Source organism: Lytechinus pictus, chromosome 10 (assembly GCF_037042905.1).
Source record: "Lytechinus pictus isolate F3 Inbred chromosome 10, Lp3.0, whole genome shotgun sequence".
NCBI classification, from domain to species: Eukaryota; Metazoa; Echinodermata; class Echinoidea; order Temnopleuroida; family Toxopneustidae; genus Lytechinus; species Lytechinus pictus.
The window spans coordinates 24,327,533-24,470,990 of record NC_087254.1 but is presented as its reverse complement, the minus strand read 5'-3'; the positions used below and the strand labels follow the sequence as shown (position 1 = coordinate 24,470,990).

Genomic DNA, 143,458 nt, shown 5'->3' with positions numbered 1-143,458 from the left:
CTGAAGAGACTGAAGAGCGCCATCATATCCAACTACTTCTATCTTTTTGTGGGGACTCTGTGCAATCATTTTTTAAAAATATAAATTACCCGGGATAAATTAGTGACTGGAGATCAGAAAACCACAACGATTGTACGCTGATATTTTTCCCTAGTCAATGGGCATACTTAAAATATACTTAAAATAAATACTTAAAATCATTGGACACCTCTCGAGTGTTTCACGATAGGACTTGTCAGACGTTTTATCCGACAAACTGTCTTTTCCCAACAGTATAATAACATTACTTCTCAGGCTAATCTCGGCGAATCAAAAGTAATGAAAGTAGTCAAATCCGACTAGTCAGATGAAACGTCCCCGAAGGCATTTTTCTTCTGACAAATTTTCACGAAGATCTGACAATTTTGTTTGGTTGTCTCAGCACCACAGTTCCTTTGGTAACAATCAGATAAAACATACCCAGTCAGATAAAACATGCGAGAAGCCAGTCCTTTCGTGAAAAACGATTTATACACCCATTATCATAAGAAAATTTTAAAAAATGTTTCATTCCTCCCCGAGCATACGGAATTGGCATTGTTATTGTAAGTCAATGAAATGCTAAACCACTGGCAAATCTGACAAACTGAAATATTCTAGAATTTGTATTATAAACAAAAGAAAAACTAAGTGTGCAATACAATCAGCTCTCATTTGCATATCACCTGTGTTGTGCATATAACTGTTCTCTGAAAATACTATAGGTGAAACTCTATGACATCATATAACTTTCTTATATTAAACCCGACTTTGATGGGATTTTAAGCATTATGTGAATTTTTTTTCAATTCATTCGTATCAACTTGTTTTGTGGAATTGACTTGGGTGGTGCTTCAAATACTGTTGATAATTTATGAATAGTATGCGTCATGTTGACAAATTCTTGGTTGCAAAATCAGAATCTCAATCATTACAACTGCCATCAGATAAAATTAAAATCCAACCTTTGTTGACTTCAATTCTTGTTTGAAACAATTAAATTGATTTATACTTTGTTAAAAATGAAAAATCTATGGTAAATTAACCTCAAGAACATGCCACCTATCATTTGTAAAGATGTATGTAACTTACAAATAGCTTTGTGAAACAAGACCCACATGATTTGCATTATTTTCATCAATTATCCGTAAACATTTAAAAAAAATATTACATAAAGTCAACAGTCCCAATTGGCAGTACACAACGACAAATGCAAAATTAACATCACGTACAGTTGATCTACTCACTTAGCTTTTATTAACAAGTTCAGTGACAGAATATTCTTATCATAATGTTAACTTTCACTCTAGTCTCTCGCAAATCAATGTTAGTATTCATGTACCCGCATGCAAGCATATTGATTTTTAATTTCTACTTGGTTTAGTTTTCTCTTTATTCAAAGACACATAAATGTTGATTTACAATAAAGTAATATTTACGATTCAGAAAAGTATATTGATTTCTTATGAAATGTAACATTGTAACATAATGTAATAAATGAATAAGCCAACCAGTAAACAAACATTCAACATGCAGGTTACAAGTCACGACAGAAGCAGGCTATCGGTTAAAACACATTTATTATGAAATTATGAAATTATGAAAATGCAAGCATTTGTTCAAACAAACAAATTTTTGCTGTTTCTTGCTCAATCTTTCAGGTTGGGTGTCATATAAAAAAGTAGATATTAACTTTCTGGATTTTCTCTTTGGAATGAAAATACTTTCTGCCAAATGAGTTGTGTTATAATTTCTTCCATTTATTTTTTTTTACTCAGTCATGCTTAAAACAGGCGATAGTATGAACGAAGACACTAACCTAAGCTTTACAATATGTTATTCATTAATGATATTTGTAATTAGGTTATGATAAAACATTGATGATAATCATTGGTTTCACTCTTTCTAGGATGAACACAGAAGATAAGTCTGGCAAAAGACCAAATTGTAATATTGGGCTATTTGAACCTTTCTTCAGTAACATGTTACAGAGTAGTCTGCAAACACAGACACATATTTGACACTTTAACCATAGCATGTCTAGAGTGAAGACTAGATGCCAAACTCTCTGGCCCATATTCTGATAGCAGGTTTAACTTAAACTCAGGTTTAAAGTTGTGGTTTAAGTATGGGAAGCCAAAAGTATCGAATTTTTTATTAAGTTGTGTGTTACTTATGTTTACTTTGCTCTTTCCTGATTCATCGATGGTGAAGACAATCATCTATTTATACTTCCTAGACAATTATGAATGATTTGAGAACCAAATGAGCTGAAGCGTGATATCTCTACTGTTAGTGATTTATGTAACAATTGGCTGTCCATACTTAAACCACAACTTTAAACCTGACTTCAGAATATGGGCCTCTGTGTCAAAGAGCCATCCACAGAATATAGTGAATCTAGTCTCACTACAGACAAAGAGTCTGTGCCTGCACACTAGTAACTTAGTACCCAAATTTCAAAATTCACATTTTGTGCATTAAATATTTGCTATATTTGAATTTTTCAAATAATGATCATCGAACATTTCTATCTTAAAGTACACATTATAAGATAAATGTATTATTAATTCCCATCTAACATCAAACACTATTCATATTTAAATTAAAAACAACAAAAACTAGCTGTCCTATAGACAATAATTTTCCTGCCATCACCCAATCCGTAAAACAGAAATTGATCTCTGTAAGTGTTGAGTAGTTTTAACCACATTTTTAGTATTTTGCCCCCATTTTGCACAAAAAGTGCAAATTGGTATTTAAACTAATAATGCATTCCAGGTACACCGTGAGTAAAACAACCTGTATTTTTACAATTTTGAGTTCTCTTTTACTTGGTCAAAAACATGGAATTGCAAAATAGGACAAAAGAAACACCAACTCTTTTTTCATCTCATTTCATTTCACCAACCTTGTTTAATAAAAAAAATGCACACATTTATGCTTGAGAACATCCTATGAAAAGACACCCTTTCACACAAAATGTCATAACGATCATTCAAACACAAAATCAATAGTGAGTGACCGGAATCAATTCAGATTATTTTATATTGCATTTCCCTTCCAGCTAATTACTAGCAAATTTAGAAAAGTATATAAGGCTATCTACATCTCGCATCACCTCTCTATCCAGTACCATCATCAATTAGAATCACAGAATAACATATTCATTGTATACAGTTTTTATATATATGCATATAAATAACATCTTTACTTTATCCACACAGTGCTATACAAAAAATAGACCTTGGTCTTGGTAGTTCAACAAAAATCATGTCCATGATGGATTTCAAGTACTGAGTATCCTTTTTCACAAGTCTCATGGAAATTTCATAACAGTTTTCTAATCCCCCATTATTTTGTCTATGAAGGAGATAAGGTAGTAAGTGGAATATCTGCTAGTCTTTTGACAAGGCCATGTGAATTATGTTATGGAAGAGACCAGGAGACCAGCCAGCAATGGAGAGATGTGTAGTAGGCCAGGGTGAATGTGCTCTATCACAAGGACCTTTTGGATTTCAGTAGAACACAGGGTATGAATAATTCACGAGCATGCCACTTTGACCAATTAAATCCACACCTTTGATACTGATACTTTGTGTGAGCAACCGTGACAATCCTAAAGACCTTTTGGATAAAGACGCCTAATCAAGGGTTTTGAGCCACTCTGTAATTAATACAAACATCATCAGACATACATTGTAGGACACCTGGCATAGGACCTTGCCTAAAGACTTGATTTCTGCTGAAAGACAAAGTCAGAGTTGGCTTAGATTTCTGTTAAGCTACCAAGACAAAATATATACAATGAAACCCCATTAACAACAACACCATCTAGGAAACTTACAGATATGGATAGATAATTTCCCAAAGGCTCTGTCGCACTGTTCCATGCAAGTCTTGCGTGTGTCTTGCTGGTAACTTATTTTTGCTACCAGCAGGTTGCCCGCAATAACAGTTCCTTGCACGTATCTCACACGCAGTTGGCTGCTGAAGCACAAGCAGATTTTGAACATGCTCAAAACTTTGTTGCGGATAGGTTGCAAGCAATCACCTGCAAGACTAGACCAAAAGCTTCAGTCTCTGTACATTGGTTGTTCTGCTGAACTATGTTGGCTCCACTCATGTCATAAATTGTTAAATAAATCCCCTGAAACGACAGTTATTCCTGTCTACTGCAAGGCTTGCACGGAACGATGTGACAGGGCCTTAACCCTCTCTATGTTCTATTATAATAAAACTCTGCATACATGTATTATCAAACAAGATTTCAAACAAAAATAATAGTAGTCCAAAGGGGTTAGTTATAATGATGTTCCACTGTACCGAAAAAAAAAAGAGATTCTGACTCTTGCAGATTGATCTCCTACATGTATCTTTAGAAGTAGGGGCACTGTATCCGATCTCAGCACGGTCTTGAGTAAAGAACAAGGTCTGTGAATCTAACAAATATAAAAGATAAGGAAGGAGTTTACAAGGAAGAGCATAAAAGAAGTATCTCAACAAGGTAATGAATCACAATTCGTCTTGGTTTTCATTAAAACACAAATATGAAAGGATTAAACAATTGAGTCACTTTGACTGTGCTTTGAAATTAAGTAAATTTTAAACTTTTTATTTTGGGTGATTGTATTATCATTTCATAACCAGGGGCGTAACGGGGGGTGGGGGGGGGTGGGGACAAGAGCCAAAAATTTCCCGGTCACCTGGTATGAACAGGCAGTGGTGTAATGAGGCAAATATATATATTTCACCCTTCTCTCTTTCCTTTTCTTTCCTATTTCTTTTGGTCTGTACGCCACTGATTCTGTTTTATGATTTTGCCTGAAGCTCTATACAGCAGTAGCATGAAGAGTAAAAAAAATAAATAAAATAAAGACACAGTATGGTGCATGTGCCAAAATCCTGCTTAATATAAGTCCTGAGGGAGCGAAGCGAGCAAGAAAAAAAATCACCTTTTCGAGAGAATGTAACTTTGAGATATTTTTTACACTATATTCAGTAAATAACATATCTTACACTTTTCCTTGCTTTTCTCTTTTTTTTTTTGGTTCTTGGTTGTAAAACTTTTGGGGGCCTGGCCCAACCCTTCCATCTGTACGCCAGTGCTATGCAGGTGGAGCCCCTGGAAGCTCTTGATATCAAAGCCACTTTAAAGCTTCCAGCTAGCCGCTATTTCTAATCAAATCGCGGGTATATACAGTGTACAGCTTTTACATAACATATTAATTCAACGAAGTTGCGTAATAACCAAATATTTTGAGGGGGCAATGTGGGAAAAAAAAAAAATCACCAGCAAGCGAAGGGAGCCCCCTAAAAAAATGGCCTTTAAAAATATTAATTATGTGATATTTTTCCATCATATCAAGCAGATAACATATCTCATTGCTTTCCATTCATGATTTCCATTACGTTGCCTCCTATATGTACTTTTATTTCCCCTTGTGTGTGGAACCAAGACACCCCCCCCCCCCCCCCCGTACGCCAGGAAGGGTCGATACAGGGAGGGAGCGTTATAGAGCCCTTTGAAGGTTACAGATGAAGAGTGCCTCCTGCTGTGTTGGGTCTGGGGCAGAGCCCCCGGTAGCTTTGGAGATTTATCAAATCTTTTGTCAGCGTGAAGCTCTCCCTAGGTTTATAGGGACATAACGTATAACAGGAGGATATTTCAAGCCTTTGGCTAAGGACTTTTTATCCTGATTGCAACCGTTATTGCCTTCATTTCCCGCTTTTGTTTGCCATTTTGTCATCAATATTTATTTTCCTTTCATACTAATCATGCTAATGCATTAGTAGGCCTACTTCGGAATGATTTGTTCTTTCTCACATGTTTTTCTTTCGTTGCTTTTCCCGCTTTCCTACCGGTTTCCATTTTTTAATGTTTTTCTTTTAGCTTTCTTTTGAGTTTTATCCTTTCTCTTTCCTTTTCCTCTCCTCCTTTCCTTCTTTTCCTCCCCTTTCCCTCTTTTCCTCCCCTTTCCCTTTCTTTCTCCTTCCATTTTCTCTTTTTTCCCGTTTATTTTTATTTTTTTTCCCGGTGAAATCCGCCAGGGGGAGGGCAGCTTGCCCCCCCTGCCTGTTACGCCACTGTTCATAACCAGGCATAAAGCTACTTAGAAAGAAGTTAATAAAAAATTAAGATCAAAAGCAACACTGCTATCAATGGGTAGGGGTTACGATACCAACTACAAAATAGCATAAACTTAGCCTACAAAAAGTTAATATACCAAGATTATCTGGTAAATTATCTTACTTGATAAAATCTTTGCAGAAAAAAGCCATCTAGTCATCATCCTCGGGAACAAAGATATCATACTCCTCTAGGAAAGCTGCTCCTTCTTTGCTGATTGTTGCACCAAAATAAAGGAATGGGACTACAACGGCAATGACTTTGGGCAGTCCAAACCCCATTGAAAATGGAGCCTCTAGCATTCCGCCATTATCGTTTGTAGTTCTATGCCGGACCACAGTACGGAGGCAAACCTAAGATTTTAAGAAAAAGGTGAGGAGAAAAATTAATCAAAGAGTTTCGTTTTCATATTCTTCAAAGTTCAAGAAGATTATGCCGCCTCTAACGTTAGGCTATTAAAGTTCAGTTGGCTATAGTATAGCGTTGTTTGTAAGCATGCCTCGCTGCTAGTATTCAGTGCAGGTGTGAATGGAGTTAAAAAAACTGTCAGAAAGGACACAGTTCCTTGTACATACAGTTGAGGGCGAGGCCAGAAGTTCACATACAAACATGTACGCCCAGGAAATTCAGAAGAAAAGTTTACACTTGCCAAACATAAAATTTACTGTATCTTTTAAAATATTTGTGCTATCATGACAAATTTGATATCAAACAAATGAGTATGCCATGCCCCTTTATCACATTGCTTTGTCATCAAAATCTGAAAAACATTTAGGTGTCGTTTTCCTAAAAACATCTTCATATTTTAGACAAATCAAAAATAAAAACTTGACAAAAACATTTCATATTTGTGCTAGTTGCTTCTCAACACAAATATTTCAGATTACACTATTTTGTTAAGTGGTGACATACCATGATAGAAAATGAAATCTAAATCATAGATCTGACATCTAAGTATGATTTATTATTTCTATGAAATGATGTTTTAAAATGCAAAAAGACTCCCGGGGGGAGGGGGCAGTCAAATGTATTGCTGTACACACGCATGGCCAAATTATTTCCGAACACCCCCTAAACAAGTTTTTCTCTGTGTGCAAAATAACCCCTAAACAAGTTTTTTGCGGGCTTTATTTACACATTTTGGCCCCTAAACAAGTTGTCGCCAGAATATGACCCCACGGAAAAAGCTTGGGGACAAAAAAACATACCATAAATACGTTTGCCCCTGCGATTGACCAGTCTTTCAAAACTACCCTTTTTAAAAAGATCAGTGTCTATGATACCCTTAACAAGCTAGTGCACGCGCGGCCAAAAACTGAAAAAACACCCATTTTTAAAACACGTTTTTTGGTCACACATGTGTACAGCAATATATTTGACTGGCCCCCCCCCCCAGGAATAGACTGATCATAATATGATTCTAGTGATAACTCATTTGGCACGAATATTACTAAGCCTGAGTCATATCGATTATTTTGAATTATTTTGAGGAAATATTGTGGAATATGAGTTATGACGATGTTCGAGAATTAATCCTGATAATGATAATCCATTCTTTATTTTAGAGTCAGTCACAAGAGCATGCGATCGAAATAAATACTAATGTCTCGGATCGAGCTCTAAATTCATATAAATTATCATTGGATGTTACATAATTACGATTTAATAAGATTTTATGGCCATACTAAAAATATTGACGATGTCAGCAAAGTATGTTATGTTCATATGGAAGAATTAATTATACTGGCATTATTTTTATTCCATCTCTGGACGATGTCTCCGAGCTTCGAAAAAAGAAGCCCAATGCGCATGCGCGTTCTATGACGTACGACGTATTTTCCCTTCAAATTGATGGGAAAAAATATCAAAAGCAATTTTCTCTGTTTTGTCATGTAAAATGTTATTATATGGTGATATTACGATCTTGAAAAGAGTTTCTGCATGTTGACAATGTTCGAGAATCAATTCTGACTTGATAATTATTTTTTTAGACAAGTGCACTCACTCAAGTCGATCGTCATGTGATGTCCGTCATTGAAAATTGATACGAAATACAAACGTTGAAACGTTTACATCACGCTGTAAATTCATATATTAAGTGATCATCATGCGAATTATTGTTAAATATTACGATTAAATCGTGTTATATGGTCATGATATTAATATTGTTTATGAAAGCAAGATTTATTTTACGTTGATCGCGTCAACTTTCCGGCCATTTTCTGGTTTGATTAAAGCACAGTACTGCGCATGCACGATCGATGGTGACTTCCATTCATGAATTCATCGTGCATAAATTATCTCGGCACGAGCAGACGAGTAAGACTCGAACTATGATCGAAATAAACTTCAAATTAATGGTGAATAGGCATCATAATTACACAATCGGTTTTCATTTTGGGGGCAATATAAATCAAGTAAGTAGTACTAGTAGTCAAGCTGGACATTACTGTTATTTCGATTTTTGATTGTGTGAACCAAACGAATCGGCCGGCCGACGTATTTTTTTTTTTTTGATGCACCGATTTTGCAAAATCTGCACCGGCCTTCGATGACATCGATCGAACACCGATTTTAAAATCGATTCGACTCAGGCTTAAAATATTACATTTTTCCTTCAAAGATAATTCCAAAGATAAAAGATTCAAAGATTATTCATACTGTAATATTAATATAAGGAACATTATCAACTGAATTTTTTTAAATAAAAAGAATTTCATGTTAAATCTTAATTAAGTTAAATTTTTAGGTGCGCAGACATGCTGCATGCCCCCGCTCGAGCTCACTCACAGTATTGCGAGGTTTAACCATGGAGCTATTAAGAGAAGGAGAACCATCTTCCAAATCCTCTGTTAATCCTTTGTTATCGCTTCCTTCGGGCGAAGGAGCGATATCTTACATCAATCGGCGAGCCGCCAGGCGAAAGTTAGAGCCCGCTTACATAACACGATAAGCCCCCTCGTAAAATCTGAGGTCAGAGATTTTTTGAAGGACCCTGCGAGGCACCGCCGTAAACGACGTTCTCCCATATAACTTCTCTCCGAGCTCAGTTTTTTTTCAAAATTGAAACACGACTTGCTGTTCTTCTAACATCCATATCTCTTCGTACGGATTCCTGATGTACGTCTTTTATGTATGGTTGAACTTCTGAGATGATACCCTTTGCATACATACCAAATAAGTCACAATCTGATTTGACTCAACAAAATTACAAATGGAGGAAGTTGGAGATTGGTCATTTTAGGTATGTCTGTCTTTCTTACGTAGTTAAATCTTTCTCTACTCGTACATGTTTTAGAAATTATAATAAGGTGAAAAAGCATACTTTGAGCTTTGTTTTTATGCAAAAATCATTTGCGTGTTTACAATGGTCTTGATAATATAACGACGAATCTGCGGGGCATTTTTCTGGCGATTGTCGCATCGTGGAGTACCCTCCGGTGCCCCACGTACCGTACTCCTATTTGTGTAAGTTGAAAGTGAGCGTAATGAATGACGGGAGCTCCGTGCTCGCTCAGCTCTTGTCTCTGGATCGTTTTTGGAAAAATAGCAGGGGCCGCGGAGCCAATAAATTTAATTTACAAACCAGTAAAAAGGAGAACAAAGTACAAAAAAATTATTATTCTACATAATAAAGAACTTAAAAATAACATGCTTGGGACCACAAAGAAGTATACCCAGTTCTGTGTCAGGACGATTCATTTTAAGTTACAAAGTCATTTGGAAAAATTTACAGGCGAAGTTTTACAATTTTTAATACAAAAAATAATTATGATTTAAAAAATATTATAGAGAACAAAATAAAAGATGATTACAACTATTAAATTCATATTTTTAGTTTAATCTAAAGAAAAAAAAGAAGGCTTCCAAAATATAAAGTGTCCGGACACCCGACCCCCCCCCCTCATTTCTAAAACATTCTATTTCTATTCTAAATATATTTAGAAACATGAAATATCATTATGATTTTTGTTAGATTATGGGATTTTTTGTTTGTTTTAAGATTGTACTTTTTTTCTTTCTTTCTTTCATATCCTTTTTTCTTTATCATTCTATCCTTCCTCTTTGCCCCTTTTTTTATTCCATCAATCTTTATTCCCTATCTTTCTTTCCTGATCTTCTCTCTCTGTTCATTTTTCTTTCTTTCCTTCTTTGTCTTACTCTCCTTCATTTTTTAAATTTCCTTTTTCCCTTCATTTTTTCTTTCCTTAAACTTTTCTTTGCTTCCTTCTCCCTTTTCTTTTCGTTCTTTCTCTCCTTCCATTATTTTCTCTATATTTATTCTCTCCTCCCTTTCAAGTTTTTTCCTCCCTCTCTTTCATCCTTTCTTTTATTCTTTATTTTATTTTTTCCTTCTACTTTGTGTCCCTTTTTCTTTCTTTCCCTCCCTCCCTTCCTTCCTGTTTTTCTTCTTTCTTTATTTCTTTCTTTCAAAGAATGAAGGAAACATTTTTCTTTTATTCGTTCTTTCTTTCCTCCTCCTTTTTTCTTGCTTCTTTTTTTCTTTTCTCTCCCTTATGTTTTCTTTCACACATCTTCCCTTCCTTCTTTTGTTTTTCTTTCCTTCTTAATTCATTTCAAAGAATGACGGAAACGTTTTTTTCTTTTATTCTATCTTTCATCATTTTATTCTAACATTCCTTTTAAAAAATATATTTTCCTTCATTTTCCCCTTCATTTTTTATTTCTTTCCGTTCTCAATTCAACTCTTTTCTTTTGCCTTTTCATTCCCTCCTTCATTCTTTCGTTCACCCCCCCCCCCCTTCCAATTCTGTACATTTTTTCCCAAGTCGAAAACCGTGTAGCCTCCTTTGTTGATCTTTTTTTTAAGACCTGGCTCGGTCGATCCGCTCATGCAGCGTACTTTGTCGATTGTCCCGTATTTCTTATTGTGAAATCTGGTCACCCTGCATTCAGCTGGTTCCAAAACCAGATTTTCGTCTTCGAAATTGTGAGCCGCCATGTTTGCATAAAATTTGTGAAGCCGATGTGAAATGCATTATGGGTGAAAACGCTACTGCGCAAGCGCAAACCTGAGCTTTCGACCGCGTCGATCAACTTTCCTTATCTGATTTACGACCGGCCTGTGTAATGCGCCGTGAGGGACCCTGCTGAGAGGGGATTAGCGGTGCCGCACATGGGGCAAAGCGTTTGAGAGAGTCAGATCTCCTTCTGTTAATAGCTCTATCTATGGTTTAACTATTAGTACTACTCATGCCGTCATGGAGTCATGACTAGTACGTTACATGTATGGTAGGGGGTCCTAAAGCTGCGCGGGTCCTAAAGCTACGCACCACTCATCGCGCATGCAGTTTTTATGGCAAATGCGCACTCTGTGTGTGGAACTGTGACTGCAGAGTGACGAACGATTCCTATTCAATTTTTTCAACAGAGGCTGCAGTAAATCTCTAAATGCAGAGAAAACCAACAACTCTTTGGAATTTTTGAGATATATTCGCTTTAATAGAAATTGAGGCACAGGAAATACTATTTTTTGCATGATAAATCGAGTGCTTAGCTTTGCCTTTATTTTAGGACCCTTTCTACATCGGGCGGCGAAATCAAGAGGTGTTCGGAAAACACGGCGGGATTTTCGAATTAGTGAGTTTTGCAATATTTTCTTCTTGGTTAACGATCTTTAGAATGTTTGCCATAAATTAGTGAAAGATAATTTGTTGAAATATTAAAATTGGGATACTTTTTATTGTTTGAACACAAAGTGCGTAGCCGTAGCTTGCCTTTACTTTTTAGGTCCCTCCATCACTAAGTCTAACCTTGCACCATGTCCATGAACCGCGTTTGGCAGTGGATTTCTAACTAGTGACTGTGTCGCGCGTGCTGCGACCCCACTTCTGGTGTCCACAACACACGACTTCTATGGCTTGATTTTTCTGTGCGCGGCGGCATGCAATGAACCCTTGAGTGCTCGAGCTTCAATACAACACAAATCAAGAGCACACATCATGACACTGCTACAAGCACAAACATCGACGCATGGGACTGAGGTGGAAATCTTGAATATGGTTGTGTGTCATGTTTGCGTAACAAATGCCTGCTAATAAGTGCGAATCGACATCCTTTCATTAAACAGAACTTACCCTGCTTTGGATTGGATGAATTCTATTTGTTGCATTTCTCATGAGAGAAACAAATCCTCTGCCAATAAACGACATTTTAGCTGAAATTGTGGGGACGATGCAATTAACAAACAGAGCCTCAGAGGGGAGTTTGTATCTATTCTAGCTCCCTCATCGGTTGTAATTCTAACATGTTCTCTTTGACATTTCATAATCACGTAAGTGCTACATAGTGAAAAATCGGGTCGCAAAATCCTTGAAATCCACCCAAATATCGACTAATCAGAGAATGAGTTCGATATATTTTCGATATTTTGACAGGTTTCCTCCAATGTATACCAATATTATGTAGTTCAACCCTTTGCTTAGTCGTGTATTTTTAAAAATATTTAGGTCTGTGTATCCCCATTTTTTAATACTGCGGAGTTGTGAGGGCTGTTGTATTTTGTGTCGTGTGGTTGCATCTCTCTCTCTCTTACTAGGTGATCCCTCCACTGAATTTAGAGATTCTCAGAAAAGAATATATCAATTCCATCTGTATATCAATATATCAATTCCATCTGTGTCAATGTATGGTCGGCAGTGGGATTCCATTGAAGCAATTATTGATAAACATGATCACAGTAGAGGCGCACGGCCAATGTGGGAGACTGTCTCCCATGTGGGAGAATCATTATCTCCAATAAAAATAATCAGAGACTTTTGTAAAGAATTTGGGTATCCAATTTCAGAGACAGTCTCCAGTGTGGGAGATCAATATCTTTGTTTACAAATTACATTTGCTGCAAAAGGATTACCTTGGCGGCAAATAAAATTGTGATACTGATAAGCAGATTCCGGCTTACCTTTAGAATCCAATGTCATGAATCGATTACAAAAATCTCTAGATTTTAAAACGAGAAAACAACGGATACGACGTACCGGTACTTGTTAACTTTTTTAGAAATTACGTTTTTGAGATAAAAGCGGATACATGGATACTAAGATACGTGGATACACATGGATACGAGGATACGTGGATACTGGGATACGTGGATAGTACTACCGTACTGATAATTGGATACATGGATACGAAAATACGTGGATACGCGGATACGTGGATACTACTACCGTACTGATAACTGGATACATGGATACGAGGATACGCGGATACGTGGATACTACTACCGTACTGATAACTGGATACATGGATACGAAGATACGCGGATACGTGGATACGAGGATACGGGCAGCTGGGATAATGTTTGTGGATACGTGGGAGGGGGTACAGGGGAGTATCTAGCTTTCGCCAAAGGGGGGGGGCGCGTAGCCAGGGGGGGCGGTGGGGGCGGTCGCCCCCCAAAAACGTCCCCAAAAAGAAAAAAAAAAGAAGGGAAAAAAGAGGGGAGAAAAGGAAAAGGGAAGGGAGGAAAGGGAAGAAAGGTAGCTTTGTGTTTTTTTTTTCTTTATTTTTTTTTTCTCAAAAGAGAAACTCCTTCTCTCTTGCTCTAAATTTATATATGAATTTTGCTTCCGCGCGGCGCGCGGTTAAATTATAATATTGAAGTTCTCCATTGTTTCCCCCACCCTTTCTCTAACCCTGTTTTTCCACCTCAGCTATATGTGTTTCTTGCCAGTTAAAGTTCAAATGTATACATTAGGGCATATAATTAGAGTAAGGTTAGGCCGAAGTATATGAAGTTATCTTTTTTTTTAATTGATTGCGCAACTTCTGGACGGGTCGGCCTTGGGGCGGGTAAAATCTTTATATCAATTTCTGCCGTCACTTCCATAAAGTCAACTTCTCCTGCTTTTCAGCTCATTACTAAACAACCATAATTTTGGGGCAAACAGGTTCCTAATTTAAAAAGAGGAAGGTATAAAATTCGTGTCGTATTAGATAAAAAAGTACAATATTTATTATCAAATTCTATTAAACTTCATGTCATTTCCCTGCACATTCATCTCCTGTCCTGTTTTGCGCACTCAGTTTGAAATTTTGAATGACACTAAGGGTTCTTTATAATTCAAAATGAAGCGCTTCAGGATAAGTCAAAGAAATTAGGCATCCTTTTTTTATATAATTTCAATGAATCACAGAAATTTCAACTTTTTGCGCACTATTTTCCTTGTAATGAAGTTCAATAATCTTAGAAAATCAATCGAATTAGATCCGATGGGGTATTAGAGATATCTGCATTTGATGAAACGTCCGCCCTTTGAAACTTCAGAGTTTCATTGCTCTCGGGGAGTAATATCTTCCTCCCGGCATATACACTTCTTCTCCTCTGTTTTGCGAGTTATGCACTGTCGCTAAATTGTTTGTAATCAAATCTGATCTTTCCAAGGGAAGAATTCAATATATCTTTGAAAATACCCTTTTATCGGGACCCTTTTCATGGCAGAAAAAAAATTGAAAAAACGCTTTAGCTTCCGCGCTTCGCGCGGGGTTATTATTTTAATTTCCTCCATTGTATTCCCTTTTTATGCGTTCGCTCACAATTACTTTTGAAAACAAGGTTCATGGAAAAAAGGTTCAAAATCACAATATTGTCAACTGAATTGGAGGTGATATAGGTACTAGAGACAAGAGAGACGGCTCCTTTTCATTTTGATTTATGAAACACCAAAAGCTTCGCGCTTCGCGCGGGAGGGGGAAACTCCCCCTCCCTGCACCCACCCCCTAGGGAGCGCGCTTCGCGCGCTCTGTAAGTGTTGGCACGCTTCGCGTGCGATTACCGCCCCCTCCTAAATTAAATCCTGGCTACGCGGTTGGTGGAAGGAGGGAGAGTCGTGGGGGTATGTTATACAGGGGAGGATCAATGCACCTTTCGCGAAAAGGGTGAAAAGAAGGGAGAATCAGAAAATATTTTCATCCACATTTTAGTCGGTCGATCTGTCGTTAACTAAAAGTAGAATTTTGTTGGTTTATATTCTTTTCTTGGTTTAACATGGCCCAGTGCAGTACGTGTCTCAGTCATCTTATTAAAAAAAAATCATTTTCAAGACAATACAGGCATATAGCTCATTTTTTTGTCCTTGTTTAAACACTTTTCCTTTTCCTTTACGTTGTTTTTCTCCTTTCTTTTCTTCTTTTTTTTTAATATATTTTTCTTTTCTCTTTTATATTCTTCCTTTCTTGTCCATTCTATTTTTGTTTCTTTTTTAATTAAAAGAAAAATTGTACAGGCCTACCAATTTTTTTTAAAATCAAATTCTTGTGATTTTCACAGTAAATTATAAGACAGAAAACTTGACTTTTGGTTCGTATAATTAAAATAATATATACATGTATATACCCTTCTTTTTAGAATTGTAGAGCAATATTTTTGCTGTTTTTTCTCTATAAATCTAGAGATTATGATGAATATGACATGGATTCTGAATGTTTAGGAGGATAAATATGAAGCGATTCGTATAATACAGGCATAGCTCATTTTCTGTCCTTGTTTGAACCCCGCGGGGGGGGGGGCACTTACATTGACGAGTGGATACCATGCGCGACCAAAAAAAAAACACGTAAAAAGGATGTCTTTTTCACGATAGGGCACGTTATGTACGTAACGTGATAAGGGTGTCAAAAACACAAAAATAATGAAAAAAGGGTATCTATTTCGCTAGGAAAATTACGTGTTTAGGGTCGAATTCGCGGGGATGATAAAACAAAATTAAAATGTTTTATAAAGGATGTCCTTTTTGCCCCAACACTTCGTATTTAGAGTCACGATTTGCGCGAGGTGTAGAAGGTGGGGTCGTACTAAACCAAATAAGGTAAAGCCGACGACCGAAGGACCCGTAACAATAAAACATTCCTGTACTTGTTTAGGGGTTCATTTCAGGGAACATTTGCCAAGAGTATCGTTTTGTTACCAATTCTTGTTAAGGGTAGGGTTTCACGCGCCAATAATTGTTAAGGGGCGCATTTTCAGAATATGGAAATTACGTGTTTAGGGTGCTTTTCGAGACCCCATGGTCGCGCATGGTATCCACTCGTGAATGGAAGTGGCTCGCGCTTCGCGCTCGCATTGCCTTTGTAATGATTCCCATTCAAGAGAATTAAATGACATTTCATATATCCAGTTCTGAAATCAATTTGCACACAATGTTTTAGCTCGCACCTCAAGCTTTCATTATTTTGTTTGATTTACACAAATTGTTATATAAAAGTTTCCAGCTCGCGCTGCGCACTCGCATTGTTTGATTTGTGAGATACCTATCCTCTTTGGAAATTCTTTCCAAAATTTGTCAAAATGCTCCTTTATCATGTCAATATACAAAAAATTAAGCTCGTGCTTCGCGCTCACATTTAATTGTTCGAGACACACAGCTTGTTTTTTTAAGGCGGTTTTCCACTAGGGCGCGGACAAGACCAGGAAGGGTTGCGGAAGCTACTTTTGTCATTTCGGCATGCTGTCTGCAACCAAATTCCGTAAAAGATTATGCAAATGATCTTGTCCTAGGACACGACCAGGACTGTCTGCGTATTGTCGTAGGACATTCCTGGAACTGTCCTGGGACAAGATTATCAAAATCAATTTGTCGGCGTTCGGCGCGGACAGCATGCAGATCGTATTAGGACAGAACCGGAGACATTTAGGACAACGTCACGAGTGGTAAATTTAAGGGCGAGGACAATAAGAATAATTTTCGGAAAAATTGCGAATACTCCAAGAAAATTATCGTTCATATATTTTTTAAAAATGAATTTAGGGGTGTTATTTGGGGTTTGGGGTGCGGTTTTTTTTTAAAGAAACATTGATTTTCTTATTAAATCCGATTTAGGAGCAGGCGAGAATGAAGTAATTCGTCATGAAAGTACGCTATTAAAAAAAAAAAAATCGACTACAAAGACGATGTAGGGTTTTCTTTTATTTCAAATCAAATTGCATACATTGGTGGAAATCCCTGGGGGACAGGGAGACGCTTCCCCCTCACTTTTTGGAATTTGATATCAAATGCCCCCCCCCCCCCCCCACTTTTTGGAACGAGCAAACAAGAAAAAATGGAAAGAGAGGAAAAAGAAGAGAAAAGAGAATAGAAAATGAAGAGGGAAAAAAAGAGGAGTAAGACGAGTGAATAAAATAAGATGAGGGGGGGGGGATTTCATGTCACTATTTTAAATTTTCGCTCGCTTTGTGCTCACATTGCCTAATCTATGATATACATAACTTGCTCAATAGGCTTATATTGAGCTTAAAATATCAAGTTTTGAAGTAAATATATGAAATATTTCTCGGACACTGAGTTTTCAATTTGTTTGATTTACAAATATATTTTATAGTTTTCTGTAAAATGACTATATTTTATGGTCTAAATATCGACATTTTCCGCTCGCGCTGCGCACTAGCATTATTTAATTCGTCAAGTAACTATTCTCTTCGTGTATTCCATATTTTTTTGAAAAATATCAATTTTTAGGCTTATCTGATTCTGAATAGTATCAGCTAAAGCTGCGCACTTGCATTTTCATTGGGGAGTAATGTATACCTATATCAATTGTAACAAATTATTTTAAATTCCTCTTTCTTGACAGTTTATCAAAATTTTCGGCTTGCAATTTGCGCTCGCATTATTTTTAAAGTATTCTTTAAAGTATATTAACCCATGCATCCTTTTCATGATTACAAAATATCCAGTTTTTTTACCTTGATATTAATTTCGCGACCTCATTGGGCTTATTAGATTAATAAGTAAGATAATAATATTTTCATTATTTCCTAATAATCATTGTCCGGTTTTTTTTTCAGAACGGAATATCGACAAGTTTCATCTCTCGACAAAAACAAAAATGTCCTTAAAATTTCCCGGTCGCAACTGGAAATATATGTATTGATAAAAATATCAACTTGCGCTTTGACTCGCATCATTTATTAAGCAGAATCCATATCCAATTCGTAATTGCGCTTAAATTAACTTTTTTGGGGGGATCGGAAAATCAAATATCTTTAGCTCGCGGATCGCGCTCTTATTATTGATATTATGATAAAGAATGTAATTAGAATGTCCAGATTCTAGGTTTGAATCTAAACACACGCACGCATATTTATTTAGATACGAATCTTGTTCCAGTTTCAGATCAGATTATCAAATTATTAATGTAGGAATGTTATCCATTTATCCACTTATCCATCCTTTTCATGATTTACAAAACGTGAGATGTCGAATTTCGTTTCGGCTCGCGCTTCGCGATCACATCAAGTGTAAAGTCATACCCCTATCCTGTTCGTGATTTTAAAAGGTGCTTAGAATGCCCTTTATATAGCTGGGAATGTAAGAAATATTCAGCTCGCGCTTTGCGCTCACATTATTTGATTGTTGAAATATGTAGGCTAAAAACATTTGTGTTTGTCGGTGTAATAGTATTCACTTTGTGAAAGCAGATTTTGTGCATTTTATACATGACAATAAATTATCTCGGATCTAAGGTAACTTTAAAAAGACTGCATATGTTAATAGCAAAGTCGAGGCTCCCTTTATAACATTACTTTCTAATAGTTTTTTCCACAAATTAATACATATATTACAAAAGAGGAAGAAAACGGGAAGTTAGGATGCAAATTGCATTCGACAGGCACATGCAGACCAAGGGGCGAGGTGGTCTTGCTTACCCCTTTAAAAAAAGTACAAACAGAAGAAATATAAGTAAAATGGAAAGGGAAACTTAAAAAATGATATGGTGGAAAAGAAAAACAAAGGGGGAATGTCGTGCTAATACGGCCCTCCTCTCCCTGCTGCTGGATTATCCCTCCCAGTATTAAAGAGATATACAAACAGCACAAAAGAAATAGGAATTACAGGGGCCGCGGAACCGGGGGGGGGGGGGGGGCTGGGGGCTTCAGCCCCCCCCCCCACTTTTGGCTCAGCCCCCCCCCCCCCCCACTTTGAAAACCGTTCCGCGGCCCCTGGATAAACAAAGGAGATGAATGAAATGAGGTGAAATAGAATCAAGTAGGAAAAAAAATCGCGATAATGAACAGAAAATAATTGGCCAAGATTGTGAATGTGTAAGATTAGAAATATCAGTTTTAATTTTTGGACGAACTTGTGAATCCAGTGTCTAATCGCCTTTGCCTCCTCTTGTACCAATTAAAATATAGACTAAAAAAGAAAATGTAAATGGGCAATTCCAGGAGGCCGAATGCGATCTCTACGCCCTATTGGCTGCGTAAAAAGGAAAAATGGAATAAATGCAAAGAAGAGTGGAAAAGAAGAAAAAGAGTGAAGAAATTTACAGACGGGAAGATATCAGTGTTTCAGCTAGGTCAATTTGTTAAAATTATTGGTTCATTTCGCTCTTCATGCTTTTAATACTTTAATTAAGAAGATTGTGCACGCTATTCATTTTTACGAAAAATACTTAGGTCTTTTCGTCCTTGATGTTTGAAAGAGGTTCGCGCTCATATTTTATGTTTATGAGAAACATGTTCTGTGCACGACTTTTTCAGGAAGGCCTTTTTTTTTAAGAGTCGTGGCGTATAGTGGTTCTGACTCCCGCCTTGTAAACGGAGAGTCGTGTGTTCGATTCTCACCGCGGTCTATATACCGTCCTTTGGTAAGACGTATTGCCGGCACACCTTGCCACTCTCGACCCAGGTGCTAAATGGGTACCCGGTTGGATGCGAAAGTTATTGTATGCTTGAATTTGCAAGCGCCATTTCGAGGCTGCGATGAATGCAAGGAATGCTTCCCAAGATGTGGAAATTGTGCACTTTTCATGCGGGATTGAAATGAATCATGGGACAATAATATGCTGTAAATCGTTTTGAGCCGTTCTGAGAAAAGCGATATTTATAAACATGCTATCATTTATTATTATTTAATGAAATATCATTCACGATCAAACAAAGTGCTTAAAATGCATTAGGAATATAAACTTGAATTTCTGTTTTTTCTTATATTCCTTTTTCACATTTTTTTCTCTTTTTTTATTTCATCTTTCTTTCCTCGTCTCATGCCGGTCTCACGTTCATGCCGGTCATTAACTTCAATAGATTACGTAATCACTATTAAATCTTAATCCCTCCTTTCAAGAATTTGGGGTATTAATCTTACACGGTATCCCTATAGTCTCAAAGGCATTCACAGGTGGTTCTTTATCAATGAACTGAAGGAATTCTGAAGTGACATTTTTTAACATAATTAAATCGAATTACATGTGTTGTGCAAGCACGTCATATTTCAAAATTTCCAATTGTTGAAAATAAGCGTATCTTTAAATGTCATAACTTTCTTATTTTATATTCGATTTTGATAAATTTTCAGTATACTGCATTCGAGCAAGACAGTATCTATTACCATTTTATTAATAAGGTGATGTTGTAACTGTAGGTATGTCGCGATGCATTTTTCGTTACAGCATAATCGTAGATGATAATAAATATTGGCAATTAAACACATTATTTAACGTAAATTACTAAAGAATTTTTAATGCATACAACAAGACCCCCCCCCCCCAAAAAAAAAAGCAAGGAATGTCCGTTTTTAGGTCTAAATTTATGTACAAAACGTACTTAAAATATGAAGTTTCCGATCGCAATAGGCCTTATAACATATTTTAAATCGCGCTTCGCACTCGAATCAGTAATATTGTTTAGTCAGATATAACATTCCTGTTCACCATTTCAAAAAACGCTAAGAAAGTCATGTCTTTTCATAAACCGGTCAACTTATTCAATTTTTAACTAGGTCTAAATTCATAAAATATTTATTTTAAAAAAAAAATCATTTTTGATAAAAATTAAGATATAGAACGAATCATATAGGACTAATACTTATCTGTATTTATAATCAGAACGAGACATTCACATTACAACCCACCAATTAAAGTTTAATCCAATTTATGCTTAAAACGAGATATTATATCATAGGCGTCATTGCATGCCGATGTTCTGTTACAATTGCAGTTCTCCATGCTCTCTTGATAGTCTTCTGGATGTATAATTAGGAAGATAATTTTTGAAAAGAAGTAAATTATATGCCAATAATGCAATATATCATTCACAAAACTTTGTATTGCACTCCCTTACTTCATATTCCTATTTTTCTTCATTCTCCTCCTCCGTCTTCTCCTTTTATCCTATTTTCCCCCTTCTGTAATTCCTCTTCTATTTCTCTTCATCAAGTTCACTCTTTCTATAATTTTTGAAAAGAAGTAAATTATATGCCAATAATTATAAATAGAACGAGTCATATGAGATAATTTATAATCAGAACGAGACATTCACATAACAAGACATAGGAATGAAATTAATTTGTTTAAAAAAAGGATTGTGATATTGGCCCTATGATGTGTCTCGTTGCAATTACCAACAGGAGTGAGTGAAATTAATTGTCGAATTGTAACCAATGTTTTGAAATTGATTGGTCATTTTAATATAACCAAAACGTATATCGTTCTTATTATCCCCTTACTTAACTATTTTGTTGTTCTCTGTTGCTCGTGTCTTATTACTTATCACTGAGTTGTACATGATTGTAATTGTTTTGCGAAATATAAGCGAAAAACTTCCAAATGTCATAACTTTCTTATTTTACATACGTTTTTTGATGAAATTGGCTTGTTTCTTATTTCTCTATTGATTCAAATCAATAACTTTTTGGGTAGACTTGACCTTTAAGCTGCATATTCGTACATGTTATTATATTAGCCTTCTTTTATGTTGACTGAAAAATCTATAATAATCCAAATAGTTTATTTATATTTTGTTTACTGAAATCAACTTAATTAAATAAAATCAATCCTAAAAAGGATTAAGATTAATTGGTCAAATTGTAATCATATGGGCTTAGGGAATTGATATATGTCTCGTTATAATTATAAAGAGAGCAGCCAATTTTTAACGATTCACTGATGAAAGTAGCCTTTTCTATCTTTTCTCTCAAGAAAAATACAGATTAAAAGTGACGATGTCAATTATCTGAAAATAAGGTAATTAGGGTCTGTGATGCTTCGTTCTAAAAGTACACTTAGTATCATGCACTTCTTCATGTGTTTTCCATGTTCCAGAGTATCAAAATCTCCTTGATGTTCTTATCCAAGTATCTATGTATCTAAGTTCTCATGTAGGCATGTGCCCGTAGCCGCGTATCCAAGTATCCATGTAACCAAAGGTATCTAAGATCCCCGTATCCACGTATCCGCGTATCCACGTATCCAAGTATCCAAGTCTCCAATAGTATCCAAGTATCCAAGTATCCAATAGTATCCACGTATCCGCGTATCCACGTATCCAAGTATCCAACAGTATCCAAGTATCCACGTATCCACGTATCCGCGTATCCACGTATCCACGTATCCGCGTATCCGCGTATCCACGTATCCAAGTATCCAAGTATCCAAGTCTCCAATAGTATCCAAGTATCCACATATCCGCGTATCCGCGTATCCACGTATCCAAGTATCCAAGTATCCAATAGTATCCGCGTATCCACGTATCCGCGTATCCACGTATCCACGTATCCAAGTATCCAAGTATCCAATAGTATCCAAGTATCCACGTATCCACGTATCCGCGTATCCACGTATCCAAGTATCCAAGTATCCAAGTATCCAACAGTATCCAAGTATCCACGTATCCAAGTATCCAAGTATCCAATAGTATCCATGTATCCACGTATCCGCGTATCCACGTATCCAAGTATCCAATAGTATCCAAGTATCCACGTATCCATGTATTCATATCCATACATGTTTTAATATAATAGTATCCAAGTATTCTGTATCCATATATAGATATCAACGTATATCATTCCTTAAACAACATCATCAACATTATACAGATATTGCCTACCTAGACTTTGAATATAACATTTCCTCTCCCCGACGGAGTTATATTTTTCCCGAGGGATTATATTTTGCCCGAAGCGCGCAGCGCTGAGGGAAAATATTCTCCCGAGGGAAAAATATAGCTTCGGAGGGGAGATGAAATGTAATTTATTAAAACGACAGACCAGGCAATATGTGTTATATTATATAGTCTATATGGATTCGCCATCAGAGATTGCCTTCATCATCTGGCCCCAACCCGAAATTCTTGCTACAGCTCTGATCCGTCTACGTCATAATAGAAAAAAATGGAAAATACATCAAGCGCGTTCTTCATGCAATCGACGCATTAACACTAGCGCGTACATCAAATAAACTACATGATTACGCAACTTGTAAGCAGCGAGTGACGTCACCTTAGTGAATATAACGCCGCAATTGAAAATACAACGCAGTTATATTCACTGAGGTGACGTCAAAACATCGAATATACCAAATGCGATCCTCGCAGCTATGATCACGTGATGGCGTATTGACCTATCACTGATTCGAACCTACATAATCTATGTAATATAATTATATACCATTGCACGTGTCCTCGATCACGCGCCCCCTCTTTGATCCCTTCATATATATCATCCCTTTTTAAGTCCTCTGATTATTATATCACCTGCCATTACTTCACTCTCTCCTACTACATCCACCACATTGGACAAGTCGTGTACTCCCTCTACGGGGCCATCCCCCCTCCCCCATCTGCCCCCTCCCCCCCATCCTTTATCCATCTCCCGATCCGATTCCTGCTTGTCGCCGGGGACTCTTAATTCACTCACGAACGTAGAGGACGACAAAACTGATATCGCACCACACCGGCAGCAGCAATTAGTAGGTAATTGCTCTTTTGTAATCGATTCATGACATTGGATTCTAAAGGTACTCCCAGATTCCTCATGAAAAATGACCCCTTTTCCCCCGGGGGGCCACTTCCATTCACGAGTGGATACCATGCGCGACCATGGGGTCTCGAAAAGCACCCTAAACACTAACCCAGAGAGCTCCCGCCCGCGCAGCGGGCGGGAGCCCAGAAGCTTACCGTGTATTTTACCATTGTCACCGGACTAGGGTGATTTATGGTCTAAATATTTCTCCAAATGAATTGTGAAAACGGAAAGTATACAATTACCACGATTATATGGATGAAGGTCTAACGAGTGGCAGATTCCTGACATCTGGGCACAGTCTGGAACCTCAAAAAAAACGAAAAGTTCTCTCCTTCTACCCAGTCTCGATCGGCCATTTTGTTACGATTTTTAACAAAAGTGGCCGATCGAGACGGGGTAGAAGGAGAGAACTTTTCGTTACCTAAACACGTAATTTCCATATTCTGAAAATGCACCCCTTAACAAGTATGGGCGTCTAAAACTAAAAGTACCCTTAACAAGTATTGGAAATATTAAAACGATACTCTTGGCAAATATTTCCTGAAATGAACCCCGAAACAAGTACAGGAATGTTTTATTGTTACGGGTCCTTCGGTCTTCGTCTTACCTTATTTGGTTTAGTACGACCCCACCTTCTACACCTCGCGCAAATCGGACTCTAAACACGAAGTGTTGGGGCAAAAAGGACATCCTTTATTAAACATTTTCATTTTGTTTTATCATCCCTGCAAATTCGACCCTAAACAAGTAATTTTCCTAGCGAAATAGATAGGGCCTACCCTTTTTTCATTATTTTTGTGTTTTTGACACCCTTATCACGTTACGTACGTAACGTGCCCTATCGTGAAAAAGACATCCTTTTTACGTGTTTTTTTGGTCGCGCATGGTATCCACTCGTCAATGTAAGTGGCCCCCCCGGGCCCTTTTCACCGTCTACTTTTGTTCTGATAAGGATTTTTGTTGTCATTCACACACAAAACAAATGGGCTTCTGACCTCAGTGAGACAAAATTTTGGGTGGAAAAAATCATGCTTTTGTTGGTGTTGTTTCTTTTGTCCTTTTGCAAAGCAAGTCTCCAACATGGGAGATTGTCTCCCATATTGGAGAGAGTCTCCCATATTGGCCGTGCGCCTCTACTGATGATAAACATTCAATTTTTTCAATAGATTTGTAATTGTATGGTCCATCTAGATCAATATTGTCCGTTGTAATTCACCTTTTTTTTGGGCTTAGTCGTGGAAGAAAGTTCAAGTTCAAGAGGGCAAATGTAGGGGCGCTAATGCAGTTTCGCACCGGCCGATTACCAGCATAGGGCCTACCTCATCACCAATACTACCATGAGTATGAGTGACTACTTGTTCCCAAACAAATGTCATGACAAGTCTCTCAGTCACATTTCGAGGTCAATATACTCTTTCCAAATATCGGGAACGGCTGTATTTCATCTTTGATCTCGATGTCATTCGAATCCTCGGACATCACTTCGCGGATCACTTGGATTCGCCGTGCGCCATAATGTTGATATGGAGTGGAGTTATGCAACCAAAAATTTCGCCTGCAGCATGCTGGCAGTTCGCCACATGTTCGCATGATTTGGGAAAAATTATTGGTGATCACTGAAGAGGTATGCTGGTAAGTGGTAATCAGCCGGTGCAAAACTGCATTAGCGCCAATATAGGGGGGTAGCCAGGAGGCTCCTAGTCCTACTGTAAAAATAATTTACTAACGTATGCTTACTAATACTAATACTAGATCTAGATATCCATGGAGCTAGGGATTCCATCCCATTCATCTGCGTGTATTGCCTATTATTATTTCATTCTTGTGTGAATTATACATTGTATGTCTCCCTAATCAAGGCTCCACACTAACTTTTTTTCTTGGTGGCCCAAAAAGCAAATTTGGTGGCCCTAAAACAATAGAAAACATTACAATTTATCAAAACTTTGGTAGCCTTACTGGGCCACCAATTGCAGGCTAATACAAAATTTTGGTGGCCCGACTCTCATTTTTGGTTGCCCCGGGCCACTGCTAATGTTGAGCCCTGCCCTAATATAATAAGTTGCAGCAGTAAATATCTAATGCACTAAATCAGTTGTCAATACAATTTTTCTAGTTCTTGGACTCATTTAGTGGAGGAAAAAATTTGAATAAACCTAATTTCATATAATAAAATACAAAAGAACAAGTGGGGATGTGACATCATCAGCCCACCTAATTATTCATGACTACTGTTTTCACAAAATATTGTTAAACTTAAAAATTCAATAACTTTGTTATTTGTTATCCGATTTTGATGAAATTTTCGGCATTTTGCTCAGTGAATTCTACTCTATTTATTTAGCTATAAATACTTTCAGCCATCCCTTCAACATCCTCTGCAAGTTTCCGGTCAAAGGTCAATGAACTTTAGCCATGTGGGGGTATTTGTGAATTACCATCATAACTGAAAATGTATTGTTCTGGTTCTTAAAACTTGGACATAAGAGTAATCAAGTATCACTGAACATCCTGTGCGAGTTTCAGGTCACATGACCAAGGTCAAAGGTAATTTAAGGTCAATGAACTCTGGCCATGTTGGGGTATTTGTTGACTAACCATCTTAACTCTGTAAGTGTATGGATCTAGTTCATAAAACTTGGACACAACAGTAATCAAGTACCACTGAACATCTCATGCGAGTTTCAGGTCACATGACCGATGTCAAAGGTCATTTAATTTCAATGAACTTTGGCCATGTTGGAGGTAATTATTAAATTGCTGTCGTAACTTTCAGAGTTTATGAAATGTGGACATAGGGGTAATCCATTATCACTGACAAGTCTTAGGTCACATGATTAAGGTCAAATATCATTTAGGGTCATTGGCCTGTATTATGAAGTCAGGTTTAACTTAGACCATGGTCTAACTCGGCTAAAATTATGGGAAGCCAAAAGTCTCAAATTTTTTTCAAGTTGTATGTTTCTTATTTTTACTGTGCTCTTTCCTGATCCATCGATGGTGAAGATAATCATCTATTTATACTTCCTAGACAATTATGAATGATTTGAGAGCCAAATGAGCTGAAATATGATATCTATACCATTAGTGATTTATGTAACAATTGGCTATCCATACTTAAACCACAACTTTAAACCTGAGTTTAAGTTAAACCCGACTTCAGAATACGGGCCAATGAATGTAGTATTGTATCATATGAATAGTGTTTTTTGTGAATAATTATGTTGTAGTAGTTTTCAAAGTCAGCACTGCTGCTATATTGAATCGCGTGATGCAGGTGAGACTGCCAGAGGCGCTTGTTTGTTGTTTAGGATGATTCTTGTGAATGCTGTCCACTCTTTAATGGAGCAAGTTCCAAATGTGGCCATAAACAGACAAATTTAACAAAAACATAAGTTCTTTAATAAATAAAAAAAGCAGAATTTACAGATGTGAGATGTTATATCTGGCCTGTAGTGCTGCTTTAACCTGTTTCCTCCTTTTTTCATATGAAGAGAATTTTGTTCCATCCCTTCCTGCCTTAGACTATTTTAATATTTTGTCTTTATTAAATTTGTAGCAATGGCGGACTCAGCACCAGCAGACGCAGCACCAGCCGGTGGTAGAGGAGGTTTTCGTGGCGGCTTTGGGTCAGGTGGCCGTGGTAGAGGTAGGGGTCGCGGACGTGGCCGTGGACGAGGTCGTGGTAGGGGCAAGCCAGAGGACAAGGAATGGCAGCCAGTTACCAAACTTGGCAGATTGGTAAAAGGTGAAAGTTTGCTCAAATCTCATCTTAATACAACACTGTCACACAAACAGGAAAATAGTAGATTGGCCATTTCTTTACTTTAAAAAAAAATCTTGTTCATTCAAATTGAGTGATCAGTATGTCATTGACAAATATTTCAAAATTTTCAAACTTTTGAGGCTTATAAATTTGTATTGACAAAGTAATCCGGGTATTTTGAGTTTTATCAGTTAGGGTGTTTCAAAGTGTTCATTGAACATATGACTTAATGGGCTCACACGATCTACAAATCAAATCACAGACTAACAAAATGCTTTCTTTTAACTGATCAAGCTCATGATAACTGGGATTTAAATGGCATGAAATTACTAAAGCTTTTGTGCCACTTTACAGAGGTATTAAAAAATAATCTATTTGCCTATTTGGTGCCTTAGAGGTCAGGGGCCTGTTACATGAAAGGGTCTTTCGTAGAACCGTTCTACGTAAGAACGAGATATCGCTCAACTGTTTCACAAAGCAGATTTGGGCGATACGAAGAATGGTCCTTGGAAAGACACCTCCAGACATGTCCTACGTAGGCATGATCTTCTTTGCACACCGCCCGCCACTGGCGGCATTGAGAGAAAATGCGTTTACGGCAAGCCACACTGACATATCACCTTTCAACATATTTGGGGGCATTCGATTGCACTCTGATGCATTTTATCTGGGATGGCGCCAATTTACTTTTATATGGGGGCTGTCATCAACTTCATGGCAAAATGGATGTCATTTTAACTTCTCCGGAGTAATCTAGGCCCATAGGGGCCCCATATATTTTTTTTTGAAAAAAATATGTTTGCTTTTATTTTCTCACATTTTCTCCCTCTTTTCCCCACCCCTTTTCCATTTTTTTTCAACCAAAATTTGAATATCGAAATGGGCGGCAATCTCTCTGACCCCTCATGCTTTATCATTAGATAAACAACATGAAAACAAATTTTTCAAAAAGAAATTATGTATGGTAAAGAAAACATGTTTATAACGTTCAGCAAAAAAAAAAAAAAAAAAAACACGATACAAAACTAAGATGTTACTAAACATGCTAAATAATTTATCTATTTTCAATTCATTTTCATAATTATTTTTTTTGCTGAGATTAATTTCAATCAATGAAAATTGTTGGATTTGTGCTAACTTAATTGAGATATGATGAATTAAAAAAAAAAAATATGCGGTAGCAAAATAGCTAATTAAAATATAGATTAGGTCTGTAGCTTACGAATCCATCACAATCATTACAAATGAAGATAAGTTGTACCTATAAAAGAAAAGGTTGTAAAGTACATACGAAAAGGCGCATTTTTAATCGTTGGGTAGGCCCTGTCATATCAAAGCAGTACGTCTCGACTCTGAAATGTTGAACATAAATTTTTTGTTATATTCTTGAAGCTTATGTTCTTATATAAACTTCCATAAAGTTCTCAATTTTAAATATGACCAACGTTTATGATCATTGTCATTTTTTAGTATTGTTTCTGTAAATAGTATTTTCTTTTTCCATTGTGGATTGATTTCACACATTGTTCTATATTTTATTATTGCAAGGCAAGGCACTACTTAACCCACTTGACATGTTTGCAGCAATCTATTGAAATATATGATTTTATGAAAAGCCGTCATTCCGAAATAAAAGGTTCAGGTGATGATGAAGACTAAATATTTTTCTGATACTATCGATATCAAACGATGTCGCGGACTTGGAAGACAAAATTGCCTTCGTGAAACGGAAAGAGCTGATTTGTCGCCAATCCTATCTCGAAAGAATGGTCCTAGGACGTTCCTATGTATCGCTCATCTCGTCATGCAACAGGCCCCAGTTGCTTACCTTTGGGTCAAACTTATTAGCCAATAATTATTTCTTCCCTTACAAACCAAACTGTTCTCACCTCACAGACCTGAAGATCAAGGATCTGGAAGAGATCTACCTGTTCTCTCTGCCCATCAAGGAATTTGAGATCATTGACTTCTTCCTTGGCCCCGCCCTCAAGGATGAGGTGCTCAAGATCATGCCAGTCCAGAAGCAGACCCGTGCTGGACAGCGCACAAGGTTCAAGGTATGTGCCTTTATTCTGCAGGGTTCCATTCTAAATGCTTTGGCTTGTGTTTGTATTATATTGGAGTTTCAGACCAGACATTTTGATTATAAGGGCAAACTTCAGTCAAATTTTCTTATTTGTGTGTTTTTAAAATGGAAATTTGAAAAATTCTTGGGTGAATTCAGTCATGATTTCATTAACTGATAAAAAAACTCACTCCCATGGAAACCAGTTATTTAATGATTCGAGATGAACCAATATCTCGCTGATGTGGTTTACGGTACACCATGTGAAGTGTTGTAGAAACAGTGGATAGGAGAAGAGAGTAGAAATGGATAGGCGAGAAAGTGGAGATTTGAGAGTAGAGTATTCTTTCTTGAAAGTAGTCCTGAAAAGGACTGTAAACCAGAAAAGATTGATGAGTTGAGAACAGCTTGAGTAGTAGAGCTAGTGAGGAGATGCTGGCTTGAGTCGGCGAGTAGAGATGATGAGTAGTAGAGAGACTCGACGTTTCGGGCAGGTTGACTGTCCTGAAGACGGACAGTCAACCTGCCCGAAATGTCGAGTCTCTCTACTACTCATCATCTCTACTCGCCGACTCAAGCCAGCATCTCCTCACTAGCTCTACTACTCAAGCTGTTCTCAACTCATCAATCTTTCCTGGTTTACAGTCCTTTTCAGGACTACTTTCAAGAAAGAATACTCTACTCTCAAATCTCCACTTTCTCGCCTATCCATTTCTACTCTCTTCTCCTATCCACTGTTTCTACAACACTTCACATGGTGTACCGTAAACCACATCAGCGATTGTACATACCCCCATGCAAACCTTCAAACAACATCTGAACCAATATCTGTAATGATCAATATAATTCCTTTGTGCCAGCACACTAATAATTGCCTTGCCAAATGGGTGTACTGAGAATCATGGTTCTATCCATCAAAAAGAAGTGAAACCAGCACTTTATACTTATGAAGATAATAAGTATTTTCTCTTTTCCAGTTGAAATATTTCCCCTCTTCCTCTTCTGGAAAAATTTCGATCCATTTAAGAACTATGTTGAGGAGCAAAAGATACTCTCAAATATAAAGGGAGGGGTTTGAGAGATTTGAATTCGAAAATATGTATGAATTCTTTGCATCATATGTATTTGCGTGACATTTCCCCTATGCATCATTTTGTGTTTATTCTCAGGCTTTTGTAGCTATTGGTGACCACAATGGTCACATTGGTCTTGGAGTGAAGTGCTCTAAGGAAGTAGCCACAGCCATCCGTGGGGCTATCATCTTGGCTAAGCTCTCTATCATCCCAGTCAGGAGGGGCTATTGGGGTAACAAGATCGGCAAGCCCCACACTGTACCCTGCAAGGTGAGAGGAAATTCAGATAATGATTTACACAATCTATTAGTTTTTTATAATGTTGTAAATCGGATCAAAAATCAGATCGAAAATCGGATCGGCAGTTAAGCTTCTAAAATCGAAATCGAATCGAAAATCGAATCGGCGATGTTTAAAAACAAAGGAATACATCAAAATGTTGTTCGCGGTCGCGCGCATCTTCCTGACAAAGTCACAAAGACGAATGCATTGGAATGCAAGTCGCCAACATGCGCGATCGTTTGGAACATGTTTTAAAGCCAGGGGTTTTGAGGTGTTATTGCTTTAAAATAAACCGAGTGATTTTTATTAGAAAGATAAACGAAAGACGCATCTTCCGAGCAAAGGCGCAAAGGAAAATAAAGTGAAAATATTTCTCATAGATCACAGGTTAATGAACGATCGGCGGGACATCTTTTAGAAGTATTTTTAGGTGCTAGCGATTTAGAATTATTGGAATGATCTCTTACGACGCATCATCTTAAAGTCGCAATTGCAATTAAAATGAAGTAGACGACGCAAGCACGCACGATGATTTGAAATATGTTATTAAAATGTTTTGGGTAGCTAGCGTTTTCAAATCAATTTGAAGTTCACGGCGGGGTCCGCTATCACCACGAGGTTGAAGAGAAGATGTCTATCATCATAAAGGGGGTAAGAGAGTAACGCAATGAGCTCCGTCAATAGTACGACCTTTCAAAGTTCACGGCGGCATCCGCTATCACCACGAGGTTGAAAATAAAATGAATATCATCATAAACGATGTAAGAGAGTAACGCAATGAGCTCCGTCAATAGTACGATCTTTAAAAATTCACGGCGGGGTCCGCTATCACCACGAGGTTGAAAATAAAATGTAAATCATCATAAACGATGTAAGAGAGTAACGCAATAAGCTCCGTCAATAGTACAGTCTTTAAAAGTTTCTGGCGGGGTCCGCTATCACCACGAGGTTGAAGAGAAGATTTATATCATTATAAACGATGTAAGAGAGTAGCGCAGTGAGCTCCGTCGGTAATACGACCTTTCAAAGTTCACGGCGGCTTCCGCTATCACCACGAGGTTGAAAATAAAATGAATATCATCATAAACGATGTAAGAGAGTAACGCAATAAGCTCCGTCAGTAGCACGATCTTTAAAAGTTCACGGCGGGGTCCGCTATCACCACGAGGTTGAAAATAAAATGTAAATCATCATAAACGATGTAAGAGAGTAACGCAATGAGCTCCGTCAATAGTACGACCTTTCAAAGTTCACGGCGGCATCCGCTATCACCACGAGGTTGAAAATAAAATGTATATCATCATAAACGATGTAAGAGAGTAACGCAATAAGCTCCGTCAGTAGCACGATCTTTAAAAGTTCACGGCGGGGTCCGCTATCACCACGAGGTTGAAAATAAAATGTATATCATCATAAACGATGTAAGAGAGTAACGCAATAAGCTCCGTCAATAGTACAGTCTTTAAAAGTTTCTGGCGGGGTCCGCTATCACCACGAGGTTGAAGAGAAGATTTATATCATTATAAACGATGTAAGAGAGTAGCGCAGTGAGCTCCGTCCGTAATACGACCTTTCAAAGTTCACGGCGGCTTCCGCTATCACCACGAGGTTGAAAATAAAATGAATATCATCATAAACGATGTAAGAGAGTAACGCAATAAGCTCCGTCAGTAGCACGATCTTTAAAAGTTCACGGCGGGGTCCGCTATCACCACGAGGTTGAAAATAAAATGTAAATCATCATAAACGATGTAAGAGAGTAACGCAATGAGCTCCGTCAATAGTACGACCTTTCAAAGTTCACGGCGGCATCCGCTATCACCACGAGGTTGAAAATAAAATGTAAATCATCATAAACGATGTAAGAGAGTAACGCAATGAGCTCCGTCAATAGTACGACCTTTCAAAGTTCACGGCGGCATCCGCTATCACCACGAGGTTGAAAATAAAATGTATATCATCATAAACGATGTAAGAGAGTAACGCAATAAGCTCCGTCAGTAGCACGATCTTTAAAAGTTCACGGCGGGGTCCGCTATCACCACGAGGTTGAAAATAAAATGTAAATCATCATAAACGATGTAAGAGAGTAACGCAATGAGCTCCGTCAATAGTACGACCTTTCAAAGTTCACGGCGGCATCCGCTATCACCACGAGGTTGAAAATAAAATGTATATCATCATAAACGATGTAAGAGAGTAACGCAATAAGCTCCGTCAATAGTACAGTCTTTAAAAGTTTCTGGCGGGGTCCGCTATCACCACGAGGTTGAAGAGAAGATTTATATCATTATAAACGATGTAAGAGAGTAGCGCAGTGAGCTCCGTCGGTAATACGACCTTTCAAAGTTCACGGCGGCTTCCGCTATCACCACGAGGTTGAAAATAAAATGAATATCATCATAAACGATGTAAGAGAGTAACGCAATAAGCTCCGTCAATAGTACAGTCTTTAAAAGTTAATGGCGGGGTCCGCTATCACCACGAGGTTGAAGAGAAGATTTATATCATTATAAAGGGGGTAAGAGAGTAGCGCAGTGAGCTCCGTCGGTAATACGACCTTTCAAAGTTCACGGCGGCATCCGCTATCACCACGAGGTTGAAAATAAAATGTATATAATCATAAACGATGTAAGAGAGTAACGCAGTGAGCTCCGTCGGTAATACGACCTTTCAAAGTTCACGGCGGCATCCGCTATCACCATGAGTTGGAAGAGAAGATATCTATCCCCTTAAACATTGCCATAGATAATACCGCGACTTTCTCCCTGAATAATGCGACCTCTAAATAGCTAGCACCTCAAAAACAATCTTGAAATATGTTCTGAGCGATCACGCACTGTAACCAGATCTACGCCGATTTTTTATTTTCGATTTTTTCCTTCAAGGGGCATGATCGAAGATCGGCAAGTGATTGCCGATTGTGGTGAAATCGAATGGAATCGGTTGCCGATTGCAAAATCGGTTACAAGCTTAGTTTTTTATGCCCCCGCTGACGAAGTCCGAAGGGTGCATTAAGCGTTGCCCCTGTCTGTCCGCCCCCACTTGGTTTCAGTGCGATAACTCGAAAAATATTTAATAGATTGTAAAAATTTTGGTGTGTAGGTAGATGACACCAAAATACAGGCTAAGTTCGAATTCGGAGTCCGCGGGTCAAAGGTCACAGCTCATTAAATATGCAAGTTGGTTTCTGCATGATAACTTATGAAATATTCAACAGATTAAAAAAGAATTGGAGTGTGTAGGTAGATGACACTAGAATGCAGGCTAAGTTCGGAGTCCGCAGGTCAAAGGTCACAGCTCATTATATACGCGAGTTGGTTTCCGCATGATAACCTATAAAATATTCAACAGATTAAAATAATTGGGGTGTGTAGGTAGATGACACCAAAATACAGGCTAAGTTTGAATTCGGAGTCCGCAGGTCAAAGGTCACAGCTCATTATATATGCGAGTTCAAAGGTCTACATTTGTTCATTATATATATATGCATATTGGTTTCTGCACATTAAGTTCAATCATATTGAATGAATTTCTGATTGCGTGAAGCGGGGGCATCTGTGTCCTTTGGACACGTCAAATTTCTAGTTAGTTTTTGTGGGCAAACTAATTTCCCCCACCCCTGAAAAAAGTAAGATGAAATAAAATGATGAAAGAAACATGTGACTTACTAAATTAAATAAAAAAATGTTGAGTCTAAAAAAATATCTTTATTCATTAGGCAATTTCTGTTACAGTTGTTAACAACAACAACCTTTTGCAAGGGATTGACAGTCTATCCACAATTTACAACTTAGGTAGTTGTGCACTGTGCAGAAGTTATCTTACTGATATGAAAGTATCTTCAATCTGGATCATAGTTGGGAGAAGGAAGATATTTTTCCAATGTCTCAAACCAGGGTTTAACCTATTAACTGTAGACTATCCACTGATTTAAAGATTGTAAAAATGTTACTGAAGTCCAAAGTGTTTATTAACCTTCCTTACAATTGATACTAACACTTGAAACCTTTCTATGGTATTATTAGGTTACAGGAAAGTGTGGCAGTGTCTTGGTGCGTTTGATCCCAGCACCTCGTGGTACCGGTATCGTCAGTGCCCCCGTACCCAAGAAGCTTCTCCAGATGGCTGGTATTGAGGACTGTTACACCAGCGCCTGTGGACAGACGGCTACCCTTGGCAACTTTGGTAAGTAAACAGTGACATGGGTGCCACTTAATTTCTTGTCCACATTCTGCCTCTTGTCACCCTGGTGGTGAATGGGTAGGATGCAAAAGTTTGTGTGATTGGAATGGAATGGTGCCGGCAGGATCACTTTTCTATAGGGAGTAGGTATGGGAGTTGATGTGTGGAACAGAGAGCAAGTCCACTGACTTATAAAATGATATGTTATAGATAATGGAATGGTGCCGGTAGGATCACTTTTCTATAGGGAGTAGGTATGGGAGTTGATGTGTGGAACAGAGAGCAAGTCCACTGACTTATAAAATGATATGTTATAGATAGTAATCTGTATATACACTACTAAAAAAAAGTTAAGGACCACTTTTTAATGTGTGTATACAATTTTCAAACCGGGTGTTGTATTTCTAGAAATACCCGAATATGGCTGTCTTGAATCTCCTCAAACACCCTGTAACAATTTCACACATGGGTGGTTTCAGTTGTTGCATGATGTCTCTCGCATTATTGCATATCCTGAAAAGTGGGCCCATTGTGAAGTGGTACAAATGTGGATTCAAATGCATTTTCTGTCTTTAGTCTCTACAATCAACAACTTGCCTACAACAGCAATGCCAAGACACCACCTAAGTGAAACAGATGTAGCCAGAGCCCTAGGGATGCTGGAAGCTGGCCTCAGTCAGCGAAGAGTAGCCAGAATGATGGGCGTGTCACACAGTGTCATTAGCAGAGCAAATCAAAGACACCGAGAGACAGGGCTATACTCCGAGAGACCCCGCAGTGGCCGACCAGTTTCGACAACCCCTAGAGATGATCGCTACTTGACGAATCTCAGCCTCCGCAACCTCTTTCACAGTGCACGCCGCCTCAACAATGACTTCGCTGCAGCAACTGGAGTGATTGTTTCCACTCAAACAATCCGTAACCGACTTCACAGAGCCAATATGCATGCCAGACGGCCAGCTCAGTGTGTCCCACTCACCCCTGCTCACAGAAGAATTCATCTCAACTGGGCCCGGGAGCATGTCAGATGGACCAGACAGCAATGGCGTAGAGTTCTGTTCACAGATGAGAGCAGATTTTCCCTTGACCACAATGATGGACGTTCGAGAGTCTGGAGGCGACCAGGAGAGAGATTTGCAGAACATGACCGTTATGGGGGAGGCAGCGTCATGGTGTGGGGAGGCATCACCTACGCCAACCGTACTCGTCTCTACGTGGTCCCAGGGGGAGCAATGACAGGAGTGAGGTACAGGGATGAGGTCCTTGAACCTATAGTGGTGCCATTTGCAGAAAATGTGGGACAAAACATCATTTTCATGGATGACAATGCCCGTGCCCACCGAGCTAGGGTGGTGACCGAGTTCCTTGAGGGCCAGGGGATTGAGCGTATGGAGTGGCCAGCGAGGTCCCCGGACTAAAACCCGATAGAGCACGTCTGGGACATGATGGGGAGGAGTCTCGACCAGCTCGAAGCCCATCCACTTGGACTGCAGCAGCTGGGTGTGGCTCTGGAGGCTGCATGGGATGCACTGGACGTCAGAGACATCAATCGCCTCATCAGCTCCATGAGACAGCGCTGTGAAGCCGTTATTGCTGCAGGAGGTGGTCACACTCGTTACTGAACTGCCTGAAAGACACTCAGACATTCGTTTTTACCACTTCATGTCGGTAGCTGATACCCCTCGGGGCCCACTTTTCAGGATGTGCAGTGATGCGAGAGACATTGTGCAACAACTGAAACCACCCATGCGTGAAATTGATTACAGCGTGTTTAAGGACATTTAGGACAGTTGTACTGAGGTATTTCCAGAAATAAAACACCTTGTATAAAATCTTTATGTACGTTTTAAAAAGTGGTCCTTAACTTTTTCTGAGTAGTGTACATTCAACTTCAATTTTCAATTGGCCACTCATTTTTTGCATATCATCTACATTACAGCTAAGGCAACATTCCAGGCCATCTCCAAGACGTACAGCTACCTGACGCCTGACATGTGGAAGGAGACCATCTTCAGCAGGTCACCTTACCAGGAGTTCACCGACCATCTGGCCAAGAACCATAAGGGACAACCCAAGCCTAAACTCGAAGCCTAAGTCACACCCCTTCCGCCCCCTTCCTGATCACAGTGAAGGAGGGGTAAGGGGGGTAGCGGCCTCTGATTATCGGGGCTTATTTAGTAAGCCTTGAATACCCCTCTGGTAAAGGAGGGTTCCCCGCTAAAAGCGGGGCTCCTGGCTGAAAGCCGGGAAAACATTGCTATGTATAAAACATTGCTCTGTACTGCAAGTAAGATAATTTTTCATTCTCTCTAATTCACTTGCCTTCAGGTGTATTTCCATCTTAGCTTTATTAAAGCTACTTTTGACAGATAGCTTTTCAATAGAAGTCCACCTTGTCTGCCAACACACTAAGTCAAATGATTTAGAAATGTAATGGAGAATGTATCGAGAAAAAGCAAGTAAAAAAAGAGAAAAACTGTCAATTTGCCCCATTTGTCATCATTTGATCGTAATAGAAAGTAATGGATGTGAACGAGAGTGTGAGGGGACTATAAATTGAAAAAGGGAGTTCGAGGTAAGGAGAAGTTGAGGCATGAAATTAGAAAGATTTTCTAGACAAAAATGTCATGGGAGTGTGAATGTCTAAAAACGTCTAATTTTCACATTTTATCAGTCAGAACTTGAGCCAAACAAACCTAGTTTTAGAATCATCATTGATAGATTGCAGGGTCCATGGGGATTAAAGCATGAAATTTTGACGAAGAAAAGAATCACGTGACCTGTTGACACTGCCCTACGCTAATTTGGTTGAATTTTGGGACGAAAGTAGGAATTTGACGATTTAGACATTTCATTCTTCACATAATAAATTTCTACTGAAAACAAATATTGAGAGTGAGTGTAAATGAGGTCCATGTGGTAGATGTGTTTCTTGGACAGTGATATTACAGTGACCCAACATTTGCTCCTGCGATAATTGCTCCAGGCTTAATTTTGTTTAAGTAGGATAATACAATTGGGTTTTAGGTTGGGTTTAGGGTAGGGTACTGTATAGTGTTAAACCCAGGGTTGGAGTTGGTCTATTGATTAATGTATGGAATTCAGAGAGGAGCAAATGTCATGGAACATGTAACAAGGAACCTTAACAAAAGCTGATCAACAGGTCTTGTCTCGGCGGGATTCCTAACTCAACATCCCTACCGCATTAAATCCTACAGATTTCAGCATGCACATAGGGATAGGGAAAGCAGTAATGCTTTGAAAATGCTGAATGGGCTTCCAGCGTATCTGACGGGGGGGGGGGGGGGTCAACTTGACCCCCCTCCCCTTGACAAATTTTATCATTACGCCGCAATGTGAAATTTTTAAATGCGCCGCTCACTGACTCGTTACTTTCTAGTCTGGCGCATCTTTTGAGACCAAATTTGCAACCCCTGATTACACGGTTCCATAATCATTTAAAGTGAGATAAAGGCAAAAACATTTAGGGCAAATTTCACATGCTTTTTTGCATAATTAAAAGACAGACAATTTTTGAAAATTGTATGATAAAGTCTTACAATTTACATCCAGCTCTTTGCGCATGCAATCGGTGATCGCGCAATTAGCGGCCAAGTATGAGGGGGGGGGGGTCAAATTGAACCCTTCCCACCCAGTATATCCTGGTCCGAAATAGCCCAGTTAAAATAGGGTTAAAAGTATGAAACCCTTACTAGTTGCTGTGTGAAAAAGAGAAAAATGCAGAAATGATCGATGAAAGTTTGAGAAATAAGTAAAAGGGAATGGTAAAAGTTTGAAAGAAATTGGACAAGCAATAAGAAAGTTCTGACCATTTTAAAATTGAGATCCCTATAACTGTGAATTTCAAATTGGCACCTGGTCAATTATTTGTAAGTGGTACATGGTAAGGACAACTTTCCTATAGGCCATGTACTCAATTATGGATTATTTGTGTTTTCTCCTCCGTACCTATTCCCCTGGGGCAGAAATCAAAATATGACCAAACTCCAAAGTAGCCATATATTTAGATTTAGATTTAGATTTATTCATTTTCCGTTCACAAAGCACAACAAAATCAAACAATACATAGTCAAATTTGAAGTACAACATCAATCGGAGTAAGTTATAAACAATGAGAACTAATGCGAACTAAAGTAACTTTGACTATAATGACTATATAAAACAGAACGGAGGGGCTTGCCAAGAAAAGCAAAGCTTGTATGAGAGGCAAGCCCCCGTAACTTAGTTTCAGTACGTATATTACAAAATTATAATATAAAGGAGAGACGGGAGACAGTTTAAAAGGAGGGAAAAGGAGGCTATGCGAAATATCAAAGGTAACAACGGAAGAGTAACACAAATTAGAATAAGTGATAATAGTAATAATAATAATAAAAAAATAATAACAGTATGGTTACAATAATTGTGATAATGAGGGAGGAACTGAGAAGCAAATGTAGGGAGAGAGGGGGGGTGCAGGTACAATTGGAGGTGCAAAGAGGAGCATGGCAGGTGCGGGAAAAGGTCGGCAGGCAAGTTGTACTTGGGAGGTTTTAAAAAAAAGTTTTTGTTGTATATAGTTTTGGTTATATGGTAGATTGACTTGTTTGTGTAAAGTATTGGCTAATAAGCATCTTTTTAAGGTTATGTTTAAAAACTGTGATGCTTGGGGATTCCTTAAAGGCGTTGGGCAAGGAATTCCAATATACGGGACCAGAAAAGACAAAAGAATTTTTTGCAAGTAAAGTTCGGGTTGGAGGTAGGTGATAGGAGTTTCGTTGTCTTGTAGGATAATCGTGTAGGATAATCGTGTATATATATATATATATATAGTAAAATTTTCAAGAAATATTTTTTTATTAATTACGCAAATAAGTGAATGGAATTTTTGATCAAAATTTGTTTTTATTTGTGTATGTTTTTGCCTTTACTCACTTTATGTCATTAGTAGAGTGCTATTTTTTGGTAAAAATATCCATTTTCATATTCTAAAAAATATCTACAAAAAAAATTGTCAAAAAAATATTTCCTATGTATTCTATTGTTTTTTTATAAACTTTTTGGGGGACCCTTTTGCAATCATAAATAAAATAAGATAAATCCATTTAAACCAACAAAATGAAAATTAATCATACATTTATGATTTTTGGTTGAATAACACAATTTGCATTGACTGTGTACACGTAATCGCGTTTTTTTGAGCAATTTTGGGTCTGACATGCACTTACAAAATGATTTCAGAACCGCGTAACCAGGCGTCGCACATTTGGTCACAAATATATGCAAGACTTGAAAGTAAAATTTCGGTGAGCAGCACAGTAAAAAAAATTGCACGGTGGCGTAGTGACAAAATTTGTCGATGGGGGTCAAATTGACCCCCCCCCCTCCAGTTAAGAAAGGGTTAAATGAGAAAGTAATCATCGAAACAAGTTACTTTTTTTGAAAACGGGTAAAAACCAAAGGGAAAAAAAAACATTTGGGAAAATTGGAGAAACGATGAGAAATTCTTAGCATTTGAATTTTAACATTGTTTATGCTAGGGAGATCCTCCATTTGGTGACCAAGAGACATGATGTCACACATGAGAACTACCCACATTGATACAAAACAACACTTAAACATCACTTCATGCCCATTCTGATTATAGTACATACTCTTTGTCCATGAAATATTTTCTGAAACATATATCCTCCCATAAAAAGAACTAAAATGGAGGGTTGTTGTGCGACACCACACATCTTGGTCACACTGCCAATTGAATGATCTCAATATAATATTGAACCCTGTTCTCAGTATAAATGTACTTTCTTGAACTGGTTTCCCTTAAACCTGTTTAGGAAACCAGTTTAGAAGATCGCTTCGCTAGCATCCTCATCACCATATGCTGAACTGGTTTCTAGAACCACTTCACGTTAAAGTGGTCTTGTTGCTATGGGAATGCTCTCAATGGAGTACACACAGCAGCGCAACCAAAATGCACACATTCTCATACTTTCATGCAATGATCACTTCAGAAGGCTGTGTCCTAACCTAAGCTAAAACCAGTTAAACTGGGTATAAAGCGGTCTTGGAAACCACATCACAAGGTTAATCTTAAGATCGCTTCCAAGACCGCTTCGAGCATCCCAATCTCACTTTAACCCTAAATCTCCCGGGGTATTTTGATTCTTGTCATTCCCGGGGGGATAATGGCCCCCCCTGAGATCTCAGCGAAAATTTGCATGATGGTAGAGAATGACGTAATCGACGCAGTTGCATTGGTAAATTTCACTGAATTCATATATTATTATTTTATATGAATTGTGCTAATTTATTCATGAAATCATACTTTTTGCTCTGATTCACTAAATAAAGCTCCTTGATTGCTATTTTTTGGTAAAAATATTCTATATAGCATTCCTAACAATTGTGAATGAAAAAAATTCTGGTACCAAGACTGATTTCTCATGTATTTTATTGTTTTTTTAATTTCTTATGTATTTCCTTGTTTTTTACTTTTTCTTTTTTTATTGTTTTTTCGATGGAAATCATTCCAGACTTAATTCTGATCATAAACAAGGCAAAATTAGATTTAATCATTAAAAGTAGAAATAATGATACATTTATGAATTTTGGCTAATACACAATCAGCATTGGATTTGTACATGAAATCACGTTTATGAGCAATTTGGGGTCTGACATGCACTTACATAATGTTGTGTAATGTCGTAACCGCGTACCCGGGCGTCACAAATTTGGTCTCAAAATTTGCGCGAGACTTGAAAGTAAAAAGTCAGTGAGCGGCGAGGTCAAAAAAATTTGCGCAGCAGATATATCGCAAAAATTGTCGAGGGGGGGGGGGCCATTATGGCCCCCCCGGGAGAATTAGGGTTAAAGAGATGCTCCAGGCTGAAGATATTTATAATTCAATAAATAAGTAAAATTCACAGAGCAAAATGCTGAAAATCGGATGACAAACAAAATTATTGAGTTTTAAATATTTGCATTATTCCGGTGGATCAGTTCTAGGCATGTCTTCATGAATATTCATTAGGTGGGCTGATGTCATATCCCCACTTGTTCTTTTGTATTTTATTATACAAAATTAGGTTTATTCAAAATGTTTCTACCAAGAACTAAAACAATAGGATTGACAACTGATTAAGTGCAAGAGTTATATATTGCTGCCACTTATTTCATAATGGAGACACGTCATTTACACATGTATGAAAAAATGAAACAATTATGATTTCATGCAATAATATAAGAAAAAGGAAAGTGGGGATGTGACATCATCAACCCACCTAATGAATATCATGATGACATGCATATAACTGTTTGCACAAAATATTGCTAAAATCTAACACTCAATAACTTTGATATTTGTTATCCGATTTTGATGAAATTTTCAGCATTTTGCTCTGTAAATTTTACTCTATTTATTTATATATACCGGTAAAAATTCTCAGCCTGGAGCATCCTTTTAAACCGGTTTCCAATAAAACTAGTTAAGAGGATGTAGATGAGAATTGCAGTCTCACTAATCTCAACATTCAAATGCCTATGCATAAGTTTCTTATTTTTTATTGAATCTTCTCAAACATTATTCATATATATATATATGTATAACTGAACTGGTTTCAAAAGGTTTTATTCTCATTTACCAGTCAAAGAACAAGAAAATGAAGACAACAACACTGCATGTGAATTCACCATTACCCAAGACTTAGTTTTAATTTCTTAAAATTATTTTCTGTATTTCGAAGTTATCATCAAAAGCATGGAGACAGCCATGAAATAAAGTCTTCATACAATAAAAGACACATGATCTCCTACATGTACCTGTACAAAGCTTTCAAATTATTCAAAACTACTAGCAGTAGAAGTAGATTTCAGTTTACGGCTGATTCGCTACAGAAAAGTACCAGAGCTTGGCCGGTGCATGCCCAGTGCCTGGTGCCTAGACTTCTAAATATAATTCTACAATAGTTGCTATAAGATATTACACTTACATATACATACAAGACACTCTACTTATGTACTGATAATAAGAGATCGAAAATATCTTTATCCATCAAAATAATAAACATTCATTGACTCTTGTACCCTTAAAAGGAGATCATTTTCTGAGAGATCCTTCAAATTGATTTTTTTTTCCTATGCAAGCAAACTCATTCCATTTTCCTCCTTCTAAGATGTAATTAATACAGGACTCCCCATCGCAAGCTTGCATAGTAATGTAAACATATGGTTTCTGTATACAATAATACATATATTTATATATAAAACAAACTTCAAGTGATGGTTCATGAAGAATGAATAGTACATTACATATAAATGTATTCTGTGTAATATAAACATGAAATCTGGCACTGGATTTTCACATACAAGTAATAAACACATTTTTTAATCTTCATTTTGTTCAGTCAAAATGACAGCGGGATATATACAATTATGCAAGTTACAAAATGTTAGCAATATTACATCATGAAAGTTTTAAGTATTTACTCTTTTTTTCAATATTATATTACATAACAGGCATCACGATTGAATGCAATTTCAGCTTTTACAATGTTCCATTCTTTCTACATGTACATTTACTATGTATTGGTTTCTTCCTTTTGCAACATTTCGCCTTTATTAGAAACACTGAGAACATTATTTCTAATGAGATGCAGCAATCTGATTGATAATAACACCATACTACACAAAAATGTATTATGATGCAACAGCAAAAAACATTCTTTTTTTAACAGAAATAAAAAATCTCCCCACTTGAATCAATTTCTCACACAGCAATAAGTAAACAAGTTTCTTAAATTTGACTTCCATTCAGAAGATATATATCACAAAAGAACCACAATCATAATAATCACTGTGAAATGCTACAGTATATCCTTAATTTTGGAGACTGGTTATTCTTTTAAACATAGAAATCTAACAGGTAAAAAGGAAAGATATTACCATCTCCCATAGTCTCAAGTTGAAGTGATAAAAGAAGCAAATTATTTTTTTTATTCAAAAAGGAAGTTTTCATTCATATTACAAAATGAAGCAGCTGTAAAAGAAATGGAAGAATACAATGTTTCCAGAGTTGAAAAATACTGTTTTTTCTGAAAGCTTGTAATTTCTAAATTGAAAGAAAAAAAATCAAGCAAGCCTGAAGGAAGAATACTCTAAAATATTTCATATTCGACCAAATACAACTTGATGGATTTCATGGTGTATCAAAACAATAAATTTATATCTAGAGTAGTTACTTGAGAATGATTATTTCTTTCTCATTAAATTTAATTACAATTGTTAGTCGATTGAGTTGAAAACCCGAGGTCTATACCTACATGTACATTTAAATCTGTATAAAGATGACCAAAGGTATTCAAGTGGTTTTTATCCATCTGCACATGACTATTTGCCACAAACATTCAATGAAATTATTCATACAAACTTACCAACATTTAAAAGGAGAATGAAACAATTGAAATGAAATCTATTGAAAAGGAATCAAACATCTTGGTTTATCTCAATTGTATCAATGAACTCAACATTCAAATGCTCATTTAATACCATACATGTGCATGTAAATTCAATTCATCTCAAACTTTCATAGACCTTTTTATTTTATTATTTTTTTTTTTTTTTTTGGTTAAAAAACCATTGGACTGGTTTTCAGGGTTTCATTCTCCTTTAATTGAGGTTGGACTATCTGTATCTCGATCACACTTTGTCCCCTACAAACTCTTAGTCCCATGCATTGAAATCCAATGGAGGGGATGACTTCAATCAATATAGGATGCCCTTCACACTGTACCCATCAATACAGACACCTGCAGTCCATGGAGGACTCGGCAGGGAAGACAAGGTTTTCAGTGGAACCCACAGATCAGGTGGAAAATTAATGGACGTAATGGAGTGGAAAAAGAAGATAACTCGGTGGAAAGCAGACTTTACGCGTTACAAAGTAAATGTCTCTGCCAAACGCGCAAGGGTTTGGCTGTAAAAGTGCATTCTTCTCCGGTCTACTAATGCTCTTAAACCCCAGATAAGGTGAATGGTTGTGGATTATTGAATTATTACATGCAGTGACAATAGTCTTCATAATGATTTGAATGGCAGAAAGCAATTCATGATGGTGGATTACAATGTAGCAATTAAATATAATCATTTGATAAGGAAGGTATTGTTTCTTGAGAGCTGTTGAGGGATTCATGTGACAAGTAACAAGTACCAGTGTCACAATTTTAAACTCCCAAAATATCAGGCCATAAAATGCTTTATTCATACAATAGGGAAAAAAAATCATAACCAAAGATGAATAGAGTATTATCAGTTTTGAAACACTGATAAATCAAAATGACCCATCAAAAGTGGCAAACATGATATATTTCTAATTACTTCCTCAATACTAAATTACTATTAGCAGTCTTGTGTTCACCCGAGTGACCACAATGGCCCTATCAATTAATGTGTTGGATCAACTCCTCTCGAGTGAATTTTCCTTTTGTCTGATTTTAAAGGTGTTCACACTACATGCATCTGCTTTGTACACATATACTTGTATGTACAACATCCCAAAAGTATGTTCACATTTTCATTACTGGAGATACGATCAACATGTCCATGTGTGCTGTTTTAGAGTGTTAATATATCACACTATTAAAAGGAAAATGCATATTTCTAACAGTTCTTACTAAAAAAAATATGAATAGAAAAATGACGAGGACATACGGTAATCAGGACAGAATATGAGTGCTCATTCAAATAAAGCAGATAAATCAAAGGGATACTCTTTTTTAATCCCAAAGTTTTGTGATATAGGTATATTCAAATACAGCCAAATTTACAATACATGGTCCTGTAGTCATTGCAATAACATGGAAATATGGTTTAATCCCATAAATAGATGGCCCTTTCATTTAGCCATTCAAACAAAAAAATATCAAAATAGATTTTAATTGTTACATTTTTTTTTGGTTTTGTTCTGTGATGAAAATCTGAAATATGTAATTTGATATGTTGACATTACATGAACATGTAATAACTAAACAATAGGATTTGAAAAAGTGCATATGAAAGTTAAAAATGGTTTGTTATAAACATGAGGTTACTATTGATAGCCTATGTACAGAGACAAATGCACCAAAATGTTCTAAGATCTTTTATCTAAAGTAAATATATATTACACATTGCAACAGTCTTTAACATGTGCGAGCTTGACAACTAGTATCACAAGGTACATGTAATAACTTATACCAGCATGCTATATAATAGAATGGGAGTATGAAAATAGTATACTACTACAATTAATGCAATTGCAACTAAAAAGTTTTTTAAAATTTGCAGGAAATTTCTCACAAAATTCAGAACAAATTATGTAGAGGGGACACGGATCTAGCCGAAAGACCACAACACACTGTAAAAACGCTGTTTAAAATTTTAAGCACGTTGTTTTAATAAGCCCGTCACTCTAACAACTACTGTTTAAACTTTTTAAACAAATGTTTAGACTTTTTACACAACTGTTTAAACTTTTTGAACAAGTTGTTTAAAAAGTTTAAACAATTACAAAACAGTTTAAACAACCTGTTGTTAGAGTCAAGATAGGGAGCAGTAGGATATGACATTCTTTCAAGAGTTGCATGTAAATTAAAAATGTTTCATTAGACAATGTGAAAGACAAGCAATATGAAGACAGCATTAGGCCATTTCACACTTGCTTACTAAACTTACACGGCACACTAAACCAGGGAAGTGATGTGAAAATTTCCACAATTTTGTCGATCACCTATCAGAGAGGAATTCATATGAAACTAATGAAAGGGGTTGTCTAATCATGAATGGATTCTCTGATAAGGGCCGTCTGCACCATCCCGAGTTTTCAAATTAGCGCGCTATATCTGATCCAGCAAATTATCCCGATCTGAACAATCTCAAGATTATTTGCAATGGAGACGCAATTATCGTAGGATTTATCTCGAGATTGCAATCCCAAGTCAACTTGGGATTATTTGGAAAATAGAGCGCTATTTTACGAATTATCGCGCTAATTCGTAGGTGCAGACGCACTCGGGATTATTTATTCACAGCGTCAGACCATAATGCATCAATGCCTTGCTCGAGCAGGAATCGCTCTTCTTGCGATGGTGGAGACGGGGTTTCTTGAATCTCGAGATTAATCGCGAAGAGGGCCGATTGGGCTAAAATCTCGAGATTGAGCAAACTCGGGATGGTGCCTACTGAGAACTCTTTAGATGGATAACAAACCAAAGAACCATTATTCATCAATAATAACTTCCACTCATTGATTTCTATACAGCCGTGCATTTCAAAGAATGTGTAACTGTACACAAATCAATAACAATGTACAAGTTACCTATTACTCTCTTTTTTGAAGAGATAATATCACAGAGGGTTGAGCTGATGACATGTGGTACAGGCTTAAAATAAAAAGAACCCTGCATTTATACTGAAGTACATGTATTTATTCTGAAAGTAAAATGCATTTGCTTGTGAAAGATTTTCTTTATTATGATACTCAGATACCTTTAATATTTAATCTCTATATAACCATGGATGTTCCAAGACCTTGTCTGTCTGCCTCTCTCCTATCTACACCTATCATTCATTTAATATTTTAAATGCTTGTGACATATAAAATGGATTAACACCCACATGCCCTTTAATACAAAATCTACATGTATGAAGAGCCTGTCAAAGGGAGAGAACAGCATAAACAAGTGATTTATAATGTGAGTGCATCAGCAAACTACTTTTGTTCCTTTTTCATGTTCCATCAAACTAAAAAAAAATTATATTACGATTATTCCTTGTTTTCATAAGAACAAACAGCGACAAGTTGACAACTGAGAAGATACAGGAAGCCAAAGATTACAAATCTTTATACATCTTTTTGTCTTTCATGATTTTTTACATTTCAGAAATTTACTTTTAAATCAACAATACCCCATTATCGTAATCACAGCCACAGCTAGAATTATATAATAATCATTATGCAAAAATATATAGTTGGCTGTACAAAATATTAATAAATGGTAGGCTCAAAATTTCTACAATCTTTACAGCTCAAATACTACATGTACAAAGACAGAAACATTCAACAGCATGAACAAAAAATATGATTTACAAGTGGATTGAGACACAGTCAAAACATTCTGAACTACAAAGTATATAGCCACTGTACTGCTTGGTGGTGGTTTGTATCATATCAAGTTGTGACCTTTGACCTACGACTGAGACTCCCAACTCTTGTCTTTAGTAATGAGAGGAGGCAAGACTATATGAAGACATACAGTACAAATTTATTGCCCCACTTCTCTCACACTGAGGTCACGGATTAAAAATAGCTGCAGCATAATATATGCACAGAGCTCAAGTATAATATCCATTGAAGCAGGAAATGCTGCATTCAAATCATTCTATTCCACACTATGTTTCATTTGTGAAGATTTGGGCAATGCCACCCTGAAAATACATGCATTCAATGGGTCGTAATGTAAATGTAGTACATGCATGTCGCTGCAGTGCTGGAAGGGATTGCAAACTTTATGAAAGGGGGAGGGGTCTATAAATGTAAATAGACATATATTTACAACTGACTACAACTTACGTAACTTCTGAAGGTTTCCATAGAAAAAAATCAGTGTAGAGGCTTCACAGTTCATCATGTATTGTTTAATGAATGATTACAAGGTTTCGTACATATCATTACGCTTAATTACAATTGCTTATCTTTTATGTTACAAGGCCTTATAATAAATAATACTGTAGTAATTCAGATGACACAGACTTTGTTTAATCAAGGAAAGCTCCTTGACTTTGTGAATAAATGGGTCTCTAGACAAAGCATAGAAGAAATAAAACCTGCTGTTCCATAATAAAGTCCCTGTCAAAACCAATAGGCTGCAAATTCTGACCACTTTCCTCAAATTATGCATCGGCAGAATGTCTTCAAGACCTATGTACAATCAAGTAATAAAAACAAATGGATTGAAACAAAAAAGAAAAGGATATCAATTTAAAAGATGATACAACATTTTCATCAAAGGAAAATAACAATCCATATCAAGCAAAAAAAATGACACTAAATTTTCATAGAGGATGAACAGCAAGAGTGACCTAAAAGGTAGTTAGGGAACAGTTTTGATTCAAAACATGATCACATATTGTGACCAGCATTACAAAAAAGCTGGAATTTCTTGGGCATGTCCAAACCATTGTTTAATTCATTGAAGCATAGTAGACAGTTATAAATACAGAAGGCAAACAATTTAGAATGAATTCCAACGGTTTCTTCAGGTGAATAAAGCAAAAGGGATTAGGAGGATTCTATTTAGTGTCACCGGAAGCTAGGGGAAACAAGAAAGGAGGATGGAATTTTTTAGTAATCTTTTGATTCTGTGTATTTCACATTGATATTCAAGTCAGAGCTTTATTCCACATGAGCAACATACCTCAGGATTTTTTGAGAAATGTATAATGAAACAAGTCTAACAGCAATATTAGAGGCATCAAGATGGAAGGGAATGAAAAATGGAGAAGAAAATGTGGAGTATATCAATTGAAAGAATATTACATAATTCCTAAAAGATAGACTTGGCTATATGCTTTCATGTATGTGATGTCATAGTAGTACAAAGAACATATTAATCAGATATATGTATCTACAGCTCTACATATCAGGTTAACTGAAAAATCCCTATGCTTGAGCTAGGGACTAGTGAAAATGTTATTAAGTGAAATTAAATTATGTTTACCCCTTAAAAAGAAACAAACCAAATTTCTTTTCACTCCTTGATAAGAAAAAAAAATAAAAATATATATTTGATGCAAAACGTAGGACTTAGAAATACTGTTTCACATTGTCCATGATGCAATTTTACCAACTTTCCCCAGAAAATATTAAACATATTTTTGTGAGAGATTCTTGGTATTCACTTTCAATGAATAAGCTATTAAAGCAATTTCTTTTTCACCAGAAACCTTTGGTATTAGAGCTATAAAGACAGGTATTAGGTTGGCAATTCATCTCTCAAATCTTCCACGAACACCAGTTCCGTTTGTGAATGCTGAGTCATTACTCAAAGATGATGATAATCTTAGAGAACAGCGATGAAGCCGGCGAGAGAGAAAGGAGAAATCAAATTTAGGCTGGATCACTGATTTCATCTTGGGGTGAGGGGATACGAGGAGACTAATCTCGTTACCTTTTGACATATTCAACGTGACAAGAAGGAACTCTCCGGCACCCTCCCAGTGAGAGAGAGAGGTACAAACAGTCTGGACACGGGACATGGGGAGTGTCTCATGAAACAGATAGTGATTTTCACTGACTAGTTTGCTCTTAACCAATCAGATCAAAGGATTATGCTAGCTTATAACAATACTCAGTGAATATCACTACTCCCAAGGTGAATCGTTGTCAGGAGCAGCACTACTTGGTGGGTGTCTCAAGCCAGACAAGATATCAAAGGGGAGGGGAGGGGTGGGGGTCATGAGACTTTTTGTATGTTATTACAACTTTACAGAAAATTTGGGATGTGTTTTTTGGTGTTCAATTGGATTCTCAATCATTTTGATTCCATGAGCTTATTTAATAGTCTAAATCAGATCTTAAAATATTAATATTGTTATTGTAGGGACAAGCATATGAATGCAAACTTTTTCAGTCTTCTGAACAATATTACAAGACACTATTCCCTTCAATTGTAGCATGACTGTCATTCAGTACCTTAAAAGTACATGGCATGCTGTGTATCCAAAGCCAGCATAGAACAATGCCCTAAATTTTCAGAAAAGCTCAAGGCTCACTGTGTTAAACCATTCCATGAACCCACTTCCCTATAAAAATCCAAAGAGCCAGCCGAGAAAGGGAATTTCACCTCACCATTAAAACAATACAAAGCGTTGCTGCGTTTGATTGGCCATTCAATCAAATCAAACTATCACTTGATGGATATGTTTTCATAACGATTGTAATCACATGACAAGGAAATCCTGTCGGTACACACTCCAAAATTGTCACAGCCAGATAGATAGCAATGCACAAACATGTATATTGTACAGTACACTGTACTGTACATACAACCTGACTTTATCTCTCTTTTATCCCTGCATGGCCAACTTTCGGGAATTCCCTCCAGAAAGGCGTCATACGCTCAATGTATGCCACATACAGACAATTTATACAGAATGGCCATAGTTGGTGACATGGGGGCATGCAAAAACGCCCTGGTGAGCAGCTTTGTCGCTTCGTTCCCTTGCTTAACTATGATTTTTAGCATTTCGCCCCCTCCCCCACACGAAAACAATTTCTGCTTGTGATGACCACGCAATGCAAACACTGTAAAACCTGAAGTGGCTGTCTGTGGAGGGAGTGGGTGAGGGGGCCAGAGGCAGAGGGGGGGGGGTACTGATACCAATGTACAACAACCTAGCCTAGGTTCCTGGGAAATAGCAAGATTTTCTGGATGGGCCATTATTACTACACTCCTGTTCACTTCAATTTCTTGAATTTTGTAACCCTTTCATTCCATTTTGAGGGGTTGGGCAATGGGGCAAAGATGGAATGGCTCCGCCCTTTAAAGGCCTATATTTCACTTTGTTTGGAGTAAGGCAGCCTTCCTGAATGTTCATTACAGTCTGTATTGCAAATTATTTATAGAGAATCTACTTCAATTGTCAACCCAGACACAAATTACACATGTATGTACAAGCAGGCATCTATCATACAGCTACTGTACATCATGTACTCAATGGCAGACAAGTTCTATAATTCTGAAGAAAAAAAGCAGCACTGCAATCTAGTATCATTCCATGTACTTGGGTCATACTTTGAAGAATGATGTGAAGTGGCTCTTGCTTGTGAACTACCAGCAAAAATGAGTTCATTCTATCCCAATATGGAATACTCTAAATCTACATGCCCTTGTGAAGTAATTTCATTTATTGGCATCAAGCGGAGACTTTGCACCATAAGGTCATAAATCCACTTTTCAATGAAAATTTAAATACCAAACCATTGTTAAGTCCATTCATTGAACATAAGCACCAAGCTTTATTTGTTTATAGTAATTAGGCCTACAAAGTCTGCACCTTTTATTATCGCTTTCTCATTACCTGTCTAGATGTAAATTCTGTTTTTACTGCTTTTTTCTTTAAAGGCTGATGTTACTGTCAATAGTGGAATTATAGCCTTTTTCTTGCAAGATCTTCAAAACCACTGTCTCTAGGTCTGCCAGGCATGTCACCAAACCTTGAAACAAATAGGCTTATGTACCTGCATTACATGAAGTACTTGTGCCTGTAGTCTATTGATGTAAAAAAAAGACACTATGAATTACATGTACATGTACAGTCAAACCTGTTTTAGCAGCCACCTTTCTAAGGTGAAATCCTGTCTTTAATGACCACCAAAAATTAATAATAATAATAATAAAGGTATATTTACCCAGGGTAGCCACTTCAGTTCCAAAAACTGTTCTCCCAGCGGGCCCTGCTATTATTACCCGGCTAAGCTAGGCTACCTATTCGGTGCACACAGCTTCGGTGCAAAAATTGTCTCCCAACAGAAAGGAATAAAGAACCTGTCTATAATGGCCACCTGTCTCCGGCGGCCACTATTTCTGTTTTTCTTGGGTGGCCTGCACAGACAGGCTTGATTGTACTTGTAACAATTACTAGTACATGGGTTTTTTTTAAACAAGATTGTGATACTTTAAATTGGCATTTAGACAGAGAGGAGGTAGGCTACATGTACATGTGTCTCCTTGTGCCTGTTGCATAAAAGAGTTGTGTTTTATTTTGAATGTATAAAACACAAGTCAAAACAATATGCCTGATTAGTTGAAAATGGTGTTGCATTCAGATTATGCATTAAAACTATAAAATAGTTGTTTTGATTGCAATTCCTACGGAAACTGGCCTATTGCTATCTCGTCACCAAATAAAGGAGTTGTAAGCACACATTTCTAACTTTGATTGTGGCTTAACGCAGGCCAATTTGACAAAGCTAGCAAGTTTTTGATTGATGTTGCCCTTTAAGACCATTCCTCACATTCACACAGTTCCTATTAAATCTCAGAGCCCCAGGCTTCAAACGAAACCCTCACATCCGCTTCCCTAAATGTTGGTGCAGTGGGGGTGTAATGCGGGAGCTCTTCAATTCAAAGTCCACTTTCCACCTATCTCAATATAGATTGGGAAGAGAAATTATAGGTCAAGTCTGGCTTAGTCAATCCAAATTACAGCTAGCAAGACTGATTTTGTTCCAAGGGTACGTTCATCTTTCTCCAGGGATATCCGTGAATTAGCATGCTTCTGACATTTCTAATGAAATTATGAGATTCCATGCCAAAACCATGGAAGAGTACCTATATATGTAACTCTAAATGTGCAAGCACAACTGAAAAGCATTGCCACTATACATGTACATTATGTACAGTAAATGTTAGAGAAAGAGGAAGGAACTCAACTATCATTGTATTTACCCATAAAGCCATGTCAATGTCGCTAGATGATCCGAATCACATGTTTCATGCAAAATGTATTCAGGGACATCAGATATTCTAGCAGTGATACCCATGAACTGGTATACTTTTACAAATATTAGAGAAGGAAAGAAAAGAATACTGTGGTGTAACCGAAGCAGAAGCTTTAACATTTAATATCATCATCATGATCACAGTGTGTCAACGAAGCATTTCTTTGAGTAAACAATAAGCTCTAAAACTGCTTTAGTAAGATGTAAGACAAGTTTAACCTACCTTCTACTGGTACATGATGTAGAAATAAAGGAGCATCATTAATATCCAATCTGAACAAGAGTTAGGAGTCTCATCACCACCATGATATGACAGCTGGACACACATACATAAAAAACATTTATAAAGCAGTACAGTAAATTGCAAATTGATTTCCACAGATATACATGTAAAACACTCAGAATATATTGTATAACAGCAAAAAATAATAAAAATTGAAAAAAAAAACAGCATGAAGATCAAGAAGAAAATGCGATCCCAGAATTGATCAATCAAAGCTGATCTGATCTCTGCAATTTGGCTCTTACACTGTACATCCTTTTCTGTCCTTTCGTTTGTTCCAATCTTGTTCTGATCTCCTTTTGTGACAAAATTTGATTTCCAACTGCTCTGTAGATGTAGGTATAAAAATTGCCAGGTGGATTCCACCAAACTTAAACAGATGGATATATACGGGACTAGGCACTAGGAAAAGAAAGGAGAGTTTGCATCACTGCAACATCAATCGCTTGAGGTTTTCTTGAAGGATAGTGTCCCGTACTGCTTGAAACACATATCTGATGTTGTTAGTGTCCACAGCTGTTGTGAAGTAGTGGAAGAGTGCCTTGCTGCCGCGTTCCCTGCGCCTTACATCAAACATCTTGAGGATGAAATTCTGAACATCGGTCAGAACGTGCGGGTTCCCCTGGAAGTTGGGGAAGTAGTCCTTTATGCTAACATGCTGGATCTTCTCCTCTAGCAAGTCCGTTTTGTTGAGGAAGAGGATTATGGAAATAGTGGCAAAGCACTTGTGGTTGACGATGGTGTCAAAGATGTTGCACGACTCCAGGAGACGATTGGTGATGCGATCCTCCATAAGGACTTGGTCAAATTCACTCGATGATGCCAGAAAGAGGATGGAAGTCACGCTCTCGAAACACTGGAACCACTTCTGCCTGTGCGAACGCTGGCCGCCGACATCAACGAAGCGGAATGGCACATTCCTAATGTCGATGACATGCTCCTGGATGGTTTTAGTGGCCTTTCGAGAGTGAAGGATATCAGTCAAGCTTGGAGTGTAGTCCTGGATGGATAAAGTTGAGAGATAATAAGGAGATTAAACAGGGCATGAATTCACAGCTGCAAGCAAAAAATGCATTATTACATGGGAGAAAAGGTAAAGTTCGCAAAGGTCCATATTCTGAAGTCAGGTTTAAGTTAGACCATGGTCTAACCCTGTGCTAAAATTATGGAAAGCCAAAAAATTTTAAACTATTGTTTTCATTGTACATGTACATGTATGTTTCTTATGTTTACAGTACTCTTTCCTAGTGTTTTCATGGTGAAGACAACTATTATCCTCCACAGACAGTTAAAGAATGATATGAGAGTCAAATGAGCTGGTAAACTAAACCTATACTGTTAGAGATTTATGTCACCATTAGCTTTCCATAGTTAAACCACAACTTTAGACCAGAGTTTAAAATTAAACTCGACTTCACAATGAGTCAAATGTACATTGAGTGCTTTAATACAATACAGAATGTAGGTGAGAACTTGCAAATGGTATTTAAAACCTTTAAAATCTTTTTGATTGGTAAATCTCCCAAAGTGTATGTGACTATTCAAATTCAGATGTACATGTAGGTTATCTGAAAATGAGTGCCCTAAAACAGCTATGACGTGAAGGATAAATAGGTCAGAGTATTCAAGCACAATCAATCACTAGCCAAGCTAAAGATCTTGCCTTTAATAGCAATTTATTTATTTTGTATGCATAACCCCTTGCTTTGCTTAGACCCTTTCTTGCCTTCAGAAAGCAAATGCTCAGTTTGAAAAATAGCAACATCATGCTAACGTGAACACGACTTACAGAACAAAGGCAGGACTCAAATGCGAAGGTGTGGCAATGCAAAATACCATATCTCTCATGTAAACTTTTCCTAAGATGTGGTGTCAACCTATTCCTTTGACTTGTTTGACTACCATAACTTTATATAATTCGCATTCGGTTTGCACTTTACTAGGAAGAAATTGTCTACATGTAGGCTCCTGTACACCTTGGAGTTCTTTCTCAGGTGCATAAATATGATTATAAAATGCAAAAGTCCTGATCAAGCAAATGCTCAAGCTGCTCTCACAGAGCTTGAAAAACTTCAAACAAATGCTTAATGCACAAGCAATAGGTTCGCTTTATCGTACGTTTTTAAGCAATAGCTTAACCTACTAGCAAAAGCGTTTACTTGCTCATTTTTTATGCATATGGAATCAAGCAAAAGAAAAACCATAAAAGCCTAGCACAAGTAATTGCTACTTTTCATACATCTGACCCAAATTATAATAAATGCTCTTTGAGTGGCCCCATTCCTCCTCCTTGCTCATCCTTTAAAACGTACCATAGACGGGTCAATATACGACCAAAAATAGCCTTACCCGGAACAAATTGCAACAAATGATTTTTCAACGGTATTTTGTACTATTTGACCTCAGGAATAACATACTAAAAATCTACCAAAATCCGCATCCGGGAAAGTGGTTATTTTCAAGATGGCGTCCAAAATGGCCGCCATTCACTGAAAATGGATACAACTGACACATTATCCACCCTAGAATACTATTTCGGTTCATATTCCATGGTCTGGGGTACAAACATTGATTTAGGCTAGGATGCATTATGAGCCCTCCAGTGTACCAGGCAAATCCAAGATGGCGCCCAAAATGGCTGCCGTAGGCTGAAAATCCACAATTAATCTAAATTAGTTTTTTATTTAATGGTTTTAAAGGTGAAATAGTACATTGAAATAAGTTACAAGGACAGCCAGTGGTCGAGTGTGTCCAAAAATCCAAGAAGGCTTCCAAAAAATGAGTTTAAAATGGCTGTTGATAATTAAAATGGACATAGTTCATTTTATATCCGCCTGGGACATAATGATTTTGGTGTCTAGACCATGATTTCAATGGTCAAATAAGACATTGGGATAAGTTACAAGGACAGTCAGTGGAGTAGTATGTTCAAAAATCCAAGATGGCTTCCAAAAATGGAGTCGAAAATTGCTGTTGCTACTTAAAAAAACCCGACATAGTTTGCTCAATGTCCAGAAATATGATTTTTGTGTCTATACCATGGTTAAATGGGTCAAATAATACATTGGGGCAAGTTACAAGGAAAGTCAGTGGTCTGGTATGTGCAAAAATCCTAGATGGATTCTAAAAATTGATTCTGAAACGGCTGCTAATACTTAAAGCGGACAAAGCTCATTTCATTTTGGCCTGGATATGTGATTTTGATGTATAAACCACTGGTTTCAAGGGTCAAATAATATATTAGGATAAGTTACAAGGACAGTCAATGCTATGGTATGTCCAAAAATCAAAGATGGCGTCCAAAAAATGGTATTAGAAATATGCTGCTGATACTTAAAGCGGATCAAGCTCCTTTCATATCGGCCTGGAAATGTGATTTTGGTGTCTAAACCACTAGTTTCAAGGATCAATTAATACGTTAGGGCAAGTTACAAGGAAAGTCAGTGGCCTGGTCGGTCAAAAAATCTAAGTTGGCTTCCAAAAATTGATTCTAAATTGACTGCTGCTACTTAAAGCGGACATAGCTTATTTCATATCGGCATGGGAGATGCAATTTTGGTATCTAAACCACTGGTTTAAGGGCCAAAATAATACATTAAGACAGGTTTTAAGGCCAGTCAGTGGTCTGGTATGACCAAAAATCCAATATGGCTTCCAAAACTTGATTCTTAAATGGCTGTTGATACTTTAAAGTGGCATAGATCATTTTCAATCCGCTGTGAGATATGATTTCAGTGTCTAAACTATGGTTTCAAGGGTCAAATTATATAAATGGACAAGACAATGGCAGTCAGTGGTCTAGTATGTCAAAAATTACAAGATGGCTTCCAAAAATGGAGTAAAAATATGTCTGATGTTACTTATAAAAGGACATAGTTTGTTTAATATCTGTCTGGGGAATATGAGTTTGGTGTTAAAAGCATTGTTTAGAAGGGTCAAGTAATACACTAGGGTAAGTTACAAGACCAGTCAGTTGTCTGTTTTAAAAAAAAATCCAAGATTACTTCAAAAAAATGGGGTGTAAATTGACTGTTGCTACTTAAAAGTATGCATAGTTTATTATAAATACACCTTGGAGGTATGATTTTGCTGTCTATACTAGAGTTTACAGGGTCAAGCAATACCTTGGGTTAAGTTGAAAGGACAGTCAGGTGTCAGGTATGTCCAAAAATCAAAGATGGATTTAAAAATAGGGGTCTTAAATGACTGCTGTTACTTAAAAGTGGATGTAGAACATTATAAATACACCATGGGGATATTATTTTGGTGTCTACACTAGGGTTTCAAGGGCCAAACAATACTTTGGGACTGGTTACCATGATATGCAGCTATCCATTTTGCCTTAAAATCCAAGTTGGCTTAAAAAATGGGTTCTAAAGTGACTACTGTTACATAAAATATCTACCTGTTAGAAATAATCTTGGTGCCTACACTTAAATGCATGGGGACAAGTTATCATATTGTTTAATGAGTTGGTAACAGCACCCATTTTGATGAAATTTTAGAATCCATCATGGATTATTTGACAAAATGGAGTACTAACCATCCTGTTTACTTGTCTGAATGTATCATTTGACCCTTCATACCACAATTTGGACACCAACATTATTTCTTGCAGATGAATATTGTAGAACTCTGACCACTATTGAATGATATGAGTCGTTTTAGATTCCTTTAAAAACCCTCTTGTGTTTTAGGCGAACTGGACAACTACATATCAATGTAACCAGTCCAAACGTATTATTTTAACCATGAAACCATAGTGTGGACACCGAAATCATATCTCCTAGGTGGATTTTAAATGAACTATGTCCATTTTAAAAGTAACAGCAGTCATTTAGACTCCGATTTTTGGAAGCCATCTTGTATTTTCGACATACTGGACCACTGACTGTCCTTGTAACTAATTTTCTGCCTTTTGAAACCATGATATAGGCAACAAAATCATATGCCCTTGACGAATAAAACATGAGCTATGTCCATTTTTAAATACCATCGCGGCTAATTGATACTATTTTTTAAGCCACCGTGGACTTTTGGACATACTTGACCACCAATCGTTCTTGTAACTTATCCCAATTTATTATTTGACCCATTCAACCATGGTATAGGCACAAAAAATCATATTCCCGAATATTGAACAAACTTTGTTGGTTTTTTTTTAAGTAGCAACAGCATTTTTTACTCCATTTTTGGAAGCCATCTTGGATTTTTGAACATACTGGACCACTGACTGTCCTTGTAACTTGTCCCAATGTATTATTTGACAATTGAAACCATGGTCTAGACACCAAAATCATATCTCTCAGGTTGATGTGATATGAGCTATGTCCATTTTAAGGATTAACAGCCATTTTAAACTCAATTTTTGGAAGCCATCTTGAATTTTTGGACACACCAGACCACTGGCTGTCCTTGTAACTTGTCCCGACGTACTACTTCATCATTAAAACAATCGGATGGAAACCAAATTAAAGCCACTTAAGTAAGTAATAGATGAATTGTGGAGTTTTTAGACTACGGCATCCATTTTGGGCGCCATCTTGGATTTTCCTGGTACCCTGGAGTGCTAATATTCACTCTAACTTGTATAAATAAATTCTTTTACCCATTGGACCATGGAATATGAACCCAAATATGATTCTAGGGTGGATAATGAGTGAGTTATATCAATTTTTAGTGAATGGCGGCCATCTTGGATGACATCTTAAAAATAACCACTTTCCCGGATGCGGATTTTGGTAGATTTTTAGTATGTTATTCCTGAGGTCAAATAGTACAAAATACCGTTGAAAAATCATTTGTTGCAATTTGTTCCGGGTCAAACCATATATTGACCCGTCTACCAGTAGTTCCACAAACCATGAAGAGGGTCTAGTTTGAGAGAAATCACTATATCATGTATGTAGAAGTCCCAATATCTATGTTAGTGTCAAATGTCAATACCGTAGTCAATTGTTCAGCTCCCACTGATTCAACATTTGATCTCAAGGTGGTACATACATGTACATGTATACCTGAATGATTCATTTTTTCCCTCCAAAATCAAACATTGATTTTAAAATACATGTTTTCTTTGAGAGACCTCCTGCCAACAAGAACAAGTACCATGGTAGGTCTATACTATGTACTGTGTATGTCGGGAGAGTGCACTACTGTACGCATGTATGTGCGTAGATGTACAGTACATGTCGACAGTCATGGGAATTTGTGTTTTCCCATGGATCAACATGTAGCTCTATCGACATTTATTTGTGCCTGCCAAAAGATTTTTTACTTCCTGACAAACATAAGTACATGTAGTTAAAAAATGTATATATTCATTTTATAGGCTTATAATATGTAAACTCTCAAGTCTGGGATGCCCTAAAAAACTTTCACATTGCCTTGATTTCAGCTTGTCGGTAGCAAGACATAAGTACTAAACCAAAAAGTGTATATATATATTCTCCATCAGGACAATCATGAAATTTAGACCAAAGTTATTTCAATTTTATTGTCTGGGCTGGCTCTGATCTGTTCCACATCTCTGGACCAGGGCAGCTCTCATAATTTGTAAAATGATCAGACCAGGTTAATTAACATCAATCTGTTTGCTGGGTGAAGGTATACAGTCAATGAGAGTTAAATATGTATGTTTGCAGACAGCATGCTGGGTTTAAAGGGGTACATGTACTTCAGGTGAAAAATAGAGTAAAATCTATCAAATGCTGATGATATCATCAAACTTAAGTTATTGGATTCTGTTACAATATTTCAGTGAAACAGACATCCTCAGCAAGCTGTTGATGTCATTCACCTTCATTTTCTCTTCTTTTGTTGTAATATCAACATTATTATTTTCTACCATATTATGGAAAGTCAAATGGATTTTCACCAACTTTACTGTGAGCAGAATAAAAAAAAAATATCTGGCAAGGTGACATGACCATCTTGATCATAGCATAATTTTTATTTCAAAACATTTCAGAAAAATGCAACTGTTACAAAAGCCATAAATTCATTATTTTAATCTTTTTCATCTGGTCTTGATGATTTTACAGTGTTTTGTTTGTTTAATTCTATAATCTCTGTGCTCATTAAAAAATATTAATGAAGTCTACATGAATTCACTTTTTTCCATCAAATCACCCCAGATGTTTAATTTCAAAATCTATACTCATTTTCTATCATTATACATATCTATACAGACTATACTATCATTTTCCAAAGTATTTCAGCACTTGTCTTAACCCATATTGCAGCAGGTAGATTCATGGAATGCCCACTTGTAATGGTAGGTCCTCTACAGAGTCTGCAGAGATCTTCATACAATATACATGTATGGTGGAATTTAAAAATGAAATACTTTTCATAAAAAGAAAAAAAGTTGCAAAAGTGAAGAATTTCTCAAAAATCAATAAAATCTTATTGCATTGGGCTTCAAAGACAATTCAATTGTGCCAAGCAAAAAATATGTTACATTGTAATGAGATAGCATTCATATACAAGTACATGTAAGTCCTATTATCAAAAAGCAACATGGATAACAGAATTATGACATTTTAAACATTCTGCTATTGGAGAGGGATACTTTTGAGTTTTGAGCATGGATTTTATTTGCAAATAATACAGTACAATATTTAGGGCTAATGATATGTACAAACAATTTGGATATCATCCAAACTTTGAATCAATCTTGGATTATAATAGATCTCAACTTACCTTTTTGCCTACTCGATCGATCCCATCCAAGAAGTATCTAACTGAGTCAGCCTGAAAAACAAAAGGCAAGTGGTATATTAAGACATTGGTAAAAAATAAGAAAACGATAAGGAAATATAATTTTAAAATAACAATGTTGTTTGTTTATATTTCATTTTAGTGTTATTTTAGGTCTTTTCCTTCCCTTTTATCTCTACAATTTTCCCAAGACACATGTACATGATGTTTTAAACCTTCTTGTGCCTATTAATCCAAGTTTGCAACACAAATATGTTGCAAAATGAGCAAATGACTATGTCATTTTTGTTTTGTTTGACAAACATTTAATTAGACCAAAATAGAGGTGAATATTGTTCAATTCTCAATGCACATGTACATGTACATTATCATACTATACAACTATAAAAGAAAAAGGGTAATATGACAAAGCCCTCAGAAAGAGCAATGTTTCCTACACGTAGCTCAAATGCAAAATGGATGCAGAACACCTGAGGGATCAAACCAAGAATACACTTGGAATACCCATCACCAGGATGAGCGTTCTCTGTACATGTATCTCAAGCTGTGAAAGAATGCATCATGCATGTATAAAGGGCAAGTCCACCAAAAAAAAAGGGTGTTTTAATAAAAAAATATACATAAAAAATTAATAAGGCATAATGCTTAAAATATCATTAATTCTGATGTAAAATATATAAGTTCTGACATTTAAAGTTTACACAAGTGATTGCACAACACAAGTATTATGAAAATGAGAGACAAAGATGTCACACACTCAATTTCATTTTGATATTTCATTTGAAGAATGATTCAATTTTTATAGCTGATTTGACAATTTAAGGAAACAACTTCACTGAATCACAAAAAGTTGGAAAAATTGCAATCCGCACTAATATGGTGAATCATGGTGTTTCACATAATAAAGATGAACATATCAATTTTTTTACAATAAAACGCAGTATAGATTTGGTGGAATCATGGGTTCCCTAACCTTGTTCCTGTTGTATAAAAGTTACTATTATGATAACTTTGCCATCCAATGGTAACTACCATAGCAACAATGGTCAACAGCCTCAAAATCAAGGATTTCGTGGAAGGATTGCAAAGTTACCATAATAATAGTAACTTTTATGCAACAAGGTCCTTGTTTGCAAACTGTCCCAGCTTTGGATGTAAATTTCTATTTTGTGTATGAAACTTTGAAACGTAAAACTTTTTTATTGCACACTGGATTTTTATGAAAATTTCAGCTACATGTATATGTATGACCTTTCTCTTCTCATTCAAATCAAATTTGTTGGATGGATTTTCCTTTTAAAAATGTGATCTCAAGCCATGTGTGCTCAGTCATGCTGTAGTACAAACTATATCACTATGCACTTGTCTGGCAAAACTTTTTTTACTTGGAGATATTGAAGCAAATTCTAAAGAGTGGTTTATTTTTACTTTTATCCTATGCCCTCACAATTGCATCTATTCAGTATAATTTCAAAAATTTGCTGTCACCTGTTTAACCTTTTTTTCTTTTTATACATCTTTTTCTGAATAAACTATCAAAAATGCATTCAATTCAAATATCATTTGTTTGGAAGTAATCATAAAAGCATATATGCATATACAATGTACATGTACATACATGTACATGTACCATGAAATTATGAAATCCATAATTCACCCTTTAAAGAGAAAGTCAAACTTGAAGTACCGGTATGAACCTTTCAAAGATCCCAAAGTACTGTAATTTTGCTTAATACATTTACACCTGAGCTCACTAAAGCATAATTAAATAAATCTGTATTTTCTTACAAATGATGGAGCTGAAAAGTTTTGCTACAAGCTGCATACATGTGCATACTCTTCAACTACACATCTACACCTATTTAAAAGTAATTATTCAAGGGGGCTCTCTTTCTGATGCAGTCAGTGGATGTGAGCCCTATTGTAATTCAGTTTCCTCAAAGAAATGTATTTCAATTTTCATGTTTGAAAGTTTAATAGGATCTTCCAGCTGACAAAGCAGTCAAATGTCCAAAGTGCCAACATGTACACAACTGACCAGTGGACAACTTGTAAAACTTTGCACAGTCCCATACAGACTCGTGAACACCGAAGTTGAACATTACAGCCAAAAAGTGCAAATATTTGTTTTTCTTTCGCATGAAATGATAATTTTTTTTACAAAATGACATCCTGCATGATATTATTTCTCCTCAATGAAAGATGATGCAGTGGGTTTATATTGCCAATTTGCCATGGTAACAAATAACATCTTATCATTCTAAACTTAGCTTTCCATACAGCCTGACAAGACCCCCCCCCCCTCCACTTTTCTAAACTGCAAGAGATTTTTTTTTCTTTTTTAATTTTGTTGTGGCACTTCCCTATTTGAACTTGTAAATGCAAGAACATCCTTGATAAATCAAAGCAGAAAAGGGAAGTATAAACAACATTTGCATGTTTTAAGTGTATACACTTCACTTCAAATTGTGTTTGGATTGGATAGCATGTATAGTATGACAAGTGCATACACATTGTACATGATCAAATGCTTTTTCCACTTTAAAACAAGAATGATTGAAATAACTAAAGCTACACGTACACGAATAAAGACAAGTTTCTAATGTTATTTTGAAATAAAGGTTCAGAATTCTTCTGGAATGCATTACACTTTGCAGATTTCTAAAAAAAATATAAAAAAACCTCCAAAGAACCCCATCAACCAAACCCTACATTTTTATGTGTAGTTAACACTTACATGTAGACCTACAATACATGTATACAGCATATTAAATGTGCACACCAACATGATTGTTACATTGGTTTCACATTATGACAGAGCGGTTGATGATGTTTAACTTGTTAAAGAAGAGTACATGTACTTCCCTGTACTAGATACTAATTCTACACAGTACACTTCTAAAGCACACTCCTGAAAAAGAACACTGGATATTCCTTGAGTTTTCAATAATTCCTTAATTATTCTAATACATGTATACAACTACAATGTTTTAATGGCCTATTATATCTGAAGGAATCAGGTTGATGATTCTAAAAATTGCCATTTTCCATGTTTAATAGGAAAAGTCATGAATTTGGGTAAATTGGATGGCCTTGGTGCCTTTTACAACGTACTAGTATGTACTGTACAAAAATTTCCAAGGCGATTTATTATGTGCCCCCCCCCCAAAAAAAAAAAAAAAACTACCTTGCCTTCTCAAGAGCTAAACTGCTACAGTACAGTACATGTGCATGTACTGTTCAACTCAAGATCTCTGTCCAGGAAAAATACTAAATTAAAAACAAAGGTTTCTTGCAATTTTGTGCAACATTGTCTTCCATACATGTATATTGGCACAAGTAGTATCAACATGCTTCAATATCAATATACACATGTATCACCCATAATGTGTGCAGTAGGAAAAAACAGTCTGGGGTATACACTAGAAGGGGGATTATCCCAAAAATGAAAGGATGTACAACTTGGTACAATGTAATCTGGCTGTCACTCTATATCTACTGTACTATGTAAGCCCCCCATGAACTATTTTTGCACTGCTATAGTTTGGAAACACTTGTTGGGGTGAGGGAATCAACCTCTCATTCCTCACCTCTTCAACTGTAATCACCAGCATTCATAACTCACATTCTGCACATTAAAGAAGGTTCACACTCAATTCACAGGGTCTTGAATGACACCTTCTCCTGGAGTCAGGTCAAATACTCTGTGGAATCTCAAGTTTCACTGACAGAGCCAAAACATGAACATCTTCACCAGGTGGTTGAGCCAGGTAATATGTACAACATGTACATATACATGTACAAACTGTACATGTATACATCATGTATGAGTACAGTTGGCTTGCCGTTCTTTTCACTTTCATAAATTCATGGGCCTTCCAGCTTTTTTCCATTGTGAATCCTTGACCATATACACTCACTGTCAAAGACACCATCTTAGGTCAGAGTATTGTCAAAGTTCACCGTCCATTCACTACTGATATTGATTTTGAAAATACTGTAGCCTTTATGTTTTTGGTGAAAAAGGGATGAATTTAAACCTCTCATTGAAGCATGTGGATGAATTGAAAAGCAAATGATTATTAAAGGACAAATTGTCAATTAATAACCTAAAAGATGACCTTTATAAAATGTACCGAAATTTTACCAAATGATCAGTGACAATTGTACTTCATGTACATGTAGGTCATGACGACATCTAAAAAACCTTGGTTAAAATTTGATGTTTTAATTTGATTTCTGAAAAGCGGCACCTTCTGTAAATCATTTTACATGATTGTGTGTCTCACTTTTGCTAATGCATTATGCAGACAAGAAATAATTGTGTAAGTACTGGATACTAAGTTAAAGCTAAATGAAAGTAGTTGCAGTAAAACACTGATTTCGTGAGAAAGTCTGTAAAACCAAGGTTAAGTATTACTATATCATCGTGGATCTAGATCTGGTACAGTTACATAAACTGAACTTCGTGAAATCATAAATCTAAGCTGAAAAACGATCACACTGAAGATCACCTACACAGATAGGCACACGTGGGACAGTTTATATTATTATTGCTGGAATAAAGACCTGACGGAAGTGCCTGAATCCGCGCTTATTTTGCTTTAATATTTCTCAGCAAATACACAATTTCTTCCAGAATCCTTTGGCACATATTTTTTATTCATACAAACAGACACTTGGGTTGTCATTATAATGGATTCTGTAAAAAGTCATTTTGAGATCGTTACCACCACTGGCATTTATCTAACTGTGCACTTTAGTTGATGAACATGCTATAAAATAAACAAATCTCCTTTACTTTACGACTATTACAGGTACTCTGTGTTAGCTCCATGGTATCATGGTCACACAAGTTTTCTACACAGTGGCAAAAGCCACAATTAGTTTGCTGTGCAGACCCTTAACTCAAGTTATTTTCTGAATGCGCAACCTACATGTACAGTGACTTGTGTGAACACTAAGGACCCTCTCCCAGGGGCCGCAGTTCGGATTTGAATGTGGGGAGGGATGATTAATGAAAAAAAATATGTTGGTCGTTTTAACGTTATTGTACATGATTTTGGAGAAAAAAAGTGGGGGCTGAAGCCACTGAATTCCCCCCCCCCCCCCTCCAGTTCTGCGACCCGTCTTGCTCAAAGAAAGTGTTACATGTACATGTGCTCGTCTCTGGTCTTTTGTGAAGACACAATTGTTGATGCAAGATCAGGGTCTGTGCCTGCAGACTAACTTTCAATAGGCTCAAATAACAGGCCAATATTTGACAATAAATTTCACTAAAGCCACTTTGGTCAGTGATTTCAACCATTTCATCCCTAAACTGATTAAACAGTCAATAAAAAGGTTTTTTTTCTTTCTTTTTTTTTGTGTGGATGGCTTTTAGGATTAACCTGGGCTCAGAACTGCCTCCATAATGTAGGGCCTGTACATGTATGATGTATGTAAGTCAAAATCACACTCACATATTGTGTATTGATTGAAGTGAAATCAAAGCACACAAGTACCTACTGTACATAATGTACAAAGGGGTAGTTCATCACGACAAAAAGTTTACTGTAAAAATAGCAGGAAAAATATAGAGATGTTGGTGAAAGTTTCAAGGAAATCCATCAAAGATTTTTTTTGTTGAAAGATGAACAGTTTCATGATAATGATGGTATTGATGCTAATGATAATTAGGCCTTAACCGATAATCGTATCAGGCCGATATTTTGCCGCATCGGCAAAACGTAAGTATCTGTATCTGCAATCTTTTTGATGAATGGCGGATGCGTAACCTATACAGTGCATCACCCAGTGGCTGGTTGTGAACAAGTTTTTTTTTAGTTTTCATAACGATTTATTTGATGAATAATAATAGCATGGCTATTTATATCAGGCTATAGTTTTGGTACTACATCCGCAGTTCAATTTCCTGTAAACTTCTAGTAAAATTGCGTAAAAGTTGGGATTGTCTCCAAACTTTTCTGAAGACGCATGCTAAAACTTGAAATCGACTGACTAAAGTAAGCCGACTATTACATGTACGCATGTGTCTATTTACAGATGAATAAGATGATTGCAGACCATAACACTAAAAACATGAGTACAAATTTTTTTCTAGTTGATGAAAGATACAGATAAATATTTATTTCCTGACCCAAAGATATTTCAATACATGTATATTTTAATTGTTCCTACATGTACCTACGCAATTTAGATTTTTTCCCCTACAATTGTCATTTGTACGAGTTCCAAATTAGCACTAATGTACGCGCCATTTCCGGGCCTCAAGCTTTCAAACACTGTCCGAAAAATAACATGGCACCTTCCATGTACCATACCGGTACCTCAAATTCGTCGTACGCATTTTTCCCCATCTTAATACATTTTTGTAACTAGCCTCACGAAGTACCAATGATAACAAACAAGTTGAAACAACTGACTCAGAAAAAACAAGGTAACATTTTGACATTTGTAATTTTATTGATGTTTTTCAACTTTTTACCACAAACTTGTGCTGTTTTGCCTGAGTGGGAGGTTGTTTACAATACATGTCATGCATTGATAGTGTAGCTACAGTGTAGACCTATAGCTGCCAGGCTGACAAATGTTTGCATGATCTGTATTATAGTTCTATACATCGGATCTTTATCATGGGTATTTGCAGATACAGGGAGGAAAATATTGGCACATTGGATCAGCAATGCGATTCCATATCAGTTAAGGCCTAATGATAATGATAATAACACTAAATAATTTAGTTATAATAAATAAATTTTAAAAAAATAATAACAATAACAATAACAAGTGGAGTGCCTCTGGCAGTCTTGCCTGCATTACGCAATTCAACATACATGTAGCAGCAGTGCTGACTTTGAAAATGACTATATAAAATAATTATTCACAAAAACAACATACTACGTTCATTGACCCTATTACATTTGACCTTGATCAATTGGCTTGTGCAAGATGAGCAATAATACTGGATTAGTGTATCCACATTTCATTATGTACATGTACATATCCATAAACTTTCAAAGTTATAATGGCAATTCAAAAATTACTCACAACATGGCCAAAGTTCATTGACCTTAAATGACCTTCAACCTTGGTCATGTGACCTGAAACTCACACAGGATGTTCAGTGATACCTGATTACACTTTTGTCCATGTTTTATTAAAGGAGAATGAAACCCTTGAAACCAGCTGAATCCATATCAAAGAGAAAAATCAAAGAAACATATTGTTGAAAATTTGAGGAAGATTGAATGAATATTAAGAAAGTTATGAGCATTTGAATATTGAGATCACTAATGCCATGTAGATCCTCCCATTGGCAATGCGACCAAGATCTGTGATGTCACACACGTACAACTCCCTCATTGTTTTAGTATTTATTTCACTTATATTCTCACTTTTATAGAGTCTATCACAAGGTGAGGTGTTCTCTTTATGAGAGGACAAGTACAAAGGTTTCACAACATTATATCATTGATGAATCATTTTGTCATATGATTAGAATGAGCAAAAAGAGATGTTTTGGGGTATATTTTCAGTGTCCTAAAGGGGAGAGTTGTTCATCTGTGACATCATAGATCTTGGTCGCATTGCCAAAAGGAGGATCTCCATAGCATTAGTGATCTCGACTTTCAAATGCTCATAACTCTTCTATTGCTAGTCCTATTTTACTCAAACTTTTGTTGATCTTATTCTTTGATTTTTCTGCTTTCACAAAAGCTAACTTGCTCCAAGAGTTTCATTCTCCTTTAACTACATGTAGCTCCATAAACTTTTTAAGTTACGATGCTAATTAAAAAAATACCCCAAACATGGCCAAAGTTCATTGACCATAAATGACCTTTGACCTTGGTCAAGTGACCTTAAACTTGCAAATGATGTTCAGTGATACTTGAACTAGCTCCATAAACTTTCAAAGTTACGATGGAAATTCAACAAATACCTCCAACATGCCAAAAGTTCACTGATGCTAAATGACCTTTGACCTCGGTCATGTGACCTGAAACTCAAGCAGGATGTTCAGTAATACATGTACATGTACTTCATTACCCTTATGTGTAAGATTCATGAAATAGGTCCATATACTTTTTAGGTTATGATGACATTTCAAAAACTTAAGCTTAGTTTAAGTCAAGATTTCGATATTGATCCCCCAACATGGTTGAGTTCATTGACCCTAAATGACCTTTGACCTTCATTATGTGACCTGAAACCCAGGCAGAATGTTCAGTAATACTTGATTACCCTTCTGTCCAAGTCTTAAGAACTAAGTCCATATACTTTCTAAGTTACGATGTCATTTAAAAAAACTTAACCTTAGATTAAGATGTTGGCGCCACCGTCGTCGTCGGAAAAGCGGCGCCTACAGTCTTGCTCTGCACTATGCAGGCAAGACAACAAGGTAATGATACTAAACTCAATCATGAAAAAATAATGAGCTCCAAATCCCCTGTGACCCAGGGAATGAAATTTCTTTTCAAATTTCTTGGTACTGTAGTACATTGTACATGTACTGATGTACAGATGTACAGTGCATGTATGTGTAGTACAACTACATGTATGTGTACAAAAAGGAAATGAGTGAAAAACATTTTTTGAGCAAGCTCAAAGTTCACCCAATCATTATCTATTTGTTTGAACTGGGTTCTATAGTTAAAAATCAACAGTAGGGGTTCTACAAATACAATTGATCTAGACCTGCGCATAACGGGTTCTACAGTTAAGTGCCTGTACAACAATTCTCTTCATTTCTATGAATCAGAGTCAACTGCTGTGTGAGTTTGCCTGAATTACTGGTGTTCAATAGCTTGCAATGCCATGTACATGTGCATATAAATATAATAGTATATTTTTGTTTTCAAGTATAAAATAGGCTACATGTAGAGGGAACATGTGTCAAAAACACATACCCGGTATCTTGGCAACAATACTTCTGTAAAGCGTGGACATGTACATGTATGTACCATAGGCAATGTATACATGTACAGTATATGATATACACATGTACATGTACATGTAGGCCTACAAGTCATGTGACCCAAAACTCGTAATTGGTTAAATGTCAAGTCCACCCCAGAAAAATGTTGATTTGAATAAATAGTGAAAAATCAAACTAGCATAATGCTGAAAATTTCATCTAAATCGGATGTAAAATAAGAAAGTTATGACATTTTAAAGTTTCGCTTATTTTTCATAAAACAGTGATACAGTATGCACATCTCAGTGACATGCAAATGAGACAGTCGAAGATGTCCATCACTCACTATTTCTTTTGTTTTTTATTGTTTGAATTAAATGCAATATTTCATTTTCTTACAGATTTGACAATAAGGACCAACTTGACTGAACCATATACATGTATTATTAAACAATGCTAATTCCACATATTCAGGGAGGAATTAATCGTTTCACTTGACAATGAGGAGAAAATCAGAATATTTCATATTTCACACAATAAAATACAAAATAAATAGTGAGTGGATGATGTCATCAGTCTACTCATTTGCATACCGACCAGGATGTGTGTATAACTGTTCTGTGAAATTAAGCGAAACTTTAAAATGTCATAACTTTCTTATTTTACATCCGATTTTGATGAAATTTTCAGTGTTATGCTTGTTGGATTTTTCTCTTTTTGTTCAAATCAACTTTGTGTTGGGGTGGACTTGTCCTTTAATAACATACATGTAAGTCCAAGAACATGTATATCCATGAAATACAGCCATTTACTTGAAGTTACATTTATGATTACATTTCAAAAACTTAACCTTGCTTAAAGATTTCAACGTTGATACCCAACAATATACAAATAGCAAATAGGCATGAGTGCGATGGTGCGAGATTTCGCATGAGGTGAAAGAAAGATGCTCTATTCAACGAGGTGTTAGCCGAGTTGAATAGAGCGTTTTTTTCTTTCACCGAATGCAAAATCTCGCACCATTGCACGAATAAGAATATTCGCTATTTGTGTTGTACAACGCCTCAGAATTTAGCGAAAATATGAAAAAACAAGAGTTTTTCCCTGCGGAGATCTATGAAAAGGGAGCAAAAAAAAATTGAAAGCGAAATGCAAAATCCTACAAGCACACATGGCCTTGGGTAGCGTTACGCATTTAACCAGCAGGCTTATACGCGTATTGCAACTTCATTTTATTGAGCGCAATGAATTAAATCAGATTGTGACGTCACCTCCTAGAGCCGTGCAACGGTACATTTTGGATGGTACGTCTTGCGTGCAACGGTACGAATGTTTGACATTCAGCCTCTCGTTTCGCTTAAATTCACATAACAGTTATATGCACATCCTGGTCTTTATGCAAATGAGGAGACTGATGATGCCATCCACTCACTATTTCTTTTGTATTTTATTATATGAAATATGAGATATTCTAATTTTCTCCTCATTGTCAAGTGAAACAACAATTAATTCTTCTCTGACCATGTGGAATTAACATTGTATATGGTTCAGTCAAGTTGGTCAAAGTTGTCAAATCTGTAAAAAATGAAATATTGTATAATTCAAACAATAAAAAACAAAAGAAATAGTGAGTGATGGACATCATCGACTGTCTCATTTGCATGTCACTGAGTTATGCATACAGCTGTATCACTGTTTTGTGAAAAATAAGCAAAACTTTAAAATGCCATAACTTTCTTATTTTACACCCGATTTTGAAGAGATTCTCAGCATTATGCTAGTTTGATTTTTCTTTATTCATTCAAATCAACATTTTTCTGGGGTGGACTTGACCTTTAATAATGTACAGTAAAAGTACTGTACTCAATGTACATGTACATGTACCTGCATGAAGATTGTTTTCTTTATTCATTCAAATCAACATTTTTCTGGGGTGGACTTGACCTTTAATAATGTACAGTAAAAGTACTGTACTCAATGTACATGTACATGTACCTGCATGAAGATTGTCAAATGAAACTCCTTTGATTGCCTATGAAACCATGGACCTAATACATGTAGGTCCATGATGAATCAAAATTTTAATTTTGTACTGGTACATTTATTGCCACAGGTGTGTAGTATCCAGTTACAGCCTACAATCATCAGCAGTGGTCTATCAATCAATCACAGAACATTGACTGCACTCCAAGGATGTATGATTCAACTTAATACAATTATCAACCATGAACACTATTCAATTGTGTTCACGGTTGAAAATTGTTAAACAAGGCTAGGCTCAAAGTTTAGCTGCGTTCATACGGGCAGAAATTATAAAGCATTCCTAAGAATTACGTACTATCAAATAACTGTCCATTCATATTGGTTTGAGGAAACTTTGAGGACAAACCCATTTCTCCATTGTTCATGTCCTATTTTTGTAAACTACTAAAAACTGATTTTACTTCATACGTGTAGTATCATCGCTAACTGAAATTTGTCTCAGGATTCTATTTGATGATGTGAGGTTGGTTTTGTCAAGGTACAATGTATCAACACTTAAAGGAGAATGAAACCCTTGAAACCAGCTGAATCCATATCAAAGAGAAAAATCAAAGAAACATATTGTTGAAAGTTTGAGGAAGATTGAATGAATAATAAGAAAGTTATGAGCATTTGAATATTGAGATCACTAATGCCATGTAGATCCTCCTATTGGCAATGCGACCAAGATCTGTGATGTCACACACGTACAACTCCCTCATTACTTTAGTACTTATTTCACTTATATTCTCACTTTTATAGTCTATCACAAGGTGAGGTGTTCTCTTTATGAGAGGACAAGTACAGAGGTTTCACAACATTATATCATTGATGAATCGTTTGTCATATGATTAGAATGAGCAAAAAGAGATGTTTTGGGGTATATTTTCAGTGTCCAAAGGGGAGAGTTGTTCATCTGTGACATCATAGATCTTGGTCGCATTGCCAATGGGAGGATCTCCATAGCATTAGTAATCTCGATATTCAAATGCTCATAACTATTCTATTGCTAGTCCTATTTTACTCAAACTTTTGTTGATCTTATTCTTTGATTTTTCTGCTTTCACAAAAGCTAACTTGCTCCAAGAGTTTCATTCTCCTTTAATTTACAAGTACAGAAATCAAAGCATCTTCAGGTTGAAGACAACCATGAAGTAAAAACTTTAATGTAACATTTATCATGAAATTGTCCATAAACAACACTGGTATTGCTTGAATGAATACATGTATATTTTGTTAATCGGGTGACTTCAGGTCATAAATTCTAATGCCCTGCAGTGACAGGAGTCACTGGATTCCTGGAATACATGTATGTGCAATGTCCTAGATGTATGCTTTATTTGACCTCTGTCGAAGTACAGTCATTCGGCAACATGAATTCATAATCATATGACTACTATGGAGCTACATGTACATTACATGCACATGTACAAGGAAAGTACAATTTGTATATACTACATCGTACATACATGTGAAGTAGTCTGTCAAAGACCATACATACATGTACATGCTGTACATGTAGACACTACAAGTTGGTTGAACCAACGTCAACGTGCATCGCCCAAAATATTGAATTTTTGTGAATGGTCGCAGGTGCGAGTCATAGTATGATGATAATGACCATACATGTACATGTATATACTATGAAATTACATGTACATGTATGCAAAGTCTGTATGTCCCAGACAAGCAGGCCTACATCCATGTAACACGTGTGGGTACAGGTACTGTACACTGATTACATTCAGTACATATAAATCTTTATCTGGCGCAGTCAGCCAGGGTTGGGCTCAATACTTTCTTCAATTACAATTTCAATTACTTTTTAAAAAGTTTCTATAGGAGTCATAAATGAAATCTATTTGTATTCTGTACATATACATGTAGCACCACCCATTTCAACATAATAGAAACTGACAAAGTGAAGGTTTACATACTGTACATGTACATGTATGTTAGAGTGCATGGATTCTGCCTACATGTATTACACTCTTTGATGCTGAAGCAGTTGACATAAAAAAGGTCAAAAAATTAAATCATAAATTAAGTACTGGTAAGTTTACACTGTAATTGAATGTAATTAAAAGTTATTGACAGTAATTAATAGATGTCAACTACCTTTTTTACAACTACAAAATTTACAAAATGTACTAAAAAATGTTATTAATTACATGTACATAATTGATAAATGTACCTTGTAATTGAGCCCTACCCTGTGGTCAGCAGATGAACGTAGTGACACATCTTTTACTAGTGGTATAAACAATAAAAATAATGGTGTATTAATACTGTACTGAATGTAATCAGTGTACAATACATGTACACCACTATTTTTATTGTTAATGTACTTTTGTATGTAAAAGATGTGTCACTATATCTATCTGCTGACTGCACCAGATAAAGCATTAAAACTACTTGGATGTACATTTAGGCCTTCTTGCTACCTCCATGATTTTACAACGTTCCATTCTACTTTACAAAATGAAACAGATGGTCATTTCCAATAGGTCAAATGCCAATTCGTCTAATTACCGACTCATCTACTATCATTTGGTCTATCATCAATTCGTCCACTATCCACATGGTCTAATTTTCATTTCGTCTTCTCACCATTTCATTTAAAAACCAGTTGGTCTAATAGCCATTTAGTCCATAAACCATTTGGACTAGTTTGGTAATTGGGCGCAATGAATGAAAAAAAATGGGTATTAAACCAACTGGTTATTTGACGAAATGTTCATAGACGAACTGGTGATTAGACGAAGTGATTATTGCTGTTACATTTGACATGTACATGTACATGTAGATGAAATGTGGACGGAATGACATTAGATTTAAATGAAGGTAGACCATGTGATGAGTGGACAAGTACATGTAGGTAATAGACGAATCGGCAGTCTACCAAACAGATCAGTACAGGAAACACCTTTTTTTCCAGAACATCTGGTTTTCAAGGATTCAGCATTCATACAATTATATGTACATGTACAGGTATATGCTACAATGTTAAATTATAATTACATGTATGTAACAGATTGCAACATACATGTTGTCCAAGGGCTGCCAACTTTTATTATTCAGTTTCACCTTTTACAGAGAATTTACTGAGAAAGGAGGGAGATCTTTCTCCATTAAAGAAATCAACTATCATTATCACTCAGGGAGATGTTAAAAATCTCCAGTTTTCACTCGACTTGGCAAACCCTGCTGTCTAGTCCTCTGGTAAAAATGGAAGGAAAATTTCCATGATACAGTTTTTTATATGACCACCTGACTTCATTTATTCTGAAATAGACCTGTACAAATCAATACTCAAAGGGATGGTCCGGGCTGAAAGTATTTATAGCTTAATAAATAGAGTAGAATTTACTGAGCAAAATTCCAAAAATTTCATCAAAATTGGATAACAAATATTAACAAAGTTATTGAATTTTTTATAGCAATATTTTGTGAAAACAGTTGTCATGAATATTCATTAGGTGGGCTGATGATGTCACATCCCCACTTGTTCTTTTGTATTTTATTATATGAAATTAGGTTTATTCAAATTTTTTCCTCCAAGAACTAAACAATTGGATTGACAACTGATTTTAGTGCATTAGATATTTATTGCTGCAACTTATTTCATTATAAGGGAAACATATTATTCACACAAGTATGAAATAAAGAAAAAATTATGATTTTACGTAATAACATATTAAGAAAACAGAAAGTGGGGATGTGACATCATAAGACCACCTAATGAATATTCATGACGACTGTTTTCACAAAATATTGCTTAACTTTAAACTTCAATAACTTTATTATTTGTAATCCGATTTTGATGAAATTTTCAGCATTTTGCTCAGTGAATTCTACTCTATGTATTAAGATATAAATATTTTCAGCCCGGACCATCCCTTTATTAACTACATGTAGCAGGGTAAGGGTGATACAATACAATATACACTGTATACCTGTACAAGGCATGTCACAATTTTGCTGGCATCATACATGTATTTATCTGCTTTGCATCATGGCCAAGATGTACATGTAATATGAACAGTATGTACTTAAAGTAGTAAGTAGTTACCACCATCAATCACATCAGTATGAGATAAGATTACTCAGATTGGTAACCACATTTCTCAAAAATAATAGAAATATAAAGAAGTGAGGACCAGTAAGTGTTCGAAAACTATTGCGTACAGGTGAATCACAGATACTTGGTAGAATGCAAGGACACGTGTATTAAAGCAGCCAGCCTGATCAAGGGGTTAAAAATCATCACCTGGTAAAGGGAAAAAACGTACATTGTAAGCCTGGGAAACTCCCCGTCATTTCTTGTAGGATTTATAAGTGCTGCTGAAAACTATGTAATTCATGAGCTTGCATGAGAAGTCATGGAAGCTCAAAGTGCTTACTTTGCCAGCATTTATCGCTTCTTTTAATTGTCTCTTGTTTGCATAATTAGTATCATTAAGTCTTCAGGTAGACTATTCCAGTTATACCATTGGAGAATATTCAATATCCAGTGCTGTAACCCATACATGCACAATGTTGCAGTAATTTATATTTGATATCTTGGCAGGACTTGACTATGACACTCATTATTATTACAAAGTACCGGTAAAGCGTAATTGAATGTATTCATATCATTAATTTACTGGAACATCTCCAACTTCCTGATCCTACATGTACATGTATAATAGGGAATCTGCTTGTTTGATGGGATCCAACTTTACATTGTACATGTACATATATGACACTGATATGCGACACTGGCAAAATAGACTGGACGTTTCTCATCCAGGCAGCTCTCAGGTCGAGTTCCAACGATCATGGAGAATAGTACATGCACCAGTCCTTACTTACATCTAGGGTACATTTTCAGTTTTCCATGATTAAACGATCTACTCAATGTGGCGGGAAGAGTTCCGTCTATATGTACCCCCCTATATGCAGTCAAACTAGATGCACCTCATATCATCATCCCCTTTAAAGGTATATCGCCCTCAGTTCCACTTTTTTCCAGATCTCAATGCATGTCTTTGAAACATGCTGATTTATTTATTAATGAATGTGGGTAAATGATGAGAAAGGCATCAACAGTTTAAAGGGGAATCCAACCAAAATAAAAACTTGTTTTCATAAGGAAAAGAAAAATCAGACAAGTTGATAGGTGAAAGTTTGAACAATATTGGACAAACAACAAGAAAGTTATGATTTTTTTAAAGTTGTAAATATTGGTAATCACTATACCCACGGAGTCTTCAAATTGGCCGCATATGGGGTGTCATAGTGATGTAAGGCAAGGACTACTCTTCCATATACTCCAATACATATTTTGGCTAAAATGTAATTTTTCCCAAAAGTTTTATTTCAAATTATATTTTTCTTTCATGAGGACATAAAAACAATATTCTACCTGGGTTATATTTAGATTACTTCCCCGGGGGAATGGGTACTTAAGAGAAAACCACAAATCCCTGATAATAAAGTACATGGCCTATGGGAAAGTTGTCCTTGCCCCTTGTCATAATTTACTTACCCAGTTGCCAATTTGAAATCTACATAGTATTAGTGATCTCAATTTTAAAGCAGCTATAACTTTTTTATTGCTAGTCCGATTTCTTTCAAACTTTCACCATTCTGTTTAATTTATTTTTCTCCTTCCCAACACAACATTTTATGGCCAAGGCTGGATTCCCCTTTAAAAGAAATAGTTGAATCACACTATTCTATTCACACTTTAAGGTCTGGAACACATTGTGGAAAACTTCAAACAGACCCTTGGTTTTTGTTTTGTATAAAGTGACTGAATTAATGATTTAAGTGTAGAAAGATAGAAACAATGAGATTTTTTTTTATGTCCAAATTCTAAATAACTGTATTTTATTGAGTGTTGAATTGTTGATATCTTCTTTCTCTCTCTGTTGTTCTTCGGGACCAAATATTTGAGGATCGGTGATTATCCAATATCCACAGGTTGAATATTTTCATTTGATCATATCTTATCCCATAAAAGGCACTCCAATTGACTGAGCTACAATTTTTGCATTTCCCTGATGTCCTGACTTGAGCTTTATTTTTCAACCACACAAAAATCGGCTGAATGTATATGTAAACTGGTTACTACATGTATGAACTAATTACTATGTCTATGAACTAAAACGTATTTGAAAGAATGTTTATGTTTACAGGTTATAGGGTTATTATTTGTGCTGATAGGATCCTAACCCAAGGGAGCTCCGGCCCGGAGCCCAGGAGCTCACCGTGCATTTACTCATACTCGCGGGACTAGGGTAGATTGTGGTCACAATAACTTGGAAAGAAAATAGTGAAAACAGAAATTATGCACTTACCACGATTATATGGATGAAGGTCTATCGTGTGGCAGTATCCTGACATCGAGGCACAGACTGGAACCTCAAAAAAACGAAAAGTTCTGTCGCGATGTACCTCTCCTTTCAAAATTCATAACAAAATGGCCGATCGAGACTGGGGTAGAAGGAGAGGTATCGCGACAGAACTTTTCGGGGTTTTTTTAAGTTCCAGTCTGTGCCTCGATGTCAGGACTCAGGATGCTGCCACACGATAGACCTTCATCCATATAATCGTGGTAAGTGCTTAATTTCTGTTTTCATATTTTTCTTTCTAAGTTATTGTGACCACAATCTACCCTAGTCCCGTGAGTATGAGTAAATGTACGGTGAGCTCTTGAGCTCCGGCCTGCTTCGCGGGCCGGAGCTCCCTGGGTTAATAGGATCCCAGCCTTTTAATTATATGAGACAGGTCAGTTTAAGTTCATGGCCTGGTCAAGTCAAGTCTGTGTGAGTCAGTGAGTAACATCAATCCAAAACATTACCTAGTTCAAGCACGTCAAGGATTCAAAGACATGAGCAGCATTTCACTGTTGTCTTCTTTGTCGATGTCAGTGCTGCATGCTGCTGGTCTTTGAACACAATTGACTGTGTAAGCAGTGAACGCAGACACACACACAAGACAAGTTCCCACACAACACACCTACATTTAGTCTAGGGCCTACATCATACATGTAAAGAAAAAGGGTCACCAGTGCAGTCTCCAGCTCCACGACCACAAGTCCTGAGACTGAGACTGAGACTGAGAGAGATGAAATTTGAACTACATGTATTTTAAGTTAGGCCAATGAAGAGTTGGAGACTAACCACAACATTTTTTCATTTGGATTTGGTCAAAATGTTCAACAACCACCCTTGTCTTGATTCCCCTTATATTTCTAACCACACTCACCAGTTGAAATTCCCTTCTCCTATCAAAAGCTGTTTGAATGCCACTGTCTTTCCACAGTTCAATACAGGGCTGCACGTATTGGACAAACACAGATGACTCGAGCTGGCCACTAACGTTGTAACTCATGACAAACTCGGCATGTTTCTCGTTCCCCGGATCACCCCATGGTATTCCCAACTTGTCACGGGCATCTGCCAACACCTTCATACCCTTTATTATATTTCCATAGATGATGTTACGGAAATCTTTCACCTCTTGGTCCGTAAATTCTTGTTCATGGATAATTTTCATCTGTTTCAGAAACGTGCTTTTCCCACTCTCGCCAGCACCGAGAAGCAAAACCTTCACCTCTCTCCGAATGTAATTTTTATCCCTCTGAAGCTGTTTGTCGATATCTTTGCTGTGAGTCAACGCTTGTTTATCCGTTGGCGAAAGACAGCAGGTCAGTAAAGTGCCTGCCATCTTGATTGGTAGACGATTCTTGCCAGTTCTTTTGGAGAACTTTGTGTTTCTTTCGACGGTCACCTGCAAAACCTATTCCAGAAGTATCGAGCTTACGGAGAACACACGGGACGTTACGGGGCAGATTGACAGCGCGTTTTTGACCCATCCATCGCGATCATGTCAATCGGTCTATCTATGGCGTGTATAACGTGTGTGTGCATTGAATACTTCATACCACACCCATGACGTCACGAACCGGAAGTAAAACTGTGCGATTCCACCGATCAACTGGAAAATGATGACCAATATTTATGGATTAATCATCGGCATACTTTGAACTTGTTGGAAGATAGGCATACCGTATAACATACAAAAAATAAATAAATAAATATGTGACAGAAATGAACAATTCAGACTGATACGGCCTTCAACTTGCGTGTTGTCCTTTCAATTAGATTGCATAAGAATTTACATATAACACTTTTTTCATGTTTTTTTTACTATTCATATAACTTTACAAAAGACTTTTTTTGTTTATTTTTAATTGACTGATGATCAATTAAGGACGTTCCACAGTTATGTTTGTGCGCATTATGGTCTGCGCATAGTTTACACTCTGCGCGCTGACGTCACAATGGATGAACAGGTGATTGATTAGCTGCGGGTATGAGGGGGGTATGAGCTGATTTTTCTCATCTTCTACACTTTAACTGCAGAACCGATGCGTTATTTCATGAAGCTAAAAAATTGAATTATTCCATGGACCATTAAAAAAAAAATTGTCTACAATTTCAAAATACTTTACTTTGCAGTGCTGCCAAGAATCACGAATATTACCCCGAGTTGAATAAATGGTAGAGTGGTTTTGATTTTTTCTTCACATAGATACTAAGCATTCGGCGCATTTTTGGTGTTTTAAAAAGCACATTTGCTCTAATAAAAATGCTAATAGTTTAAAAACAAGCACATGAACCCCTATTTTTTAATGTTTGTACCTCTTGGGTATACCTTCCTCTACAACTCTGCAACTTTTGGTGAAAATGACATGGATTTTGAATAAAGTGCAGCATTTATTGTACGTTTGTAGTTTGTTACTGAGATTTTTACATTTTTTAGATTGGGATTTTGTTATCTTTTACGCCCTGACAGTGCTGTTAAACTTAAAATTGCAAACAAATAGCAATATAAATAGATTCTCCATTCTAACGATACAATTATTAACTCTCTTGCGAAATTTGATGACTTTTTCATGTATTTTGACTGAGTAATAGAGGTTAAAACTCATTGTAGTAATCTTGGGCGGTCTAAAAATGCCAAATTCTTTTGAATGCGCAATTCTTAAGAACATCAATTTGGGTGAACTTTGAAGCTCTATAACAAAAAATCAAGCACATGGACCTATGTTAATTTTTGCATATTTCGAATATTAAGGTTCTAAAGTATCTATGTGCAAAGTTTGGTGAAAATGACATGGATTTTACTTTAACTGTGGAACGTCCTTAAATAAGATATAAGCAGAAAGTACAAGACAATTAAAATAGGCCTATTGAAATGAAACTTTAAACTTTTATAAAGCATAGCTTGTTTTTACGTATGTTCCCTTAATTTGATGCATCTAGATCCCGAAACAGATATCAGTACTGGTACATACACATTTTAAAGAAATATCATACCTTGGGGCATGCGCGTATTCTGAAGATGCTTTGGGGGCCCAGGCCCCCGGGTAGGCGAAAAGGGCGCGCCAAAAAGAAGGAAAAAAGAGAGGAAAAGAAAAGGGGGAGAAAAAAGGAGAGAAAGAAGAAGAGAGAGAAAAAAGAGGAAAGAAAAAGAGAAGGAAAAAAAAGAGCGAAGGGGGCGCCGAACTGATGTTCAAACTAGGGGGGACAAGTTGATGTTCGACATAGGGGCGCCGAATTGAAGTTCGACATTGGGGTGCCGAATTGATCTTCAACCTATAGGGAGGCGCCAAATATTATTAATCGATTTTCGACCTAGGGGCGCCGAATTGATGGACTCCCTATATACGTGCGCCGAATTGGAGTTTGATATAGGGGGCGCCAAATTTATGTTCGACCTAGGGGGGGGGGGCGAATTAAAGTTCGACTTATAGGGGTGTCGAATTGATGTTCTACCTAGGGGCGCCGAATTAATGTTCTACTTAGGGGCGCCGAATTTAATATGTTCGACATAGGGGGCGCTGAATGTATGTTTTTTTTAAGGAGCGCCGAATTGATATTCGAAATAGGAGCACCAATTTAGTGTTTGTCCTGAGGCGCCAAATTCATGTTCAACCTATATAGGGAGAGGTGCCAAATTCATATTCGACCTTTGGGGCGCCAAATTATAAACAAAAATATTTTTGAATAAGATTGATATTACTCTTTAATCAGATGCATGGGTTTCTTTTACAATAAATAGAATAATTATGTTTACTTTTTAAATTATATTTGATATGTAAGTCATATTAATGTTTTGAGTTTGGTTCAATATTCCCCTTCTTAATATTCCTCTTCTCATTACTCTTCAATTTCTTATTTCATTTCTTTCTGACTCCCATCCCTTCTATTTTCGCTCCATCCCTGGAGTCGACTATTGCTCAATCCTCGGTCATTTCTATTTCTCTGACATTCAAACAATTGTTTCTACTTTCAAACTCGACTTATCACATTCCTCTTGATTCAAAATTGTTGTCGTACTCTTAAGTTTTGCTATTTTGTTTGTCTTATATCTATTTTGTTGCTTGTATATTAATCTTATGAATATTGAATTTATTTTACTGATTGTATTTTGTCCTTCAGGACCATGATGTAAAACAGCCATTGTGCTGATACATGTTTTTATCCTGAATAAATATTTTGAAATAAATTTGATGTTTGTCCTGGGGCGCCAAATTCATGTTCAACCTAGGGGGGAGCCAAATTTTCATATTCGACAATTGGGGCGCCAATTTGATGTTTGACCGGTGGGGCTAAAATCATGTTTCACATGAGTTTGGCTCTCGCGCTCGTTATATGCCCATCCTGTTCATGATTACCAAAAGTGCTTAGAAATTTCAGGTCAGAGTATAGAAACATTTCAGCTCGCGCTTCACACTCGCAGATTAATTTCTAAAGATACCCATCCTGTTCATGGTTACAAAAAAGTGTTTAGACTGTCCAGTTTTGGGTCGGAAATTCATTTGCGCTCGCATACAATGTTGAGATAGATACACATCCCCTTCGATCCTAATTACCAAAAGTGCTTACAGACTTTCCAAATTTGAGTTCAGAATATACAAAAAAATTCAGCTCGCGTGTCGCACTCTTATCAATTTTTAGATATACGTATACCCAACATGTTCACGGTTACAAAAAGTGCGTAGAATATATTCGATCGGAAAACATATGGATGAAAATATTTTCCACCCCCCCCCCCCCCCATTCGCGAAAGCTGGATCCGCTCAAGAAATGACAGCTTCCACTCGCATAATTTTAGTAGCTATAGGGCCTATACTCGAATTGAAACCTCAAAGTGCTTAAAATTATATGCTTTCAGGGGTCCGTTTCATAATTAAGCTGATGGATGGTCCAGGCTGGAGATATTTCTATCTCATTGAATACAGTAAAATTCACAGAGCAAAATGCTGAAAATTTGATCAAAATCGGATAACAAATAACAAAGTTATTGAATTTTAAAGAATGGTATTCCAGTAAAACAGTTCTAGGCATGTCTTTATGAATATTCATTAGGTGGGCTGATGATGTCATATCCCCACTTGTTCTTTTGTATTTTATTATATGAAATTAGGTTTATTCAAAAAATGTCTACCAAGAACTAAAACAATTGGATTGGCAACTGAGTAGGTGCATTAGTTATTTATTGCCGCAACTTATTTCATCATAAAAGAGACACATCATTTACACATTTGTGAAAAAATAAAAGATTTATGATTTCATGTAATAACATAAGAAAAAAGAAAGTGGGGATGTGACATCATCAGCCCATGCACCTAATGAATATTCTTGACGATGTGCATATAACTGTCTTCATACAACATTGATAAACTTTGAAATTCAATAACTTCGTTATTTGTTATCCGATTTTGATGAAATTTTCAGCATTTTGCTCTCTGAATTTTGCTCTATTTATTTAGATATAAATATTTTCAGCCCGGACCATCCCTTTAAGAGCAACTTGAAGAACGACTGGTGATCAGGGCCATCGCTCAGAGGCAGGGGCGTCGATCCATTTTTCAGATTGGGGGGGCAAAATCATGAATCAACTTTCCAAAGGCGCTCGATCACACAAAACAAACTCACACACACACACACACATGTCACATATGCATATATATATATATATATATGACTCATGAGATATCTCATCAACAAATTAATGCGAGCGCGAAGCGCGAGCTGAAATTTTTTAGTATACTGACCTGATAACAGGAAAAAGGTGCCTGTTTAGGACTGTTTGTAGTAGTAACTCCTGAGGAGAATACATATCTTAATACACAAATAATGCGAGTGCCGAAATTTCTTTATATTCTGACCTGAAAGCTTGATATTCTAAGCATTTTTGGTACCAATGATTAAGATGGGTATCTAAAAAAAAGCAACAGATGCGAGCGCGAGCTGAAAATTTTGATATTTCGATCTGAAAAAAAAATTGAGTTTAGTGGACGTTTTTAATACAGAACAATATATATATTCAACAAAAGATTATTGCATATCGAAGCGTTAGTTCTTTTGAGGTTTAGACCTGAAAGCGGGACATTCTATTCACCTATTTAATCATTGAAAAGTATGGGTTTTTGCTACAGAAATGATGCGAGCGCGAAGCGCGAGCTGAAAATTTTTGTATTCCACTCTGAAAAGCTGACATTTTGAGCACGATTTTAAATAAAGAACGAGTTGTGTATCTCAATCTCGCTTGCTGATTTCTGTGTAATATTACAATCTTATTTTATTTTTTGCACATGCAGAATTATTGGGGGGCAAAACGATATGTTTGCCCCCCAATATTTTCATTGGTGGGGCGATCGCCCCCCCCCTGCCCCCCCCATGATCGACGCCTCTGCTCAGAGGGGGTTTTCGAGACCGCATGGTCGCGCTTGGTCCACTCGTCAATGGAAGTGCCCCCCTCGGGGTGGTGTGACATCCTCCCCTCTAATTTCGATATATTTTTTATAGGTAAATCGATCAGCGCTTTCGTCGGGAAAAAGAAACAAAAAGGAGAAAGAGAAAGAAAAGGGAATTAAAGAAGTGAAAGAGAAAAAGAAAAGACAAAAAAAAGGAAGGAAGGACGGAAGAAAGAAAGGAAAGAAGGAAGAAATAAATAAATAAAGAAAGAAAGAAATAAAGAAATGAAGAAAGCAAGAAAAAAAAGAAGGAAGGAAAGAAAGAAAGAAAGACAAAAAAAGAAAGAAAGGAGGAAGGAAGGAAAGAAAGAAAGACAAAAAAAGAAAGAAGGGAGGAAGGAAGGAAAGAAAGAATGAAAGAAAGAAACAAACAAAGAAACAAAGAAACAAAGAAAGAAAGAAAGAAGAAAAAAAAAAGAGGAAGAGGATGACAAAAGGAAGGAGAAAAATCAGAAAGAGAATTAAGAGAATGGAATAGACAAGGTTTTGATTAGGTAAACTGTGTGTCGGTGTAGTTAAAGACGCAGAGTCTGAGATGTAGAAAAAATTATGTTACGCAAGCGCAGGGCTGTTCGTAATAGGTCCATGGTTGGACTAACACTTGTCAAGTTTTCAAGTCAAAATATCAAAAGTTTTCAGCTATATAGTGCTTCTGTACCGACAGTGATAAGAATGTCCCGGTTTAAAGTCGAAATCTAAAAAAAAAAAATTAGTTCGCGCTCGCATCATATAGGCCTATTCAGTGAGATAAATATTCTCTCCACAATTTTTCTGTTGGACAGTACTTAAAATTTTCCTTTCGGTTCAATACTAAAATTTCAGCTCGCGCTTTGCACTCGCAGCATGTTTATTGAGATACACAACTTAAGTTTGTTTTAATGTAAAATCATGTTTAAAAAAAGTTTAATTTTCAAGTCAAAATATCCAAAATTTTCAGTTCGCAAGTTTAGTTTTCAAATAAAAATATCTGAAATTTTCAGCTCTCGCTTCGCGCTCGATTATGTTGATTGAGATACTCAGCTTGTTCAATTACAGATGCAGAAACTGAGTTGGTTATAGTGCTCGCACCATTCAGTGATACCCTTCCTTTTATGATTACAAAAAACTGTAAGAATGTCCGCCAAAAAAATCTAAATTTGATTAGATTTCCATCATGTTCATGATTGCAAAAGTGTTAAAAATGTCAAATTTTTAGGTTAAAAAAACAGTTCGCGCTCGCAACATTTGCTTATATAGTGCGTCCCACAAAAAACGAAACCGAGATTTATCGATGATTTATCATAACTTAATTACAAATACAATAGACAAATGACCTACCATTTTAAAGCTTAGAATCTCCTCTTTCATCTGGTATTACTTAGATAATTCCTCATTCACGCTTGAGTGAGCAAAAATAATTTGAAGAAAGGATACCAAAAACTCATTTGGCGGGCCGTATCTGGGTTTTAAAAAGAAAACCACATGACTAAAAAGTTCAATATCTGCTCTTTAATTTGATACCTCAATTACAGAAAATGGTCAAGAAATAACAAAGTTCTGGTTATTTGAAATAAGGCTTGAATTTCAATAATTTCATAAAATGAAGAGGTTTTACAGGCTAGCGTTCAAACTCTCTCGACATTCCGTTTTGTTGACGCAGCCATGCATTAAGTCTTTTGTTACCGTGCGATAGCTTCTGTGGGAAACCAGTGAAAACACGTTTATTTAATGAAATTATGGAAATACAAGCATTGTTTCGAGGGATCATAACTTTTTTACTTCGTGACCATTTTCTGTGATTAAGGTATCAAATAAAAGAGCAGATATTGAACTTTTCAGTCATGTGATTTTCTCTTTGAAATTCAGATACCCCCGCCATATGAGTTTTTGGTATCCTTTCTTCAAATTGTTTTTGCTCACTCATGCGTGAATGAGGAATTATCTAAGTAATATCAGATGAAAGAGGAGATTCTAAGCTTTACAATGGTAGGTAATTTGTCTATTTTATTTATGATTAAGTTATGATAAATCATCGCTAAATCTCGGTTTCGTTTTTTCTGGGACGCACTGTATAGTTTAGTGAGAAATGCATTGTATTCATGAGTCACTGTAAACAGTTGATTAACATGTCCTTTTTCAAAAAGGTTAATTTATTAAAGTATCAGCTCGCGCTCGCATAAATTGTTACATACGCATATTATTCATGTAAAAAGTGCTTAGTTCGGAATGGTCCGAAATAAAATTTTCAGCTCGCGCTTCGCGCTCGCATTAATTGTTTGGTCGATGTATCTACATTCTTCATGGTTACAATCGAATTTTTAGCTCGGAATATGATTTTTTTTCAGCTCTCACTTTGCACTTGCTCTATATTTGATTAGTATAAGGAATGCAAATGATTCACTGCAAACAATTAATTAACATGTCCTTTTTTCAGAACAGTTAATTAAAAGTTTCAGCTCGCGCTAGCATGAATTGCTTAGTTACATATTTATTGTTTATACAAAAAGTGCTTACTAAATGTCGGAAATCAAAATTTTCAGCTCGCGCTTCGCGCTCGCATCAATTAGATTTAGCGGCTCGATGTGAAAATGTGATGAAAAAAGTGACTAGGGAGAATGTAAAACAAGAACAAGATTAATGGTCGCCGGACGTCGGTAATCGCTACCGATATTACGGTCGGTAATCAGGGCCTCCACCCACCCCCCCCCCCCCACTGGAAAAGGTCTAGCGACGCCCCTGTTGGTGATCCTTTCTTTTTAGAGCGTAAGAAAGGTTCACCAGTCGTTCTTAACTTACGAACATCTTTATGTAACTCCCACCTGGTCAAATTTATTATTTTCAATAAGTGGTATTCATGGATATTTTTTTTTCATGAACACGTTAAAAAAATGGTCTTCAATTGCCGTTTCTTCACGTGATTATGAAATAAGAGCATTCAACATGCATTTAAGGCACCTTTGTTTGCCTGGCTGCAGTGGCGTAACTAAAGGGGGTACGTGCCACTGAACTAGTTCAGTTCAGTGGTACGTGCCCCCCCCCCCCCCAATCGGCTGGCAAAAAAAAACGGGGGGGGGGGGAGAAAGAAATAGAAACGTAATGGGAGAGAAGAAATTATCGTATATTATATTATGATGTTACATGAGAAATATTTTTTCATAAAAATTATTTGCTTAGGACCTATGTGTTCATCATTCCTAGTGCTCGCATTGTCTGTTTAATGAGATATATAATCCTGTTTTATTAAAAACATCCCGTTTTCAAGTCCATATACACCAAACATATTTCCTCGCACTTCAAATTATTATTGTTTTATGTAGTGACATAATTATGCTTCTTTTTCATGACTATTAAAGCGATTGCCCCTTTTAAGGTCCGAATATATAATTTCCAGTACGTATTTACGTTCGCATTTAGTGCACGGATAAGTAAGATAATTATGTCTGCTCTTCTTGAATTTCTATAAACAGTCCTTTGAAAAATTCCCCTTTTCTGGTCTGAATATAATTTTTTTTTAGCTCGCATTATTAGGTTAGTGAATTCCTAAGAACAAGCCTTAGAATGCCCCTCTTCAGGTCTGAATTTCAACAATTTTCAGCTCGCGCTTTGCGCTCGCAATATTTGATTAATGAGATACTTATCATGTTCATGATTACGATGACTACAAAAAGTTATTCATGTCTTTAGGTGTAATTCTAACAAAATCGACAAGCGATTGGCGTTTCATTAGATGACTATGGTGAGATATATGCTCTTATATGAATTCATGAAAAATAGTCCTTAAAATGTCCCTGTTTGGGGTAAATATATACAAAAACTTTCCGTACCATGATTACAAAAATTTGCTTATAATGTCCTTTTTTTTAAGGTCTGAATATCAAAATTTTAAGCTCACGCTTCGCGCTCGATCGCGTTATTTGATCAGTGAGATACATATCCTTTTAATGGTACAGTCCTTAAAATGTCTTTAATAGGGCGGTATACCGGCAATCGAGCGCGCTTTAAAATTTCCCTGATTTTTCATAAACAGTGACAAACAGTGCAAATGAGAAAGTCGGCGGTTTCATACACTCTCTCTCGCTATTTGTTTTGTATTTTATTGTTGGTTTTATTTAGGTCCTAATTATTCATTTTTGACGATTGACTCACACTGAGGTTCAACTAAAATGGTAATTCCCAGGGGCGGGGTCCCTTGATTGGGACAGGCTACAATATTTAAAGTTCTAGGCCCGTATTCTGAAGTCGGGTTTAAGTTAAACTCAGGTTTAAAGTTGTGGTTTAAGTATGGGAAGCCAAAAGTATCAAATTTGTTATTAAGTTGTATGTTTTTTTTTTTTTTTTTTTTCTTTCAATCTTTATTGATCAAAAAATAAATCACAGTACAAATCAAACAAATCAACAAGCTATTTACATGATTAAACAGAGCAGCACTTACGTACATGTAGGTATATACTTGTCAAGACAGATACATAAAACAAATTAGATATCAAATCTCCACTTTTTAAAATGTACAGGTAATTTACCATTTTTCTTCGCCAAAACATATTCAATATCCTTAATACCTTTGATACGAGCTTTGAATTCCACAATATTGGGGTTTTTGTTATTAAATTTACAAAAGTGAACATAGTATTTGAAAGCAAGGAAAATGAATGTTAGAAAATTATCACCTTGAATACCAAAAATCTTTACAAAGGGGGAAAGGATAATATTCGAATGTTGTTTTTGGTTTATTATAGATAAAAGATCATCCTATACAATGTTAACCACCGGACAATCACAAAATATATGTACAATTGTTTCAGGGTCTCTTTTACAGAATGAACAGTTTGGGGAATCTTTTCTCTTGATTTTAAATAAAAATGCATTAAGGGCAATTGTCTTATGAAACACCTTGAAATAAAATGATCTGAGGCGGCTATCAATAGTACTCTTAAAATTCAGCATATGTATTTTCTCCCAGTCTACTTTGTCGTTAGAAGGGCACGACTCTTCCCAAAAGGAAATACAATTATCTGGGAGACATTGATCGAAAAATATCGAGTATGCATAACTGCTAACTTTCCTTTTCTCTAATAATTTATCTACAACTTCGGAATGGATATCTAAATCTGGATTATTATGCCAATCTAACCATGGACCAGGAATATTTTGTAATAGAAAATTATATTTTCTTCTATCTTTTGCTGAAATTTCAAAGTCGAGAACTAACTCTTCAAATAACTTGTAACCTGGATGGGGTGGATTAAAGAGATCACTTATAAAAACTATGCCCTTATTAAACCAATTTTCATAAAAGAAAAATTGTTTAGATTTGGATCTGACATTTCTATTAAACCAAATACAATGTTGATAACCCAAATACAAATAATCATAACCAAACTCTTTTCTGGAAGCTTTATCTCTAAACAAGTACCAGGTCCGGATTGAGTCTGCAAGTAGGGAACAATTTAAGTTATTCAAAATTTGTTCAGGTGCATGGGCCTTCCAAAAAATGTCCCTCATTGCATTAAATTTGTCTAAAAAGGAAACTTCAATTAATTTCCATCCACTATTGTAATTATCATTTAACAAAAATTTTACCCAAATCATTTTCTGAGCCAATGAAAATGTATAGGGATCAACCATCTTGAGCCCACAGGCAGAAAAGTCATTACAAAAATATTTCCTCTTTACTCTGTCCTTGCCTCCATTCCAAATAAATCTGTAAAATAAAGTATTTAGATCTATAAAAAATTTGCTTGGAATTTTAATACACAAAACAGATAGTAAATACAGCAACTGAGGCATTAATAAAATTTTAATAACACAGATTTTTCCAACAAAATACAAATTTCTTGAGCACCAACAATTCAATATATTCTCTATCTGCCTCAGTTTAGGAACATAGTTAAGACCATACAGTGAATTAAAATTCAACGAGAATTGAATACCCAATGTTTTGAAAGAATTATCTCTCCATGTTAGACCTCTTTCAGCAAATGGGAAATCTTGACAACCTTTTTTCCTTCCTATCCAAGTTGTATGTTTCTTATGTTTACTGTGCTCTTTCCTGCTTCATCGATGGTGAAGCCAATATTCTTTTTATACTTCTTAGACAATTATGAATGATTTGAGAGCCAAATGAGCTGAAGTATGATATCTCTACTGTTAGTGATTTATGTAACAATTGGCTCGCCATACTTAAACCACAACTTTAAACCTGAGTTTAAGTTAAACCCGACTTCAGAATACGGGCCTTAGTGTCCCGGATAGGATTACCCAAGAAAAAAAATGCATTTTTTTTTTATACAAATGTCAGTGCTCCTTTCATCTAAAAAGGATTCGTCCTATCAATGAATGTCCTTTTTTGCCTTCTTATATGCATACTGTAAGTGCCCATTCTCGTATCAGATAAGCTGTCCTTATTGAAGCCGTTCTTTTATGCCAGATCAACGCCCGTGTCCCTTATTTAGCATTCTGTTCCCTTCTGCAAGTGCATCTTTTTTAATAATCAATTTCAATGTGTTTATTGCCCACCCAAGTTCCTTTTTATGGCATTCCTCTTCTGCAGTGTCCCACTTTTAACACCTGATCAAGTGCCCATATAGGCCTACTACGTCTGATAAATGCCCATTTTCTTTAGTTTTGTTTGTTTCAGTCTGCATTCAATAATATAAGCACCCCTTCCTTTCTCCTGGGGCAGCCTGTGTGGGATATACCTATTAAAATGCTATACATTTGGAGGATTTAATATGCTGGACACCATCACTGGCAATTATAACACTGAATAATATCCTATACCCGCCAAGGCATTGCATTAAGTTTTCATAAGTATAGGGTTGTAAACAAATTCCTCATAATCTAGAAGCCCAATAATCTGAGGAACTTTATGAATATCCGTTTTTATCTTTTTGAAAAAAAACCCTACTCTATTAAACCATGCCTTGAAAACTTGATTTTCCATATAGCAAAAAGTATAATTGGGAGAAGTGGGACAATCATAATTTGTCTACAAACTTATCCCAACAAGAGGCGAATGGGTTCCGGCATCCTAATTTTAACGGTAAATTCACAAGGGGGAGCAGAAGAGGGTAAAAGAAAGACAAGTGATATTTTGCCGATGGTGTTACATGCACCAAGGGGTGGTTCCAGCATTGTCTAATAGGCGAGGTTACAGGGCACCATTTCTTCATCTACCTTTTACCTCCCCCCTTCATTCCTCTTTATTTTCTTCTTTCGTTCATATACTTCTTTTTCTATTTCGCTTCTTTCGCTTATTAGACTTAAAGGGGAAGCTCATCCTGAAAAAAGTTTATTGTAAAAATAGCAGAGAAAAAATAATAAAAAATATATCGGTGAAGATGTGAGGAAAATCCATCAAAGTATAAAAAAGTTATAGAATTTTTTTATTTGTGACGTCATATGCGAACAGCTTTTACATATCGTATGGTAAAAAAGCAATAAAATGTAATTTTCTCAGAAAACTGAAAATGTTTCTTGTTGTACCATCAGTATATCAATAATACACAAATGATTTTACATCCGCTCCTTAAATGTAAGGAAAAAAAAGTAATCACGAATCATAAAAAAATGAAATCTATGCATTTTAAATTACATAACACACGTACGGGGCAGCAGCTCGTTTATGGAGTTACAAATCAAAAACTTGACTTTCTTAATCTTTAATGGATTTCCTCAAATCTTAACCAATATTTTTTTATTATTTTTTTTCTGTTATTTTTACAATAACATTTTCGTCATGGTGATCGACTTCCCTAAATTATATTAAAAGTTTTTAGAAACTAGTTGGATGGGTGAAGTAAAATCCCTTAAACAATCCTGGATCTTTCGGGCATTTTGCATAGTACATTGGAAAAAAGGCAATTCACTTCATGGTATTTTCTGGATGCCTATTATTGAAGTTGTTTGAAAAAGGTAAGCTTTTACATAAAATAATCATCTTGGATTGCTTTTTCCCCATAGTTGTCAAGCGCCCTCTCTTGCTAAATACATACATGTGTCCTAGAAACTGATCTGGATTTGTGCGGCGCAGCCCCCCCCCCCCCCCCCCCAGGGGGGGTACTCACGAAATAAGGCATACGGGGATGTGCCGCTGGAATGGGTCGCTTTTTGGGAAGAAATCTCTAAACATAGGGTATGGTTTTATGCTGAAAAATCCCTAAACATAGCCCCAATTTTTAGATACTGGCCTTAAACATGGGTCCATATTCTCCTCCAATTTTGGGTGATAACCTTGTCAAATTTTACTAAATCCTTAATAATGGGTACCTTTTTAGCCAAAATGACCCCCGCCAAAACCAAATTTAAGTACCCCCCCCCCCCCCTGGGGGCGCAGCAAGCTCATAGTGGGCCAGAACTGAAACCTTAAATCAGACAGGTTTTGGAAAATGGACAATGTTACTACATCATTCTCAAAAACTTACGTTATCAAAAGAACATCATCTGGACAGATCAATGTTCCCTAAGTGACCAGTCATTTTGAAAATTAAGACAATTTTATTTTCTTTACACATTTCATCATTCCGCTCCTTACCTCCCTTATTGTTCACTCTCTCCCTCTCCCTGTCATCCCCTCTCTATCTTTTAAAAGTGTCATCAAACCTAAATGTCTTACATTAATGCTGTTTTCATACCAATAATACACTATCATCATAACAGTAAAGCATACCAATTCATCTAACACCTTGCAAATAATGTGAAAAGAATGGAGTTTAGGTATTCATCATCTGAAAAATATCATACAGAAATCATATCATAGACAAATAGAATCAACATATGAATTCTTTACAGAAATCTTTATAGAAATATGCTCACAATAAAAATGTATAAAATAGTGAATAGATTTTAATCATTATCTAGCATTTGCTTGAAGCAGATTCTCATACAGGTTATGTGTAGGGCAAGTGATAGAGATTTTCTTCAAACAAAATTGAGTCTATTTACCATAAAATTTAACAACAGAACTGGACATGTCGGACTGAAAAAAAAAGAAATTTCTGGAAATATCACTGGTAAATAGTCATTGCTCATGAAACAGTAAAAGTCCCACTTCAACATATTCAACACTATATATATGATCCATCTGAAGTAGATGGTAAATTACACTGGCACTGAATCAAAGGAATTTTGATTTTTTTTTCAAATCCACTTGTATACAAATAATGAATGTTTATGAGTGCAATGGACAGAATACTTCATGAGGTAAAAGATGAAATGATCCATTCAAAGAGGTGTAGCTGAGTTCAATGGATCATTATTTCATCTTTCACCGAATGAAGTATTCTGTCCATTGCAAAAATGAAAAAAATTCATTATTTGGTTTACATGACACCTAAAAAAAAAAACATGCTCATGCAGTGCGAGTTCGGTCCGTCAGGTCTGTTGATTGTTACGTCATTACAACATGCGCACTGCTGGTGCCTGCAGCAGTCTCGGTGCGCGCATGCAATGGACAAAACCGTCTGGATCCAAAATTGCACGGTTGATGACGTCATTGCAAAATGGGCTGAATGAACGATATTGAACAACCAATCAAATCACAAGGATCTATCTAGGTGTCATATAAATTGTAATAATAAAGATACATGTTCTGTTCAATGGCATCAGCACACTGACTGCATACGAGTTTTGTGCAAGGTTAGTCTCATCCACAAAGTAAATAAAGGAAAAAATCTGTTACAAATCACGGACTCCAGATCTGTTATAAAACTAATTGGGACCTTTCATCTCAATTTGACTCTGTCCCAGGCTTCCATCTCAGCTGTCAACTGAGACACAAATCTGTATGCATGATGCCTGTCACATACATGTAATCAACATTTTTTAAATTTTATTTTGCACGATTATGCCACTTCATTGATGATGCTACTAGTTACTTATTTATAAATTATGCATGGAAACATATTTTTTTTGCTCTGAACCAATGAGATCAAAATATGTCTACTTTTGGTGTAGAAATTCCCTTTTGTATTAGTTACCAAATCCACTTAAGAAATTACCATGTAAAAAATCAATTTCACATTATCTTTCAATCATTTTAATTTTTTTTATCCAACATTTTGTCTTTAAAATTTGTCAGCTACACATGTGTCATATAGACAGCATGCAATTTGTTGTTTTAATCAGTAAAACTATAAGCAGAGCATCAATTAAAGCAATGTTTTTATTGAAATTCCACATGAAATATTTTGTATCCAAATTTTGGCAAACATGAATATACATTTTTTAGGGTTAAGATAAGAATAGGGCCATTCACAATGGAAAGCTGGTAAAGTTTATAACTACTTGGTGTAAACCCATTTTGTCTTATTTCCAGATGACATAACACCATGAACTTTGTACACATCTAACTCTTGAATATCTACTTTGATAAAAAATAGTTCAGATCATCTCTTGAGCTTGTCTTTTTCAAATATTTGTCAGTAATTTCTTTAATTTTCAAGAATAGTCTTCATTTTATAATCTATAAATACTGAGTATACAGAACCCTGAATCAAATTTGACTAATGTTCATAATCCGCTCTTTGGAAAAATTATAACTTTCCCATCACAATCTTGCAAAATCACCTATAATAGTATAAGTCAAGATAATTGTCTCTTCTTCAATTGTCAAAGAGAATTTTACCAGTTCATGAAAGCCAGTCTCAATGGATGTCCTTTCTCATGTGAGTAGTTTTTCTACAAAAGCCTCCACCTTGTCCTGGCTCTGATATCCAATGAACTTAGACACCTTCTGACCCCCCTTAAAGGCCATCACTGTGGGGACGGAGTCCACTCCAAAGCCAATGGCGAGGTCTTGGAGTTCATCAATGTCGACCTTGGCAAGCTTGACCTGACCCTTGGTGTTCTGCAGGACTGTGTCAAGGACTGGAGCAAGAGCCTTGCAGGGGTTGCACCATCTGTGGGTGGATAATGATAATTGTACATGGTGCATCAGGAACAGGAAAACATAACTATATCATTTTAAAATGACCTAAACCCTAACCCTCAACTTCCATGTTGAGTGTGCAGAAACCAAATAATTGAGTCATGATAAAAGTTTGATGTCCTAAAAGCACAACTCATTATTAATTTTATGACTATGTATCTAGTTCTCTGGCTAATCGTGAGCACGTTATTGGTGTATTTATGGACCTGACCAAGGCATTTGACACCCTTGACCATTCAATACTGCTTTATAAACTCCAACATTATGGAGTAAGGGGCATTGCCCTAAATTGGTTCACTAGTTATCTTTCAAATAGAAGACAATACACATGCTATAACTATTCTAATTCTGGTATATCAGTTTTGAGGTGCGGTGTACCGCAAGGTTCTATATTGGGTCCATTGTTATTTCTGATTTACATCTATATTTGTTTGGTATCAAACACATTGAATTATATATTATTTGCTGATGACACAAGTGTTTTCCTATCACACCGTGATATTGATATCTTAGAAAACACCATTAATGTCGAACTTCCGAAACTATCTAATTGGTTTCGAAGTAATGTGTTATCACTGAATGTTAAAAAGACTAATAATTATATACACTTTAAAGGCAGGAAGTCATGTGCTGACCATGATTTAAGATTGAAACTTGACAATGCTTTGTTGGAAAGAAAGATGTCTACGAGGTTCCTTGGGGTCTACATCAATGATCAACTTAACTGGAATGATCACTTGAAACACATCAGTAAACCAATTTCTCGAAATATAGGTATTCTGTATAAAGTTAAGTACCTTGTACCTTATAAAATACTTTACATGTTGTACAATACTCTTATTCTACCTTATGTGTCATATTGCAATATTCTTTGGGCAACATCGACGAGTGTCACAAACCCAATTCTTTTGTTGCAGAAGAAAGCAATTCGTATTTGTGCTGAAGTTGGTTACCGTGATCATACACACCCTCTCTTTATAAAGCTGCAATGTCTTACTGTTGATGATGCCCATTTTCTTCAAACTTCCCTTTTTATGTATCGATTTAATGCCAAAATGTTACCTACCTGCTTTTCCAATTTCCACTATGTTTCAACAAAATAATGCTATCCATACCTACGACACAAGACAAGCATCTAATATGCATTTGTATAACCCTCACACGCTGTTGGCTCACAAATCTATCAGACATTATGGACCTGATGTTTGGAATTCCCTACCTACTAGTACTAGGAATATATTATCAGTGCATTCCTTCAAAAGTGCGAAAAAACGCATAATTGTCTCTAAGATGTAACTTTTTAGTAAGACACACATTTTTGTTGTACTGTACATCTTAAACTTAAAGATTGATATAATTTCAATTATTATTACACCTCACACACTCCTTGTAAATACTTGCAAATAGTTGTGGCACGTTAAATTTTTTGTTTGTGTGTGTAATCATTAGTTTTTAATTTTTAGTATTCTTTTATATTTATGTATGTATGTATTTCATATATCCAAAGGTGTGACAACAGCTCAAGCATCTGCTTATATTGTCATACCACTGCATGTCTGCAACCTTGGTATAATCAGTTATGTAAATGATCATAATTATACATTATTATTATTTAAAATTTAATGTATTCAATTTTGTGATGGTCACACTATGTACATTGTCATGATATGCAGAAACGAATAAATAAATAAATAAATAAAAATAAAAAACTGAAGGATACTTTGATACCATGCATCACTGAGCAACAATGATCCAAAAATATTATTCAACATTGTTGGATGTTCACTTCACCACTTGCAAAGTCGGGAGCCTCTTACTGTTGTGCCTACTTAATGGTGTAACTTTTAAATGGTCCAAGAAACTAATTGTGGTATCATTCAAATTTCATCATTTATTCTTTCAAGAGATTCTAATATTTGAAGAGTCGCATCCTAAGTATTACAATGTGGCAGCGGTGGGATCATAACCCACACCATCTTATCTGTACAACAGCATGTATGCCATGGTGCAGCAACTGCTGCCTACTCCCATGAAAACTGAATTATGCATATATTCCCTCCCCAGGATGCTTACTCTGCATGGAAGTCGACAATGACCACAGATTCACTCTCAAGAACCTTCTTCTGGAAGTCATCCCTATCTTGGATGATGAAGTTATTCTCATCAAGTAGACGGCTGCTGTTGTGAAATGGCGCTGAGGAATTGACAAGAATCTGAGGAAATCTGTACAGGGTTGATAGATATTAATAGACCCCTATAAAAAAATATACAACTTACAACACAACTCACATTGTAATTGATATCCTGTTACAGTTTGTAAGCTCTATTTGAAAATGATTTGAATCATATTGAAAGATTTTTTTTTTTTTAATGAGAATATCAAACTCAAAATCTATAGGTATAAATCTCAGAGTCATATGGCCCTATTACTTTGGCAGGATGAAGTTTGAATTATAATCAATAAATAATTCAATAAGTTACATTCACTCTGGTTGCTTTACCTTTCAATCAAGAAGTAGACGTCTAGGCCTGTATGTAATTTTAAACTCCAAAATTACAAAATTTCAGAATAAAGAACAATGCTTGCTTTACTTCTAACTTATGTTTCAGAAATAGGCCCTTAAATAAAACAATAATTACAACACATAAATGGGTTACATGGTAATCTACAGTACATGGCACTACAAATACCTCGACCTCTGTACAGTGGGTGCTATTGATGCAGGTTTGAGACCAAGTATCATTGGTCCTGGTCCCTGAGAAGCCTTTCTTGCAAAGGTCCAAGCTGTTGGTCTCATTACTAGCCCTCTGTTCAGGAACAGTCTCGCTGCCATTCTTCAAATTGTCCTGTAAGGTTGTATTACAAAATGCAGACAATTATCACCCAAAAAAAAAAGAAACTTATAGTGAAGGGTAGAAATTATCCAGTTTCTGTACATCTAGATCTACATTTGGCTATCAATGAATACCAGTTCAGTTTGTGATTTAGGTAGGCCCTAGAGACGATTCTATTATCACTCATCAGAATCAGAAAAGACTGAGCATAATTTTAAACTCAAATTATTAACGAATAACGTCGTTAGACATGTAGATCTAAGACTAAGTAAGACCGACGTTAACCCGCAAATTATTGACAGAACTGCTGCTTCACTACAGAAGATGACCATGACAGTGCTAACAAAACAGTTTAGTGCCAGTGGTAGTGCAATGGAGTGCATGCCTAGCTATATTCCCCTCCTTAAGTTAATAATATACGTTAATTGGGCCTGGGCTATCCTACTCCCGGCCTAGGCGTATAGGCTATATTATTAAGATTATTAATATTAAGATTGTTGTATTGAGAGTGTACACAAGGAGAAAAAGAATAGTTTTACTACGAAAAACGTTTGCCATGAAATAGTTCATTTATGATTTTCCTTGCTGACGTCACGCAGTCCATTTTTTCCCTAGGGAAAAAGTGAACTATACGTTTTTTTGACCCCCCCTACCTCGATTCGCGAGCTGTGCGAGCAAAGCGCTGCTATGCCCAACGGTACTCTCCACTGCATGCCACGGAACACTTTCGGCGAGCTGCACTAACCAGGTGCGCTCGCTGAACAGACGATCCATACGGCAAGGCTTATTATTTTCTCAATGATTGTTCTATATCGACTTATTAAACATCATTTCGCTGTAAAAGTCGGTTATCAACGAAGAATATATATGAGTGGAAGGGATATATTTATAAAACAAATATACAATGACCATTCTCGGAACAGGCTAAAAGTAAAACTATTCGCATCGAAGGAACATCACATAGTACTATTCTCCCGAGGGCCATCTAGCCAGATCCTCGAGTGTCATTGCATATTTGTATAATATAAAACTAGTATGGCTAGCTGCGCTTTTATGGCTATAGTATATGCTGTGACAATTCAACTAAAGTCATTAACAATTAACATTAACATGATTAACAGATTAACAACTTTTAATTTTAAGTCAGAATCGAATCTACCTTTATTATTAAGTTCCTAGTTCTGGTTGTTCTTCTAATATTTCACTGAGAGCCCAGTCCAAAGACTAATTCGAAGATTAATTTTAGTCTAGATCTAGAAAAAGATGTTTAGAAGAAGTTTTTGAAAGCAAATCTTTCTCAGTCTCAGATCCAACTCACATTGACCACAGCCACACTGAGGCTAGCTAGTGATTATGCAATATAGGTAACTGTATAGACTTAAATCCAGTCTATATTTACGTAAAGTACCAGTCCATAAATGTAGTACATACGTACACGTGTATTCGATATTTGAATTTGATCATGCTTATCATATCAGTGCAGTGCCTAGCTAGATCACACGTCTCATCTCGACAGCTAGCTAGCTCGAAAGAGCAGTGGAAAAGCCTAAGCCAAGCCAGGGGAACTAAACTAAGACAGAAGTCAATAATGCCTGCTGAAAAGCGGAAAGTGAGCTCCAAAAAGCAACAAGACCCAAAGGGAAAAAAGAAAAATGATTCGAATGAAAAATATTTGAATCCTGATGTAGATGCGCAAGGAGAATTACAAGATAAAAGGCGAGTATAGACTGCCGTACCATGTTGGCAGAACTCAACCATTGCCCCACCTGATTGATTTCGTGTCTAGTTTATTGTTGGTCTGCAGGGCGGCCGGGGGCGCGCGGGGCTCCGCTCCACCTCCGAGTGAACAGCCGACATTGGCGGAAATCCCAGGCCAGGGGGGACGCGTCCCCCTACCCAAAATAGTAGGGGGGACACAATATCCCCCTACTATTTTTGGTCTTTTATGATGGAAAGAAGTAGAAATACATCATTCAAAATCGAAATAAAACATGTATTTTGCCTTGGATGAGATAACCTTATTAATTGGGGGGTGATAATACCTTGGCTTTATTTTTCTGCTTATCAAATTTATTTTGGTCGAAATGACCTTACATTTGGGGTGATAACCTTTTTTCTTTCTTTTTTGGCATGCCTCTTTTTTTCCCTTTGCTTGTCAAAATTTTCCTGGCACTGGCCCCCTACCTTTGGGGAGAGATTTCCGCCCTTGACAGCCAGAGATTTATATCGGGCGGATCTAGCCCTAAAGGTAAATGACAGTAGTTGCAGTAAAATACTGATTTTACTGAGATACTGAGAAAGTCTGTAAAACCAAGGTTAAGTATTACTATATCATGTATATCATCCTGGATGGATGGCTATACATCATATTTAGAGTTTAACAAGGGTGTTTTTTAGCAGACATACTGTATGTACGGTATGTTAGATGTTGTGGCTGCTGATATTCACATTACGAAGTACCATCAGTGTATTTGTAGTCCTTAGATGATTGACAAATTGATAAACTCTGAGGCTACTTTTTTTTCTTCAATTGTTTACATTCAGGAATGATCCTCGATCCAAGTACAGGTCTACTGGTCGTAGGATTCTCATCAGGCTCTCAACCATTGGGGCGCTTCTGGTAGGGGCTCATCTTTACTTTGGCCAAGAACAGAGTGCCTTGAAACCATTTGCCAAGCAGACCGAGACTCTACCTGCTAAATTCATCTACGTCAAGTGTTCGGACGATTTTGAGGCAGACAGGACAAGTTTTCCAGGTAAACAGATAACATGGTCCACTGTTTAAAGGTATTGTTTAACTTTGTGAGCAGCCGATTTAAAAAATTCTCAAACCAATATGAAACATGTGTACAAGTGCATGTATTAGAACTAATAAACCCTGAAAACAACCAGTATAGAGAATGAAAAGTTTAAACTGCAAGGCAAACCCCGATTTTGTAAGTAGGCATCTTGTAGACACCTAAATAGTACACATAAGTGTATGGGATGAAATTAAGATGGTGTTTCCGGTCACTTTATATTTCAATTTTTGAAGCACTAAATAATTATTTTCGAACACAATTTTTTTCTGGGCTTCATTTTTGTAATATATCACAGACACAGGTGACAAGTGTGACCTTCTAGCTCAGATTTTTTTAAAGTCAAACCAATGTTAACCAATCACTTTAAGAGTTCATGTGGGTAACTCATTATTTTTAGAGTACTTTTTATTATTTCTGTAAATAATATTTGTAAATTATTTCTGTAAACCTTTTGAGAATTTGGAACTTTTCCTGAGGCAAGTCGGGAACTTATATTAAGGAGAGTGTGACATATAATTTATTATCATATTTTTGGGAACAAAAGTAATAATTTCTTTAATTACCGTTAAGCATTCTGTACATTACCATTAGCAAATTCATGTGCAGATTGGCTCAGAATAGATAGCACTTAGATAGAGATGTTGGAACTATATTTTGTTCTGCTCTGAAAAGTTAGGGCATTTGTAAGGGATATAGGCTAGCCTGGCTCCAGCATTATATTGCACATAATCAATTAGAAATGCTCTACGCACTTTACTTGCTGCTCTCCAATATTAATATGCTTCAACAAATAAATTAAGATACGAGTTAAACTTATCCATGTACATTTCTTCTAAATTATATATTTTGCAATGATATGGGCCCTCGTGATAGAAATTTTTAATAGCGATTAATCGCTGAATGAAATGGCCCATCAAGATCATGATTGCATGCAAATTTTGTTCCATAGACTTACTAGGAACAAATTAACTGTTCTTTCAAATCTGCGATTAATTGCTAACCTTTGTGTTACAGGCCATGATCTCTTTATCGTTTCTCACAATTCCATGAAATACAATCAAACGTCTAGGAGTATAACTCATCCTAGTTTTAGCATTTCTCTTTTTTTTCCCCCTTTAACAGAATGTGCTCCAAAGGTATGTGGACGAGGTGTCATGGATACTATTATTTCAGAAAAAGAAGCTAGACAGCTAGTAGAGTAAGTATAAATCATTGATTCAATGCCGTGTTTAAACAGAAGTCTAAAAATAATATGAGCTGATCGTGTAAATGCATGATAATATCATTTATTATGGATACCGTATCTATAGTATATCTATTTTTCAAGTTATCTACACACTCCCATTCTCTTTCTGTCTGTCTATCCTCTAGCTGTCTGTCTCTCTTTCTTCCTCCTTTTTCTATACCCCTTCTCTTGTATGTACTCTAATTTTATTTCATTCCTTGTATTAGATACCTATATTGTTCTCTGTATTATATTTTGTTCATTAACAGAGTTGCTAAGAAAGGATTATCATATGGAGGGTCTAATGGAGGGGTGAGTGAATATTGAATATTTATTTGATATATATTTGATTTTATTTGTCATCTTTCTTATATAATGAAAATTCTAGTTTCAATATTAGTGAGATCGCACTTACATTAATAAGGAATCAAAGAGTCTGCATACTATTATATTATTCCAATTATTCTTTAATAAAAGTGCCAGGCATTCAATGTAGAATTGTTTGCAATGCTGTTAAGATTCGGAATGTGTGTATATATATATATGACAATATGTATTTAGACTGAACTTTCAGGTTACCAAAATACCAATCTACGGGTATTTGGTTCACCGTTGCATTCTTGTCATGGTCAGCATTGAGAGCAACAATTGCTTTTGTAGCGAAGTATCTGTTACATTTTTAGAATATTGGAATGATTGATTTTGGTCAGTTTATTTGAAATTATCGACTTGGATCAGTCTAGTAGTTAACCTTGTTCTTTGAGGCCCTAATTCTTCCTTATTCTGAAAAGTTACCTTTCTGTCTTTCTCACATTTAGTTTTATTCGAAATTTTTTTTTTCTTTCTTAACCCCCCCCCCCAAAAAAAAAAAAACGGGTACTTGACATAAAATTCTAAAGTTTATCATCTCACTTTTCCCTCTCAGCAGAGAACAAGGAAATTCACATTTGCTATCATTAATGCTTATGGGTTACTGTGTACTTACGGGGTATCTACTTTCACAGTCATGCTAAAGCTAGGGTTTTATTTAGCATTTATAGATATCATTTGATTTCTTTAGAATTATTTAGAAGCATTACTATGTTTTTTTTTCTCTCTTCAGGCATCTATTCTTGACCTTCATTCTGGTGCCTTATCAAAAGGAGATTCTTTTATCAATATCTATCAGTAAGTCTATACTCATTTCATTTATAAATCATAGTTTGAGAGAGGTACAGCACCCCCAAAAATTTAAGCTATGGTCTCTTATGATAACTGAAAATCTTGCCATATGTAACAAAAGGTAATGTTACCATGCTGCACATTCTGAATTTTAGACTAGGGGAGAGGCATTGAGATTGTGTATTGGAACAGCACCAAACCTAAATTGATGAACAACTTTGACTTCTTTCACAATGACCTTCAAGTCAATGAAAATGTCAGGTATATCATGATGAAAAAAATGATGGGATTAGTTGATTTTTTGTTTGTATAGAAAGGTATTACATTAGAATTCTTCCACATTCTAACAGATTAGTCACCTTTAGAATGGCTTTATTTGTATTTGCAATATGTATGAAACACCTATTTGCCTCCTATTAAGGACGTTCCACAGTTAAAATGAAGTCCATGTCATTTTCACCAAATTTTGCAGAGAGTTACTTTGGTATCTATGCATTATGAAAATGCAAAAAATAATATAGGTTCATCCGCTTGTTTTTGTCTCACCTGCATAGCAGAGTGAGACTATAGGCGCCGCTTTTCCGACGGCGGCGGCGGCGTCAACACCAAATCTTAACCTGAGGTTAAGTTTTTGAAATGACAGCATAACTTAGAAAGTATATGGACCTAGTTGATGAAACTTGGCCATAAGGTTAATCAAGTATTACTGAACATCCTGCCTGAGTTTCATGTCACATGACCAAGGTCAAAGGTCATTTAGGGTCAATGAACTTAGACCATGTTGGGGGAATCAACATCAAAATCTTAACCTAAGGTTAAGTTTTTGAAATGTCATCATAAATTAGAAAATATATGGACCTAGTTCATGAAACTTATACATAAGGTTAATCAAGTATCACTGAACATCCTGCATGAGTTTCACGACACATGACCAAGGTCAAAGGTCATTTAGGGTCAATGAACTTTGGCCGAATTGGGGGTATCTGTTGAATTACCATCATAACTTTGAAAGTTTATGGATCTGATTCATGAAACTTGGACATAATAGTAATCAAGTATTACTGAACATCCTGTGCAAGTTTCAGGTCACATGATCAAGGTCAAAGGTCATTTAGGGTCAATGAACTTTGGCCAAATTGGGGTATTTGTTGAATTACAGCCATAAATTTGAAAGTGTGTTGGTCTAGTTCATAAAACTTGGACATAAGAGTAATCAAGTATCACTGAACATCCTGTGCGAGTTTCAGGTCACATGATCAAGGTCAAAGGTCATGTAAGGTCAAAGAACTTTGGCCACGTTGGGGGTATTTGTTGAATTGCCATCATATCTCTATAAGTGTATTGGTCTAATTCATAAAACGTGGAAATACGAGTAACCAAGTATCACTGAACATCTTGTGCGAGTTATAGTAGTTTTCAAAATCAGCACTGCTGCTATATTGAATCGCGTGATGCAGGTGAGACGGCCAGAGGCATTCCACTTGTTTTTCTATGGGACTTCAAAGTTGCCGTGTTTGAATGATATGAAATGTTGCGCAATCATGAGAATTATGCCTCTCTTAGACCTCACGAATTCACCAAATGAGTTTAAATCATCTTTACTATCTCAATATCGCATCAAACTTCATAAAACTTTCAGGATGTGTAACTTAGTATATACCAAAGTAGGAGAAAGTATTTTAATTGGTAAAACTATGTCTATTTGGAGTCAGCAGCGCCCTCATTTGGCAAGAATGGTGCAAAAATTCGGAAAAAACAAATCTTCAAAGACGTGAATCTACTCAAAAATTTAAAAAGCATCTCATAAGCTGCACTTTTTTCAAAATCCATGTCATTTTTATCAAATTCGGCTAAACTGTAGAGGAATGTATATGGAAGATGTTGGGAAGTTAAAAATATGGGGTCCATGTGCTCGTTTTTCAACTAAAAGTGTCCAAATTGTTGCGAGTTGGCTTGAAAATCGCCTAAAATGCGCCGAAAACGTGCAAAAGTCTAATAATACCGTCTAAAATGCGAATGGTTCCCGTATTTTTGCTCCCAAACATTCAAAATCCATGTCATTTTCGTCATAATCTCTAAATTTGTAGAGGAATATATTCTAAAGCCGTTAAAATATTAAAAATATGGGGTCCATGTGCTCGTTTTTTAACTCAGTGTTCGAAATGATGCGAGTTGGCTTGAAAATCGCCTAAATGCGCCGAAAACGTGCAAAAGTCTAATAATACCGTCTATAAGGCGAATCGTTCCTGTATTTCGCTCCCAAACATTCAAAATCCATGTCATCTTCATCATAATCTCTAGATTTGTAGAGGAATGTATTCTAAAGCCGTTAAACTATTAAAAATATGGGGTCCATGTGCTCCTTTTTTAACTATAAGTGTCCAAAGTGTTGCGAGACGGCTTGAAATCCTCCTAAATGCGACTTAAACATGCAAAAGTCTAATAATACCGTCTAAAATGCGAATGGTTCCCGTATTTTCGCTCCCAAACATTCAAAATCCATGTCATCTTCATCATTATCTCTAAATTTGTAGAGGAATATATTCTAAAGTTGTTCAACTAATAAAAATATGGGGTCCATGTGCTCGTTTTTTAACTATCAGTGTTCGAAATGATGCGAGTTGGCTTGAAACAGCCCAAAATGCGCCGAAAACAAGTAAAAGTCTGATAATACCGTCCTTTGTCTAAAAATATGAATGGTTCCGTAGTTCTGCTCCCAAACATTCAAAATCCATGTCATTTTCATCATACTCTCTAGATTTGTAAAATAATATATTCTGAAAACATTGAAATATTAAAAATATGGGGTCCATGTGCTCGTTTTTAAACTATTGGTGTCCCAAGTGTTGCAAGTTGGCTTGAAAATCGCCTAAAAAGCGCCGAAAACATGCAAAAGTCTCTTAATACCCTATATAATGCAAATGGTTCGATAATTTGCTCCCAAACATTAAAAATCCATGTCATTTTCATCATACTCTCTAGATTTGTCGAGGAATATATTCTAAAGACATTAAAATATTAAAAATATAGGGTCCATGTGCTTGCTTTTAAACTGTCAGTGTCCAAAGTGTTGCGAGTTGGCTTGAAAATATTGAAATGCACCTTATACATGTTATATGCGCCGAAAACGTGCAAAAGTCTAATAATACCGTCTAAAATGCGAATAGTTCCGTAGTTTTGCTCCTAAACATTCAAAATCCATGTCATTTTCATCATACTCTCTAGATTTACAGAGGAATATATTCTGATGACGTTAAAATATTGAAAACATGGGGTCCATGTGCTCGTTTTTAAGCTATCAGTGTCTAAACTGTTGCGAGTTGGCTTGAAACAGCCCAAAATGCGCCGAAAACAAGTAAAAGTCTGATAATACCGTCCTTTGTCTAAAAATATGAATGGTTCCGTAGTTCTGCTCCCAAACATTCAAAATCCATGTCATTTTCATCATACTCTCTAGATTTGTAAAATAATATATTCTGAAAACATTGAAATATTAGAAATATGGGGTCCATGTGCTGGTTTTTCAACTATCAGTGTCCAAAGTGTTGCGAGTTTGCTTGAAACAGTCTATATGCGCCGGGATAATGCGCCTAAAACGGGAAAAAGTCTAATACCGTCCAAAATGTCTAAAATACGAATGGTTCCTTAGTCCTGCTCCCAAACATTCAAAATCCATGTCATTTTCATCATACTCTCTAGATTTGTAGAGGAATATATTCTGAAGAAGTTAAGACACTTAAACTTTGGGGTCCATGTGCTCATTTTCAAATTATCATTGTCCAAAGTATTGCGAGTTGGCTTGAAACAGCCCAAAATGCGCCGAAAACAAGCAAAATACCGTCTAAAATGCGAATGGTGCCGTAGTCTTGCTCCCAAACATTGAAAATCTATGTCGTTTTCATCATACTTTGCACATAGATACTTTAGCACCTGAATATTCCAAATATGCAAAAATTAACATGGGTCCATGTGCGTGATTTTTTTGCTATAGAGCTTAAAAGTTGACCAAAAATGGATGATGTTCTTAAAAAGTGCGCATCCAAAAGAATTTGGCATTTTTAGACCTCACGAGATCACAACATTGAGTTTAAAGCCCTGTTATTCAGTCAAAATCCATGAAAATTTCATCAAATTTTGCAATATGATTAATAATTGTATCCGTAAGATGGGTAATCTATCTATACTGCTGTCAATTGTTCGCTCATTTAAGTCTAACAACACTCTCAGTTCTTAGAAATTGCGGGAAAGATACTCAACCTCAAAAATTTCAAATTTCAATAACAAACTTGAGAAGTAAAATAAATGCTGCACTTTATTCAAAACCCATGTCAGGTTCACCAAACTTTGCAAAGTTGTAGAGGAAGGTATACCTAAGAGGTGCAATCATAAAAAAATGTGGGTTCATGTGCTTGTTTTCAAACTGTCAGCACTCTTATTAGAGCAAATTTGCTTCTCAAAACACCAGAAAACGCGCCAAAAGCATTATCTATGAGAGGAAAATTCCGAACCACTTTTCCATTTATTCATACTCGGGGCCATATTCATCATACTTTGCAGCACTACAGAGAAACAATTTTGAAATTGTAGAGGAATACAAAAAGAGGAATACAAAAAATGGTCCCTGGAATAATTCCAGTTTATTATAGCTTCATAAAATAACACATCAGATCTGCAGTAAGTTTAGATAAGGAGAAAAATCAGCTCACATAATTATACCTACAGCTGATTAAATCACAAGTTCATCCATTGTGACGTCAGCGCGCACAGTGTAAAATATGCGCAGATCATGATGCGCACAAACATAACTGTGGAACGTCCTTAAAGTCTCTAAATACATGGAAGTCTCATTCTTTAGTTGTGAGCCAATTAATCCTCATTCCTTATTCACGCCATTTTCTATGAACAATGGCGCATCCTGCTTTGCTTGGTTGAAGAAAGGCAACTTTTTACCAGCTTTCAATTGTTCTGAATATCAATGGCTTTTCTTTTGAAAGGTAGTAAATGATGCAAGGAACTCTGGTAGAGGATGATTTGAAAGCTGGAAATCTCTGCTTTCAGGAGAAAGAAAATGAACTCTGTAGTTCTATTGGTTGTTTTACAGTGATGGGTCTCATTGATGCCATTCAAGTAAAGTTTCAATTTTGAAACTGACCTATATCAAATCTCAAAAAATTCATCAAATAAGTCTTAAACAAGATATCACAATTCAGATGAACTATATCTGACTAGAATCATGAAAAAATTTGTTTTGGAAATGTAATGAATAATTTCACCCTGATTTTAAGATGCACTTGGGTAATTAAATTGTATTTCTATTTTCATTTCCACACGAACCAGTTTATTACATATCTTAATCTTATGCAGCAGGTACTCATTTTAATCAAAGTTGTTTTGAAAACTTGCCAGAGTTAGCCAGACGCAGCAACATGTAATGATTACAAACTGACAAACTTAAGACATGAATTTTAATTAAAGGTCACGTCCACCTCAGAAAAATGTTGAAAATCAATACAGAAAAATCAGACAAGCATAATGCTGAAAATATCATCAAAATCGGATGTAAAATTAGAAAGTTATGACATTTTAAGTTTTCGCTTATTTTTCACAAAATAGTTATATATGCCTATGCAAAATTTAGTCAAATGCAAATGAGAGAATCGATGATGTCCCTCACTCACTATTTTTTTTATCGTTTTGTAATGTTTGAATTATAAAACAATATTTCAATTTTTACAGATTTGACAGTAAGGATCAACTTGACTCAACCATAAAATATTAAACAATGGTAATTCCACATGTTCAGGGAGAAATAAAACTTTGTTTTACAGGACAATGAGGCAAAAATAAGAATATTTCATACGATAAAATACAAAAGAAATAGTGAGTGAGTGATATCATCGGTTCCACATTTGCATACCGAACAGGATGTGCATACAACTATTTTCTTAAATTAAGCGAAATTTTAAAATGTCATAACTTTCTTATTTTACATCCGATTTTGAAGAAATTTTTAGTGTTATGCTTGTTGGATATTTTCTAATCTTATTTAAATCAACTTTTTGTTGGGGTGGACTTGTCCTTTAAAAAAAATATATAGTATTGGACTATTGGCATATTTGAATACATTTAAGTCTCTCTATCTCTCTCACTCCCTTCTCCCTCTATCACCCTTCTTTCCCCTTCTCTCCCCCTGATCTCCCTTCCAATCTCCTTCCCCCTCTCCCTTTGTCTCCCTCTCATTTTGCCTATGTCCACAGATACCTTGAACACAACAATCTAGGAAATGTTTTTATTTCTGAGGATATCAAGCTATACAGGTATGAAGAGTTGTTTTATTGAGTTTGCTTTAATTCATCCATTTGCTATGATGCTTTTTATTCTGAATTGTTCTACATTTTGAAAATTATTAATTAGTTGCAGGTTTTATTTTTTTTTTTCACTTTCCTCATGCTTCTCAGTGCAATTACGTAGTTAAAACACCTGGAGTTTGCTTTCATTTCTAAACTTTGTTTTATTTCATTTGGAGAAAAAAAATGAAGAAGAAAAATTTCAGTTTATCATCCTATGCAACATAAAAGTTTGTAATCAATCACTTATCGCTAAATTGAGATTTTAAAATGAAATCCAGAACATCATTGGATACATATTTTGTCCAAAATACTGCCCAGGAAGCAATCGGAATGGTGCTTTCCTATCTGCAATCCATTGCAAATCTTTGTTTTACAGGGACCAGCAGTTGACATGATCATATGATCAACCAACACTGCTCATATAAAATGGTCGGTTTCAACTTCTCCCCTAACCACAGGAAAGTAGCAGATACGATAAAAAGGGCCATAGCAGCTCGGTTCCAGATCCCGGCTCAGAAGCTCTACCTGACCCATCCAACATTTTTCTCAAGGATGAACAACAAGAAAGCTAAAACAATACATGATGAATACTGGCATTCACATGTTGATAAGGTGAGAAATGATTGCTGAAATTTTGCATTTTTCATCTTTACACTGGGGCATATTGATATACAGTTAATGAAATAGCGCCCCGGCCACTCTGATTACAACTGCTGAAAAGCAAGTCTATTTTAAAACAGACATGATATTCTCCTGGTTTAAATCGGAATTTCGATTTTTTAGATAATTTAATTTAAAAAAAATTTTAACGTGAAATCCTTTGCCCAAGAACATTCTCATGCTGTTTTACTACTCTTTTAAGTCAAATGATAAAACTATCATGCAGACTCACCTTGAAAAATCACTTTCGATTTCTTTACTATGCAAGAGCTTGTAACTCTTAAACTCTGAACGGGGCACCTCGGACTTCGGCGGTGACTTAGCGACCCTTGGCTATTTTTCACATTTTTTTTCAGAGGGGAATATCATGCCTGTTTAAAAGGATTAATTATGGTAATCCCAATTTACTTATAGTTGATTGCTTTATATACACATAAATCATTATATTTTTGTGTTGTATTTCCTGGGAATGTAATGTATGTAAAATTGGAAAAATTGTAATAATTGTTTTAAAAAAATTGAATTTCCGACCGTAATTGTTTGTCTTCTCCCTCTTTGAAACAGAAAACATATGAGACATTTGACTACACATCTTTGCTCTATCTGACCAACTATGGAGTAGATTTTGAAGGAGGACGCTTTGTCTTCATTGATGAAAAAGCAAATTCAACGGTGGAACCAAAATTAGGTGAGGTGTTGAACAACTTTGATACATAATATGTTGGCTTGGAAACTCTGACTAGATTGGGATTCTCAATTTTTGTGGGGCATTACAAGAAATTATGAAATGTTATTTTTTTGTAATCAGTGTGAAGGGGTGGTGGGGGTGGGTTAGAAGTGTTCAGAAAGAGAGTCTGCCCACTGAAGGAATAAATGAATAAAAAAATAAATTGTCCATACATTTTCAATCTGCTTTTGTTTATGGCACTTTCATTTAAACTGAATACACATATGTGCACTAATCAATTGTCAATGTGTTAAAATCCATCAGTGGACGAATCCTTCTGTATGTTAGCTAATAAATTGTCTTGCTTGTTAGAAGTGATGTTTCTATGAGAAGTTTTTTGATCAAATATATAGTTTTGATCCAGTATAATATATGACCAGGGCCCAATTGCATAAAAGTTACTATTATGTTAACTTTGCTATCCAGTGGTAACTAATATGGTAACGATGATCAACAGCCAATCAAAATCAAGGATACCATGCAAGTTACCGTTGCATGGCAAAGTTGCCATAATGGTATTCAACTTTTTATGCAATGGGGCCCAGGCTGGAATTGTTGCAAGCCTGCAAGTGCATTAATATTGAATATGATTCCTTTCATACATTAATCACCCAGGTCGCTTGTCATTCTTTACCTCTGGCTCTGAGAACACCCATTTTGTGGAGAAAGTCTCAAGTGGAACGCGATACGCCATCACTGTCTCTTTTACCTGCGACAAGAAACATGCTATCCAGTATCCTAAAATGGGCAGCTAACATATAATCACCTGATCAGTCATGTGACCAAGCATCTCAAAGCAAGCAATAAATTACCAGGGGCCCGTAACACAAAACTTAGCAATGATCGTAGAACATTTTTTACGATTGATTCCATTGACTACAATGTACAATCAATCGTGAAAATCAAGCGTACGATCAATCGCTAACCTTTGTGTTACAGGACCCAGGAGTCACATTGCCAATGCCTTCACTAATGAATTGTCTATGACAAGCCAAATGAGATTTTGAATTGTATTCAATCGCATCAGTAAAAATAATGAATTCATTCACATCACCAAAAAGTGAATTGACTATGGTAGGCCAAGTAGGTTTAAACATTTTTTCAATCACAGCAATAATTAAATATTTGGATGTAGAATTCAAATTTCTGACGAGCACATATCATGCACATGTTTTTGCCACAGTTTGATCGCAGTAACACTCAGTATAAAGAAATAAGCACTTCATAATCCAATAATTTATAAATTACTAATCGCCATGTGAATGACTTCCTTGGCGCACTTGCAGCTGGCTATTAAATTAATAATTTACCAAGGGGGTGTTTCATATTAAATCTGTTTGTGAAGTGATAAATGGTTTTATTAAAAAGTAGAGTATGGAGCGCTTAATTTGATTCCGTAAATAATTGCTGAAATATAACAAAAAGTGGTATTTCTGATAATCTAGATTATATTGGGTAAAAACTAAAAATGTACTTTTCATTCAGAAATGTTTAATATAGTGGCATTCCAGGTGATAATTGAAAAGACAGCTTTAAAATGATCTGAAGACTTTGTGGCTTACCATAATTTAGTTGGACAAAAGTCATGTGTAGCTTAGGCCTTTCCCTACTTCAAATATCAAAATTTGCTAGGAGTGACCCCTCTATGATACATAATTGCATTTATCCATTCCAAACTATGCTGAGTGTCTGAGGCAGAGGGTCGTAGAGTCTAGGGCCATTGATATGATTTAGAAATAAATCAAACCAACGAATTTGTCTTAAATCAGGTGATTTAGCCACTGAGCAAACAAGTCTAGCCATATTTCTTCATCTGAACGGAGCCTAGATGGCCAGGTAACAATTAATATGTAGACAATATACCGTTTACCTTGATATATGTCTCCATTTTCTGTTTAATAAATTAAAAGCAAGTTTTATGCATGATATTTCAATTTAAAGGTGATGCTCATTTTTTTTAATGAATTTTTGGCTTTATTGATATTTCTGTTATATTTTGGCTGTTAATCACCCCCTGTTTATGTTTTTGAAATCTGGTGATATTTCCCTAATTGTAACTATCCCTTTGTTTCATTCTTCCTTTTCATTGAGTTCTCATTCTGAGGGGCTGTGTAAGGTCAACAGTGTTTTGGTCAGTTACAGTGCATATTATGTCCTATGGGAAAAAAAATGGACAAACATTTTGTAATCAAAATATTATGTTAGGAAATTTGAATAGCCTTATTATCCATCATCGATAGTGTGATTAATTCCCCCAAAATGTATGTTATAGGTATCATCTATCTGGGGAAACAATATTTGCTCCTGCGACATTTACCCAGGTCTTAATATCTCTGAGGGTATAGGGTTTAGAGTTAGGATTGTAATAGAGTTTTTGGTTTAGAATAATGTGAAGATAACGATTCAAGTTTATTTAGTTTTGGAGGTTAGATTTTATATTTGGCTTGTTGTCACCGGAGCAAATGTCAAGGAACCCGCTAGATATCCTCTATTCCAAGTTGCACTATTATTATTAATCCAGGCTTCAGCTGACGTGTTTAGTGCATTCATTAAATCACGAACTTTCTGCTGACCTTTTGATGATATGAATTAGTGGCTAGTATTTGAAATGGTAAAAACTGTTGACAGATGGCTTGGAAACCGATCTTGCCTGCCAGCATAGTGTCAATGTGAAATGACGTCATTATCTTTATGTGCCTTATGTAACTTACGTGTTCCATGTTTTGATTTTTTGGATAGCTCTGAGTACCATTTTCTGATTGCAGAATAACAATCATGAAATGAATTCGGACAGAACTCACAAAATTACCAGCAAGGTGTCTCTATTCATGAATCTGAAAATATGAGCCAAATGATTCCAAAAGAAAGTATTTGCTGAGAAACAAGCAAAATAAGCTTAGCATTCTTGTGAGGTTGAGTAGTTTGGTTTTTTTCCCCCAAGTAGTTGTGATACTCTTGAATATGATTGTGTGCTAATCCACATTCATGATTTCCAGCGTACCTGGGTTTCAGACTAGACTCTACCATTATTAGATCTGTATGGTAACAAAGCCTTTCTCTTAAAATCATCATTCCCTGTGATTACTCATATTTACATATGAAAGTTAAGATTGGTTGTGAGGAAGTGCATTATACAGCTCTTTTATTTTCCATTGACTTATGCTGTACATTATGTTTCCCTTATATGGACAATTTAGGATAGTGAGAGAAAGTAAAACTTTTTTTTAATATACATGTATGTACATTTAATGAAGTATATTTGTCTTTTCCCTTATAAAATCTAATCTTGAGAAATATGTTTATTTTAACATTGAGGAGAAGTCCTTTACTAGGGCGTGTACTTTTTTTTTTTCAATTGACAAATTTTGTAGTTTCATGAAATGGAAGATTTCATACAGTGTACCATGTTGGCTTCGAACTAAATTGACCAATCACAAACATGGACAAAAATACATCTTTTTAATTGTTTATGTATAGGTATAATTGACATTTATTGATCTACACTTGTTTTGCCAGTAAATTGTGGATGATGGTACTATCCATCTTTTTTCTTTTTGTCATGCAAATATTATTGTGCAATACATGCAATTGTTAAGGGTCGAATTACATTGTTAATGTGTATTGATTTGACTAGTCAAAAACATGATTAAAGGACAAGTCCACCCCAACAAAAAGTTGATTTGAATAAAAAGAGAAATATCCAACAAGCATAACAAAATAAGAAAGTTATGACATTTTAAAGTTTCGCTTAATTTCACAAAACAGTTATATGCACATCCCGGTCGTTATGCAAATGAGGGAACTGATGACATCACTCACTATTTCTTTTGTATTTTATTATATGAAATATTCTAATTTTCTCATTGTCCTGTGAAACAAAGTTTTATTTCTCCCTGAACATGTCGAATTACCATTGTTTAATAATTTTTGGTTCAGTCAAGTTGGTCATTGTCAAATCTGCAAAATTTGTAATAATGTATAATTCGAACAATAAAACAAAAAGAAATAGTGAGGGACATTGATTCTCTCGTTTGCATGTGACTAAATTGTGCATATAACTATTTTGTGAAAAAATAAGCGAAACTTTAAAATGTCATAACTTTCTTATTTTACATCCGATTTTGATGAAATATTCAGCATAATGCTTGTCCGATTTTTCTCTATTGATTCAAATCAACATTTTCTGAGGTGGACTTGACCTTTAAGAAAGACTATGTTTGGGTTGAAGAATCATGATATCCATTGAAATTTTACATCAAAATGTTTTGTTTCACTGTTAATTTTGTATATTTTGATATGAATAAATTATGATCAGTACAAATTATATTCCATGCTATTGCTTGCCTGGTAATCTGTGGCGTCACATATTTTTGCTGGTTTGTGGGCTTAAGGACGTTCCACAGTTAAAGTGAAATCCATGTCATTTTCACCAAACTTTGCACATAGATACTTTAGAACCTTAATATTCAAAATATGCAAAAATTAACATAGGTCCATGTGCTTGATTTTTTGCTATAGAGCTTCAAAGTTCACCCAAGTTGATGTTCTTAAGAATTGCGCATTCAAAAGAATTTGGCATTTCTAGACCGCCCAAGATTACTACAATGAGTTTAAACCTCTATTACTCAGTCAAAATACATGAAAAAGTCATCAAATTTTTGATTTTGCAAGAGAGTTAAATTTTGCAAGAGAGTTAATAATTGTATCGTTAGAATGGAGAATCTATTTATAGTGCTATTTCTTTGCAATTTTAAGTTTAACGGCACTGTCGGTTCTTAAAAATGGCGTAAAAGATAACAAAATCCCAATCTAAAAAATGTGAAGTTTCAGTAACAAACTACAAACGTACAATAAATGCTGCACTTTATTCAAAATCCATGTCATTTTCACCAAAATTTGCAGAGTTGTCGAGGAAGGTATACCTAAGAGGTACAAACATTAAAAAATAGGGGTTCATGTGCTTGTTTTTAAACTATCAGCATTTTTATTAAAGCAAATGTGCTTTTTAAAACACCAAAAATGCGCCGAATGCTTTGTATCTATGTGAAGAAAAAATCAAAACCACTCTACCATTTATTCAATCTCGGGGTAATATTCGTGATTCTTGACAGCACTGCAGAGTAAAGTATTTTGTAGAGAATTTTTCTTTGAATGGTCCATGGAATAATTCCATTTTTTGGCTTCATGAAATAACGCATCGGATCTGCAGTTTAAGTGCAGAAGATGAGAAAAATCAGCTCATACCCGCAGCTAATTAATCACCTGTTCATCCATTGTGACGTCAGCGCGCAGAGTGTAAACTATGCGCAGATCATAATGCGCACAAACATAACTGTGGAACGTCCTTATCTCGTTCGGACTTTACATGTATATTGTGCAATTAAGTGTTTGATATAAACATATATTTACAACCTGTGCTTTAAAATAGAGTATGTAACAATATTCCAGGTTACTGACATGACCATAATGAAATAGGTGTGTACTGTTCTGGCAAAGTCATTTGCTTATTACTTGATTTTGATGAGTGGCACAATGGAGAGATAAAGGAAATTTTGAAAATGGACGAAAGCATAGGACAGTAAAAGTCTTGGGGAGGAAAAAAATAATGGTGAGTGGAATAGAAGGGGTTGAAATATAATGGATCATATGTGGGAAGAAGGTAGAAGCAAATTTGGGGTAGAATAGTTGAAAGAGTTCTCATACCTGGGGAGGGCAAACAGTGGATACGCGACAGCTAGAGTAAGGTTTGGGTGACGAGATTTAGATTTCCTTTGAGGAATGGTGAAAAGAGTTGTGTGAGATCAGAGATGCTGTATGGGAGTGAGACAGAGTTTGAGTGATAAATGAGATAGGGATTGGAAGACAGATCGAGCAATGGCGAGAGCGATGTGTGCAGTGAAGTTGCATGGAAAAAGCAGAGGACTTGATCCAGATGTTGGGATTGGAAGAGGTGGACCAGTTGGCGAAGAAGAATGGGGTACACTGGTATGAGCATGTGCAGAGGGATGACAGGCTTTTTAAGTTTGAGGTGGGTGATATGATGAGGGGACTCTAAGAGATGGAAAAGGAAGGAGAGTAAAATAGTTTCAGAAAAGAAGATACAGGTACAGCAAATGGGTTATCACAACATAAACACATGAGGCAAGATAATATGCAATAGCTATTCATACTTTTATTCATTCAAATATCAACGCTGAAAGACAAAACTCTCATTCAACTAATAAAAATCCATTACCTTTTTATCTGTCAAATGTTTGTCTAGATTTATATTTGCAAAACAAAGATTTGTTTCTCTTATCAAATAAAAAAAAAAACATAATAAGTATTTTCACCCAAGAGCGAAATAGCTTCTTTACCTTCAAATAAAATAACAATTTAGAAAAATTTCTTGTTGCATAATTTCCGAGTAAGTTACAAGGGACCCTTTACTTGCATGTATTTAAAACAATTTGGTTATCACAGTGAGCTGTATCATCACGTAAACCAACCTTTTACGAAACATCCCACATTAATTTTGAGAGGTTTGGTCCATCATCTTGGAAACTTACATGCACCCCTTAAATCTACAAATAAGCAGTTTGCAAAAATAAGTAGGTAAATCTACAAATAGTTGGAAGATCCAACAATGGTTTGAAGTAACCAGTTTCAAATGCATTGTGTACTCAAATCATTCATCATATTACTGATGATAATCGTCAATCAATTCACTTCCAAAGTTTATTTTAAGAAGCCAAATGTTCATGGAGTGTGACAAAGATTAGTACAGTGTACATGATTACCAAGGAGTAAAAAGTTCAAATGAAGTATGCGACTGTTTTAAGATCAAGTTATACCTTAACAGTATTTTTAACAATGATCTATTTCAATTCAAGTGGAACTAACTCCCAAGAACTTTACCATAAAAACATGTGCATTAGGATAGTCTTGATACATATACCCTTTCACAAAACAAAAAGAAATATATTGTGAATTTTGGTGTTGAAATTATGATGTTAATTCTGTCATTATTAAAAACTAAGGAATGCTCGAAAGCATACTGAAAACAATTTTTGGCAAATATTGTGTTATTAAGGTTGTTAAAAGTAACAGAAAATAATTAATTTTGTTTGGTAGGTATGCATCATAAGACTAAATAATCAAAAGTTGAATCCTGGGTGAGTAGACTGGGTCATGAGATGGTGCTCTTCAAAGTATCCCTTGGTATAATGGCTTTAACTTTCAAATAAGTGACGCCAGTTGCATCATGTAGTTTAGAAGAAAAAAATACAGAATAATCGGGCATCTACATAGATGAACATATGTGGTATGCAAATTTTTTTATAGTACTTAATAACACTATTAATTTTCTATAAAATGGATCTATTTGCATTTGAAGAGTAAAAAAATAAACTATTAAGAGAAGCAAAATATATGTAATTATGAAGGCAAGCATGGAAGGCAGTCATAAGAAGTAACTATAATTTCATTTTCATTATACTAAAATTTGCAAGTTCATCATCTGTATGATTACACAATTAAATACATGTATCTCATATAATTAACAAATGAAGACATAAGATGAACAATAACTTTCATCCACATAAAAATTGAAGAAAAAAATTGTGAAGAAAAAAAAAGACATCTACATATATGATGGCAGTACAGCATAGAGGAAGATGAGTTTTCAAGAAATGTGAAGCAAGTTAACTACTAAAAGCACCAGTAAATAAATTTGGTAGTAAACTCAATGTCTGAGTAAATTATTTGCGCAATCATTAATACTAAGCATAGTTAGTGTGGAATAAACATTATTCTTTTCAATCAAGTAGCCATATCAAAATAACATATATCACTGAAAGAAAGTAATGAAATCAGAAATGGTTCACTTTAGGCCTGAGAGAAAATGTACACAGATTTAAAAGTTGCAGAAATCTGAAAGATCTAAGTCCTGTTTCATAAACTGATACTATCAACACAATCAAATATAATTCTTAAGTACATGATTCCCATAGACTTTACAACTGATGTTGATTGTAAAAATCATTCTGTAAAATATTGTTACTTGTACAGGTATTGTCACTTGTACAATTGTTCTACAGGTCATCATAAATTGGCAAAGATATTTCTAAATTTGGAAGATCTCTACTACCAAAACCAGTGTTTAAAAAGAGAAAACTATAACTTTTGTCTTTGAAATGGACCAGACAACATCCCTGTCAGCAGCATAGGTATAAAATATATCTATTACATTTCATAGATTATGTTATCAATGCAAAGCTATACAGTGCGTCCCAGAAAAAAGGAATCCTGGATTCCCATGTCTTTTTTTCTTCAAAGGCAAATAAACTATGATTGACATCATGCAATTCAATTATTACTCTATATTTCGATACCTTATATGAGACAAACACTTCATGCATTAATGAGTAAGATGAGTTTGAAATTTTGATTTCAAAATCAGGTTGCGCAGAATAGTTGAACAAGATTGGTTCGTGATATGACGACCATGCTTTCTCGACGAGTAGCTCGTTTGCATTTCTTTTGTATTCTTTGATAAGCTTCTCTCACTGATCCATGAAATGAGAGTGGGGCTGCTTCACATGAGTTTCTGCACAAGTAATTTCTGATATGCCTCGATATTATTGTTTTTAATAGAACATGCATGAACAATTTGCTTAGCTATTGGTCTCAGAATAAAGACGAGCTTCCACTCTTTATCATACGTATCAAATTTACAGTAAAAACATGTTTGATAATTGTGAAATCTAGTTCTGAAAACGGGTTTCCATTTTTGTGGGAAACACTGTATATAGCCTGCAAATCCTCTTGTCAAACAAGTGGTCAGAACTTTTAGCCAATCAGGTCTGAATTGAATTATGTTCCTAACCCTGCCAAACCTCTGCTGAATTACAGCTAATTGGAACTTCTATTCAAGACCTACTAGTTGATTGTATCAATTAGGGTCTGTGCCTGAAGACTAAGTTACTCAGTCAACTGGGCGTTGTGGTGTGCGCCTGAAATTCCAAGCTACGTGGGGAAGTTACAAATTGATGCAGAGGTTCGAACCCTGGTCACGTCTTTCGGATGGTGACGTTAAAGGTCGGTCCCAGACGTAAATAATCATATCTGATTGATACACGTCTGACAAAAACTCAAATACACACACACACACTGTTATGAGCCAGGGAATAACAAACAGATCGGTCAGGGGTCGGGGTCTTTGCATAAGAGTTGCATCAAATGTAACCAAAAAAATCAAACTTGCTTCATTGAAGAGTTGCTATATTTCATATGATTTTCATACTTGCATTCAATAGCAACTGTTTCTGTAATTGGCCAAAATCTCCTTAGACATTGAACTCTATGTTTAAAATGTTGGGCACTTGGACCCACTTTGGGGGTCCCAGTTACCCTGGGCACCTACTGATGTCGAGCCCATTGTAATGAGTACATCCGGTGCCTTAAGAAGGACTGTCCTTACTCCTGTGTTATATCTTAAAACATTACATGAAATTTATCATAAAGAAGGCAGCATCTAGTGTTTTCACTGTATCTTATCCACAGTTTGACTGTGTCTCACAACGTACACAGACATAAATCACATATCCCATTATACAATACAATGTCTTTCTTTGTTATTCTGAAGAGATGAGGCAAGATATACAAACATCCATCACAGCTCCAGCATGTGTTTCACACAGTCTAACACGACAATAATATTCATAACACTGATTGGCAACTTTGTAGATTATTGTTACAACAATCAGATGTTTTTGGTAATGACAGTACATGCAGTTATTTCTTTCCTTCCTTCATTATCACACACTATACTCACACATATTACCTATTATTCCACACACATTGAGCCATTATTACTAAATTTTCTTAGTCATATACTGTCGTATTTCGATGTACATATATAATTATTTTCTGTCGAACCTTTTTCTCTCTGCACATATAAGTTGCAATGGTCACATAGCGTACATGTATATATTTCACATAATTCACAATTTACGTTTCAGCCTAAATATATTTTCACATGCAGGTTATTTGGCATTTAACATCAACATGCATTAGAACTAAAGAACAGTTCTTTCAAAATGGGTAAACATGAATACATTTTCTTAGAATTATCATACAGTCAAACAAACAATGTCCATTGTTATTGAACGTTTTTCAAGAATGAAATCATAATTCATTGTTGAAAGTATTTTGTCCACTGAATTATATTCTATTGCGACAAAATGATGAAGTTAACTCATGTTTGATTATATTCGTGTCTACCTACCCAATAATGAACATAACTATTGACATCCAACACATAAAAATAAAATAACTTTGGTTTATATTCAAATACGTTATTAAATATACATATTTCAATAAATACACCTTTTATCAGACATATTACAGGTTTACATAATTCTATGAGATGTTTGTGGCAGTCGACTATTTCCATTGCTATCAAGACGATGACATGGATGACGATGTGGACATCGATGATGACCGATCATCGGAGGCCTGGGAGTAATCTACCCATAATCCATGTTGGTTCTTGGTATATACCCTGGGTTTATTACCAGGGAAGACAGTGAGGGTAGGGTGGGGGTGATTCATGACCCATCGGATGGCATCACGGATACCTTCCTCAAAGTATGGAGGCTCAACCTCCGGTGATGTCGACAGATGCTGAGAGGAACAAGAAAGTGGCAGAAGATCGTAAGAACATCAATGGGACCAAGTCCTGGGATGGGGAGGGGAAGGTGGAGGACCTCTTGATTGGCTTTAATGACTATTTCACTGGCTTTGGATATTAACGTGCCCTTTTTATTTTCTTCACCATTTTTTCCTGCAATATAAAAATGGGTCTTCAATAAAAGTGGTCTGGCCTTAATAATATTCAAAATACAAGGCCGGGAAGAATTTAAAAAACAGGTACAGGTAACTCTGCCAAAATCGACCTTCCATAAGTGAAATAATCGCCTATCAACGTCGAAGTAGTTTTTTTTTAGACCATTCAAAACATGCGTTATACACATCTCCTAGGTTGAATTTTGCTCAAGTTGAACTGATTTCTCTGGTCCAAAGAGATTTGACTTGGTCAGACTTACCTGTATTATCAAGAATACATGCATGACCATAGGCATTCAAATCCCAACCTAAACACTTCTTCCATTGGTATAAATAAGGCTTATTTGCATATTTCCACATGCTTTCTGTCAACATCTTACTCCCTAAAAAAAACAAGTGCATAAAACACGTATCGAATCAAGGAACTTTATGGAAATCTAGACCTGTAGGTGGAAGATACAGTTGTCCCTAAATGGTAATGTTAATACCCTTTTGCCTCTTTTGTGTTTATTGTTTTTGAGTTCTTGACACCATAAGTGCGCCACACACGTATCGTACATTACATAGCAATACCAACTATTTTGAATATATTTTTCTGGTCGCAAATATGTACAACAATGAGTTTGAAAGGATACATGATGCGCTATGTACCACATGCAACACTAATTTAAGTGTGACTTGAATCATACTTCTGCGAGCATTTTACTCCCTTTATGAAATACCCCTTGGACTACTTAGTCTGTAAAGCTTAGGCAATTCTTGTCTGGCCTAAACAGTTTGAAATTACAAATTAGTAGCTGGATTTTTATTTTGAATCCCAGAAAAAGTCTTTTATGATATAAACTCACCTCACGGATAAATGAATCTGGTTGTAGCAGCCAGTTACTGATGTAAGGCATAGCTCTGTAGGTGAATGGACTGATCATATGAAGACCACTACTGTGATCATAAACATTACGCATCTATAAGGGAAAAGGGAATCACAAAGGAAATGATGAATAAATTCATGAAAGTTATGACTTTTATTCAGAATATAAATGATTCAGAATGTGTTTAAAATGTTATAAAGATCAATAAGAGTATTCTTTTAACAGTATTAGGGTCTTCTAAAAATACTTCACAAATGTGTTGAAACCTAAGCTCAAGTTCTGAGATTGCATTACTTTGGTATCTCTTTCCCCCTCACACTGGCCACACATCACACAAATGCCATAAGTACTATTTCTTGCATGCCTTGGATAATTTCAAAGACGGCTCATTGATTCTATTGCCACTTTCTCTCTATGGTCATTGGTAGGTCACAGGTTAACACACATTGTCCATTAGACCTTGCAGTTCTTGCCCTTGTATGTCATTTGAATAATTTGCTTTGATATATCAAGAGTAATTCAGTGATTTGATTCAATAAATACAGAAATTTAGTCTGCTTTTTTTTTAAGAGTATCAAAATTGAGGAATTGTTCAAGTACAGTACCAGTGTACGACTGCATGCTATTGCGTATTTTGGCATTTTCATAATCATCATCTGTATGATCATAATATAGTGATATGCCCTCTCTCTCATGAATATTTGTCAAAGCTCACACAAGATGTTTTATACTATTTCAGCAGGTAGTCAAGTAATGTTCATCAGAAAAAAAATCAAAACTTATTACCTACCCTGGAAGACATTTTAAACTTACATGATGGTTACCAAACAGCGTGTAGACGCTTCTAAGTGGTTTGTCGGGACCTTTGTCAGCAAAGGATGCTGGGAAGATCTCCCCGCTATTGACATTAACAGCTGTATAAAGGGATTTTAAAATCTGAATATTAATCCAGGGTTGAATACGGTCGTCTAGGATAAAAATTAATTCTGGGCACAAAGATTACGTTTAGTTCTGGGGAGAGTTTCATCATCATTTTTGGTCTGACAAGTTGTCAGATCCTACAACTTTCCTTGATTTTGATTGGCCGAGAAGCACTTGTACCACATGGTGGCAAATTTAATTGTGACAGTATTGTTATTTCCTTCAGGGTACTAAAATAACCAAAATAAAAACTTTACTCAATTTCCATGTAACACAGATATTGATGAATGGGTCTCCAAAAAAACAATATTTGTTGTGATTATATATTCATTTCAATGCTCAATATAAAATACTTTTTTTTAAATGTTAATAGGCATACATCTAAGAGGAGATGATGCCCCCTTATTGCCCCTCCTCTCCCCCCCAAAAAAAAAAAAAAATAGTGTAAGTGCCCCTTTAACTTACCCACACCATAGAGTATTGGCCAATGTATCCCATCCTTCACTGTATCATTTAATTCTATAAAAAGATAATACAATCCACATACTTAATTAACTGAATATCAAGTAATGTACCAATATATTACAGGCTAAGAGAGTAAGAGTAGAAAATGGACAAACTCATTGAAATCTCCAGAAAAATAGGAAAAATAAATAAAACAGCCACATTCATTATCAATTGTTAGTTTTGATGCAATTGACAATACTGGGAAATATTGGTGTCATTCCAAAGTCAAATACTCAATCAGCTGAGAATATTGCAAATTGACACTGCCATAATGAAAAAGAGAGTCCTTGATGATAAGTAAACTCATTCTTACACTAAAAAATACAAAATTACAAAGTGATTTTTTTTAATACCGGTAGATTGTGCATTTATATAAACTGAGTGTAGATGAGATTAGTGTATAAAGGGAGTATGACACAAGTGGGAGAATCATCCCCATGATATTACCTGACATGCAAGCTGTAACAAGGTGAATGTCATGTACACATTTGTGAAATATACCTGCAAAGAAACCAAAAAAAAATCACTTTTATAATGGTGAAATTGATGTGTTATATATCAATGCTGAACAGTTATAGATAAGATGAATGTAAACCTGCATAATTGGACTTATGGGTAGTGTTTCAGTCAAAGTATTGACCATACATATATACTTTTATTTTTGTGGCTTGTGTCAAGACTATTGAAGATTTCTAACTTCATGGTAAGTGACTGGATTTTGTAAGAAAATATTGGCCCGATTCACACACATTCTTCTGGAGTTCATTTTCAGACATTGAGAACTAAATGACCAAAACATGTAATATAAAAGTATATTACCACAAAAATTCCACATTTGTACTAAACTTTTCCACCCCAATAAAGACTAAGATTTTGAATATAACTTAAATTATGATCTTGAAATACCTGTGAAAATATATACTGGCTATTGAAGTATGGTCTGTATTCTGAGACTGGTTTGACTTAGGCTATGGTTAAATCTGTGGGCAAATTTTGGGAAGCCCCAAATGTCAAGACTTTGTTTACGTTGCATGTTTATATAAATACTGCATTCTTTTCCCATGCTGCAACGATCAAGAAATTAAGTATTCCCAGACACAAATGAATGATTGGATTGTTGATATACATCTCCTCCTCTGATAGATATTTGTGTCACGCTTGGCTTTCCATAGTAACAATGCAAAGATTAAGACCAGAGTTGAATCAAACCCAAGTTCAGAATATTAAAATGTGCATACTCACTGAAAACGTTTGCTGAAATCTCTACTGATTCTCCTCGGCTATCACAGAAGCCTCCAAATATGTGTAATTCTAGTCTATAATAAATTTTTAAAAATGGGGGTAGGTAGAACGGAGGCAGCGAGCAGGGGGGGGGGGGCAAAGAGAGAGAGATGGAGAAAGGAGTGGGAAAGAATCATCAATTATTAATACACATACTTTTGATTCATGTCTTCCAATACACTTACTCTTAAGCTTTATTGCACAATTGTATCTATTGTGTTACATGCCTATGAGCTGTCAAATATCCCTGATTGCTAAGGAAACAATTCACTCAGTGAAAACAGAATTTCATAATTTCCACAGGTTTGTAAACATTGTTACAAGAATCATCCATTTCCAGAAGGCACCAGGCGTAATAAATAGTGCTTGACATCTTCATGATATACTTAAAGGCATACTGACAATGTTTTTAACATGTCTTTAATTCTAAAACCTATAGCATACACTCTAAATGTATAACACCACACTCACCAATAAGTAAAGCACTAACCTGCCCTCGCTGCATCCAGTACTGAGTGTTAAGATTGAAGCAAGCATATTGGCGATACCTCCCTCTATACCATGGCCATCAAGGTGGGCCAGAGCGGTGGCTCCACTCCCTGAATGACGCAGGACAATAATGTGACAAGTAGTAGCATCATCAGAACCAAGGATCTTAACAATATCTATATGGTGCAAAAAGAGGAAAAAACACACATCAGAGGAGTCGAACATACATTAAAAAATATAATTTTAGGACCAATTTCATGATAGCAAATAATAGTTTGAAATTTGACAACTGGAAGTCTCAACTGGTCAAAACTAATTCCAACTGGTATTGTAATCACTCATTTCATTTATTCCAACTTCATGTGTAACCCCCCCCCCCCCCCCAGCCAAATATCATTACAAAATGATGGAGTATGTGTGCCTATTTTTCATCTTGCCTCACTTTCCACCAGGCAAAAAAAATATTCTTTTTTTTTACGAAGGTTACTTTCACAACTTACTGCCTAAATCTGCAACAGTGGATAAGTTTTTTAACACTTCCAGGGCTCTTTTGGGCATTTCGGGGTCTAAATCACCCCCACACTATTAAAAAGCATTATGCCTGAACCTCAACTCTTTCATCCCAATTCTTTTCTACAAAATTTATCTCACGGTAATAAAAAAAAACCACAGTTGCCACTGATCAGTCACTAAGCTTTATGTTACAGGGCCAAGGTGATAAAGAAATGCAGAGAAAAGTTTTGGTTTCATAATGAGAGCCAATTTAAGAAGGAATGTTGGTAAACAGTATACAAATATAAAAACTGTGCATGAGGATGACTGTGTAAATTATCATTCCCGAGGTGCATTTCATACCCGCTATTCTATCACCCCGAAGCCTTGGCCGAGGGGTGATAGAATTGAGGGCTGGTATGAAAAGCACAGAGGGAGTGATGATTTTCACTGTCATCCGAAATACAGAGCAGTCAACATTTGTTTTATATACCTCATCAATAATAACACAACTCTATCCCAAATTGATTAAATTTCAGGACCGCTAGTGTAACTTTAATCTCATTTTGATTTGCTAAATCACGTAAGTTGTTATTCAAATGAGCTGCACTCCCAGGGCTGCTGGCCAGGACAACCGATAAATCCAGTTGGCCAGCCAGCGCAGCGTTTGCTACATGTACATGACCGAGCAGCAGCGCAGCCAGTTAGCTCAAGCCAGCTAGATATGCATGTAGCAACACAACTTGTCCCGCCCTCAGGGGTTACGAGTACTATCAGAGGGTTTGATATAAGAAATGTACAGTAAGTCAAACCCCTGAGACGATGATAGATGGAATAGCACCGCATCACATGATGCAGTTTTGACCAATCAGAGATAACAATCTTAGTATGAGGTATATAATACTCACTATCACTTGGAATAGTCACAGCATATTCCCTCTGATTGACATAGAGAAGATCTATAGCTTCACAATGGTGCACTGGTTTGGTGCAGAAAGCTGCTGCTTCATCCTTCAAGAAATGACATTTAAATTTGGAGAGTAATGCAAAAAGAGCGAAAAAAACACTAACAGCAAATGAAACAGGGAAGCACTCCATTGCAACTTTGCAATCAATTACAGTACTTAGAAGACCTGTGAGTGATTTCTGGAACCTAAAGTTGACCTGTAATTGATCCAAGTATGTTGCGAAACCCGCAAACCAGTCCCCCTCACTCTCCTTAGAGGAAATAGTGAATGAATGGATGAATGAATGAATCTTTATTTCGTTTCAATTCCGATATTAACTCTTTGCAAGCTGAATAAATTTTTTGGGGAAAATGATGACAATTGTTCCCATGTTATTTTCTTTAATTCAAGATATCCATATTGTACCATTGATACTTATTATCATTATATAGATGTTATCCAAGAACTATTGTCTTTTATTATCTTATCTAATTTGAAGGTAGGGGAGAAAACTACGATTGTTGAATTTAATTGTACGAATGTACAAAATTGCAACATACATTTAAGCGCGCAATGGGTTAAACAACATCAATAGTAAATCATTGCAATACAAGTAAATAGAAAAGAACAAAAGTAAATAATTACAGAATAATATACATAATACATGCACTACTTTTTATGGAACATAGCAACATCCATGAGACAAGATAGAAATGAAATGTGGTGACCTACTAAGAAGCTTAGCTTGTGGGCCATAGGCCACCAGAATGTTATAAACTTACATTATCAATCACTTAAAACCTATGAAAACAAGAAAACAAAAATATGAAACAATTTGGGGGGAAAATAACCAAAGTAATGATAAACATATTTACAAAGATACACTAAAAAGTTATAAAAAAAGTGAAATGCAGAATGCAAACAAATTCTATTAGACCTAAAGTACAAGAATCTGAAATTCAAAAAGAAGAAAGAAAAGAGGAAAAAATAAAGAAAATTAGTAGAGTTCTATTTTTGCACAGATAATTATGGAAAAATACAATTTATAAAGTTAGACAAGATACAACCAGCAGTCATTCGTTTACTGATCTAAGTATTTGTTCAGTAAATCTGTCTTCAACTTGTTTCTTAAAGGATTTTGATATCATCTACTTTTCTCTACATTGAATTGCAATGCAGATTATAAAGCCATGAAAGAAACCCACCATTTTGTGCTATTCTACTCAAGACCTAAATAAAGTACCTTAAATTTTGGATAATCTTCAACCAATTGCATGACATTCTCCTTGGGATGATAAAGCTGTCCATCGATCATGAGAGGCATGATGAAGAGAGTAGAGGAAACTGGCAAATCGACCTGAACCTCCTACGTTCCCACTGCAAGTTACAAGAAAGAAAAAAAATGAGAGAATTTTGACAGTCCTCTTATTCTAGATTTCTTGAACTGTATTTTGAAGTTGAACTTGGGTTCTTACATTGATGTTGCACAAATCTTTCAGTTATACTGTATAACAGCAGCTGATTAACTAATACCTCGGTCACATTTGCCCTACGGCGGCCGTACGGCGAGTCAAAAACAGCCGTTTGAACATTTCTTTTTGTACCAGCTACATTTAGGTGGCTTGAATTAAATTTAATAAAACGACTGTTTTCGACTCGCCGTACAGCCACCGTTGATCAAATGTGACCAAGGTATAAGACTCTACGAGTCACAAACAAAATGGCCATGTCACACCATTATATCATAACTTTATGAACTGATTACAGCGAGCAAACGTATTAGTGAATAAAGTTATGATATCATGGTATGATGTGCAGCATGGTTATCTAATTTCCATAGTCTTACTTGGTTGGTTAAAGGTTAGAAATTCGATATCATGTGACAGATTTAATAAAGATAAGGGAAAGATAGGTCTTAATGAAATATTCAGTCATTGGTGATATATATTAAATATTAAACATTTGACTGGTGAGAACCAGTAAAAAAAAAATAACCCATTAGGTCTATGAAACATCCCTTGTTAAGAGCACTATAAATTCAGATGCCGAAATCGATCACAGCGTACAACTCAATGTGATTGTAAATAAAGAGGCTTTAATAGGAGGAAATTATAATTTGTAAACAAATTTTCGGCATTACTCCTATGTGTTTAAGATCGCATGCTTGATCTGTAATGAAAATCATAAGTCAGAAAATATTTGAACTAGTGGGATTCGAACCTGCCATCTACTGCTTTCCGGGCATGTGATTGATAGTTAAAAGAAAAACAGGCTTCCGATAGTAATAAAAAAATATCTGGTTACAATACCTTATATTTATTCTGTTTTTATGACAAAACTTATATTCAACATTTTGACAATTCACAAAAATGATTGATTATATTAAGTGAATTTAAAGGAATTAGCGGTAAGTGCGGTCTAAGGTACGATATTTCTGAATTTTATATATTTTCTTGTCAAGTTAAATGTAATTTCTTTTTTATAATGTGAAGACCGTCACCGCTAATCCTTTTATAAACAGCGCTGGCAGCTGACGCCCATCAAGCCGGTCGTAAAACACGCTAGCCTGTCACTGTACTGATGGACAGGGGAAATCAATTGTGCGCTGCTCCTACACATTGCGATGTTGTTTGTTCACTTTGTCAAAAGCAACACACAGCAGCGAACATTAGCGCTATGAAAATGATTGCAGAAAAAAGAAAACAGGCGTGCATAAACGTATTTTTTACGTACATCGCAAACAACCGCACACAAAATGCATTGACATCACCGTGCAGATCAGTGCAGATCTACAGCAAAAAAGCAGTTAAAATTTGACGGAGAAATGACGGGCGCTCGTCGTAAAAAAAGCGCAAAGAGAAAGTTAACTGTGTGACAGCAATTTTGACAGCTGGAAACAGGTGGTGGCCATAAAATGCTCTCGTTGAATGTCCATTCGTAATAGGTCCATGCTAAATAGTAATACTAACCTTGCCCACTCACACTACAGTGCGTATCAAAAAAAAAGAGAAAGATTTGAAAAGTCTATAAAATTTTTGTTTCAAATAATGATGTCTATATTTTGGTGTTAATAGATGGTCCAAAGTCTTATCTTTAAAATGCAATTATAAAAAATAAATTTTATTCATGCTTGAGCGAACACGGGACGTTTTTGTTGGGGGTTCAAAAAGAGGCTTGCGCCACAATTGCAGAATATGTGTAATACAATGATCAGACTTCTTGCTAATCAGGAGACTTCCTCTTGACCTGTTCATTATCTGTGCCACAATTTTCGAATTATGCTGTCAAATTTTATTTACAAAGTTATTTATTTAATTGAATTATTATTTTTTATTTAAACTTCTCTTACCTTTTAATTTTCCTTCATAAGTAACTGAGAAAAGAAGATTTTTTTTTTGTCAACCCAAGCAAGAAGATTTGAATTATTAATTGGGAAAACTTGTGATTATTCAAATCGTTTTATTATGTGAAACAAATTATGTTATGTACCTTTAAAAGACATGCATCTATTTTTCAAGGGGTCATTAATTCCTTGACCAAGTTTAATCGCTGGACAGGAAACTCAGGAAGGGATTCATGTCTTTCAATGACAATGGTGTATTGAGTCAATTTTGAAGGAGCTAGATATGGCAGATCGGGTAAAATGTATTAAAAAGTTGTGAGCGAGCGAAGTGAGCACGCAAATATTCCCACTTTTTTTATTACAATATCAAATTTTGTGATAGATTTTGACATAATATTCAGAAAATAATATCAGATTTTACTTTCTATCTTTCCTTTTATTTCCTGTCCACTTTTTTTCTTGGTCATGATTTTTTTAATTGAGGGGGGGGGGCAACCCGAGCGCCCGCCCATCTGTGTGGCTTTATTCAAAAGGCACCATAACCTTTGTAGCACATAATGAAATGATTTGAATAAAAAATCCATGCTCTCCCATAATTCGGTTGAAAAAAAAAATTTAGCTTGAAGAAGAAATATTCAAAGCTAACAGAGAGCATATCAAAAAAGAAACAACATAATAATTCAAGCAAATAAATAGATCTGAAATGAATTTTGACCACATGATTTGAAAATCATGGCAAAGATAATGAAAAGGTTAAGAGGAAGTCTGCTAATTAGCAAGAAGTCCGATCATCATATTTCTCATATTCTGCAATTCTGGCGCAAGCCTCTTTTTGAACCCCCAACAAAAACGTCCCGTGTTCGCTCAAGCATGAACGAAACTAAATTTTTTTAATAGCATTTGAAAGACAAGACCTTAGAGCACCTATTAACACCAAAATATAGACATCATAATTTAAAACTAAAATTTTATAGACTTTTCAAATCTGTCCCGTTTTTTTTTATACGCACTGTATTGTGAGGTTAGTATATGCTATACGAACATCACACAACCAACGTGTTTTTGAAGTGGATTTTAGAGTTGTCGTTAACATCGCTTCATAACGTGAATGATGTTAGCCGAAACCCATTCCGCTACTCACCAGGGCTTTTTCTGGTAGAAAGCGTTCCATTATCAATTTTGAACATATTTTTTTAATTTAAAAAGGACACAAAAAAGAGCAAAATCGCTTACCTCCGCCTGGAAAGTGGCTTCGCACGTCTCTTCCACGGAAATAAAAGGAAGGTCATTGGTGGCGCTAATACAGTTCGCAACCTTAATTCAGCTTGGTGGTATTTTTTAAACTAGATTCATGATTCATTGTATGCGCAATTCCAATAATTGTTTGATAAAATAGAGACCCCAATAAATGCAATAACTTAAAAAACATACTTTTTTATTATTTTTGCCGACAATAATACTTTTTGGGAAATATTCAAAACGATGACAAATTAAACAAAAAATATAGAAAATTCTATGTACCTTGAACAAAGCCCCGCAAGTGCTACAGTTCGTTTGTCAATTAACGTTCCAGTAAAAAGATTGAACACTTTGCCGACTTCGCGTAACGCTTTGCATCGATTTACGTGTAAGATAATTTCTGTGTCTAGTCTTTCAATTGTAGTGTCTTTGATATGAATATAAATCGCGCGCCCTCTTTCGCTCATTAGACGAAAAATTTGAGAGCTAGAAAGGTAGCTCTCATATTTTGTCAACGAGAAGAAAAATCAACGCTTAAATGACGCAATTTGAGGGATATTAATCAAATTATGAGGAATTAACTTCACATCGTTTCGTAAGTTTCGTAGGAGGACTTCATTCTGTAAGTCCTCGTATTAATTTTTCGTGAATTAACATTATTTGTTGAATGCGCCGTGCCTTCAATTATTCTGTAGTCGGCGGCTGAGATGTAGCGGTGGGTGAACCTTGCCATACCGCATACGTGCGAGTGTGACAATCCTGAAAATGTCAATGGGAGTTTAAAAAGTCACAAGCCCTGACGAAATCAACGGCACCAGGATAATGCCGAACTACCTTTTAAAAGTAAACAAAAATTATGACCGTCAGGCCAAACCTTTTTTTTCCCCTTAATCCAGTGCCAGTGTGATAAATGCCCCCCCCCCCCCCTTCCCTTCCCACACACCACGTTGAGCGGATGGGACTGTATCGCTGGATTCCTAGCCAATCCAGCATCAATTCTCACGCATTCTCACAGCTAAAACAATTCACCTCACACCAATTATAAAAAGTAAGCCAAGAGTAGAATACAATGCACCTTTAATACTCTAATTCGTTTTACGTAAAGTAAAATCTTTCAAAAAAAATTAAAATAAAGTAAACAATTTACGCTCACACTTGCCTGAGCTGAGAAGATGAAGGAAGGATCAGAATTTTATGGAGTGCCAACTGTGCAGGATTATTCTAAAATAATATAATAATATAATAACAATAGAACAGCTTTTGTATAGCGCATTACACCTTACAAAGGTCTCAATGCGCTTTAGGAAAAAAAAGAAGAAAAGATGAGGAAAAGCTGCTGGTAATGCTTTGTTAATATTCTTTTCAGTTAAATAAATAAATAAATATGTTTTCAATACGAACTAATGAATTTAAAGAATCGAGACTAATATAGGTAAACTGAAACTTATGACTGAAGTAGCCCACAGTATAAAATACAACGACAGATGTGGCGAGAATCTAAGTGACCGAGAAGGCTCTCCTCCCTATTTTTTTTACCTTGTTTTATTTTTTTTTCAGGGGGGGGGGGTTGGGGTACTGGTGTTGAGATCACAGTGTATTTAGAATAAAAACACTCTCCCCGAGTGATCGTTCTCCCCATGTTATCTTCTTTTTAAATCTTATCTTTTCCTTTCAATTTTTTTGATGGCAAAATCGCGTGATTATCCATTAGCCAATCACAGTAGTCGAAATTGCACGAAAAGCATAAAGAAGACGTTATTGGCCCAGTTCGGATCTTTATTCAACGTAACAAACGAAACTTGGCCTACTGAAAATATCGCATAAAATTTAAGTCAATTGTACAATATAAATACTAGTTTCCCGGCTAGTTTACGATAATAAAATTATATAAAATATTATTTGATAATTTTCATATTTTACTCATTTAGAGAGTGTCATTAGCATTTTTGGACACGCTAAACTCGCAAATGACGGATCGACACGGTGGGGTTTTTTGGGGCATGATAACAGACAAAATTCTTATATATGTAATCAGTTAGTAGCCAAGGCCTAGCATAGCTGGTAAAGGAATATTCTTTGATTCTATAGGAATTTTTACAAAATAGATTTGAGGCCCATGATCAAAATAATAGTTTTCTTAAAGGGCAAATCCATCCCCAAAAAGTAGATATGAATAAACAGAAAAATGAAACAAGCATGCATTGAAAATCAAAGTTCCGCCCATTTTTTCACAAAACAGTTATATCCCGGAGTTATATGCACATATGCAAAGATGGCAAATGAGAAAATCCATGTGACGCACTCAACATTTCTTCTTCTTTTTTTAATACTGCATAATTACGAAATAAAGAATACTTTTTTGCGGAGATTTTAGAATAAATAATAAGGCGAAACATGTAAATGTGATAACGTTTTTTATTTCACATCCGATTTTAATAGCATTGACAGCATTATCATGATTATGCTATTTTTTCTAGTTTCATTCAGCCTATAAACTTTTCTGTTCGGGTGGATTTGCCCTTTAAAAATCGACCGAAGTGGCAGTGGTGCATAAGCGGATCCAGGGGGGCCCGGGGGGCGAGGGGAAGTCTTATACAAAACATATTTCTCCTCGGAAATCGAACTTTCATTATTTTGTGTGATTTACAAATTGATTTTTAAAAAGTGCTCTGTAAAATGTCAGTTTTATGGTCTTAATATGAACATTTCTGCTCGCGCTGCGCTCTCGCAAATTTCGATTTATCAGGTACCTATTATTTTCGTGTATTCCATAACGTTTTCAAAATACCCTTTTCAGGTCTGATTGTCAAAACGTATCAGCTAGCGCTGCACGTTCGCATTTTGATTGGCGAATTATGTATTTCTCAATATTGATTATACAACAAACTACTTAAAATTCCCTTTTCATGACAGTTTATCAAAAATTTTGGCTCTCGATTTGCGCTCGCATTAATGGTTAAAATATATAAACTGATGCATCCTATTCATAATTACAAAGTGCTTGAAATGTCAAGTTTTCAGGCCATAATTGATTTACAAAACATGAATAGAGTGTCCCGTTATTAGGTCTAAATCTCGATTTTCCGCTCGCGCTTCGCGCTCGCATCAATTGTTTAGTCATACCTATCCTGTTCACGATTACAAAAATTTATTAAAATTTTACATTCTTTATGTAGAAATGTCAAAATATTTCAGCTCGCGCTTCGCGCTCGCATTATTTGATCGTTGAAATATGTAACGTCTTCATGGTTAAGTGCAAGCATTCCTTAGCAGGTACCTTTTCGATCAGTTCAAAACGTATATAAAAAATTTCTGCTCGCGCTCTGCGCTCGTATTATTAATGTAAGGAAGATCCCCAATTACTCATCCTTTTCATGATTTACATAACTTGAAGAGAGTGTCTCGTTCAGTAGGTCTACATCTCGAAATTTTCCACTCGCGCTAAGTGTTCGCATCAATTGTTTAGTTATATACCTATTCTGCTTAGAATTTCCATTCCTTAGGTAAAAATGTCAACAAATTTCAGCTCGCGCTTCGCGCTCGCATTATTTCATTTTTAAAATATGTAACGTCTTCATGGCTAACTGCAAGCAGTCTTTAACGGGTACCTTTTCAATCAGTTAATTTCCGCTCTTGCTTCACGTTCGTAGTAATTATTCATTTGCATACACGTACATCTTTTTTCAGGATAGCAAACATTGCCCAGAATGTTCAACATTTTAGGAAAAAATACATATTTCAAAAAAAAAAAGATTTGCTCGCGCTTTGCGCTCGCATTATATTAATAAAGATCATGATATCATATATTTATGTTCATTCATGAAATAAAGTTAAGAAGTGACTATCAGGAAAAAACAAAAATCATATTCGAGCGGCCGATCGGGGGAAATATGGCTGAAAAAAATTCCGCCCCCTATTGGCAAAGGCTGGATCCGCCCCTGGTGGTGTATCATGTGCTCGCACCCCAGAAAAGAGAAAGAAAAAGCAGAAAAAGAAAGATAAAAAGAAAGAAAGGGGGAGGGAGGGAGGGATGGAGAGAGGGAGGGAGGGAGCAAAATGCTGAAAATTTCACAAATAATGAAGTTATTGAATTTTAAAGTTTATCAATATTTTGTTAAAACATATATGCGCATCGTCATGAATATTCATCAGGTGGGATGATGATGTCACATGCCCACTTTCCGTTTTCTTATATCATTACATGAAATTATAAATGTTTCATTTTTTCATACATGTAGAAATGATGTGTCTCCATTATGATGAAATCAGTTGCGGCAATAAATAACTAATGCATCAAATAATCAGTTGTCAATCCACTTGTTTTAGTTCTTGCAGTCTTGGTAGAAAAAAATTTGAATAAACCTAATTTCATATAATAAAATACAAAAGAACAAGTGACATGCCTTGAACTGTTTCACCTGAACAATGCACATCTTAAATCTTCAATAACTTTGTTATTTCTTATCCAATTTTGATCAAATTTTCAGCATTTTGCTTTGTGAATTTCACTGTATTAATTAATTGAGATATAAATATCTCCAGCCTGGACCATCCCTTTAAGGTCATAATAAACGTAATTGTACGTCCGACTCCCATTTCCTCCGTGTTAACTTTCTCCAACACTAGTCAAGCATGGTGATTTCGGAAAGCATCAGTTCTACAACTAATAATATGTAGAACCAGTGACGTGGGTCACCGCATATGGGGGGGGGGGGGGAGGCACCAGCAAAAATTTTTGAGTCACTTAGTGGGCGCGCAAAGCGCGCTAAATTGCCAGGTATACTGACCTAATAGAGATATTTTAAGGACTGTGCCATTAAACGGATAGGCTCTGTATTTCACTGATCAATTAATGCGAGCGCGAAGCGCGGGCTAAAAATATTAATATTCAGACCTAAAAAGGACATTATAAACAAATTCTTGTAATCATGATATGCAACTTTCTCACAAAACAAACAATGCGACCGCGAAGCGCGATCTGATTTTTTTTTATACATTGACCCTAAACAGGGACATTTTAAGGACTATTTTTTAGAAATTCATGAAGAGCATACATATCTCACCATAGTCATCTAATGCGAGCGTCTTGCAAGCGCTTGCTGATTTTGTTAGAATTACACCTAACCCATGAAACACTTTTTGTAGTCATTGTAATCATGAAAATGATATCTCACTAATGAAATATTGCTAGCGCGAAGCGCGAGCTGAAATTTTTTGAAAATCAGACCCGAAGAAATCAAGAGGGGCATTCTTAGGCTTGTTTGTAGGAATTCACTTAGACCATACGTATTTCACTAACGAAATGATGCAAGCTCGAGCTGACATTTTTTGATATTCTGACCAAAAAAAGGGACATTTTAAGGACTAGTTTTAGGAATTCATGAAGAGCATACATGTCTCACCATCTAATGCGAGGGCCTTGCAAGCGCTTGCTGATTTTGTTAGAATTACACCTAACACATGAAATACTTTTGTAGTCATTGTAATCATGAACATGATATCTCACTAATCAAATATTGCAAGCGCGAAGCGCGAGTTGAAATTTTTTGAAAATCAGACCCGAAGAATCAAGAGAAGCATTCTTAGGCTTGTTTGTAGGAATTCACTTAGACCATACGTATTTCACTAACGAAATGATGCAAGCGCGAGCTGAGATTTTTTTATATTCTGACCAGAAAAAGGGAAATTTTAAGAACAAGTTTTATGAATTCATGAAGAGCAGACATATCTCACCAGTCCACTAATGCGAACGTAAGCTCGGACTTGAAATGTTCTATATTCAGACCTGAAAGGAGAATGAAACCCTTGAAACCAGCTGAATCCATATCAAAGGGAAAATCAACGAAACATATTGTTGAAAGTTTGAGGAAGATTGAATGAATAATAAGAAAGTTATGAGCATTTGAATATTGAGATCACTAATGCCATGTAGTTCCTCTCATTGGCAATGCGACCAAGATCTGTGATGTCACACACGTACAACTCCCTCATTACTTTAGTACTTATTTCACTTATATTCTCACTTTTATAGAGTCTATCACAAGGTGAGGTGTTCTCTTTATGAGAGGACAAGTACAGATGTTTCACAACATTATACCATTGATGAATCGTTTGTCATATGATTAGAATGAGCAAAAAGAGATGTTTTGGGGTATATTTTCAGTGTCCAAAAGGGGAGAGTTGTTCATCTGTGACATCATAGTCTTAGATCTTGGTCGCATTGCCAATGGGAGGATCTCCATAGCATTAGTGATCTCGACATTCAAATGCTCATAACTCTTCTATTGCTAGTCCTATTTTACTCAAACTTTTGTTGATCTTATTCTTTGATTTTTCTGCTTTCACAAAAGCTAACTTGCTCCAAGAGTTTCATTCTCCTTTAAAAGTGGGTAATCACTTTAAGTTTATAGTCATGAAAAGCAGATGTGACTACATAAAACAATAATAATTCGAGGAGGAAGTATATTTGTCTTGTAAACTGGATGTTTTAGTACAACCGGATTATCTCATTAATTAGACAATGCGAGCACCAGGAATGATGAACACATAGGCCCTATAAACGCCCTAGGCAAATATATGTTTCATAAAGTGATGAAAAAAATATTTCTTTCTGTAATATGATATAAATATAATTATATAAAATATAATATACAATAATTTCATCTCCCCCCACTGCGTTTCTTTCTTTCCCCTTCTTTTTCTATTTTCCCCCGTTTTTTTTTTTGGCCAACCGATTGGGGGGCACGTGCCCCCCCCCCCCCCCAGTTACGCCACTGTGTAGAACACATCGCGAAACAAATCATTTTAGGCAGGTCTCGAAAAAAATCTAGTTGGTGGACGGACCCCATAACATTTGAGAATCGGATTTTTCTGATGTTTCAGGGTAGCCTCTTACACCATAACACTTGCGTACCTGACCGAGAGGGAGGGGTGTCCCGACAAAATTATTAATAACCTTTTTTTTATTGAGGGGGGTGGAGAGACGGTTGCTTTATTAATTTTTAGTTGTGAGAACATTTTCCCTTCTTCCACCTCTCATGCCTACATATCTATGCGATCACTATACCGTGTCAGATTACCGATACGGCCGTATAGCTTTTTTGCTTCAAATTTTGGAGACTGATAGGGTCCGAATTTGTTCGAGATTGTACAGGATGGGATAAGCTTCTCTCCAGCATAACTATACATCCCTTGATACACTCAATTAACTCAAACCATATTCAAACTCCAAACACAACATAGCATTCCGAAGCATAAATAAAATACACGTTCATTTACAATTTCCCATTTATAAGGCCGTTTATTACATGCAATAAACCATTTTTTTTTCAACATTACTATTATGGTTAGCAAACTGTTATCATCAACCTCTTTTATAAAAGTTCACGACCGTGCGCTATGCGTACCCTGTTAAAAAAACGGCGCATTCTAGCATTTAAGGGTGTACATATATATTCGTGTTTTTAAATCTAATACCTACATTTTATTTTTGACAGTGCATAGCTGATTAAAGAAACGCCGTCATATTCAACGAATGAATGTACCGGACGATTCCAAAAGTGTTAGAAAATAAAAGAGTTAGTTAACGATTTAGCAGTGCTAATTATACTCCAACAAAAAATTATGATACAAAACTTATATTGCTATATGGTACTCTTCTATATACGCAAACAGAATATCTATAAAGTGGTATATGAAAAGACAACAGAAGGAAATAGGTTGATTTTTTTACAATTTCTTCAGCAAATAAACCTTCATTACCTTGCAAATTCGAATATCATTATATTCATAACATTTATAACAAATACAATATCACTTTTCTATAAAATCTTAATCTCTTTTGGTAGTTTTTTTTCTCACCTAGTCTGAATTAATCAGTCTCCTAACTGCCCAACGAGAACAAGTCAACAATATACAATACCGAAAACTCTCAGTGTTAAGTTTTAAAGTTAACTTAATTGCTACGCCATTAAATCTGATGCAGAAATAGTTTTAACCGTTTCACTGGTGCTATAATACATAAATTAATGTTACATACATCATAGCATTAAAAAAGAAAGAATATTTACAGGCGTAGTACACATCTGAAAGACCAAAAATAAAATCAAACTTAAAAAAAGATAATAGTAATGGATAAACATGTCACATAAAGTTGGAATGATATATGAAATTCCTAAGACAGCAAGAAGTATAATATGAGCAAGTATTCATGTGTTTAAAATCGCACATGTACAGGCATTTAGCTGCATAAGAATATACCAACACTAAGGTCATAACACATCTGTCATTCGAAAGTTAGGATATAACTTTGCTTATTTGTGCAGAAAATCTCCTTATTTCGGTTTTAACTTTACTGTAATAGTTACAAAGTCTGTGGGTTTGAAATTGTACTTCCATGTCTACATTCAACACTATTTTGATATGATTAATACAATAATTCTTTTTATTATTTCATGAATGTGGCTTGCAAACATACATACAGAATTACACAGGGTGAAGTAGTAATTGAACTAGAAAAACTTAAACTTGAAGGAAATTGTACCATTTAATGAGAGAATTTATTCCTGCAACTATATCTTCATGATTTTTGCAGGAAACAAATAAAAATCCACATTGCCTATCGTGGGGAAATAAATACCTAATGCATGAGATAAAATATTCAGATGTAAACAATTCATACACCATTGAAATTGAAGCGAATATGACGAAAGTACCGAAAGTGGAGGCCTAATTGCGCCAATCCATTTTAGCAATATCATTTTGGAAAGCAAATGTATGATTTGATAGCATAAAAAGTCCTCTATATTTTATATGCCACACAAACAACATTACATAATAATAAGAATAGTATACTTGAGATAATACACATATAATTTGTTTTAATCATGGAGCAAGTTAATAGCCCCATGTTTTAATTATGTAGTCAGAAATGTGCATAGCAAGATTTTGTTCAGAATCAGAATGTATGTTTCATCATGGAAAAAAAAAGAAATAATCCATTATGCCTACAGTACACTAGATATTACTTTACAATGCTTACAAACATCTTTGTCATATTATACAAATTCACGATCTAAACATTATTGCAAATATTGACTCAGATACGTTGCGTTTTGTACGAGTGATATCGTGTATACTCCCTGCTGTCACATCAAACATGATCTAATCTGCTTCCACATTATTACAAAACTTACAATGATGGTGAAGAGATGTTTATGTTGCCAATTGCAAATGGAACTAGGATCCATCAATTAATCTCACTTTCATCAAAACTTGACAAAAAAAGAATACCTTCAGGTAGAGTCCTGTCCCTTATTTAAAACCTGTAGAAAATTAATTTCTATGAAGCATCCTTCATGCGATCCTCTAGAAACTCAAGTAATTGTATCACAAAGAGCGGATAAAAAAAAAATCATAATCGCAATTTATTTTCAAAATCATTTCTCATTATCGATATACCTTCTACGGTTTTAAATAAGTGACAGGAGAAGCTTCTGATCATCATTTTGTTTTTCTAGAATTATTTTGACAGAATCTCCAAACCAGTCATCAAAGGTACGTTCATCACCAGATTCCAAACAAGATCCAGTTCGAAGATGGAGTTGAAGATCGACTGTATTGTTACAACATCCATTTTAAAACAGAATAACACAACACAGTTCCCGGACGAGCGGAGCGGCTTTAGCTGTTCAGCGCCTCTGGAATGCATGAGTTGTCAATGACACTGATGTGGGTGAATGGAATTATAATTTCAATCTTTCAGAAAAATCCATTCTGAATGCTCCCAATTTCAAATCTAATGTTAAGTTGCTACCATTTTCTCACTTGATGTAATCATTTGTTGAGGCCAAGGAGAAGAAAGAAGAGAGTTAGTGCGTCTACAAAGACCGCTTCAAAATTATAAGATTGCAATTATTCATCTTCTTCTACTAACTTTCAAGAAATCTACAAAATCTTTCCTTTCGTCGATATGAAATAATTAATGTATCCCTTGAAAATAAGAGAAAATGGAAGTCAGTACGCAAGGCAATGAAAAACAAAAAGATCCCAACAATCTCGCTACAGTTAAACATAATTATTATGCACCTTTGAAAAATATGTTTGTATTAAAAAAAATGTACAATATTTGCAAGTGTTATAATAGATAGAGTGGCTGGCCGGTAAGCTGTTCTATATATAGCTACTTTGGAGTTGGCTTATTTCAAGCCCAATTGATTTAGAATTCCCACAACGTGTTATCAGTTGCTGAGGCATTGGTACCATTGGCGGTAAACAAGCCACTCTGCTCGCCCTTGATC

General features: G+C 35.9%; 6 protein-coding genes across 17 annotated transcripts in view; 2 read left to right on the top strand and 4 right to left on the bottom strand.

The window, feature by feature from the left end:
• The first annotated feature begins 25,146 nt into the window (after positions 1 to 25,146).
• LOC129269342 (small ribosomal subunit protein uS5) lies at positions 25,147 to 37,764 on the top strand. Its single transcript, XM_064105648.1, has 6 exons — positions 25,147 to 25,415; positions 27,340 to 27,658; positions 29,573 to 29,733; positions 30,911 to 31,084; positions 35,125 to 35,284; positions 37,221 to 37,764. Exons 2-6 carry the CDS (start codon positions 27,472 to 27,474, stop codon positions 37,373 to 37,375), a joined length of 837 nt encoding a protein of 278 aa, XP_063961718.1. The 5' UTR covers positions 25,147 to 25,415; positions 27,340 to 27,471; the 3' UTR covers positions 37,376 to 37,764.
• A 14,424-nt stretch (positions 37,765 to 52,188) lies between these two features.
• On the bottom strand, positions 52,189 to 80,479 carry LOC129270362 (guanine nucleotide-binding protein subunit alpha-13-like). The gene is made up of 3 exons (XM_064106063.1): positions 80,018 to 80,479; positions 61,807 to 61,857; positions 52,189 to 55,102 (listed from the first exon to the last, which is right to left on the bottom strand). The coding sequence occupies exons 1-3, from the start codon at positions 80,477 to 80,479 to the stop codon at positions 54,530 to 54,532; spliced, it is 1,086 nt and encodes a 361-aa protein (XP_063962133.1). The 3' UTR covers positions 52,189 to 54,529.
• A 13,904-nt stretch (positions 80,480 to 94,383) lies between these two features.
• Positions 94,384 to 101,160, bottom strand: LOC129269340 (probable thioredoxin-2). Of its 9 annotated transcripts, none has more exons than XR_010294875.1 (5): positions 100,481 to 101,089; positions 99,178 to 99,333; positions 98,560 to 98,709; positions 94,905 to 96,457; positions 94,384 to 94,795 (listed from the first exon to the last, which is right to left on the bottom strand). XR_010294875.1 is itself a non-coding variant. In XM_064105645.1 (4 exons), exons 2-4 carry the CDS (start codon positions 99,318 to 99,320, stop codon positions 96,220 to 96,222), a joined length of 531 nt encoding a protein of 176 aa, XP_063961715.1. In that variant the 5' UTR covers positions 99,321 to 99,333; positions 101,088 to 101,160; the 3' UTR covers positions 94,384 to 96,219. The 9 variants fall into 9 exon arrangements, 6 of the variants coding, with proteins under 6 accessions (XP_063961715.1, XP_063961712.1, XP_063961717.1 ...); XR_010294876.1 differs by having other exon boundaries at positions 100,757 to 101,085; XR_010294877.1 differs by having other exon boundaries at positions 101,028 to 101,083.
• On the top strand, positions 100,798 to 116,569 carry LOC129269339 (2-oxoglutarate and iron-dependent oxygenase domain-containing protein 3-like). Of its 3 annotated transcripts, XR_010294874.1 has the most exons (11): positions 100,811 to 101,037; positions 101,866 to 102,077; positions 103,245 to 103,320; positions 103,617 to 103,659; positions 104,450 to 104,514; positions 110,766 to 110,825; positions 111,317 to 111,470; positions 112,083 to 112,206; positions 112,861 to 113,062; positions 113,192 to 115,827; positions 116,440 to 116,569. XR_010294874.1 is itself a non-coding variant. In XM_054906833.2 (9 exons), the coding sequence occupies exons 1-9, from the start codon at positions 100,910 to 100,912 to the stop codon at positions 112,998 to 113,000; spliced, it is 1,002 nt and encodes a 333-aa protein (XP_054762808.2). In that variant the 5' UTR covers positions 100,798 to 100,909; the 3' UTR covers positions 113,001 to 116,569. The 3 variants fall into 3 exon arrangements, 1 of the variants encoding a protein (XP_054762808.2); XR_010294873.1 differs by having other exon boundaries at positions 112,861 to 115,863; positions 116,434 to 116,569; XM_054906833.2 differs by having other exon boundaries at positions 100,798 to 101,037; positions 112,861 to 116,569.
• Positions 116,570 to 118,390: 1,821 nt separating this feature from the next.
• Positions 118,391 to 134,370, bottom strand: LOC129269338 (protein N-terminal asparagine amidohydrolase-like). 2 transcript variants are annotated; one of them, XM_064105641.1, is made up of 10 exons: positions 134,314 to 134,370; positions 129,822 to 129,955; positions 128,540 to 128,642; positions 127,141 to 127,315; positions 126,612 to 126,685; positions 125,817 to 125,870; positions 125,328 to 125,381; positions 124,755 to 124,855; positions 123,921 to 124,034; positions 118,391 to 122,910 (listed from the first exon to the last, which is right to left on the bottom strand). In XM_064105641.1, the coding sequence occupies exons 2-10, from the start codon at positions 129,900 to 129,902 to the stop codon at positions 122,686 to 122,688; spliced, it is 981 nt and encodes a 326-aa protein (XP_063961711.1). In that variant the 5' UTR covers positions 129,903 to 129,955; positions 134,314 to 134,370; the 3' UTR covers positions 118,391 to 122,685. The 2 variants fall into 2 exon arrangements, with proteins under 2 accessions (XP_063961711.1, XP_054762807.2); XM_054906832.2 differs by having other exon boundaries at positions 134,320 to 134,356.
• Positions 134,371 to 140,440: 6,070 nt separating this feature from the next.
• The window catches only part of LOC129270361 (fascin-like), a gene marked incomplete at its 5' end in the record, with an annotated part of 5,682 nt that continues 2,664 nt past the window's right edge, over positions 140,441 to 143,458 (bottom strand). The window contains one exon of the mRNA XM_054907753.2: positions 140,441 to 143,458. This exon is cut by the window's right edge and continues 136 nt beyond it. Coding sequence (XP_054763728.2) covers positions 143,377 to 143,458 — 82 coding nt within the window.

What these genes read in the sequence shown, in the direction of transcription:
- LOC129270362 (XM_064106063.1), bottom strand. Translation starts at nt 80,479, where the DNA reads ATGGCAGGCACTTTACTGACCTGCTGTCTTTCGCCAACGGATAAACAA. An exon ending in GGAGAAGGGAATTTCAACTG is followed by an intron (nt 61,858 to 80,017) that starts GTGAGTGTGGTT and finishes TTTGTTTTTCAG; the next exon opens with GCTGACTCAGTTAGATACTT. An exon ending in TCGATCGAGTAGGCAAAAAG is followed by an intron (nt 55,103 to 61,806) that starts GTAAGTTGAGAT and finishes TTATCCATCCAG; the next exon opens with GACTACACTCCAAGCTTGAC.
- LOC129269339 (XM_054906833.2), top strand. Translation starts at nt 100,910, where the DNA reads ATGCCTGCTGAAAAGCGGAAAGTGAGCTCCAAAAAGCAACAAGACCCA. An exon ending in TCTTTTATCAATATCTATCA is followed by an intron (nt 104,515 to 110,765) that starts GTAAGTCTATAC and finishes CTATGTCCACAG; the next exon opens with ATACCTTGAACACAACAATC. An exon ending in AACGGTGGAACCAAAATTAG is followed by an intron (nt 112,207 to 112,860) that starts GTGAGGTGTTGA and finishes TTAATCACCCAG; the next exon opens with GTCGCTTGTCATTCTTTACC.
- LOC129269340 (XM_064105645.1), bottom strand. Translation starts at nt 99,320, where the DNA reads ATGGCAGCGAGACTGTTCCTGAACAGAGGGCTAGTAATGAGACCAACA. An exon ending in CCCACTGTACAGAGGTCGAG is followed by an intron (nt 98,710 to 99,177) that starts GTATTTGTAGTG and finishes AACCCTGTACAG; the next exon opens with ATTTCCTCAGATTCTTGTCA. An exon ending in ATTGTCGACTTCCATGCAGA is followed by an intron (nt 96,458 to 98,559) that starts GTAAGCATCCTG and finishes ATCCACCCACAG; the next exon opens with ATGGTGCAACCCCTGCAAGG.
- LOC129269342 (XM_064105648.1), top strand. Translation starts at nt 27,472, where the DNA reads ATGGCGGACTCAGCACCAGCAGACGCAGCACCAGCCGGTGGTAGAGGA. An exon ending in CCCACACTGTACCCTGCAAG is followed by an intron (nt 31,085 to 35,124) that starts GTGAGAGGAAAT and finishes TGGTATTATTAG; the next exon opens with GTTACAGGAAAGTGTGGCAG. An exon ending in GGCTACCCTTGGCAACTTTG is followed by an intron (nt 35,285 to 37,220) that starts GTAAGTAAACAG and finishes TCTACATTACAG; the next exon opens with CTAAGGCAACATTCCAGGCC.
- LOC129269338 (XM_064105641.1), bottom strand. Translation starts at nt 129,902, where the DNA reads ATGCCTCTCATGATCGATGGACAGCTTTATCATCCCAAGGAGAATGTC. An exon ending in AAGATTATCCAAAATTTAAG is followed by an intron (nt 128,643 to 129,821) that starts GTACTTTATTTA and finishes CATTTCTTGAAG; the next exon opens with GATGAAGCAGCAGCTTTCTG. An exon ending in CGCTGTTTGGTAACCATCAT is followed by an intron (nt 124,035 to 124,754) that starts GTAAGTTTAAAA and finishes TTTCCCTTATAG; the next exon opens with ATGCGTAATGTTTATGATCA.